General features: G+C 43.1%; 6 protein-coding genes and 1 long non-coding RNA gene across 7 annotated transcripts; 3 read left to right on the top strand and 4 right to left on the bottom strand.

The window, feature by feature from the left end:
- The first annotated feature begins 1,636 nt into the window (after nucleotides 1–1,636).
- Nucleotides 1,637–13,895, top strand: LOC140254383 (uncharacterized). Its single transcript, XR_011904183.1, has 7 exons — nucleotides 1,637–3,217; nucleotides 3,400–5,306; nucleotides 5,489–7,395; nucleotides 7,578–9,484; nucleotides 9,667–11,573; nucleotides 11,756–13,662; nucleotides 13,845–13,895. It is a non-coding gene; the product is annotated as an uncharacterized lncRNA (long non-coding RNA).
- A 27,484-nt stretch (nucleotides 13,896–41,379) lies between these two features.
- On the bottom strand, nucleotides 41,380–53,621 carry FAS (Fas cell surface death receptor). Its single transcript, XM_072340167.1, has 9 exons — nucleotides 53,503–53,621; nucleotides 48,017–48,185; nucleotides 47,309–47,440; nucleotides 45,619–45,727; nucleotides 45,111–45,175; nucleotides 44,721–44,804; nucleotides 44,505–44,578; nucleotides 44,033–44,057; nucleotides 41,380–43,337 (listed from the first exon to the last, which is right to left on the bottom strand). The coding sequence occupies exons 1-9, from the start codon at nucleotides 53,530–53,532 to the stop codon at nucleotides 42,922–42,924; spliced, it is 1,104 nt and encodes a 367-aa protein (XP_072196268.1). The 5' UTR covers nucleotides 53,533–53,621; the 3' UTR covers nucleotides 41,380–42,921.
- A 13,848-nt stretch (nucleotides 53,622–67,469) lies between these two features.
- On the top strand, nucleotides 67,470–76,868 carry ACTA2 (actin alpha 2, smooth muscle). The gene is made up of 9 exons (XM_072339671.1): nucleotides 67,470–67,555; nucleotides 69,804–69,975; nucleotides 71,629–71,757; nucleotides 72,160–72,270; nucleotides 72,762–72,846; nucleotides 72,929–73,090; nucleotides 73,323–73,514; nucleotides 74,468–74,649; nucleotides 75,388–76,868. Exons 2-9 carry the CDS (start codon nucleotides 69,847–69,849, stop codon nucleotides 75,529–75,531), a joined length of 1,134 nt encoding a protein of 377 aa, XP_072195772.1. The 5' UTR covers nucleotides 67,470–67,555; nucleotides 69,804–69,846; the 3' UTR covers nucleotides 75,532–76,868.
- Nucleotides 76,869–77,290: 422 nt separating this feature from the next.
- STAMBPL1 (STAM binding protein like 1) lies at nucleotides 77,291–96,920 on the bottom strand. The gene is made up of 11 exons (XM_072339670.1): nucleotides 96,780–96,920; nucleotides 87,637–87,823; nucleotides 86,565–86,782; nucleotides 85,200–85,275; nucleotides 83,729–83,824; nucleotides 82,531–82,885; nucleotides 81,786–81,910; nucleotides 81,568–81,705; nucleotides 80,813–80,925; nucleotides 79,539–79,638; nucleotides 77,291–77,616 (listed from the first exon to the last, which is right to left on the bottom strand). Exons 2-11 carry the CDS (start codon nucleotides 87,718–87,720, stop codon nucleotides 77,560–77,562), a joined length of 1,362 nt encoding a protein of 453 aa, XP_072195771.1. The 5' UTR covers nucleotides 87,721–87,823; nucleotides 96,780–96,920; the 3' UTR covers nucleotides 77,291–77,559.
- A 3,106-nt stretch (nucleotides 96,921–100,026) lies between these two features.
- Nucleotides 100,027–108,717, bottom strand: LOC140254068 (lipase member M-like). The gene is made up of 8 exons (XM_072340267.1): nucleotides 108,586–108,717; nucleotides 106,285–106,399; nucleotides 105,267–105,524; nucleotides 104,218–104,354; nucleotides 103,144–103,284; nucleotides 102,426–102,497; nucleotides 101,794–101,862; nucleotides 100,027–100,254 (listed from the first exon to the last, which is right to left on the bottom strand). Exons 1-8 carry the CDS (start codon nucleotides 108,715–108,717, stop codon nucleotides 100,027–100,029), a joined length of 1,152 nt encoding a protein of 383 aa, XP_072196368.1.
- Nucleotides 108,718–116,677: 7,960 nt separating this feature from the next.
- Nucleotides 116,678–126,815, top strand: ANKRD22 (ankyrin repeat domain 22). Its single transcript, XM_072340266.1, has 6 exons — nucleotides 116,678–116,758; nucleotides 122,211–122,402; nucleotides 124,064–124,171; nucleotides 124,493–124,573; nucleotides 125,622–125,720; nucleotides 126,437–126,815. The coding sequence occupies exons 1-6, from the start codon at nucleotides 116,678–116,680 to the stop codon at nucleotides 126,512–126,514; spliced, it is 639 nt and encodes a 212-aa protein (XP_072196367.1). The 3' UTR covers nucleotides 126,515–126,815.
- Nucleotides 126,816–128,596: 1,781 nt separating this feature from the next.
- On the bottom strand, nucleotides 128,597–140,111 carry LOC140253919 (lysosomal acid lipase/cholesteryl ester hydrolase-like). The gene is made up of 10 exons (XM_072340016.1): nucleotides 140,053–140,111; nucleotides 137,122–137,259; nucleotides 136,158–136,272; nucleotides 135,074–135,272; nucleotides 134,389–134,498; nucleotides 132,930–133,066; nucleotides 132,188–132,328; nucleotides 131,052–131,123; nucleotides 129,586–129,654; nucleotides 128,597–128,836 (listed from the first exon to the last, which is right to left on the bottom strand). Exons 2-10 carry the CDS (start codon nucleotides 137,251–137,253, stop codon nucleotides 128,603–128,605), a joined length of 1,209 nt encoding a protein of 402 aa, XP_072196117.1. The 5' UTR covers nucleotides 137,254–137,259; nucleotides 140,053–140,111; the 3' UTR covers nucleotides 128,597–128,602.
- Nucleotides 140,112–140,786: the final 675 nt, after the last annotated feature.

Genomic DNA, 140,786 nt, shown 5'->3' with positions numbered 1-140,786 from the left:
TTGGTGCATGCCGCAGAAGGGATGTTCCCTCTTAGTGCCACGAGTGCGGCGAGTGTCCTGTCTTCCTTCCATTTACTTAGTTTGGGTTTGAGCCACGAGGTAGTTCTGTGGCCGAGGCCACCCTGTAGCCGGGGTTTGGGCCTGTCCTTGCACGGCCGCCTGTTCTGCTGGCGGCGTGACAGCCCCGTAGTCGGGGCGTGTGTCCCAAGCTTTCCCCGGCCCCCTGTCCCCCGAGCGGCCCACCCGCCCTGTAGTCAGGTGTGTGGTGTCAGTGGCGTTGCAGCCGGCTGCTCTAGTCATCCAGCTGGTGGGGATGACCCCTCCCTGTCCCGTCAGAGGGTGCAGGTTGAGGTTCTGTTTGTGTGTGTGGTGACCTCCCCGCTCGGCGGGTTGAGGTTGTTCCCTGGGCTCCCAAAAACAAGTTGTTGGTGGTGTTCTGCTGCTGCCGGGCGGGCCAGCCTGTAGCTCAGGCGTTGGCGGGAGCCTCGCGCTCCCCGGGGCTTCTTGAGGAGGGTGGGATGTGGGGGTACCGTCCTGTAGGCAGGGCTGCGTGTGCCCCCCGTGTGTGCTTGGTGAGCTGCGTTCTGAGAGACCCCCCCCGTACTCGGGCGGGTAGGTGGCCCCGGCCTTTCAGAGGCACGGGGCCACGAGATGTGGGGTTGGGCTCTGCGCCCTCCCTGGAATCAGGTCTGGGATCCCGACTGTGGCCCTTTGGCCGTGCCGCCCCGCTGCCTGGCTTCCGAGAGTTGTTCCTGCCGCTGGGGGGGAAACCGGGCTCTGTGGCTCCAGGGGTGTTGTGCACCAGCCTGTAATCAGGCTCCGGGTGCGTGAGCGCTAGTGCTCTGCTGGCAGCCTGTGTAGGTTGACCGCCCCGTTAGTGGGGTGCCGGACTGGGAGAGAAGGAGCCTCCCTCGGCCGTAGGGGTGGGGGCTGCCCTGTAATTCAGGGAGCAAGTGTGCCCCGCACTCCCGGGCCCTTTGCAATGGAGGCAGTGGCTGGGGGTCCCCTGTAAGCAGGGAAGCTGACTCTTTGGCCGCCGCTTTTTGTGTGCCCAGCCCCATTTGCCCACTCTGCCCGCCTCTGTGATCCCCCGCAGCACCGTCTGGAAGACCGCCGTGAGTCAGTAAGGTGAGAAAAGCCTCTCCAAGTGTTTTTTGCGGGGATGAATTGGGGTGGGGTTGGGGGTTGCGAGTGCGTGGCATTCCTTGCCTGGCTTGCCATGTTCCTTTGCGGTGCTTTGTTTGCCTTTGCCTTCAGGTGGGGGGGCTTGCCGCTGCGCTGGTGCAATGTTCTCCTTGCTTCTGTTTCAGGAGCGGCTGCAGAAGAAAGAAGCCAGCGGCGTGCGGACCTGGGAGTCAGAAGCCAGCAAGAAGAGGAAGCCGAAGCGTGCAGACGCGGGGGGGAAGGAGAAAGGCGCCCTGGGCAAAGCACCTGTCCTGTTAGCGGGGGCATAGTCACATTTGAGTCAAGCGTTGCCGGCGCCATAGTTGTCCAGGCCGGTTTTGTGCTGGGCGACCTGTCCCCTGTAATCAGGGCTCGGGTCTTTTTCTGTAGTTGGCCTTTTGCCTTGTTGCTCCTTTGGCTGCCTGGGGGGCGTGGCCCCCTGTAACGGAGGGCGAGTTCCACCTCTCCGCACCTGAGTGGGAAATGGAGCCCGCTGGACCCCGCGGCCACCCTGTAAGCAGGGTCGTGCCGCTTCCCTGCCCCTCTTCCTCTTCCCTGGCCCCTCGGCATCGTTGCCTGGAGGTGGCCCGTCAATGCGACGGCCCCGTACTCGGGGTGTGCGTCACGGCATTTGGCCTTTGGATTTACCTGGGAAGCCCCTTGGCACGTTGAGGTCTGTGGCCTCCGTGCAGGCTAGGGACAGGTCACAGGCTCTTGTCTGTTGCTCGTGGTTGCGGGTCTATTCCCAGGGATTGGCTGTGCCGCGTTGTCCTTCCCTTCCGGAAAGTCGTGCCTGTGTGTGCGTGTTCCCCTTCCTTTCCTTGTGCGTGTTTGTGGAGTGACTTGAGTGACTGATCTTACCCTTTAGGCCTCCACAAAGATGGCTGCAGCTTAGCTCCGACTTCCCGGGGCGGAACGGAGGACTTTGGTGCATGCCGCAGAAGGGATGTTCCCTCTTAGTGCCACGAGTGCGGCGAGTGTCCTGTCTTCCTTCCATTTACTTAGTTTGGGTTTGAGCCACGAGGTAGTTCTGTGGCCGAGGCCACCCTGTAGCCGGGGTTTGGGCCTGTCCTTGCACGGCCGCCTGTTCTGCTGGCGGCGTGACAGCCCCGTAGTCGGGGCGTGTGTCCCAAGCTTTCCCCGGCCCCCTGTCCCCCGAGCGGCCCACCCGCCCTGTAGTCAGGTGTGTGGTGTCAGTGGCGTTGCAGCCGGCTGCTCTAGTCATCCAGCTGGTGGGGATGACCCCTCCCTGTCCCGTCAGAGGGTGCAGGTTGAGGTTCTGTTTGTGTGTGTGGTGACCTCCCCGCTCGGCGGGTTGAGGTTGTTCCCTGGGCTCCCAAAAACAAGTTGTTGGTGGTGTTCTGCTGCTGCCGGGCGGGCCAGCCTGTAGCTCAGGCGTTGGCGGGAGCCTCGCGCTCCCCGGGGCTTCTTGAGGAGGGTGGGATGTGGGGGTACCGTCCTGTAGGCAGGGCTGCGTGTGCCCCCCGTGTGTGCTTGGTGAGCTGCGTTCTGAGAGACCCCCCCCGTACTCGGGCGGGTAGGTGGCCCCGGCCTTTCAGAGGCACGGGGCCACGAGATGTGGGGTTGGGCTCTGCGCCCTCCCTGGAATCAGGTCTGGGATCCCGACTGTGGCCCTTTGGCCGTGCCGCCCCGCTGCCTGGCTTCCGAGAGTTGTTCCTGCCGCTGGGGGGGAAACCGGGCTCTGTGGCTCCAGGGGTGTTGTGCACCAGCCTGTAATCAGGCTCCGGGTGCGTGAGCGCTAGTGCTCTGCTGGCAGCCTGTGTAGGTTGACCGCCCCGTTAGTGGGGTGCCGGACTGGGAGAGAAGGAGCCTCCCTCGGCCGTAGGGGTGGGGGCTGCCCTGTAATTCAGGGAGCAAGTGTGCCCCGCACTCCCGGGCCCTTTGCAATGGAGGCAGTGGCTGGGGGTCCCCTGTAAGCAGGGAAGCTGACTCTTTGGCCGCCGCTTTTTGTGTGCCCAGCCCCATTTGCCCACTCTGCCCGCCTCTGTGATCCCCCGCAGCACCGTCTGGAAGACCGCCGTGAGTCAGTAAGGTGAGAAAAGCCTCTCCAAGTGTTTTTTGCGGGGATGAATTGGGGTGGGGTTGGGGGTTGCGAGTGCGTGGCATTCCTTGCCTGGCTTGCCATGTTCCTTTGCGGTGCTTTGTTTGCCTTTGCCTTCAGGTGGGGGGGCTTGCCGCTGCGCTGGTGCAATGTTCTCCTTGCTTCTGTTTCAGGAGCGGCTGCAGAAGAAAGAAGCCAGCGGCGTGCGGACCTGGGAGTCAGAAGCCAGCAAGAAGAGGAAGCCGAAGCGTGCAGACGCGGGGGGGAAGGAGAAAGGCGCCCTGGGCAAAGCACCTGTCCTGTTAGCGGGGGCATAGTCACATTTGAGTCAAGCGTTGCCGGCGCCATAGTTGTCCAGGCCGGTTTTGTGCTGGGCGACCTGTCCCCTGTAATCAGGGCTCGGGTCTTTTTCTGTAGTTGGCCTTTTGCCTTGTTGCTCCTTTGGCTGCCTGGGGGGCGTGGCCCCCTGTAACGGAGGGCGAGTGCCACCTCTCCGCACCTGAGTGGGAAATGGAGCCCGCTGGACCCCGCGGCCACCCTGTAAGCAGGGTCGTGCCGCTTCCCTGCCCCTCTTCCTCTTCCCTGGCCCCTCGGCATCGTTGCCTGGAGGTGGCCCGTCAATGCGACGGCCCCGTACTCGGGGTGTGCGTCACGGCATTTGGCCTTTGGATTTACCTGGGAAGCCCCTTGGCACGTTGAGGTCTGTGGCCTCCGTGCAGGCTAGGGACAGGTCACAGGCTCTTGTCTGTTGCTCGTGGTTGCGGGTCTATTCCCAGGGATTGGCTGTGCCGCGTTGTCCTTCCCTTCCGGAAAGTCGTGCCTGTGTGTGCGTGTTCCCCTTCCTTTCCTTGTGCGTGTTTGTGGAGTGACTTGAGTGACTGATCTTACCCTTTAGGCCTCCACAAAGATGGCTGCAGCTTAGCTCCGACTTCCCGGGGCGGAACGGAGGACTTTGGTGCATGCCGCAGAAGGGATGTTCCCTCTTAGTGCCACGAGTGCGGCGAGTGTCCTGTCTTCCTTCCATTTACTTAGTTTGGGTTTGAGCCACGAGGTAGTTCTGTGGCCGAGGCCACCCTGTAGCCGGGGTTTGGGCCTGTCCTTGCACGGCCGCCTGTTCTGCTGGCGGCGTGACAGCCCCGTAGTCGGGGCGTGTGTCCCAAGCTTTCCCCGGCCCCCTGTCCCCCGAGCGGCCCACCCGCCCTGTAGTCAGGTGTGTGGTGTCAGTGGCGTTGCAGCCGGCTGCTCTAGTCATCCAGCTGGTGGGGATGACCCCTCCCTGTCCCGTCAGAGGGTGCAGGTTGAGGTTCTGTTTGTGTGTGTGGTGACCTCCCCGCTCGGCGGGTTGAGGTTGTTCCCTGGGCTCCCAAAAACAAGTTGTTGGTGGTGTTCTGCTGCTGCCGGGCGGGCCAGCCTGTAGCTCAGGCGTTGGCGGGAGCCTCGCGCTCCCCGGGGCTTCTTGAGGAGGGTGGGATGTGGGGGTACCGTCCTGTAGGCAGGGCTGCGTGTGCCCCCCGTGTGTGCTTGGTGAGCTGCGTTCTGAGAGACCCCCCCCGTACTCGGGCGGGTAGGTGGCCCCGGCCTTTCAGAGGCACGGGGCCACGAGATGTGGGGTTGGGCTCTGCGCCCTCCCTGGAATCAGGTCTGGGATCCCGACTGTGGCCCTTTGGCCGTGCCGCCCCGCTGCCTGGCTTCCGAGAGTTGTTCCTGCCGCTGGGGGGGAAACCGGGCTCTGTGGCTCCAGGGGTGTTGTGCACCAGCCTGTAATCAGGCTCCGGGTGCGTGAGCGCTAGTGCTCTGCTGGCAGCCTGTGTAGGTTGACCGCCCCGTTAGTGGGGTGCCGGACTGGGAGAGAAGGAGCCTCCCTCGGCCGTAGGGGTGGGGGCTGCCCTGTAATTCAGGGAGCAAGTGTGCCCCGCACTCCCGGGCCCTTTGCAATGGAGGCAGTGGCTGGGGGTCCCCTGTAAGCAGGGAAGCTGACTCTTTGGCCGCCGCTTTTTGTGTGCCCAGCCCCATTTGCCCACTCTGCCCGCCTCTGTGATCCCCCGCAGCACCGTCTGGAAGACCGCCGTGAGTCAGTAAGGTGAGAAAAGCCTCTCCAAGTGTTTTTTGCGGGGATGAATTGGGGTGGGGTTGGGGGTTGCGAGTGCGTGGCATTCCTTGCCTGGCTTGCCATGTTCCTTTGCGGTGCTTTGTTTGCCTTTGCCTTCAGGTGGGGGGGCTTGCCGCTGCGCTGGTGCAATGTTCTCCTTGCTTCTGTTTCAGGAGCGGCTGCAGAAGAAAGAAGCCAGCGGCGTGCGGACCTGGGAGTCAGAAGCCAGCAAGAAGAGGAAGCCGAAGCGTGCAGACGCGGGGGGGAAGGAGAAAGGCGCCCTGGGCAAAGCACCTGTCCTGTTAGCGGGGGCATAGTCACATTTGAGTCAAGCGTTGCCGGCGCCATAGTTGTCCAGGCCGGTTTTGTGCTGGGCGACCTGTCCCCTGTAATCAGGGCTCGGGTCTTTTTCTGTAGTTGGCCTTTTGCCTTGTTGCTCCTTTGGCTGCCTGGGGGGCGTGGCCCCCTGTAACGGAGGGCGAGTGCCACCTCTCCGCACCTGAGTGGGAAATGGAGCCCGCTGGACCCCGCGGCCACCCTGTAAGCAGGGTCGTGCCGCTTCCCTGCCCCTCTTCCTCTTCCCTGGCCCCTCGGCATCGTTGCCTGGAGGTGGCCCGTCAATGCGACGGCCCCGTACTCGGGGTGTGCGTCACGGCATTTGGCCTTTGGATTTACCTGGGAAGCCCCTTGGCACGTTGAGGTCTGTGGCCTCCGTGCAGGCTAGGGACAGGTCACAGGCTCTTGTCTGTTGCTCGTGGTTGCGGGTCTATTCCCAGGGATTGGCTGTGCCGCGTTGTCCTTCCCTTCCGGAAAGTCGTGCCTGTGTGTGCGTGTTCCCCTTCCTTTCCTTGTGCGTGTTTGTGGAGTGACTTGAGTGACTGATCTTACCCTTTAGGCCTCCACAAAGATGGCTGCAGCTTAGCTCCGACTTCCCGGGGCGGAACGGAGGACTTTGGTGCATGCCGCAGAAGGGATGTTCCCTCTTAGTGCCACGAGTGCGGCGAGTGTCCTGTCTTCCTTCCATTTACTTAGTTTGGGTTTGAGCCACGAGGTAGTTCTGTGGCCGAGGCCACCCTGTAGCCGGGGTTTGGGCCTGTCCTTGCACGGCCGCCTGTTCTGCTGGCGGCGTGACAGCCCCGTAGTCGGGGCGTGTGTCCCAAGCTTTCCCCGGCCCCCTGTCCCCCGAGCGGCCCACCCGCCCTGTAGTCAGGTGTGTGGTGTCAGTGGCGTTGCAGCCGGCTGCTCTAGTCATCCAGCTGGTGGGGATGACCCCTCCCTGTCCCGTCAGAGGGTGCAGGTTGAGGTTCTGTTTGTGTGTGTGGTGACCTCCCCGCTCGGCGGGTTGAGGTTGTTCCCTGGGCTCCCAAAAACAAGTTGTTGGTGGTGTTCTGCTGCTGCCGGGCGGGCCAGCCTGTAGCTCAGGCGTTGGCGGGAGCCTCGCGCTCCCCGGGGCTTCTTGAGGAGGGTGGGATGTGGGGGTACCGTCCTGTAGGCAGGGCTGCGTGTGCCCCCCGTGTGTGCTTGGTGAGCTGCGTTCTGAGAGACCCCCCCCGTACTCGGGCGGGTAGGTGGCCCCGGCCTTTCAGAGGCACGGGGCCACGAGATGTGGGGTTGGGCTCTGCGCCCTCCCTGGAATCAGGTCTGGGATCCCGACTGTGGCCCTTTGGCCGTGCCGCCCCGCTGCCTGGCTTCCGAGAGTTGTTCCTGCCGCTGGGGGGGAAACCGGGCTCTGTGGCTCCAGGGGTGTTGTGCACCAGCCTGTAATCAGGCTCCGGGTGCGTGAGCGCTAGTGCTCTGCTGGCAGCCTGTGTAGGTTGACCGCCCCGTTAGTGGGGTGCCGGACTGGGAGAGAAGGAGCCTCCCTCGGCCGTAGGGGTGGGGGCTGCCCTGTAATTCAGGGAGCAAGTGTGCCCCGCACTCCCGGGCCCTTTGCAATGGAGGCAGTGGCTGGGGGTCCCCTGTAAGCAGGGAAGCTGACTCTTTGGCCGCCGCTTTTTGTGTGCCCAGCCCCATTTGCCCACTCTGCCCGCCTCTGTGATCCCCCGCAGCACCGTCTGGAAGACCGCCGTGAGTCAGTAAGGTGAGAAAAGCCTCTCCAAGTGTTTTTTGCGGGGATGAATTGGGGTGGGGTTGGGGGTTGCGAGTGCGTGGCATTCCTTGCCTGGCTTGCCATGTTCCTTTGCGGTGCTTTGTTTGCCTTTGCCTTCAGGTGGGGGGGCTTGCCGCTGCGCTGGTGCAATGTTCTCCTTGCTTCTGTTTCAGGAGCGGCTGCAGAAGAAAGAAGCCAGCGGCGTGCGGACCTGGGAGTCAGAAGCCAGCAAGAAGAGGAAGCCGAAGCGTGCAGACGCGGGGGGGAAGGAGAAAGGCGCCCTGGGCAAAGCACCTGTCCTGTTAGCGGGGGCATAGTCACATTTGAGTCAAGCGTTGCCGGCGCCATAGTTGTCCAGGCCGGTTTTGTGCTGGGCGACCTGTCCCCTGTAATCAGGGCTCGGGTCTTTTTCTGTAGTTGGCCTTTTGCCTTGTTGCTCCTTTGGCTGCCTGGGGGGCGTGGCCCCCTGTAACGGAGGGCGAGTGCCACCTCTCCGCACCTGAGTGGGAAATGGAGCCCGCTGGACCCCGCGGCCACCCTGTAAGCAGGGTCGTGCCGCTTCCCTGCCCCTCTTCCTCTTCCCTGGCCCCTCGGCATCGTTGCCTGGAGGTGGCCCGTCAATGCGACGGCCCCGTACTCGGGGTGTGCGTCACGGCATTTGGCCTTTGGATTTACCTGGGAAGCCCCTTGGCACGTTGAGGTCTGTGGCCTCCGTGCAGGCTAGGGACAGGTCACAGGCTCTTGTCTGTTGCTCGTGGTTGCGGGTCTATTCCCAGGGATTGGCTGTGCCGCGTTGTCCTTCCCTTCCGGAAAGTCGTGCCTGTGTGTGCGTGTTCCCCTTCCTTTCCTTGTGCGTGTTTGTGGAGTGACTTGAGTGACTGATCTTACCCTTTAGGCCTCCACAAAGATGGCTGCAGCTTAGCTCCGACTTCCCGGGGCGGAACGGAGGACTTTGGTGCATGCCGCAGAAGGGATGTTCCCTCTTAGTGCCACGAGTGCGGCGAGTGTCCTGTCTTCCTTCCATTTACTTAGTTTGGGTTTGAGCCACGAGGTAGTTCTGTGGCCGAGGCCACCCTGTAGCCGGGGTTTGGGCCTGTCCTTGCACGGCCGCCTGTTCTGCTGGCGGCGTGACAGCCCCGTAGTCGGGGCGTGTGTCCCAAGCTTTCCCCGGCCCCCTGTCCCCCGAGCGGCCCACCCGCCCTGTAGTCAGGTGTGTGGTGTCAGTGGCGTTGCAGCCGGCTGCTCTAGTCATCCAGCTGGTGGGGATGACCCCTCCCTGTCCCGTCAGAGGGTGCAGGTTGAGGTTCTGTTTGTGTGTGTGGTGACCTCCCCGCTCGGCGGGTTGAGGTTGTTCCCTGGGCTCCCAAAAACAAGTTGTTGGTGGTGTTCTGCTGCTGCCGGGCGGGCCAGCCTGTAGCTCAGGCGTTGGCGGGAGCCTCGCGCTCCCCGGGGCTTCTTGAGGAGGGTGGGATGTGGGGGTACCGTCCTGTAGGCAGGGCTGCGTGTGCCCCCCGTGTGTGCTTGGTGAGCTGCGTTCTGAGAGACCCCCCCCGTACTCGGGCGGGTAGGTGGCCCCGGCCTTTCAGAGGCACGGGGCCACGAGATGTGGGGTTGGGCTCTGCGCCCTCCCTGGAATCAGGTCTGGGATCCCGACTGTGGCCCTTTGGCCGTGCCGCCCCGCTGCCTGGCTTCCGAGAGTTGTTCCTGCCGCTGGGGGGGAAACCGGGCTCTGTGGCTCCAGGGGTGTTGTGCACCAGCCTGTAATCAGGCTCCGGGTGCGTGAGCGCTAGTGCTCTGCTGGCAGCCTGTGTAGGTTGACCGCCCCGTTAGTGGGGTGCCGGACTGGGAGAGAAGGAGCCTCCCTCGGCCGTAGGGGTGGGGGCTGCCCTGTAATTCAGGGAGCAAGTGTGCCCCGCACTCCCGGGCCCTTTGCAATGGAGGCAGTGGCTGGGGGTCCCCTGTAAGCAGGGAAGCTGACTCTTTGGCCGCCGCTTTTTGTGTGCCCAGCCCCATTTGCCCACTCTGCCCGCCTCTGTGATCCCCCGCAGCACCGTCTGGAAGACCGCCGTGAGTCAGTAAGGTGAGAAAAGCCTCTCCAAGTGTTTTTTGCGGGGATGAATTGGGGTGGGGTTGGGGGTTGCGAGTGCGTGGCATTCCTTGCCTGGCTTGCCATGTTCCTTTGCGGTGCTTTGTTTGCCTTTGCCTTCAGGTGGGGGGGCTTGCCGCTGCGCTGGTGCAATGTTCTCCTTGCTTCTGTTTCAGGAGCGGCTGCAGAAGAAAGAAGCCAGCGGCGTGCGGACCTGGGAGTCAGAAGCCAGCAAGAAGAGGAAGCCGAAGCGTGCAGACGCGGGGGGGAAGGAGAAAGGCGCCCTGGGCAAAGCACCTGTCCTGTTAGCGGGGGCATAGTCACATTTGAGTCAAGCGTTGCCGGCGCCATAGTTGTCCAGGCCGGTTTTGTGCTGGGCGACCTGTCCCCTGTAATCAGGGCTCGGGTCTTTTTCTGTAGTTGGCCTTTTGCCTTGTTGCTCCTTTGGCTGCCTGGGGGGCGTGGCCCCCTGTAACGGAGGGCGAGTGCCACCTCTCCGCACCTGAGTGGGAAATGGAGCCCGCTGGACCCCGCGGCCACCCTGTAAGCAGGGTCGTGCCGCTTCCCTGCCCCTCTTCCTCTTCCCTGGCCCCTCGGCATCGTTGCCTGGAGGTGGCCCGTCAATGCGACGGCCCCGTACTCGGGGTGTGCGTCACGGCATTTGGCCTTTGGATTTACCTGGGAAGCCCCTTGGCACGTTGAGGTCTGTGGCCTCCGTGCAGGCTAGGGACAGGTCACAGGCTCTTGTCTGTTGCTCGTGGTTGCGGGTCTATTCCCAGGGATTGGCTGTGCCGCGTTGTCCTTCCCTTCCGGAAAGTCGTGCCTGTGTGTGCGTGTTCCCCTTCCTTTCCTTGTGCGTGTTTGTGGAGTGACTTGAGTGACTGATCTTACCCTTTAGGCCTCCACAAAGATGGCTGCAGCTTAGCTCCGACTTCCCGGGGCGGAACGGAGGACTTTGGTGCATGCCGCAGAAGGGATGTTCCCTCTTAGTGCCACGAGTGCGGCGAGTGTCCTGTCTTCCTTCCATTTACTTAGTTTGGGTTTGAGCCACGAGGTAGTTCTGTGGCCGAGGCCACCCTGTAGCCGGGGTTTGGGCCTGTCCTTGCACGGCCGCCTGTTCTGCTGGCGGCGTGACAGCCCCGTAGTCGGGGCGTGTGTCCCAAGCTTTCCCCGGCCCCCTGTCCCCCGAGCGGCCCACCCGCCCTGTAGTCAGGTGTGTGGTGTCAGTGGCGTTGCAGCCGGCTGCTCTAGTCATCCAGCTGGTGGGGATGACCCCTCCCTGTCCCGTCAGAGGGTGCAGGTTGAGGTTCTGTTTGTGTGTGTGGTGACCTCCCCGCTCGGCGGGTTGAGGTTGTTCCCTGGGCTCCCAAAAACAAGTTGTTGGTGGTGTTCTGCTGCTGCCGGGCGGGCCAGCCTGTAGCTCAGGCGTTGGCGGGAGCCTCGCGCTCCCCGGGGCTTCTTGAGGAGGGTGGGATGTGGGGGTACCGTCCTGTAGGCAGGGCTGCGTGTGCCCCCCGTGTGTGCTTGGTGAGCTGCGTTCTGAGAGACCCCCCCCGTACTCGGGCGGGTAGGTGGCCCCGGCCTTTCAGAGGCACGGGGCCACGAGATGTGGGGTTGGGCTCTGCGCCCTCCCTGGAATCAGGTCTGGGATCCCGACTGTGGCCCTTTGGCCGTGCCGCCCCGCTGCCTGGCTTCCGAGAGTTGTTCCTGCCGCTGGGGGGGAAACCGGGCTCTGTGGCTCCAGGGGTGTTGTGCACCAGCCTGTAATCAGGCTCCGGGTGCGTGAGCGCTAGTGCTCTGCTGGCAGCCTGTGTAGGTTGACCGCCCCGTTAGTGGGGTGCCGGACTGGGAGAGAAGGAGCCTCCCTCGGCCGTAGGGGTGGGGGCTGCCCTGTAATTCAGGGAGCAAGTGTGCCCCGCACTCCCGGGCCCTTTGCAATGGAGGCAGTGGCTGGGGGTCCCCTGTAAGCAGGGAAGCTGACTCTTTGGCCGCCGCTTTTTGTGTGCCCAGCCCCATTTGCCCACTCTGCCCGCCTCTGTGATCCCCCGCAGCACCGTCTGGAAGACCGCCGTGAGTCAGTAAGGTGAGAAAAGCCTCTCCAAGTGTTTTTTGCGGGGATGAATTGGGGTGGGGTTGGGGGTTGCGAGTGCGTGGCATTCCTTGCCTGGCTTGCCATGTTCCTTTGCGGTGCTTTGTTTGCCTTTGCCTTCAGGTGGGGGGGCTTGCCGCTGCGCTGGTGCAATGTTCTCCTTGCTTCTGTTTCAGGAGCGGCTGCAGAAGAAAGAAGCCAGCGGCGTGCGGACCTGGGAGTCAGAAGCCAGCAAGAAGAGGAAGCCGAAGCGTGCAGACGCGGGGGGGAAGGAGAAAGGCGCCCTGGGCAAAGCACCTGTCCTGTTAGCGGGGGCATAGTCACATTTGAGTCAAGCGTTGCCGGCGCCATAGTTGTCCAGGCCGGTTTTGTGCTGGGCGACCTGTCCCCTGTAATCAGGGCTCGGGTCTTTTTCTGTAGTTGGCCTTTTGCCTTGTTGCTCCTTTGGCTGCCTGGGGGGCGTGGCCCCCTGTAACGGAGGGCGAGTGCCACCTCTCCGCACCTGAGTGGGAAATGGAGCCCGCTGGACCCCGCGGCCACCCTGTAAGCAGGGTCGTGCCGCTTCCCTGCCCCTCTTCCTCTTCCCTGGCCCCTCGGCATCGTTGCCTGGAGGTGGCCCGTCAATGCGACGGCCCCGTACTCGGGGTGTGCGTCACGGCATTTGGCCTTTGGATTTACCTGGGAAGCCCCTTGGCACGTTGAGGTCTGTGGCCTCCGTGCAGGCTAGGGACAGGTCACAGGCTCTTGTCTGTTGCTCGTGGTTGCGGGTCTATTCCCAGGGATTGGCTGTGCCGCGTTGTCCTTCCCTTCCGGAAAGTCGTGCCTGTGTGTGCGTGTTCCCCTTCCTTTCCTTGTGCGTGTTTGTGGAGTGACTTGAGTGACTGATCTTACCCTTTAGGCCTCCACAAAGATGGCTGCAGCTTAGCTCCGACTTCCCGGGGCGGAACGGAGGACTTTGGTGCATGCCGCAGAAGGGATGTTCCCTCTTAGTGCCACGAGTGCGGCGAGTGTCCTGTCTTCCTTCCATTTACTTAGTTTGGGTTTGAGCCACGAGGTAGTTCTGTGGCCGAGGCCACCCTGTAGCCGGGGTTTGGGCCTGTCCTTGCACGGCCGCCTGTTCTGCTGGCGGCGTGACAGCCCCGTAGTCGGGGCGTGTGTCCCAAGCTTTCCCCGGCCCCCTGTCCCCCGAGCGGCCCACCCGCCCTGTAGTCAGGTGTGTGGTGTCAGTGGCGTTGCAGCCGGCTGCTCTAGTCATCCAGCTGGTGGGGATGACCCCTCCCTGTCCCGTCAGAGGGTGCAGGTTGAGGTTCTGTTTGTGTGTGTGGTGACCTCCCCGCTCGGCGGGTTGAGGTTGTTCCCTGGGCTCCCAAAAACAAGTTGTTGGTGGTGTTCTGCTGCTGCCGGGCGGGCCAGCCTGTAGCTCAGGCGTTGGCGGGAGCCTCGCGCTCCCCGGGGCTTCTTGAGGAGGGTGGGATGTGGGGGTACCGTCCTGTAGGCAGGGCTGCGTGTGCCCCCCGTGTGTGCTTGGTGAGCTGCGTTCTGAGAGACCCCCCCCGTACTCGGGCGGGTAGGTGGCCCCGGCCTTTCAGAGGCACGGGGCCACGAGATGTGGGGTTGGGCTCTGCGCCCTCCCTGGAATCAGGTCTGGGATCCCGACTGTGGCCCTTTGGCCGTGCCGCCCCGCTGCCTGGCTTCCGAGAGTTGTTCCTGCCGCTGGGGGGGAAACCGGGCTCTGTGGCTCCAGGGGTGTTGTGCACCAGCCTGTAATCAGGCTCCGGGTGCGTGAGCGCTAGTGCTCTGCTGGCAGCCTGTGTAGGTTGACCGCCCCGTTAGTGGGGTGCCGGACTGGGAGAGAAGGAGCCTCCCTCGGCCGTAGGGGTGGGGGCTGCCCTGTAATTCAGGGAGCAAGTGTGCCCCGCACTCCCGGGCCCTTTGCAATGGAGGCAGTGGCTGGGGGTCCCCTGTAAGCAGGGAAGCTGACTCTTTGGCCGCCGCTTTTTGTGTGCCCAGCCCCATTTGCCCACTCTGCCCGCCTCTGTGATCCCCCGCAGCACCGTCTGGAAGACCGCCGTGAGTCAGTAAGGTGAGAAAAGCCTCTCCAAGTGTTTTTTGCGGGGATGAATTGGGGTGGGGTTGGGGGTTGCGAGTACGTGGCATTCCTTGCCTGGCTTGCCATGTTCCTTTGCGGTGCTTTGTTTGCCTTTGCCTTCAGGTGGGGGGGCTTGCCGCTGCGCTGGTGCAATGTTCTCCTTGCTTCTGTTTCAGGAGCGGCTGCAGAAGAAAGAAGCCAGCGGCGTGCGGACCTGGGAGTCAGAAGCCAACAGGATGTTCTGACTGCTTGCTGTGAATTTCATTGCTTTCACAGTTTGGACCCTTATTTTTTATGTGTGTGTAAGGCTTCGTCTCTCGCCTTTGAGAAATTTTTCTCCTGAGATTAAATTTATTTATTTTGGCGTTCTGGTGCTTTCTTCTTTTAATCTTCTGCAGGTACGGATGTTTGGTAGTACATTAAGTCTTTGGTATCTTTAAGCCTTTTTTTTTTTTTTTTTTTTTTTTTTTTTTTGCCCTGGATCAATTTCCTGCCATACTCTATCACTGAAGCAGAACGGCAGGTTTTGGAACTAACTTCAAGGATGAATGATCTCAATTCACCCTGCCTCTAGCAGTGCCGTTAACATTCTTGTTTGGTTCTAAACAGGTTTCCCCATGGCCCCAGCCAACCTGGCCTTGAAGCTCTCCCATGACAGGGTTTCCCTCGCCTTTCTGGGCAGTTTGTTTCAGCGCTTCAGTACTTGCTGTAAATGACCCCTTGACTCCCATCCTAAATCTTCCTTCACCTTAAATCTAATTCCCCTTTTTCTGCTGTTCCCTATCCTTTTAAAGAGTTGACTTACCTCCTGTTCATAGGCTCCTTTTGTGTACTGCAAGGCTGCAGGTAGGTCACCCTGCAGCCTTATTTTCTCCAGCCTGAACAAGCCCTGCTCCTTTGTAGGGGTGTTGCTCCAGTCCCCTGATCATTTTTGTGGCCCTTCCCTGGACCCTCTACAACAGCTCTCTGTATTTTCCGCCTTCTTTGATTGGTGGCTTGGTGAAATTGATTCTCTAATGCTGTGGCTCATTTAGCGGGTAGTTTTTTTCCTATGCAGGTTTTGGCTCATTCCTCAGCTTCCCAGGGGAGAGATGAGACTTTGGGGGGGGGTGGGGGGCGGGTATGGAAAACTTGCTGTTGTCTAAGAAAGAGTGTGGGTTAAAAAGAGAGTTAAAACTATTCCAGCAACTGGGACATCTAGAAGAGCTAGAAGGATAAGTCACCAGAAAGGGAGTAGTAACGATATGTTTTGATAAGCATCTTAATGCTAAGACTGATACCTGAAATTAAGTTCTGAAGGTTCTGTGGTTGCTGTTGTAAATCCACTAAAACTTAAATGGGTATAAGTAGTCTGTGTACAAGCCTCAGTAATATTTCTGTAGCAATACACAAAGGGATAGTAATTGTTTTCCCAATATACATTTTTCTGAGCGAGTATCTGTAGCGTCCCACCTCGAATGTGTGGCTCAGCTCATACCTCACACTGAGATCTGTATTCCACCTGTATGCTGTTTTAGTTCATCTTTTCAAAGGGAACTGTAATCTTTCAGGACTTGTTTCATCATTTATTTATTTTTTTCAGTTAGAAGGAAGAAAACCACTCTTGCCTGCAGGTACACAGAGCACACTGAAAAGATCGGACTGTCAGACTTCCTGCATAATTTAGAATCTAGGCAGAAGGAGGGTCATACTTTTTTGAAGATGAACTATAAAATGAGAATGTTAAACTGAGTGTATTAATTTCTACAGTCTGACAGTCTCAGTGACTCCTCGATAAACGAATTGTCTTCATTTGATGGCTTATGTAGAAAAATGAGTTTATAAGTAGTAGGTCTTGAAAAGTTGGAGTTAATCCTAGAGACGATCCTGTATGTTCTAGCAGACTAGATAGACAGAAATTATGTGTGTGGGAGCAATGTCTTTGCATTCTACATATATCCCAGATGCGTACTGAGTAGCCACATGATGCTAGACTTGTCAGAGCCTGACTTGTAAGGGGAAATCACCATATATATTGAAAAGAAAATAGAAAAGCCCTGTTCTATAACCATTTAGCCCCCAAGGAATGGAAAGAATGATTAGATGATCTGCTTACTTCAGAGCTCTTCAGGAAAATCGGAAAACGCATGCCACCAGTTTTCCCAGTCTTTACCTCAAAACCCATGAAGAGAAAAAAGGTATTCAGAAAGCATATTCAGATAAATCCAAGCATATTCCAGGAGAAAAGGCCTATGTCCCTGCCAATGCCAAGAAAACATGCACTCGTTGTGCATAGTTGGCAGCATCAGCACTGGGACCCTGGGAGGCATCACAGGGATGAGACGGAGAAACCCCACAGAAAATAAGGTGTGTCCCTGCATAGATTTTAAATGAACTGCTCCTGAGACTTTTCTGTGTCTAGCAATTAAGATGCATTCCAAGTGAAATAAGGGTAGCTCTTGTATTTGAGCTTGATTATTAAGACTTGGTGGTAATAACTTACTGAATTCATATGTTCCCCTTTGACTTTGGGAAGTGCAAGAAGCCTTAAGTGTGCATTGCAGAAATCATAACTGATTTTGCCTTGCATTATTTCCTTTGAGCTTTTCCAGTACAAAAGAATTCAGTATACAAGGTAAAGTGATACGGCGTTTGTTAAACCAAGTTATTCAGGAAAAGATTAAAAAAAAAAAAAAAAAAAGTAACATGAAAGGCCTAAGCAGATGGCAAGACATTTGAGCTTTAATAAAGAAAAATTTCTGTTGTTTTCCTCCTAACGAACAGCAGCTTTTAACAAACCCACTGTAAGTTTATTGGATCGCACCAGGTAGAAATTTGAGAGCTTTGTTTTTTGGATACAGAGAGAAATATGACAAGAACGAGGAAAGCTGACCCAAAGTGACTGCTAATTTTGTAGCAGTAATTAACATCAGCTTAATCTGAGGTCTGCATGAACCTGGATAGGAATTTTTACTGAGTGCAGGGCCCATGGATTGATTTAGTTACTTTTCAAAATTTAAGATTTTCTAGTAAAAATGACGTCCCAGAGCTTCCACAAGGTGCAAGTGGAGGAAAGCACCTAGTTTCCTAAAGCTTAGGCCCATTTTATCAGGTGCCAGGTGATTCTTGTACTTGAGAACAGATTTTGTGTCCCCCCTGTACATCTTCCAAGCATCTCATTCTTTTGCTGGACCTGAAGCCTTCCTGACTGTAGATGGCTCATAGCTGACAACGCATTTCTCACTCCTCGCTCTCTGAGTGTATAAGGAGAGATGGCTCTCTGGGATGGTGGTGATAGTAATGGCAAGAAGTTGTCTTAATTGTTACTGTCATTAGGGTATGAAATTAACTGTGCTACAAAGGGGTTCCTTTGGGTCGGAAAGAGGGCAGCAATAAAGTGATAGAAGGGGTGGTACCAGCTACAGTAAGAAAAAGAATTTTGTTGCTGTTGTTATTTTCAGAGCTTAAAGTTTTACTTTCTAATGAACTATAATTTTAAAAGATCTGTTAACAATGATATTCTTTATGATGGTGTGCTTTAGAGCATAACCTTAGAACCACACAGTTTTGCACAGCAAGTCACTGCAAAATGACCTCTTTTTTTCCTTAGTGTGGTATTACATGTGCTGAAGTTAAAGGCCTGTCTGACTGACATTCAAACAACAAAACCTGTCTGATTTTTCTCTCTGTATTTGGTAACAGTAGTGATTCCTAAATTAAAATGTATGTGATATCTGATGACTCGGGGCAGGAAATCCCACAAGGCATTCCTGTTGTAATTTTGTGGATTTTATATTCTGTGTTGATAGGACTGAGCAGATTTTCAGACACTACTTGAACTCACTAAAGCATTTCCTTCTCCCTGCATGTTCCTTCTTTCTTTTGACTAAAACTCATGCAGTGTAGATTGAAAATGGTACTGCAGCATCTTTTAGAAGTTTGAAGGATAATCCGTAGCGTTGATGCTCAGCAGTATGTCTACCAGCACTATTGGCCGTCCTGACACAGTGATACTACTGGAACAGCCTCTTTTTGCTGTTGTTGCTGCTTTGGTTGTACAATGTTTTAGTAGTGTAGAACTTAATCTGATTTTCTCTTTGGCTTTTTAGACATGCATGTGTGGGAATTCAGCTTGTGCTTTATTTGAAACTGTCAGAGATGCCAGGGGAAAAGAATCTGCTAACAAATTCAGCTCCTGAGAACTAGAGGTTAAGGACTTTGTCAGTCACCTCCTTCTGTCACTTTCAGATGAACGTACTCAGGAAAAAAAAATCCATAGCCCTGTGGAATTAACTGCATACAAGGTTGCAGTTTTGTTGTTTAATCTAGAATCAGGAGCAGTCTCAAGTTTTGGAAGCCTACATTTTGTATCATTAAATCAACAATAGCATGTCTTGTTTCTTCCTCTTTAATGGAAAATTGGTTTTGATATGTAAAATAACAGTCTGTAGGGGAAATGCATCATCAGGGCATTGATGCAGCACCTGGAGGAAAAGCAGGCTCAGCCTAAGGGAGGTTGGGTACATGCAGTGCAGCTGAGTGCCTGTGAGTGGTGGAGCCAGGACCCACCCCTTCCCAGTCTTCATTTCAGGGCTGGCAGTGGGGGCAAGCAGACCTTGCTGGAGATCTCTGTGTATCTGAGGCCTTCCAAAGGTAAGCAGCAGCTTTCATTTGTTTCTGTGCACACAGATGTTGTATCTGAGCAAGTCCTCAATTGCCATATAGCACTGACCTTCGGGGAACATCACTAGTCACAGGTCTCCAATCAGACTGCATCGCTGATCCCAGCCCTCTGAGCTCAGTTAGTCAGCCAGTTCTCAACCCACCTCACCAGTCCATTCGTCTATCCTATACTTTCTCAGCTTCCATATCAGGATATCATGGGAGACAGTATCAAAAGCCTTGCTGAAGTCAAGGTAAATGACATCCACTGTTCTCTGCCCATCTACCTGGCTGGTGATGCTATCAGAAAAGGCTACAAGGTACACTGAGCATAATTTTCCCTTGATGAATCCATGCTGACTACCTCTGATGAACTTCTCTTCCAACTGGTTGGCGATGGCATCTAGAATGAGCTGTTCCATCACTTTTCCGGGGACAGAGGTGAGACTGAGTGGCCTTAAATTTCTCAGATCCTCTTTCTTGCCCTTTCAGAAGGCTGGAATGATATCTGCATATCTGCTATCCTTCAGTCTTCAGGCACCTCTTCTGTTCTCTTAAGACCTGTCAAAAATGACAGAGTGATTCAGCAATCACATCTACCAGCTCCCCCAGTGCATGTGGGTGCATCCCACCATTGGCTTTTTATAGGAAACAAGCTGACCTAATTTGTGTCATGGTTAAATGTACACATGTGAAAATATATAGTCAAAACAATGCAAAAATAACAAACCAGAAGGTTCCAGAAAAGCAACGTTGGCAAAATGTACTGTCCGATTTCCAGAAGCTCCATGCTACCAGAAGACAGTAGTTTTCTGTTCTCATTTCAATGGAGAATTAAATGCTCCTCCAATCTCCCACTCTAGGGAAGAAATGGAGGAAAAATAAATCTGGAGCTGCTGGTGTTCTTAATGAAATTAATTGTTCTCCATTCAGCTTTGTATTGGTAATATTAAACTTGACTGTTTTCCTGTATTTGGTGCAAAGATAGAGTTTAACATCTGAAGAAAGGAGGGCATTCGAATTCTGTAAGAATGAATTAGAATTATTTTCTGCTTAAAATTAGTTTTACCTAATTCACTGCTTACCAACTGTCTTCACTAAAGCTGTCAGCATTAGCCCTCTGAATGGAGGAGATACAGATAAATTGAAGGCAAGTAAGGTGAGCATTAAGATACAGTGAAGTGATCGTTAAAATGTCTTTATAAACTGAAAAGATGTCTGATTTTTAATTTTGGATATTTCTGTTGTTTTGTTTGTTTTTTTTTTAAACTCTCTTGAGAAGAGATGAATCAGAGCTAGTTTTTTTTACTGTGCTGATGGTATAACAAAGAAATTATAATTAAGGGTACAATATTTACAATCTTGGTGTTTAATATTGATCAAAATCCTGAGAAGCAGCTGGTTTGGAGCTTCAGTTTCCTATTGGAGAGTAGTACGCATCTCTCTAAATTGCTTGTAATTTTATCAGAAAGCACTGACCCATAGCCTGTGCAGATGGCACAAATAATAGATTCCAGCTTAGTGAACCTTGTACTAAAGACAAGCTGGAGTGATAATATATGAATTTTCTCATTCTGTCTGCTCTGTGTTCTTGTCTGTAGGTGTGGCAGGATACTGCTGTTCTTTGCAGCTTCAAAACATTCCATGCACAGTACAGACACAGATGTCCTGAGCATTTCTCCTCATTCACCAAACCAGTAGGTGTTCTTCATGTGCTCCTTAAAATTTAAGTACTCACAGAGACAAAATTTTACTAGTGTGCAATATATTTGTGAATGCAGAAAGGTGTTCTGAAGCTTCAGTGTTGGCTGTTGATAGAGGATAACAAGAAATTTGTTTTGTGGGAAGGAGAGTTGTCCTGAACTCTTCCTTTTCTTCTGAGGAAGAAGACAGTTGATTTGAATGCTAAGGAGTTAAGACCCAGACAAGATGTCAAGGGAAAAAGACACAGGAGTGACATGAAGCAGCTGTTGTTGGTGGGTAGAAAATGTGCCTTTTTTTGTTTATTTTAACCCTCATGTATCTGAAAAATGTCTCAGTGTGTCCTCAGAGAGACTGGGGTGTTTCCCACTTGTCTGTGGAAAAATATTCTGTGGAGATGATGTAGCAAAATCCACGCAGAATGTAGTAAAGCATATTTAAAAAAATTCTAGGGAACCAGTCATCTGATCTGCAACTCACTCCCCAGAGTGAGAAGTAGAACATGGGCATTCAGCGAGTGGTTGTTTATCTTGCCTAAGCTGAGAAAAGAGAGCTGGAAAGATGTGGCAGGGTCTGCACAGAATTTAGAAGTCCAGAAAACAATGAAGCTATGCTCAGACAAACAGCTCTAACACATGTGCACAGTGGATATGCTAGATGAAAAATTTTGGGATGGTGTAAGGTGTGGTTATAGTTAGATCTATTTTTCCTTGGCCTGTTTATTAAGATCGTACGATAATGACAGTTTTGTGCTGGCTTGAATTATGGATGTGTTTAGTCATAGACTGTCTGGTGTATAGTTCGTTCCCTTGTAGGGATTTTTGGTCCATTTTCTTGGTGGTTCAGCTCCTGTTTCTCAGACCAGTTACTGTCTCTGGAAGGGGCTTTTGTAAACTGTGTTAGAACTAGTGATTATTCTTATCTTGTCATTGTTAAAGTGATGTTCATCTTTACCCTCCTCCCAAAAACTGTTGGTGAATGCTGCCACAAAACCACAGCATGGATCTTTGTTATTGCTAAGCTTCTACCAGCCTCTCTCTGCAGAATAAAACGTGTTGCATACCACTGACTTTATTTGGTGTTAGGTTGCATGCAGTATTCATGTATTGCACAGATACCATGCTGGATTAAGTTCCAGATGGCGTCTTGTTGATACTTAGACACAAAATAAGTCTTGTGGCCTGCTGATGGTTCACAAGATCATGGGACCTGTTGTTCAGAACATGGGCTGCAGTGGTTGGGCCCATGAAGCAGGGATGAGTAAAGGTCTGAGAGGTGAAGATGACTGCTCTGAGGATCTTATTACGCTTCAACTTTTCATATAGCTTTCAACATTCTCACCTCATGCTTCACCCTTTTGATATGTGTTTGCAAGAGCTCGGGGCACTTTTCACAGGGTCCTGATTCATGATAGCCACAGAAGGATTCACCCTCATGGTTTGAGAGGGTGGCTTCCAGACTGTTGTCTGTAGCCATAGATTATCCACCAATGGTCATCTAGCTTTGACTGTACTCCTGAAGTGAGAAAATAAAATCTTTTATCTTTTTCTCATCAGCTCTGTGTTTTATCAGTTCACTCAAAGAACCGTGGCTATGTGCTTGGGCCATCCTTTGTAGTGGCTGGTACTTAATGAATGGTCCTGAGTAGTTCAGATCCTGAGTGAACTATGTTTGTAGGAAAATGAATGCTGCTTTTCTGGAGCATGTATGAGTTTGGTATAGCTTTACTGATCCTGTGATCCTTGGACATTTTGTGCGAGCAAGGTGGATCAAGGAGCAGGGGAGTGACATGCAATGGAGAAAGAAGATTCCTCAAGTATCTTTTCACAGGCTAGGGTTATACAGCACTCATAAATGTCAGGATTTGTGCCAATCACAAATAGAAAGGGATCCAGGTCATGCAGACAGAGAAAGGTATCTTCAGAGAGTCAGTGAAGCCTGCTGTCCAAGCAGGGAGTTTTCCTGGGGGATAGCAGCACTACTCTAGAGGCTGTGCAGGCACAGAGTCCAAGTGGCACAGGCTGAGGGGAGCAGCATGCTGTTGGTGTGAGGCCAGAAAACAATGAGAAACATATGCAGGTGCAAAGCAAATGATTTTAAATAGCCCAGTAGCATCTTAGTGTTATTCAGTTATCTCCTGGAATTACTGGCAAAATGAGATTATTCTGACTTCCAAAAGCCCTGACTTTACCTCAGGGATTTTTCTTTCCCTCCACACCTCACAGTCACCTTGCACAAATCCTTTCTTCTCAGGAAAGCCCAGGATTATCCTGTGAAGTCCTCGGAGTCTCTTCAGGACAACCAGAAAGGCACCTTCCCTTGGGTACAGCTATCTCTGGCTTCCCATGCTGTCCTGCACCCTGCGTCAGGCACCATTTGCTTGATACCACATCTCTTGCTGAGGCCCTGCTACCCAGACGCGTCTCACCACAGTATGAACTGGTGTGCCAGCTCTGGCTGGTTCTTGAGCAGGGCTTGTGGTGTGGGACCAGATCCAGAAGGAAGTTAAGGCTTAGTGTGGCACAGGGAGAGGTTCTGGCTGAGCACCAGTGTGCTGTGATGTTGAAGGCCAATTGCAAAACCAAGAGCTGTGGGGGGACTGAGGGGAGTAACTCATAAAGTCACAATCCAGGGAGACATTTGAGGTCAAGATCTAGGTGTAAATTATTAGAAATGAAGGAGGGAAGAAAAATTTGAAAAACAGAGAGCACAGCTGTGTTTAAAGAAGATCAGAGGACCTGAGGAAAGAATAGGAAGCTTTGGGAAACTGAGGGTGATGTTGATGCATGGGCAGCACCTGCACTATAAATCTTGGCACAGCTGCAAGCCAGCAGATGTTTTGGTGCTGTTGGGATACTCTGTCTGATCTGCCTGTGACGTGTCCAACCCAGCTACAAAGGCCCACAGCTGAGTGGTGTCACTCTGACAACTCAGTTCCACCATGCTGCTTTCTTATTCCCCTTTCTCAAAAGAACTGGGAGAGAGAAAATATTATGAAAAAGGTTCACAGGTTGAGATAAGGATGGGGATATCACTCACCAATTACTGTCATGGGCAAAACAGACTTAATGTAGAGAGATGAATGTAACTTATTGCTTATTACGTACAAACTAGAACAGTGAGAACTAAAAGCAAACTACAAATGCTGTCACCTCATCCAACCCTGTCCCACTTCCTTTCTCTGAACAGTGTGGGGGAATGGAGGCTGCGGTCAGTCCATAATGCTTTGACTTTGCTGTGGTGCTATGTCTTGGTGTGGTCTGCCATGGTGGCCTGGGGCAGTGTGCCGGGAGAAGGAGTCTGTGACTGGCAACCTCAGCAGGGTTACTTGAAGGCACTCTTGCCAACAGAGATTTGTATTGAAAAAATACAGTATGAACTTTCCTACCGATGCTGGAGAAACCATAAGGTAGTGAGGGATAATTACACTGCTTCTGGTTTTGCTGAATCATTATAGTGCCTCTTCTCCTTCACACTGACTTTCTCTGAAGCAAAAGGAGCTGAATGTAAGTTTGATTAGTTACTGCCAGGACAGAAAAGGCAGAGGAAGATGAGAGCTTGACAAATGGAGACAAGTTTTATGTAGAGAGTAATTCAAGTTTTCTTGTACAGCGTATGACTTTTCCCTAATGTTGCAATGCTTAAATCATTGCATTTTGAACAGTCATCTGTAAGAAGCTTGTTCTGCCCTGACAAATTATATACAAATTATATACAGATCCTGAGAAAGCTATGTTTATAGGAGCTGATTCCTCATTAAACAAATCCAGCACTAACTTTACTTTTTAACAAATTACTGCTATATTTTGGTAATCTCAGTCTAAACAGAATAATACCAGTGACTAATACAGTTATCTGTTATACTGTGTCACCATTTTCCCAGCAACTTCCCACTCAGCCTTTGGCCAGTTGCAAGCAAATCTGATGGCGGCCTAACATTCTTAAAAGACAGCAAGTTTCCCCAGGTGTGAAAACACAGTGAGGTTATCAGCTTATTTGGACTTCCTGTGGTGATGTCATACCCACTTTCTTCAGACAAATAACCAAAGGGCTGAACGCTTCCGAAGGCACAGCTATCAGTGTTGTGCAAGCAGCAAAGCTAATGGTATGCCAATCTCCTGTTGTCATAGCTTATGCCTGGATTCCCTAATGTAAAATCTAAGTGACACTTGCACCATAACTCTTTCTTCATTATAAAATCTCCCCTTTCCTTGTCTGGTTTTGTGCCATTTGGAGAATGTACTTTGGCTGGAATCCTGCTGTCAGATTTTCTTTAAATTGTACAGTGGGCATTAAGCAGTTGTGAGAAGAAACAATGTCAAAGACAGAGCAATCATATAGATCTGCATTAATTGCCACAGCATTGCAATTTTGCTGCCCTGCAATAGAGCAGAGGAAGTGGAGGATGGAGCGGAGCAGAGGAAGTGATGCAGGGGATTTCTTTAGTGCTCTCAACGCCTGCTTTGGACAACTTTCCCACCAAAATAGATAACAGTGTTTGTGAGCTAGTTAACTGTGGCAAGGGCTAACAGCCCTTGCTGTAAATCTGTGAGGGACACAACTGCGGGCTGCAGGAGACATTGCTCCAGCTTTGCAGGCAGTACTGTGCATTCTGCCTTGTTTCTGGGGAGGCTGCTAAGCACTGAGGAGCTCTCATCTGTGGAAGAGCAGGGTCCTTAAAACTTTGGTGTGGAGAAGTGGGGATGTTGGTGTTGGAGGAGTCTGCTGGCATATCTGTATATCTCTTTCCAGGAATGAAGAGGCCAAAGGTCACTCTACAGAATTTCTTTATCCCACAAGATCCATTTCTTCACGAGCAATGTAAGCATGGTCATTCTGAAAGCCTATTTTCTTGTCTCTTGATGTTTGACTTTAAGGAGCCTATTTCTGGTATTTGGCTGGATTTTATTTGCATAGAGTAGGATAATTTGAATTTCATTCTTTTATATAACTAACCTAGCTCTGGGGACAACTCTGTGTCTGCAGAGGTCTCCTGACTTCTATTCATTACTGGTTTCTATCCTCTGTGTGTGTGTGTGATTAATATAAATGAAGCACTGATCCAAAGTTTTTTTGATGGCAGTAACTGAAGAGGCAATGTAGTGTGCAAATTTTTTTTTCAATTTTCTTATTAGCTTTTCTTAGCATCTTCTTGCTTCTGTGCCACAGAATCTATAGGTTCCTTTCTTACAAATGTGCATTTATACCCACAGCAGATCTATAGAGATCAGGAATGGAACAGAAAGCATCTGCCAAAACCACAGGCATAATCTGTTTGGAAAGTGAATAGAGGAGCAAACACTGAGGAGAGGTTTCACCATGTGGTGTCTACGCAGTAGTTAATGCACAATGAATTTTCTGTTGGCAAATAGGTAGGTGTATCATCTTTGCATAACGTTATTGACATTATTGCCAGCTAAGTCCTAAGGCCATCTGTAAAGAAAAATGCTTGTAACTCTTTACAATTTGAATGGTATGTCCAGATCAGCTTGCTGAGACAGAATTTTGAAGAAAAAAAAGTATGCAAACTAAAAATCAAATTGCCTGCCAACTGCTGGCACTTTGTAACCTGTACTAACCTTTACAGGTTCTTAAAGGATCCTGGCTGCACAATAGCTTCAGGGAGGTCTGAAGGTGCAGGTCTGAGCTGTGACTCTCAGGTATGTTGTAGGGAAGGTTTTGTGAGTGCCATTTATATTGTTCTGGGAGTTGGAGGAAACTTGGGTAGAATTGCATGGAACTGGGAGTTTATCTAAGTCGTGACTGGTTTATGGTTCAGAATAAAACCCAGGCATTTGACTGTTTTATTTGCTGTACAAATGTACCTCCCTACCCTATGGCTGCACACCAAGGTGCCAGCACTGGTGGAATCCTCCCCCATGCAAAGCAGGAAATTTTTTGCCATTTGGCAAGATAAGTGAGATTGCTCTTCCACAGGCCTTTGAATATCTTGTGTAAATCAGGAAAATGTCAAATATTCTATTAAAACATTGGTACTAGAAAGGTTTTATTTTAGGTTATAATTTGATTGAGTGGTTAAGATTTCCAGAGAACCTACTGGGGTAGCTCCCACTGACTTTAGTGCATTCAAGATCAGACCTGATGGGCTGTTTCTTCTGAGATTTCCTGGTAAGGTGATTCTTGTTTGACATAGAAAAAATATTTTCCAATCACATTTCCATTTGTAGCTGTTAATTCACTACAGCAAACTTCCAAACTAGCCCCTGCTGTTTCCTGACCTTTGACCAAATGTTCTAATAGTTTCCCTATTAACAGTAAGTAGATGTAGAATTTTGGATAGCACTAAGTTTGTAGCAAGGATTACATTTAGTTTATATTTGTTCCTTTCTTTTTTCATTAGGGACTGTTCTGATTCTGTTGGAGTTTTTTTTTTTATTGTTTGTTTGGGGTTTTTTTAGTGGAAAAAAAGATACAGCACAGATAGATTGCTGCTTTAATTATAGAAGAAAAAGTCCTGACGTGAATATGTAACTAAAAAATTATTCTTACAGGAATCTCTAAGTATGAAAACATTTCTAAAATGTGAAGGTCAAGTCCCCAGTACTATTCACTGCAGTTTTTGCTTGGGTTATTGAGTTTGATTTGTTAGTCCCGTGTGGTGCTAAGAGCTCGAATCTTCTCAGCAACGGTGGGACATTGCATTCAGGTTCTGACAGTTTACATAGGTGCCAGCCTAAAGGTTTAAACAACATGGACATCAAGATTTCTCATGCATCAGTGCAGAAGTATTGAATGCAGTAGAGTTTCTCTCATTTAACCAGTAGGGAATTTAGTTTTCTAAATTTCTTAGTTTTAGTGATTTTACTGAGCTGAAAGGGAATCATGACACCAGCGGTTACTTTTGTCATTATGAAACATGATTCTTTTTTTCAGTGATATTTAAGTAGACTTGTTCTTTCACATTTTACTTATGCAGACTCAGGTCCACTGCCTCACTGGAATCCAGGAAGCAAAAAGGAGGGCTTTGAAGCATATAGCTGCTCCTACCCTAGTTCTGTGTAGGAGGCCAATTTTTGCCTGAAGTACTAGGAAAGCCAGTGAGACTCAGTAGAAACAGTGCCTGTGGTGCGAGGTTTAGTTCACAGCTCTGAGAAGTGCGTGGGTGCCACAGTGCCCTCTGCCTTGATGGGGAGCAACCTTATGCAGGGATTGCTGTGCCATGTGCTCCTACAGCTCCAGGGGCAGGGCAGTGGCATGTCCTGGAAGAGGATAAAAGACAATGTCTTCCTTAGTGTGTGGTAGGAGGGAATAAAACAACTGTTTGCTGATTTTGAATAGTCTTATTCTAGGTCAGTGAAAAAAAAGAGAGTGAAAGAGAGGAGAAAGAAAGGAAAAAAAGAAGAAAGAAAAAGCTTTCTGTCATGTTGACAGAATGCAATGGGCAGTGCACTAATGTTTGTCTTTGCACTTAGCTGTAAGACAGCTCAGACAAAGGAAGAAAGGAAGTGCAGCCTGTGCATGGTTTCATAATGGTCAAAGAGAGATCTGCATACCACTGCAAATAAACTTTTGCTTAGGATGAGAACTGAGGGAAGGAAGCAAACAAATAGAGAAAGCAAATCTCAAGCAGGCAGGCAAAGGAAAACAAACCACTTCCATATAAACACTCATGGAAACTGTGGTCAGTACATCATACCAATCTCTGATGAAGAGGCAGCAGCTGAGACCTTCAGTAGGTTGTTTCTGTTCATAACATCTTACTTCTCTCTTTTTCAGCCACATTGACTGAAATATGGGGGTAGAAGTGCTTGTACCACAGTAAAGCAGAACTGTTCCAAAGGAGAATTGAGAAGTGTTTGAGTGGGAAGATGGAGGGACTTAGCTAGCTCTGGTTAGACTGACCAGATGTCTGGTTTTTAAAGAGCAGAGGGGGAAAAACCTTCATGCATTATTGTAAGGGAGAGAAAGAGATGCTGCAGTGTTGAGTTTGATGAGCAGTGGAGGAGCTTGGGCAGAGATTCCTGTCTTATCCAGCCAAGAAATAATGACAGAAGGAGGGTAAAAATGGCTAGTTCTACTGCTTAATGGGTGGACATCTTCTATCTTGCTGGCAAAACATCTGGAACTTTTTGTTAGGATAGGAGTGCAGTCTACATATTCTAAAATTGTCCAAGCAAAGGGGTATAGCCAATAACTTATTGTTACAGTGGTCTACCTGTTTGTAAAGCAACTGCATTAGCTACTGCCTGAGAAACATGACATAATCGTTCAGCTCCTTTTCTTTTGTTAACTTATCACATTTTCTCCTTGTGTCTGTTTCCACAGTGCTTGCTCTGCCCATGCCTCAACTGATGACATCAGTGGCTCTGCAGACATATCCTGTCTCTTCTTTCATCTCCTTGGTGTTAGCCTGGTTATTTCTACAAAGTACAAACCAAGACTACTTTACAGAGAAGGCAGGAAACAAGAGAGTTATGACACTGGAAATGGCCTATTGTTTCTTCTCTGGCAAACTCCCTCTGGACAGCAGTTCTGGGAACCAGCTCTTTTTGTCAAGTGTTTGTTGCGAGGTGTGTTAGTGGTATATACCATGGTGAATTTGCCAGGCACAGAGATTCCCTTGGGGAAAAGTGCAAAGAAGTACACTGGGCTGTCTCCAGAAGCAAATGTTCAGAAATGCTTTGCAAAGGTGTCTGAAACCTGAACTGTTTCCCATCCTTGGTAAGGACGAACACTGTCAGGGAACGCAATTGCTAGAAGCAGTGCCTCCTGAAAGACAGGACTTCTGATCCCTACTTCTGACTAGGACAGAAACTTGGGCTTCATAGATGTACATTCTATGATAGATGAGAGAAAACGAAGATGCTCAAGGGAATGTTAAGATAATTCCTCTTCCTTGCAAAACTGCCTTGCAGGAACAGTGGAAAATTTCTGTTCAGAACAAGGTCCTTGGCAAGGATACACCACCATCGGGTGAGAAGCAGATGCCTTCAAGACCATGCAGAGGATTTCAACATTCTTCTTCCTGTTTGCTCCAGGTGTATCTCAAAAAATAAAGCTGAGAATGATCTTGCCTGTCATACTGAACTGCGCATGATGGTGATTTCCGAGCAAGTAGATACAAACATAACAGGTAGGAGGGGCCGCTCTGGGACAAGCTATTTCTGTTGCCAGAACAATTATTGATTCAGTCCCTGAGTGCTCTCAAGTTACTGTAGAGGAAAAATGTAACTGGGGGCATCTTGTAGCAACTGTCCTAGTGGTGACAGACTGGTACCTGCTGGTGTCCTTCCTGAGCACACAGGGAGAGAGCTGTGTGTAGGGCATACTGGGGAGGGCGAAGTGAACAGTCTGGGCTTTGCAGTGTGATGATGCACAGCCATCCATCTCCTGCCCCAGTGGAAGACAGGCAGAGCTGGACACTGATCAGCTGCACCTTAGAGAAAAGGCTCAGGGCTGGCATATGATGGCCTTGGAGGAGCAACTGAATTGATGATCTCTATGGTATATCAACAGAAAAGAGCTCAGGCATTCTGCTGTATTTCTGTCCCCAGCACTGGGGTATGCCAGCATCCATGGCAGAGAGTCAAACACATCCCAAGGAAATGGATTGCTTGAGGTTTGGGAATAGGAAGGTGAAAGATATGTGACTCTACATGCAGTTTTGCTATTATTTTTGACCCCATCATTTAACAGTGAAGGAGGAGAAAAACCAAGTTTTTGTAGTTGTGGCCTATATGGAGCTATTATCATGTCATTTATCATGTGAAAGTTTTATCTTCTGCTTTAAGTGCTGTAGCTGCAGATGTTTGAACAGTATAGCTTTCTGAAAGTCAGTAAAATCTCTTCATTTGCAGTTTCACTTATTGAAAATTTAAGAATATGGGAAAATGGGTTGAAATTGGCTCAATTAATAAAAGCAAAATCCAAATATATATTTCTTTTGATGTTTAGGTCATAGAATTATTTTGGGTCAAACATCTCATTAGACATCAGACGTGTATGCACTCTTTCCTCTTCCTTTCTCCTTCTATATTAGGCAGTAGGAAATTCTGTTCCTGTGATCTTTTACCATGACGCAACACATTATAGCCTTTAGTTTTGGCTTTTTCCTGCATATCTCAAAACCAGAGACATCTTCAGTTCTGTATTTTTATTCTTTCCATGCACAGATGGAACTGAATTTTCTGCAGCCGTTGCATAACACTCCTGGCAGCCATTAGGTGCTACCAGCTGTCTTGGAGATCTGGTCTGAGTGTTTTGGCAAGGAGACATTGTCCTGTTAGGATTCTACTGTAATGCACATTGGTAAAAATTATAGAAATCAGTCAGGACAGCCATCTAAATATGAGTAAAATCTGATCTAAAAAATTTACAGGGGACTGTTTCTTGTAATCAATCTAAGTATTACTTAATGCCTCTTGCAAACAAGGAAGCACTCTGACTATGGCTAGATGCGTACAATTAGCTGTAGTTAGCTGCACTACTTACAGCAGATGTTTGGGAAATATCCTATCCTGGCATTGGTCAGGCTAAGGGAGAAAAGTAGCAGTTGAGCACTACAGACACTTATTTGTGTCTGTATTTGTGTCAATATTTGCAATATTTGTGGTCTGCTGCCACATCCCAGAGCTGCTAGCCTCTGACCTGGACCTGCTTCTCTCTCCAAATGATCTGCTTGTCTCTAATTCCACCTGGCATGATAGCTACCCCACTTTTCCCTCTAGACATTCTGTAGGGCACAGCAAAGAGATATTGAACTGGTGCATGTAACACTAGGATATTGAAAAATCCACTTTATGGCAAAGTGAGCCTGAAGATGCCTGCAGTTAGGGCAGCCACAGGGGTGCTCTTGGTGGGTATTCATCCAGTGCACTGACAAATGAGGCCTCAGGATCCTGAAATCTGTCACTTAGCTGAAAGCAGCCTAATGCCAGGATGCTAAGGCCTTTGACATAATCTCCTATAACAGCCTTCTCTCCAAATTGGAAAGATGTGGGTTTGATGGGTGGACTGTTCAGTGGACAAGCTGGTTGTGAGATTGTACCTAGAGAGGAGTGATCAATGGTTCAGTGTCTGAATGGGAATCTGTGACAAGTGGTATCTCTCAGGAGTCAGTACTGGAACTGGTGCTCTTTAACATCTTCATCAGTGACATTAACAGTGACACTGAGTGCACCTTCATCAAGTCTGCAGATGATACCAAGCTGTGTGTTGCAGTCAACATACCTGAGGGATGGGATGCCATTCAGAGAGACCTAGACAGGCTGAGCAGAGGGCCTCATAAGGTTTAACAAATCTAAGTGCAAGGTTGTGTGCCTGGGTTGTGGCAACTCCCACTGTCAGTACAAGCTGGAGGATGAAAGGATATATCACAGCCCTGCCAAAAGGACTTGGGGTACTGCTAAGCTGGATGTGTGCCAATAATATACCCTCACAGTCCAGAAAGCCAATTGTATCCTGGGCTGCATAAAAAGAAGTGTGGTCAGCAGGGTGAGGCAGGTCATCTTGCCACTCTGCTCTGCACTGGTGAGACCTCACCTGGACTACTGCATCCAGATGTGGGGTCCTCAGTACAGGAAACATGAATCTGCTAGAGCGTACCCAGAGGATGTCCACAAAATGATCCATGAGATAGAACATCTATCCTGCGTGGACAGGTTGAGAGATCTGGGGCTGTTCAGCCTGGAGAATAGAGGGTTCCAGGGGGACTTGGGTGCAGTCTTTACATATTTAAAGGGGAGTGTAAGAAGGAAGGGAACAGATTCTTTAAAAGGTCTTTTTTGATAGGGCAGGGGGAAATGGTTTCAAATTGAAAGAAGGGAGATTTAGATTGGATGTAAGGAAGAAAATTTATACAATATGGCAGGAGACCTTCACAGAGGAGGTCAAATTATTATTGTCTGGTTCTGATAGTAAGGCAAAGTTTCATAAATAAATAAAATGTCCACAGCTGAGTCTGGAGTGCTGGACTGAGTGTGGTACCTGCACAAGCTCCTCTTCTTTAGGTTCTGTTTAGGCAGCACATCCAATGAGCAAGTGATAGCAGTGTGCATTCCTGTGAAAATACAGACTTGATCTGTGACTCTCTTGGGACTCCCCTGTCCTGTATCTGCCTCCATCTCAGCCTGGACTCTGGCCAGGTCCTTTCCAGCTCAGTCTTAGGTTCATGCTTGTATCCCGTATCTAATCAGCTGATACTTCTAGCTAGATCCCTACTATGTATATATAGTTCTTCCTAATTATTGGGACAGTCTTCCTACAGTCTCAAGCTAATCTGTTCTATATCTGCTCCATGACAATGTTACTTTGAACCCCTGGACAGAGATCTATTGTCTCTAAGTCACCAGCACTGCTAATCCCTGGGTGAGGCAGACAAGCGGAAGAGGAGAAAAATATCATGAAGTAGAAAGTGATTTTGACAAGTGTTTGTATTCTGGACATCTGTACTACTGTGGCCACGTAAAGGAATTGAATGTAAAGGTCAAAATATGGACATATCAATGTCTGCAGTTGCAGTGCATTTGCAGTAATGCTCTGCATATTTTAACATGGATGTTAAATGCCACTATAAATACAGATTGACAGGTTAGTGAGTGAGTGGAGGGGTAGCTGAGATTAACTGTTGTCAAACGCTGCAGTAATCTAAACCACAACCCACCTTCTGTTTCATGAAGGAAGAATAGCTGGGAACCCTGGAAGGCTTCGGTAACAACTTGTGGCTGTTGTCATCAGAGCAGTGACGCATTGTAGGGCATGATGTGTTGACTGTGCTGGGGTCTGGCAGCTGAGGCAGGGCACACCAGAGTTTAGCCTTAGGAATACAAAACCTTTTTTTGATTGCAGTGTTCCAGAGCTGATTAATGACTAAGAAATTCATTAGAATGGTTCACAAGGAGCTGCAGCCACAAGAAGCATAAGGCTTATGCTGAAATGAAATTTTATAGACTAATTCTAGGAATTAACTTATTTTAGAAAAACTGTAGCTGCATCAGTTCTTCTGGCAATGGTCTGGCTGCATCTTCTACGAAAATACTGAGAAAAATGGATAGCAAAGGTGTCATGGCAGGGGTCAAAGGACTCTGGTTAGCACAGCGTGTTAATATCTTACTCTTGTAATATATAACAGAAATCCAGTGATTTAATAATTCAGTAGAAATTACGAAACACATTCCAATTCAAACACGAGGACAGTAAAGGACATCCACTTAAAGAAGTAAACTGAATATTTGTGGCATTATTACAAGAAGAATGAGGCAGGAAAGAGAGAACTCTTCAGCAGATCTCTAGCATGACAGCAGAATAAAGGAAACACATATCACATTGTATCATATAGCTAAACCTAGGGGACCACAAAATTTATCCTGATGAATGCAACATTTCCCCTGGAAATTCAAATCCCAGGTACTGTAATACCCCAACAATTAAATGCAGAGCCCAATTCCATGGGGCTCCTCACACATCAGTATTTAGAGAATATGAAAGAATCTGCTGGAATAGGCTAAGACCTGGTTATGACAGCAGATTTTGCCTTTTATCAAATACTTGCAAAAGGTTCCTAGTTAGGGACGAAGGAAATTCTTTTCAACCAATTTATTATTTTTCTGGCAACTATTTTTGGTACTTAAGCTGAATTTATGCAGCTAGTGCTTCCTTTGTTGAGATGGTAATAATACCTCTGCAGAATTGTAGCTATATTTAAAATGACTGACTGACTTGAGCGTCCAAAATGCTGAAGGGAGCAAGGACAGACATTAATAATATACCAGCATTTTTGCAAATTACAGTATGGAGTTAAAATATAGTATTGCAATAACACTTGATTGTTAGCAAAAGTAGACAATTTATATAGCCATGCTGTATTTTTTCTCTTTTCTAAGTTACTTGCAAAAATGCTATGAACATATACAAATTGTTTGTTCAATTGACCTTGTCTTCACAGAACAGGAGAATCACAGAAAGGTTGAGGTTGGAAGGGATCTCTGGAGATCATCTTGTACAGCCTCGCTGCTCTAGCAAAATTCTCTTCAGCACATTGCCTGGACACAGTCCCAGGTAGGTGTTGAATATCTCCACAAAAGAAGACTCTGGCCTCTCTGGGCAACATCACTTCAGTCACCCTTACAGAAAGGTTTTCCTCATGTTCAGTCCTAGCTGCTTGTGTTTCAGTTCGTGCTTATTTGCCTTTCCTAACGTAATGATTGACATAAGTTGTCTTCTCTACGTAAAAGGCTGTTGTAAAGAGGAAAAGGAACAGTATCTTCTCCACATTGTAGTGGATATGGCAAGATGTAGACAGCTGGATCTGCACCAAGGATTCTCTAATGTTAAGACAGACTTCTTAACAGCAGAGATTGTGAAATATCAGTACGAATTTCCTGGAGAGATTCGAAGTCTCCATCTCTGGAGATAGGGCAAAAATATTTTAGTTCATCTTGCTTCAGGGCAAGGGACTGGGATAAGTGACCTTTCAAAGTCCTTTGATTCTGAGAAAGCAACCAGCAGCTTTTAAGGCAGGGTTTTCTATGTTTGTTTTAAGGAGGCCGGAATTTCCAGCTCTTTTTTGTCTAAATGGGAACTCGCACTGGGGTTCATTGTTTAACAGGAAAAATTCTTGAGTTTCACCTTAGCTGGAAGACTTAATTTCCTGTTTGATATCATAAACAATATTGTATTCTCAGAGAAGAAATTCCCAGATATCTTATTTAAAAAAAAAAAAAACAAAAACAAAAACCAGAACAGCAACATCCAAAAACAAAACAAAACAAACAAACAAACAACAACAACAAAACCAACAAACCCCAAAGAACAGTGTAGTATGACAAAGTAAAAAACTTTGTAGTTTAACACTACCTTTTAGCAAGTTATTTCCTCTTGCTACCAACTGTAATCTGATCCAGATTAATTACATTTAGGCCCACAGAATAACATGGAAACCTTGTATTTCCGTGTCTAAAAGTGAGTTCCCAGTTCTGAGCTACTGATCTCCTGTGGCCTATCAGGTTCACAAAACAGACAATTCCCCATCTGCCTTACCTGCAGCATGCAAACTGCTTGATAATATGACAACCCAACAGAGGAACAAGAATTTGCTGGAATAGAAAGAATCAATTTTAAATGTACACAGCAATGAATACTTGATTACACATAGTGGAACAGCTTCAAGGTGGGTCCTCAGGTAGCCCAGACTCATGCTTCTGGGAGGTGGGAGACTTGAATGCAATTTTCTGCTCCAAACCAAAGAAGGGGATTCCGGCCAGGTTCTGCTACACCTTATGAGTTCTTCTGTGCCAGTGTGTACATGGTTAGAGTGGAAGAATGAGGAAGATATCTGACTTGCATTTCTGTGTCTGATGGTGTGGCAAGACTAGAATGTGACTTCTAATCCAAGAAGGTTTTTTGAGTATTTTTAGATTTCAGAAGCCTGCTTTTGCTTATTGGCTGTGTCATGGACTCCCCCTGTAGATTTATTCCTTCTAAGGCTGTCTGTAAGTCTGCCCAGATTTGTTAACAGTATAAACTGATGACTGATTAGATCCTCAGGTGGAATGCTGCCTAGGAAAAAAAAAAAAAAAAAAAAAAAAAAAAGTTCTCTTTTCTTATTTTAGTGATGGTTTGCCCCTTTGATCCAATTGCTGAATTGAATCTGTGTAGAGAAAGATTTCACATGAATTCCTATTTTGAACTACTTACAGCTTCTAAAGCTTACTTTTCTTTGCTGAAGTTTTCTGGAGGTGATTGCTGTCCAAACATGATATTCTGATTTACTTTGACCAGCAACATTTTCAGTCACAGTTGGAAGAACCATTTCCTCTATGTATTTAAAAAATGAATACATGACCCTCTTTCTTTGGAATAGTTCCATAGCTGAGAAGAAAGTAGGAAAACACTACTTCCTTCTGAAAAATACTTTTGCACATTCTGTTGGTAGTTTGTTTGGACTTCAGCTAGTTCAGGGACATTGAAAACTGAAGTTCCTGGAGGATCTGTACGTACTTATTGTGATATATGTAGGGATGCCTTTAGTGGAAGGAGCTGGCCTCTGAAAGACTTGACTCCAGCCCCTACAGCCCCTATGCAGAACAGAGCCTTTATCTTGTGTCCAGCCTCAGAATTCCAACTCGTTAATTTACTCATCTGTTTTCATTCTCAAATGAACAAAAACAAACCTAAGAATTTGCACTGACAGCCAGCTAACAGTCTCACAAACTGAAGAGGAAAGCAATGAGGGAAGGAGAAACAGCCCCACAAATTTTCTGTGCACCTCCTTGGCTCTCCCTTGCAGTGTATATCCCCTTGCTCACCAGGTGAATGTGATGCTGTCCTGCACTCCATAGGCACTGAGACGCAAGTACCTTGCAGGGAGGCCATAGCTTAGGGAGACTAGAAAGCACCTGTTAGCGTAACTGTTCAACAAGTTACTTAACACATGCTTCCAAAAAGCATGCCTAAGAGTGCCAGTCCCTGTGACCTTTTACTTACACTGCACTGAGTAGCACTGCTCATTACTTTCCTCATAGGACATTTGGAAGTTCCTTATAGCAGCATGTCTGATGGCAGGGAAAGGCCTTTGAGTGCTGCAGGGAGACTGGAATGAACTCCTACAAGAAGGCCCTTTCTCAGGGGAGAAACATCTCAGTGAGGGAGCTGTGTACCTTCCACAAAAGAAAAAGCTTCTTTGCTAAATTATTTATGCTAACAAAAAGCATAATATGTGGAGTACTTTGCAAGCTCTGGTGTCTCATGGTACAGAGTAGTATATTTTTAAGCAGTAATGATTGTTCCAGTTTTTCTAATTGAAGCAACAGCCACAGATCTTGTAATACTAAAAAAAAAAAATAATCTTGGCAGCAAGCTCCCTTAGGTTTCTATTCCCAAAGTTCCTATTGCAAGAACAGAAATCAAAACTACATTTAATGCAGAGATGCAGAGTTATTTAAAACGATAGGCTAACTTACAAGCCTGAAAGGGAAGGAAGATGAAACCATTTACAAAAGCATGTTGTAACAATTAAGGGTGTTATTCATAAGCCAGTCCCTACCTAAAGCTTCTGAACTGTCACCCCTTCTCCTCCCACCTTCCCTAATTAGTTGTTATGATAAGAAGATTGCCCCTAGGAGGACCAGGTTTCAGGACAGTTGTCCCCTATTCCCTTGAATTTTTCAGCTGCTGTTAACACCAGCCTTTACACTGTATGTTGTGTAAGCATCAATTTAGTGAATGACTCACAGACAGCTTGTATGTGAACATTTATTAAGGCATCACTGCAGCGTACATCCATGCTGGCACAGGTAGTGCTGCACGTACTTCACTAATGGTGCCGATTCCAGGCTTTGGAGTGCTCTGTTTGCAGCCAGAATATTTTACTATTACATTTCCTTTCCATGTGTTGTTAGCATTAAATCTGATGATACCATTCATTGCTGTGCTGCCTCAGAGCTTGGCATAGCACCGTGGGACTTCCTTGAGCCACTTAGTGCTTGTGCAAGTTGAAAGGGAGCCAGGCCGTGCCCATCCTCATACCAGACAAGCCAGTAGGCATCCATTCTGTGGCAATGCAGGTGGCACACCGGTGGAATGTGTCTTCAGGATACGGATGTAGCTGCAGCAGCAGCACAAGGAGCTGGAACTGGTCCAGCCTGGCTCTGTACAGCCATGCCAAGGCCTCATGCCCTGCTGCAGCCAGCGGGTGAGACAGCAGTGTCCTGCCAGTGAAGGGCCACGTGTGGGCTGTGTGGTGATGGGCTGCCACCTGCTGAGCCACCCCTGCCAAACCCTGATCACTGCCCTTCTGGTGCAGTGTGAAGTTCTGCTTTTTGGGAGTTTCAAGTTTAGAGGAATTCAAAAGTGAAGAGATTTGATTGAGAGGTTCAAGAATACCCATCAATTTAGTGGCCACTATCTATTTCTGCATATAAAAGAGAACACTGTTAAAAACCCAGTCAGCTCCTTCAAGTATGCAAATATTTGTTGTTTTCGCATCATGGAGGTAAATCCATAGCCTCCAGACTTGTACAGGGTGCAGGAAGAAGAAAGACAAGGCCAAAAAAGCAAATGTAATAGGTGAGACGTTCACAGTCAGAAATATGCTGGTTTTTTAGGTGCAGGGGTGCAAGGAGGGCCCTGGTATTCTGTGTGACCCACTATGCAGGGGGGTGAATACTGCCCCCCAGCACTGCTTTCTGTCTCCCTCATGCCTTGGCTTTCAGTCAGCCTCCTCCCTGAGTTTGTTCAGTGCCCTCCGTTCTGAATGCTGCCATCACCAGAGTGTTTTGCGCCTGCATTCAGTGAAGAACAGCACTGTCACAGTCACCAGTTCACTTGGGGAGCAGGAAGCCTTGGCTTAAAGCTGTGGGAAAGAGCCCTCTAGCACTGTCTGCCTTAAAAACCATGTGTTCCGTTTGGAAAGGAACTAAAACCACTGAAAAAGCTATCCAGAACTTACTGCTTGTGTGTTAGGTTTTGTCATTTTTCCCACATTTCTCTTAGTTCTCAACCGCAGCTCCGTGCTGGAGGCCAGATGCGCGCAGAGGGCACTTTTCTGCTTGCTAGCAGTGAGACAGCAGGAATGGAAGTGCCCCTTTCAAGTTCAGAATCAAAGTCCTGACAACAGTAAGAGAGGGATGTGGATTACAAGTTTGTATCTCCTTAAAAAAGAGACATCTGTCCAGCTCCGAGGCTTCTTGCAACACAATTTTATTGTTCTTCCAAATTTGTTTTTATTGTTTTCCTTCTGTCTGCTCCATGCAGGAAATAAACCTATGGCTCTCTCACATTTTAGCGTGGTTGTTGTACTGGCTGCAAAGAAGCATTTTGGTTTTTGTACTAAGCACTTTTTTTCTTTTCTGTGCATTTTCACAAACTGGCAGCATGCAGTATGACTTTAAAACAGCGATTACAGAAGTACTGCATATTGCAGGCATCCTCGGACTGTCTGCTTTCTTCTGTTGCCAGGCTGTCACTGTGATCTCTCTGCTGTCCTCCTTCAAGTGTCAGGTCTGCTTGCAAGAAGCATTCTACTGTTTGCAGTATGGGCGAGGGGATGGCTGGGTGTGCACTGCTAAGAGTGCTTGAGCTTCTGAGCAAACCCATCTCTCCCGAGGTCACTTTCAGTTTGAAGGGGACTGAACTTCATCTCTCAGGCCTTACATTCCTATATTCCTGTCCTTCTGTTGTTGGTATTTTAAAGTAACAATTGTTCTGCTTTTTATTTTTATTTCCATTTTTATTGTTTTCTATAACAAATGCAGGTGTTTTGCAAAGCTTTCCTTTCCTGAAGAGGGAGCTTCCCCTTTTTCAAAACATGCCAACTCATTCCCCGGATGAATTTCTGTTTCACTTTCCACTTGCTTTTCTGGTGCTGGGTTTCTACTAACTGTACAGTTGTGTTAGTCAAAGCCATTTCTGTTGCTTTCATTTTTTTTTTCTTCTTTTTCTTTTCCTTTTTTTATTTTTTCCCTTTTCCTTAGAGCTGTCATTTAGTGCCTTAAAGTGTCATTTTAGATGGCTGTCTGCTTACACAGCATTGTCACTGGGGGGATAGAAGCTAATGATTTCTTGCATGTAGATTGCAGAGCATAAGATAAAGATATCAGAAATAAGTTTCAGCCAGCAGCTGTGGTTGTTACCATCTTCTCACCAGCATGATACTCACTGCAGATGTTTTGAGAAGGAAAGGTGAGAGCAAAAGGTGACATCATGCTAGTGTTATTTTCTTGTACAGCCCAAATTTGAGAATGAGGCCAGAAGCAGGAGGCAGTGGAAATTTTGATGTGTTAGTGTAGCTCAGCAGAACTAAATCACTTCTGGTCCCTGGTACAGCCTCTTTAAGCTTGACAGGTAGCTTTAGACTGCAGTGTAGACATATATGCAGCACTTTGAAAAAACAACTGCATGATATCCTCAGTCCTCTTATTTGTTGCACAATGTTCTGGTAAGGAAAAAAAGAATTAGAATGTATGCTGACCATTTGAGTTCATGGAAGCCTGGGTTCAGCCTTGTAGACATTTCCTAAGGAGAAAATGACTCACTGTTCAGGGGCTTTTTTAGAGTTAACCATCCTCATTATACTGAGGTTGGGGAATTCCAGTGTATTGAAAGATAGAATCTACGTTCTATTTCACTGCCATATTTTATGAGATTTGGTGCATCCATTTTAAGTTCTGCCTTATTCCAACCAGTTATATTAACTGACACCAAAGCCCTAAGAACCTTGGTTCCTGGTGGTCAGATGCCATCTTTGAACGATGAAACTACAAACCAGGAAAAGCCAAGGTTCAAGTCAAGCAAATGCCAACATACTTTTAAGCTATACGCAAACCTCCCTGGGTGGGACGTGGTACAGGGAGCAGCCTGCTACCAGGACTGGGGCTATCAGAGCATAATGCATTCCTTCCTTCCTGTCTTGGCTCTATTTCTGCATAACTATAGCCCAGGAAATAATTACAGCACTGCCTACACTGCTGGTGTGCTGCTTTTCCAAAAGGCAGACATTTTATTCTCCTATACACTCAGACTCTGACCAAGACATGGCAATCAGTAACACCCTGTCCCAGAGTATCAGATCTGTACACAGAGAGCACAAACACAGTTACACAGTGCTATTTCTTAACCACATTGTGGAGTTAGTCCTTAAACGTCCAAGTGAATAGATACTAAACCATTCAGCTATGGCTGCCCAAAGGCAGCATGGTGGGGAATTTGGTAGCATAGTATTGGCAAGCTGACTCATCAGGTCATGTAGAAAAAGTGGAATGTTTAGAGGGAAGATGCTCCAGTGCAGGTCTGGCTTGGCAACAAAATAAGCTTAGTGACCTTCAGATATTTGGCAAGTTAGTTTATGAAAAGTTGTAAGATTCTGAAGCAAATGTAAGCTCTTCTCTTCATTTAAGTTTAGAACATTCAGAACTCTGATTATGCTCCCAACTGTTTTCAAGGGCTAATTACTGCCCTGCCAGCAGCATAACCTTTGTGAGCATTCCTTTTGCACCTGTGGGCACTCAGCCTTGCACTGGAGTTGATTCCTAGCACCTGGCTCCCTGCTTGTATGCCTAGTCTTCTCTGTCTACACTGTAGGGCCAGGTGGCAAAAATTGGGCCTAATTGCAGACCCACCCTTCAGCTTTTGGGTGAGTTTTCTTGTGTTTTTGTTGATGTTTAACTCTCAATTAGAAATTCTTTCTAGGGAATGGTTGACAAAGCTAAAGAAGGTCCTGGGAAGAAAAACATCTAACCTTTCCAGTAAAGGTCTTTTGCTGAAAGATTTTGTGAGATAGCATTAATCTGTGCATGAGCAAGAAAAGCCACACTACAGAACAGCCCAGTGCTACTGATCATTGAATTTAGGAGCCCTCTGGAATCCGTGATGAAAGGAAGGTAAGATTTTGGTTGGTTGTTTTTTGTTTTTATTGGTTCTTCTCTAGGAGAATGATTTCCCTTTTTGTGATTTAGAGGCCTGGATAAAATAAAATTTAAAAACAAAATATATAAGTTACATGATAGGAAAGAAAAGTCATGTGCTACATAGAAATATTTTTTTTTAATTCATCATGATGAAATTTTTATTGTATCAGTTCCTTCATTAAAAAACATGGTGCTGAATGTTACACACCTGGATTTGGAGACTTCACGTTTTGTGCAGATTGCCTTCAAATTGTGATGGCTTTGTTGTGCCGCTCTGTCCCTCATTTCTGATTCTTTAAAGGTTTGTGGTGTGTTATAGAGAACATAGGAAATAACATTCTTCCTTAACACTGAGAGCTCTGACAAAACATCTATACATTCAGATAAATATAGGCATACAAAACTATAGGTGCTTTCCCACACCACATCCTTATCTCTAAATTGGAGGCAAATTAATTTGAAGGGTGAACTATTAGGAGGATGAAGAGTTGGTTGGATGGTCAGAGCCAGAAGGTTGTGGTCAGTTGCTCTATGTCCAGGTGGAGGCCTGTCACAAGTGATGTCCCCCAGGATTCAGTTTTGGGACCAGTGCTCTTTAATGCCTTTATCAATGATGATGGGATCGAGTGCACCCTTGGCAAGGTTGCTGATGACACCAAGCTGAGTGGTGCAGCTGACACAATAGAAAAGAGGGACCTGAACAGGCTTGAAAGGTAGTCTGCATGAGCATAATGAGGTTCAACGAGGACAAGTGCAAGGTGTTGCACTTGCATCAGGGCAGTCTCAGATACAAGTTACAGACTGGGAGAAGAACTCCTTGAGAGCAGACTGGCTGAGGATTTGGAATTCCTAGTGGATGAAAAACTGAACATGAGCCAACAGTGGATGCTTGTAGCTCACAGGCCAACAGTATTCTGGGATGCATTAAAAGAAGGGTGGCAGTGGGGAGAGAAAGGTAGTTGTCCCCCTCTTTGCTGAGGGCAAGGATGTGAGGGGCCCATCTGGAGTACTGTATCCAGGCCTGGAGTTCCCATCACAGGAAGAACATGGAGCCATTGGAGTGGACCCAGAAGATGGCACCTCAGCTGTGGAGATAGTCTGAGGGAGCTGGACTTGTTTCATTTTGAGAAGGGAAGGCTACAGGGAAACCCCACTGCAGCCTTTCAGTACTTAAAGGAAAGTTATAAACAGAAGTGAGATTGAGTTTTTGCAGAGGTAGATAGTGACAGGAGAAGGGGGAATGGTTTTAAACCAGAAGAGAGGAGATTTATGTTAGGTGATAGGAGGAAATCTTTTACTCAATCTTTGAGGTCTTCCATTGTTATTTTTAATAAGCCACAAGTCTGTCCTGTTTTGAACAATCAAATTAAACAGGTAAGACTTTTTTTTTAAAGGAAACATAGCTCTACAAAAATCTTCACTATTCCTCATTTGTGTTATAAGTACTCTGAAAAACTCCCTGAGTTGCCAATGAAATGGCTTTGCTATTTGTAGCATTAAAAAAAACCAAAACTAATTCAGTCAGAAATAATTTTCATATGATTCTATGCTATGTCTCTTCCAAACTCTCAGGGTAGGCATTAGTTATTTCAGCGTTATCATGGTAGGATTTTCTACCTTCCTGACTGCAGCTATTGCTTTGCTCAGTTTTATCATTGTGAGACTCTCTACTTTCCTGCTGGCTGGAAACAGCTGCCTTCAGTTTTTGCTCGATCTTATCAGCTACTGTCCGCATTTTTAAATCTCTCAGGCTGCTTATTAGAGTTTTGTAGGCTCCTCTTATCCCATGCCTTTGGTGCCATTTCTGAAAGAGCTTAATCTTCTGTTCAGATGTGTCATAGCAGTTATCCCGGATAATTTCATCTATGGTAGGTTCTGGTAGTTCGTGATGACGAACAAATGCCTTGACCTCATCAAGTGTCATCTCCTTCACAATGTCAGGGACATGGCGACTCAGGTCATCATCTAGAAGCAAAAATAGAAATTGTTGCTCTTGTCACTGACATCTGTTGGCTTTGTGTGCTTTTCTATTTAATTCAAACGGACCAAGTTTCAGATATTCATGACTCCATATATTTTAAGTGTGATTTTTGCACCTGAAATAGAACCTGTTTCCTCTGCAACCCCTTCATCATCAGTAACCTCTACAAAGCTTTGTCATGCCTCATTTACCTGTTTTGCTCAAAATGGTGCTGATAAAAGAGCAAGACAAGCCTTTTGTTATTATATAGTCTTGGAGCTTGTATTGTTCTCCTGTTTAGTGCTACCACTGTGTTTTTGCCCATGAACATATGGTAGGTTTTGTTTCTGTGATTCCACTCCTGGCTGCAGGGCTACTCAATTATTAGAATTATCCATGATTCTAGAAATCAAGCTTGCTGCCTCCTAGTGTCCGTACCATATACAGAATAGAAATTTACCTGTTGTCAATCAGTAGTTGCTTCCTATACTACAGAAACTCCTCCTCAGGTAAAAGCTTAATAGCCCCACGAAATGCCTTAAGCACATTATGACCTGGCATTTCTATAAGTGTTCACACTTACACCTGAGTGACAGCTCTACAAAGTGGCAGTCTACACAAAAAAATACCTTTTCTTTAGTTTAGAATTTATGTCTGTATTTTTATTTTACTGAAGTTTGAGAAATTATTTGTCTCTTACCTATACATATGAGTGTTAAAGTCTCCTGAAAAGAGAAGCAAGCAAGAAATGAGTGCAAAAATGTTTTACAAAAGGCCAACATCGTATAACAGGATAAACAGATGCCATAACACTTCTGAAAATTTCTCTTAGCTTTCTCTATGATTCTCCTGTTTTATGAGAAATAGAATCAGACGGGACTCCCTTTTCACCTAAGTAAGTTTGGGGAATCACCTCACAATTGCTATTGCATAAAAATACACATAGGGGTAGGATAACGGCTCAGTGAAGTACTGATCTTGGTCATGTAACTAAGTGCAACAGCAAATTCTGAAGGAATGATATGGGGTTCCTTTTTGCTTCTCCCAAGATTTCTCACAGTGAAATTTACTTCACTGATATCATAGAAGAGAGGCATGCACAAAGTAATTAAAATGCAGCAAATTTCCCCATGCCAAGCTGCATTTTATCTGATATAAGCAACAGTACTTACACCAGAACTGTCTCTTCCAGTGCCTGCTTCAACTGTGTTATGTTGGTTAATACAATTCTTCTGTTTTCTCTTGCCTAAACCAATAGAACACAAAACATTTTAATAATCCAGGGCAATGTATTTCACTGGACTCCAAGAATATAAAATTACATCTGAGTAAGCAGCTGAATATCTTATTCAGAGTATGGCAGTAACAAGGAACAGGGAATCACTTACGGTAGAATATTAATCCTAGTGCAACTCCTGATGCTATCACAAATATGACAATAATTGCGGTGCCCCAAGGTGGCATTCCTGCTTCTGTTGGAACATTGGAAACATTACATGAAAGTTAAATAGTACAATACAGCAACACACTTGAAAATTTTAAAAAGATTTCTTCAGATTATAGAGACCCTTCTCTTGTCTCCAAATAGCAGAAGCCAGCACTTGAGCCACCCCGTCTCCACTGTGATCAAAAGAGCAGTCATTCTCCTTAAGTTAGTACAAGACCCAGCAGATACAGCATCAGGAATTGCTATGGGGCACTGTGCAGAAGACAGTACAATTCCAATAGCCTCTCGAAACATAGCAGATGGTAGACCATACTAGGTTTTAAAATGATACCTTGCATTCTGCACACAGTGTCTGAAGTTGAAGTGCATTCCTTTTCAACTAGGCCCTTTTCGCATCTGCAGAAAATATAAATGATTGTGGAATTTGATTCTCTCTTTACAAATTGCCTAAAAGAGCAAATCACTATCTTCTATTGCTTTCTAATCAGCTAATGGTGTCATACACCATTATGTGAATGCTGGAATTGGAAACTTAAGAAGTATGAAAACAGTAAGGGACAAAGTATGGAAATGACATAACAGTAGATCACACAAAAGCAACAGGAAAGCTTAGATACTTAATTAGAGGTTTTGAAGAGTATATACAAAGTTGGTGTATTTATTCTTTTCTGCATACATTAGACTGAGCAAAGGCAGCTGAATAAGATAAGTGCAAAGCAAAACTAGTCTGTTTTCCCTTAGCTTACATGTTATCATAGCATCTGTCTTGAAACTGGTTGGAAAGGTGTGGTGACATGGTCTTAACAATGTCATATTTAACAATGAAGGCATCCACTTACATGGAACATGACTCACAGTGTTCGCACCGAGGAGAACTGCAATAATGGTTCTTTGCACAGGAGCATTCTGCATTCTCTGTTGGGGTACAGTTCTTTACAACCACCAAACCTAAAACGAATTGTTAAAGTTCGTTAGTTTGAAAAAGCAGGGCTTTGCTCACAGGCTCTCATCCTCTGACCTGCACATCTTTAGCACCACCGCGGCTGCTGCTGGCAGCGCTTAATAACAACAGCGTAGCTTTCACAGTGAGCCTTGCTTTGAGAGTACTGGAAATACCAAAATGGAAAAGAGACCTCTGCTGGCCAAGAGCTCAAAAAGCTGATCACACAGTATAGGACTCATTTGGCACTGCCATATGTTGTCAGCTTTTTTTCCCCATAGGATAAAAGCAGAAAGCCAGAAGGGTCCAAAGAATATCACATAACCCATCCCTTGGTTGTCTGTCTGTCAGACAAGTTTTATCTCTTCCTAAGGATCTTCAGTAGTGAGGAATTCTACTCCTCCTATCTAACATGTTCCCTGCATAAGTTTCAAGCCAATTGTATTATTTTTCTCCTGACCTCACTGTGTATGGAAGAGGTGATCTCCATCTGAAAAGAAATATTTTTGCATTAAAAAAATTTTAAAATAGGGGGTAAAGAGGAGAGCAAGCTTTCGTTCACTGACTCTAAGCACTCTGTATTGGGTCTTTTTGAGAAGAAAAGCCCATGCTCAAAACTGAATTGATTCTTACATCCTATTTCACATCTCCACCATAACTTCAAAACTAAAATCAACATTTAATTTTTATTATTTTTTAATATCAACTGATTATGAAGCACTGGAATAGGCTTCCCAGGGAGGTGGTTGAGTCACCATCCCTGGTTGTGTTTTTAGAACACATTTGGATGTGGTGCTCAGGGACATGATTTAGTGGAGGGTTGTTAGTTATGGTAGCATGGACAGGTTGTAATTGGACTTAATGATCTTTAAGGTCCCTTCCAACCTGAGCAATTCTATGATTCTATGTACTTGGAGGGCAGTTAAGGATAAACTAAGGCTTCAGGGAACACATGACCTCTGAGAACTTAGAAGCTATCTGCATCTCAATGCTGATGAAGGAAATAAGGTGCAGAATTCTGTTGGTCTTTTTTTTTTTTTTTTTTTTTTTTCTTTATTATCAGTGATGTTACTGAGTGAAGCTATTTGTCATGCTTCCCAGAATTGGGCTACCAAATAAAATCACTATATGTAGGGTCCTCTACTATAGCTCATAAAATAATACGGTGCTTGTAAGATAACCTAATAGGAATATATTGTAACCCAAAGTTGAGGTTAGTGCATAAGCGTTAACTGCTGTAAATTGAACCAGAAACATCAGAGTGCCTCAGGATGGTTGGGTTACCTGCCTCTGTGTAAAGAAAGGCACTAAAGAGGCAAGTGTGGAAGAGATGGGATGTTACTCTCCAAATGCTTCCTGGCTGAGCAAAGACAGGTATAAGGAGAAATAATGGAGCAACATACCTTGTTCCTCTTCCTACTCTGCGCTTAGAAATGAAACCAGAGGATAAGTTTAAGATTTTGTCGTAAATTTCTTTGTGTCAAACCCATAAAATGTTTTAATCTATGTGCTACCCATTACTTGGGGATTGCAGAGATCTTCCAATTGAATCCTGTCTCTAAACAGAGTTGAGGTTTCTATAGACATACCAAGTTCTATGTCACATGAACGACATCTCATACATTTGTGCAAAACATTGATATGGTCCATGTACTCCTCCCCAGATTTACATGGTACACATTGTACTGGAGTTTTTGGGCACTCAACACTTTTGACATGACCTGCAGAGAGACAGAGAAACAAGAAAAACATAATACTGTGGGAATACAAGATGCTGCATAATACCTTTGGACAAAGGCTATCAGCTTCGAGACCCATGTCAAACTTCTTTTTAATCCCTAATACCTTTCAATTTACAAATACAGGTAGAATCCACATTCATTATGCATACTTATGTTCTCTTAAGGAAAGCAGTGTACATAAGAGATTATTGTCCCCCCCCCTCTCTCCAGTCTAGGACAGAAAGAAAACACACCAAGCAAAACTGTACTTGCAAAACTGGAAAAACCTTGCATATATAGAGTATCTTGTTGACAAAACCCCATGTTTGTAGGTTTTTAACCTCTCTTAAATCTGTGTAAGTAATGTAGGTCTATTATTATTTGCAACAAACATTTAATGTGTGACCTGTAGTGAAAAGCTACAGGTGCACTGAATCAAGAAATACTTCTGCAGTGTTGATATACTGCAGCATAGAAACATGCAGCTTGAATGAAGTGCATCCAGAAGATAGCAGTTGTGTGTGTTGTATTTTCCACTTTAATGACTTTTCAGCACAGTCTTACAACAATACTCACCATGTCCGCATTTCATGCAGCACTGACCATTTAAAATGTACTCCTTCTCTGTACAGGTAATTTCTCTCTTAGCAATGTTCCTCTTCCTTGTAATAGATTTATTACGTGCTATGTGTATGGGAACTTCTGTATCATTTTTGCTGTGTGTTTCTATAACTAACAAAGCCACCTAGGAGAGAAGAACAGCATGTTATATAGGAAATTACCAAGGACTGCAGGTGCATGTTACTGCTAGCACAGAGCTACATTAGCACTCTTATTCCATTGCTAAAGATGTTGATACTCACCCCCTTACTGAAGTTGTTTATTGGGTCAAAATAGCTAATGGATAATGAGAAGACACATTAGATTTAATGCAATCAACTCTAACATTGCAGGCACTGATTGTTTGAAAAGTAGTGCTTGAGAACAGACCCATACATCTGAGATGCAGAAGATAACCTCATATGCCTAATTATGGTGCAAAGCAAAGAAACTCTCATTATTTTCTTCAAGAGCTTTCTGTGCATCACATCACTGTTCCTAAATCTGCCATTTCTGAGTCTCTGGTAATGGTCTTGCTTACAGAATATCCTTAATTCAGATGGTATATTTCAGGTTTTTGTTACTCTAGTGTTGCTTGCAAACTGAATGTTAACACTTCTCTAAAGAAAAAATAATAATAATAATAATTGTGCTTTAATATCACCCCAAATACCTGATTTCTAAACTGATCTCCTTCTTACTTTGCTTTCCATTTCAGTTCCTTTTTCTCCTCTGCAGATGATGTTTATACAGTCCTAAAGAAGTATAATTCTCCATTCTATCTAATTTACACCCTGTTCCACTTCTTTGAATGCATTCTCAAATTAAATTGTACATTGCCTGGATTTTGCTGTTTCTGTCTGCCAGAGGATGGTATTTAGTGGCTAATTCATGCATTCCTCATGGTTTTGTGTGAAACTGCTTCAGTGCTGTTACTTTGGTTAGATGCAAAAAAAACTGTATGAAATTACTGCAGGAGGGAGTTGGATTTTGGACTGGCTTCTTATGTGTTATCTGTAGCTAATGGACTGAAGTAATCAATACAGTGACTGTCTGGAGACTTCTACAAGTAGCCACTTCAATTGATCCACTAGGCTATTGGGGGAGTCAGGATCTGGAAGCCCTGGCAGCTCTGAGGCAGTCAGCTCCAGGAAACTCAATGGCACCATGCTTTCAGCCCCCATCTGTGCATGTGGAGGACAGATGCGAGCAGTGCTTGCAGCATGAGAAAGACAAGGGGAAGTGGCTGGTTGTTCTCTCCTCTCTGGTGGAGATACTGTGACTCAGCAGTGATGAGCAGCACTGCACCAGCCTTGAGCATGCAGCCAATTCCTGGATGCACCCACTTGTATCTCAGCACTCTCTGCCCCACCATAGCACCAAGCCAGCTCCTTCCTCCTCATCTGCTCTCACCTGTTGCCTGGCCATGCATTGTGCCTGCTGGGGAGCAGCTGCCATCCTGCTTTTGGCACCCAAGTCTCCCACTTTAGAGCTGTGAAGCGGTACTTGTGGTTTTGGGGGAATAAGAGGATGACCCCAAGCCACAGTAATGGAGAGTGAAGATTACCACAACCCTACTGCGTCCCTAACATGTCTGTAAACCTGTTTTAGGCAAGGCAGAGGAACTGAATGATGCTGGCAAAGAACAGGATGTGCAACATGAAAGAAAATGTGCATAGAATCACATAGGAAATGTAATAAATGAAAGAAGGAAACTTCTTTATAGATGACTACTGTAGTAAAAGTTAGTAGAGTTGCTTTTAGGATTTACTAAACCACTGCAATCACAGTGCATGCATGGACACTCTTCCATTAAGCAAAACTCTAGTCTGCATTTTTATATAGATTATCTGAGCTGATAGAGTGAGGAGAAATAGAAATGTGACGTTTTTGATGGAAGCCCTCCACTGTCACTTGCTGATGTGAACTTCCTGGTATGCTTACAAGAAGTGGGGATCACTTCTCAGAAACTGACTTTAAGCAGCACCCAACACCTACATAGCTTCTGCTTGCAGGGTCTCCATGCAGTGCCTTCCTGCATAAGGAATAATGAGAAAAGTCTGAGAATTTTAGCTTTCAAAGTAACATTTTGATTTTAAAAACGTTTTTTCCTCCTGGCTTTGCACCCTCTTAAAATTATTTCACTTGCTCTATAAGTTTTGGGCTGTTATTTAGCATTCAGAACACAGCTTAATTCCTTTCCTCACTGCTGCTGAGCAGTGAGTGCTGCTAGCAGAAAGGAAGCGTTTTAGGGGGTTTCAGAGAGGCAGGGGTGATAGGTTTTTTTTATGATGTGTATGTTCAAATGGATGCTGTGTGCTTTCAGTCTAAAATGACTCACAAATGCTTTGTTCCACCCTTCTCATCCTAAACTAAAGAACAGTTTCCATATCTAAAGACCGACTGAACAGAGCAGTCAGCAGCTTTAGAAGCAGGCAGGAATATCTAATCTTAACAGATTCTGTAGGAATTATTGCGGGGGCCTAAATTTTTTGGTTTTGTTCTTTCTGCATTGCATAGGAATTTGAGACTTTTATCTTCTCCCTCTCCTCTTTTCCTTCCTACAAAATGCTTTCAGCAACCAGCACGAGGCAGAAAATCTGTCTCCATCTGTGTTCCCAAGGCAGTGACAAGAGTTATAGTTCCCTTGAAAACTCGTAGTTTTGTAACTCTCAGTCCTCAGACTCTTCCTGTATCCAAATGTTCTTCATAATGGGTCAACTTCCTTGACTGGAAAGCTTTCAGAAAACACACCCTGTGGGGCTGTAAAATGATTTTGGAAGTGCATGAATCTGTTATTTGCATGCAGGCCTTTTTGAAGCTTTACAATATTTCATCTTCTATGTAAAAAAAATTGTCATTGCTTTTTTTTCTGTTATAATACTGTTGACCTTTATTAAGCCACTTTTCCCATTCCTAAGCCACGGATGCCTATAATGAGAGAGCTGATGCTTTTGGAAGTTGGTGACTATTTTCCTTCCACATTTATTACATGGGGTAATGTGTGTGAGGTAATCGGGGGCTTTCTAGGTGTTAAAAAAAAAGACAGGAGGGGGAGGGAGGATTCTAGGATTTCTTTTTCTTTTTCTTTTCTTTCTTTTTTTTTTTTTTTCTGAGAAAAACCTTAGCTCCCTTTTTCTTTAACTTCTGTTACTACTTTTACTTTCTAGAGTTTGCTCCATTTTAGTACAGTTTTCCATGTAAGAAGTCTTGCTTTTGAGATGACTGCTTCAGAGTAAGGAATGGTATACTTCCTGTTACAAGTATTCTCTGCTTCAGTTCTTTCAGTACAACAAAAATTACTGCTTCTGGTATTTCCAGTATCATTTTTTTGCCCATCTCTTTTTTTTCCCCCACTAATGCAGAAGTTGGTAGTTAGCACCAAAGTGGGCACTAAAGGTAGTATTTCCTCATGTTCTAAATTCTTTTATGAGGAGGACTAAGAAGGCAGTTTTATTTTCTGAGGCTTAGCAACAGGAGTTGGTATTTCCCCACAAATAGAAGCATCCCAACCTCCTGAAATCTTAAATGAGATCTACATGTTCAGCGCCTGTGATGGGAACAACCCTCAGTTACTGCTGCATCTTAAAATAACTATCCAAATTCAATCCATTACTATTTCATGTCTCAGTTGTCTCACATGCCAATCGCAGCAACATATTTGGGGGCGGGGATAATATTGTTGTTAGTTTTCCGTTTTTAGGAGCACTACTGACTTTAAGCGAGTTGGAGGGTGCTAAGAGCTCCCATCTCACTTCGATGATACTGTGGCTAAGAAGTGGACAGGGTAGAAATTCATGATTTCTTTCTCTTTTCCTCCAAAGTGCTTATATTTTCTGTTGAGTCCTGTGTCATTCCATGACTTTATGGCTGCTTATATGCATACATTTAAGTATTTGTATTTGTCCTGCGTAAAGCAAGAAAGAGAGTAGTCAGCACAGCCATGTGGGACTGTTTTCAAAGGCGTATCTTCTAACCTCCCAGAAAACTGCCTGCTTTGTAAATAATCATATCAAATTGTTACAAAATATTTAGATAACATTTTGCAAGGTGGCCTATTCCTTTACAGTGTGTCTCTGAACAATATGTGGTTTTGTGGATTGTTTTACAGGGTGAAGTTAGATGTTTTCTAGCTTTGTGAGTCATTGCTATTTTACATGAATATCCTTGCAACTGCTTTCACTTTAGCACAACAGGGGGTTGCTTGCAAAATTGAGGTTTAATTCAGACTCCTTTCACATTCTGGTTTAATCAAGTTAGTAGGTCAAATATTGTCAGACTTACTGAAATATAAGTTGTGGAACCACATGCTAATAAATATATATATATTTCTCTTTTTAAATAGAATGCGTGTACGAGTGCTGTTTGGAAACAGTTGGAAATTTAGAATAGGAATGATCTTCCTACTCTGGAAGCTGTGTGGTAAGAGAATGTATTAGTTTAATCTTAATTTATGTTCTGAATAGCTGTAAGACACTGAACTAGGCTGATATTTCTGCTGCTTGTTCGCTGCCTGTACACCAAGAGATAATGCACGCTTCCGTCAGCGGCTCCTCGTATTTACCTATGCTTTGTGCAAAGGTGTGGGTAGAAACTTACAAATCACACTATAAATCCCCTTAAGTTGTTTACTACCTGTTTTATAATAAATCATATCTGCACAGTTTTTAACTTAACACCTGCCAAACCCAAGGCAACTTATATTCAGCGGGAGCACAAGCACAGTATGAATAGATTGTGAGTGTGAATCCCAGCACGTTCCAAGCGGTGAGGGCCAGGCTGGGGCAGTGATGCATGCCATGTCCACAGGGGTAGGCAGATGTAGCTCTGCAGTGGCACAGGGCTGGCTGTCCCACGCTGGGCATAGCTGCAGCCGGCATCCAGCTCTCCCCAGCCCTCGGGTTTAATGCCCCTGTGCTACAGGCTGCCTGCGCTGCGGGCGCTGCACCACCTCCTTGTGGCAAAAGGAATGTGAAGGTACTGTCATCGGTGGTAATAAGCGTAGGCGGCAGACCCATGCCCTGAGGATACCAAGACGCGTACTCTGCACGGGGCAATGATTCACCCAAGAAAGAAACGCCCTGTGCCGCAGCTCAGGGTTCACGTCTCCAGCTTTTCCGGGCTCGCCGCTGCTGACGGTCCTCCGCCGCAGCCGTTCCCTCCGCGTTGCTATCCCGGCCAGACTCGCCGTTCCACCGCACCGTGACGGCACGAGCCCCGCAGCCCCGCTGCGTGCAGCAGCCCCACCGATACCCGTCCCCTCCTTCCCCCCGCGTTTCTCAGCACCTGCCGCCCTGCGCGGTGACTATAGCACAGCGACGAGTCTGAACTTGAATTAGTCACATGAGTTCCCGAAAGAAATAGAACAACTTTGTTTTTTGGCGCCCGAGCAGCGCTTTCGGCGCCGCTGCCGCAGCACCCCGCGTCCCGTCCTGTCACCCCGCTTCCCGGCGCCCACTTACGAGGAGTAGGTGGAAGAGTCCCCGAGCCATATTCCACGCGCAGCGCTGTCTCTCACCCGCCTGCAAAGTGGAAAGCCGCCCGACTTCTGACTGAGCCCGGCTCCTCCCATGTTGGTAAACATCGCTCCAGCCCGCCCCGTCCCACCCCCCTCCTGTGCCGCGCAAGTGTGATGGCCCTGGTTGCCGCAGCCCGAAGCCAGCCCTGGGTAGCGGCTGTGCTGTGCTCTCGCTCTGTGGTATTTGTACGGGTAGCGTGGGGCAGGGAGTGATTCTATCCTGAATCCCTAGAAGTGCAACAGGCGTTTGGACCACGTTAAGTGCATTGTGCTTTCGTGTACTGTCTCGTTGGAAGGATTGCTCTGAATTTAAGGCTATTTTCAGTGTCCCGTTTTTCCTACAGACTTTCAGCAGTTCAAAGTTCCTATGTAACAGCATTCTCCTCAGCAGCGTTAGGATTAACAGTAACATTGACAGTAACAGTTACCAACGCATCTTTTGATCTTCGAGATGATGCCGCTGCCTTCGGAAGGTGGTAATTGAGCTGGCGTTCTCATTTTAAGCTCCCCTTTTCAGTAGTTTATGAGTCACCTCTTCAGATTTCTTCTGGTTCATCTCCTAGCTGCTATGCTTGCAGATAACTGAGATCAATGTATCATTAAAAAAAAAAAAAAAAAAAAAAAAAAAACACCCTGTTTTAAATATTTTAGGTTTTAGACCACTTCCGGGCAAAACAAATTGAAGCAGCGACAGTTTTTGGAGGGGCTGCCTCTGAAGTATCCTGTAGCAATTGGCTCTTTTCCTTCCTTTTCCTTCCCACTGGCAGTATGGAGAGAAACTGGGGGAAACACCCCTCCTCGTTGCAGTACTTGTATCATGTGCCCATCATTCTTACAGGCCAAACCCAAACTGGTATGCACTCAGGGTTGTTTATTTTAGCGGAAGCTTGCATAAGGGTAGAGAGGTTACAGCTCTGCAGCAGAAAGCTCAGTAGAGTTATTTCCAAATTCATCACTTACAGAATTGTGGTTTGTCCTGTAAACAAAACCTAACACGACTGGGCCTTCACCAAGCATTGCTTAGCATTTAACAACACCTAGGTTTTCCCCTTGCCCTAACTGCTGCGTATTTTCCAGTAATGTAAGGAACATCTATTAGGTGCAAATAATTTGCTTTCCTCCCTGCCCCCCCGGAGGTGTAACTGAGTGCATGAGTAGATCTTTGTGGTGGAGTGTTTTTTTTCTTGGTAGTTTGCTCTAAGAGACCTTTCAGAAGCCACCACATTCTTGTGAAAATGAGAATGACTGCCCATGAGTTGGAGCTGTGCCTTGTAGCTGGTAACTGTAGCTGTTTGGGGTTTCCTTTTATAATAGATGCAAACCAAGAGAGAGCATTGTGTTTGGAAGGTTTCTGTTTGCTGTTTGGTTATTCCGAGGTGGTTGTTGATGTAAGCACAGCTCTGCTGTGCCCAACTTTGTGCTCTTCTTTGGGCTGTAGCAGCACTTTTGGTCTGGCAGAAGTGGCAGCTTTGACCATCTATGGCTTAATTCATGTGTCAGCTGAGTTCTGTGCAAAAGTATGAGATCATAGAACAGCTTGGGTTAGAAGGGACCTCAAGATCATCAGGTTCCAACCCCTTACTGTGGACAGGGTTGTCAACTGTTAGATGAAGCACTAGATCAGGCTGCCCAGCGCTTCATCCAAACTGGCCCCAAACACCTCCAGTAATGGGGCATCCACAGCTCTCTGGGCCACCCGTGTCAGCACTTCATCACCCTCTTAGTGAAAAGTTACCTCTGACATCTGACCTAAATCTCCCCTCCTTTAGTTTAAAACCATTACCCCTTGTCCTATCACTATCTACTCATGAAAAAAAAAAAAATAAAAAAAAAAAATAGTTTCCTTTCTGTTTATAATGTCCCTTTAAATACTGAAGGGCCATAATGAAGTCTCCCCAGAGCCTTCTCATCTCCAAAAATGAGCAAGTCCAGCTTCTGCAGTCTGTCTTCACAGGAGAGGTACTCCAGCCCTCTGAGTGTCTTGATGGCCCTCCTCTGGACTCTCTCCAAAAGTGTGACATCTTTCCTGTGCTGGAGGCCCCAGGGCTGGATACAATACTCCAGGTGGTGCCTCATGAGAGCAGAGTACAGTGGGACAATCACCCCCTCACCCTACTGGCTGCTCCTCCTCTGATGCAGCACAGGATTACAGCTGGCCTATGGGCTGCAAGTGCACGCTGTTGGCTTAAGTTCAGCTTGACTGGACTGCTCTCAAGGCTTCTTCCAGTCTGTAATCATATCTGGGATTGCCCTAATGTAAGTAGAACACCTTGCACTTGGCTTTGTTGACCCTCGTAATGTTCCCATGGGCCCACCTTTTGAGTATATCGAAGTCCCTTTGGATGACTGCATTATTTTTCTTGCCAGTAGATGTCCTTGTGTTTCCTAATATGCAAATTGGGATCAGATTTCAGAAGGATCCAATTCCAGAAACAGTTATCATGTAACAACCTGACTTTTTAGCTTCTTTGCAGTTCTGCCTTTGAAAATGAAGGATTTTGAACCAAAAATGAAGTTGTTGACCTACTTGCTGTGCTGTTTTGATTTATGCATGGGGTTTTGGTTTTGTTCTATGCTCATAAGTACAATTGTCTTCATCTTAACTTTGCGTTCTCTGGTTTGTGTATGTTGATTTATAATCCAGTTCTTCAGTAGACAACAGATTTGCCCTAAAACACAATTTAAGGAGGACAACAGTTCTACTTGGACAACCTGATTTGGATGAAAAGGGAGGAAACTGTGAGAGAACATTAGAAATATTCAATGACCATAAGCATTGGCTTCTATGTTGCAGTGTGATATGGCCTGTTCCTAAAATGTCAGGATCGCTCTTCACCCTTTCTAAAGTGATGCTATTAACCACTTGGGTTGGTGGTATAGTGAAAGGTTCTTGATCAGATGATGTGGTAGCAAAGCCCTGGGTGGGCTCAAACACCCTGTCAGCATGACAGCATAGAAATGGGAAAGCAGTGTATCAACAGAGAAGTTTGTAAACTTTACTGCTTCCTGTGTTGTTCTGTAAGGCAGCTGCTGTGAGGTGTCAGTCAAACAGATTGGGGAGTTCCAGCATGTTCCTGTCAGAAGAAATAGTAGTTGGATAATCAGGTGTGTGGAGCCATAGATGATGGTATATTTAATAGTAAAAAAGGGGGGTGGGGGGGTGGGGAAGGGAGTGAATGTAAAAAAATCTCACTGGTGACAGAAGTATCAGTAGTAGGACTGCTGGAATGCGGGATGTAGATGGTGTCTGAGCCCAGGTGAGATCCAGGGTTGCAGCTGTGTTTGGCTGTTGTAAGAAAACAGGAGGAAACTGAAACATGTTACAAGTCACTTGTTCCTTTAACAGCTCTCTTCTAGAGGGGATGAATAGAACCTGGGAACTGTCCCTGGCACTGAAAGTTAAAATAGATGTGTACACTTACTCCCACCATTCAGCTTCTTGACGCCACTCCTGCTCCATGCTTTTGTTCAGCAGTCCCGGTTTGATGACGTCAATGCATTCCTCACAGCAGGAAAAAAAATCATTTTTCAAACAAACCGAGCATTTCTTTAGACTGGAAAAGCAAATTGGCTGGATGCCTGGTAGCTCTCACAGCCAATCACTATAACCTTACCATAAATGTAGATGTATTTCTATCTTAGGGCTGATCATTGATTTTATTTTAGCCCTGGGACTGTCCTGTCCTAGTTGTCTGGGTGTGCACCCTACAACTCTGAGTGCTGAGATCCTGAAAGCTGCACTTCTTAGCAAATATTTTGCACATCTCACTGGCTCAGATAAAGTTTGACTTTGTGACTACCCAGTATATCATAAATTCATCTCTTTGGAATCTTTTACGGATCTCTGTCCTTTTTCAGAGTTTGCAGCTGGCAGCTTAGCTTCAAGTGGCTTGCTGGTAGGCTTTTTTCTCTTAGCTGCCTTTTTTTGCAGGTAGTGTTACTGAGATCATGTTTTCTTCTTGCAAAGCTTAGTGTAAAGCAAATGCTAACTATCAAATGTGTAACAGATGAACTGTAAAATCTCAAGAGATAATGTGCAAGGCAGTCTAGATGTCCTCCAGGGAATGAGTGAGGAAGTGCTTAAGCCTGTTCCTTTGCACACTGCCTGGCATGATTTGGTCTGTGATTTCTGTTACTGTTTCCTACAACTGTGAATTATATCCAAGGCTGAATCCTAGCAGTGACAGTAAGACAGACATATCTGTAGATAAATGTCTCAAGTCAATGGGTAAATGTGTGTAAAAGGAGGTATTTAGTTTTGCTTTTAACTGTTGGTCCAAAGGTGAAAGTCATCTGCCAAGCTTATTGCTTAATTTCAGGTATTAAGTGACACAAAACCAACCACACACTGGGAAAAAGCATTTTCATAACATGTTTAAAGTTAACAAAGATTATATTAAAGGTGACGGTGAAGAGGAGAAACTAAAGGTGAAAGATCTTAGTATAATGTCCTTGATCACAGCTTCTAAAACTAGCAAATACTGTGCCTTTGTGATTAGGACCCCCAGTCCACTTTGTTTTGTCATGCTCCTATTTGGGGATATCATCTGACAAGTAAGATTAGCACATTGAGATAATGCAGTGCCTGGTGGCTGATGCTCCCAACTCTCTTGTGTTTTTAATATCACTTAACCTTTAAAATTCTTTCGGGGGAGGAACAGTGAAGGGGAAAATTTTATCCCTCCCACTAGCATCTCAGATGCGATTTGCCATCCTCTGCAACATCAAACATTCTTCAGAGTGAGAACAGGATGCAGTGTTCTCACTCTGAATATTTGTCTCCAGGCACTGCTGTGTTCTTTTTCAGTGGGATTTGAGCTTCAGGGAGATGATCAAGAGCAAAATGTTGGTAAAGTGGACTTGTGGCAGAAGCAGGTTTGGACCTGGTGGACTATCATCGTTCCCTTCCCTAACCCACACACCCACATCCACCACACATCTGCACAAACAGGCCTGGGCAGATCACACAACGACAGGGATGAGTCATATCTCCTCTGCTCAGCTGCACAAGCTCCTTTGAGTTGAGCGTCTGTGAGAATGAAGCAGATAAAAGGAGTACGTACAGACTATTTTATTATTCTGTGAAAAAAACAGTTGATTGTTTTCTGTCAGTGTTCTCATCAGCAATCAAATGATGGGTTTAGAATCCTGTGTGTCTTCAGAGGTGGCTGTAACAAGGGATACAGTAATGTTAGTGTTTGATGAAGCAGTCTGTTTAGTTCCTGGATAGGATGTTCATGATACTTTTCAGCTGACTCATTTCTCATATACATTCTTTTTTGAAGCCAAGCATTTCCAAAATGGCATTCTTTCCACGCTGCATGTGATCTCCTCTCCTGCTGCCACCAGCCTCTGTGTCCTGCAAGAATGGATGGGATGAAGGATCCTGAAGGAGAACAAGTAGAAGGGTTCTCCACTCCTACTGAGTCACTTTGGTGAGCCATGTGTGAGATCAGTGGTCATTTTGATGTTTTCTTCAGTGAAGCTAAGATTTTACCACATGTGCACTAAGCGGATGTCAAGATGTGTTGTGTCAGTAACAGGGGACTTCCCTCTCTCTGCAGGCAGGGCTGGCTCCCTTCTCCCTCAGCAGCCCGTGTTTCTGAGGAGGCCAGGCTGTTTGCAGTGGGAGTGGTGCTGCGTTTTTAATGATGCCACTACTATGCCTACACTGCTTTACTTTTATACAGTCCAGAAAGGGAAACATGTTTATGCTGCAGACCTGCTAATTATAGAATTTTCTCCTTTTGTTAAGCAATATGTTCGTGCTGTGTAATGCAGACCAATAAGAGTGCAAAGGAAAGATTTATGTTGTGTTGAAGAGGTATGTGCGTTTGGCCTTGTCAGTGATTTCTCAGAGACAGCTGAATACAATACAGGAAGTGACAGACTCTAATTAGGATGTCAAAAGATTTGTGTGTAGTTCTGGTATCTTCCAGTGAAAGCTATCCAGGCATTTTCAGATGCCTGGACTGCAGCGTTTTGCAGCAGTGAAGGAAGTTACTGTGTCTGTTCAAGGAGTTACTAGAAAGGAACTGAAAGAAAGAGAAACCTGGGAAGTACCCAAAACAGTGACAACGTGGTAGAAACAGTAATTCTGAGACAGAAGTATACAAAAGCTTTTCTTTTATTTAATGCTGTTAGACTTGCTAGAAGAGCAGAACATGGACAAGCAGGTTATATCATTTTCTGCTCATGAGTACTTGGATATTCATGAAGTCCTGATAAACTTAGTGAAATTGGGAAGATGTTAGCCTTCCATCTGTGGAACAGAGACCAGCGTGCAGCAAGAGCTGTGTCTATAACAGTCTCTATGTGCACAGTACATGTGTATGGGCATTACAGAACAGTATCTGTGTTCTTTTCCTTGTTAAGAAATACATCGAAAAGCAGTTAAGGTCAGAGAAGGCTGCAGCTGGACAATCAGCAGATCAGATCCAAGTCCTCTCATTTTCCACCCCTTAAGAAGCCAGAAGTTGTCTTGCCATTGATTCCAGTGAAAAACTGACCTTGAAATAGGGTGGAATGAATGAAAACTCTGTAGAGTTCTGTTTGTTTGTTTGTTTGTTTCTCTTATATTTGTTTCAGAAATCTATGTCTGACTCTCTCTTACTCTCTCTCTTCCGTAAAAGGAAAACAGTAAAATATTCTTTGGTCTGATAGAGAATTTGGGTAAATAAAAGTGGGCATGTAAAACACATTTAGTGGGAAAGGAAAAAGGAGCATTTGGCTGGAAAACAGTGATACACTTTCAGAAAACCAAGCAAATTATTAAACAAAAATGACATTATCTTGTGCTTCTCCATAGTTGTCAAGACTGTCTGCATGAAAGAGGAAGAAAGACCTACCTTATGTAAACAAGATGCATCTGCAAAGCAAAGGTGAAAACCTGCTTATCCCAGTCTTTTTGTGAGACTTGGTTGTCATTTGGGGAGGAGTTCATAAACTGAAAGTGCCAGAGTAGGAACAACAGCTGTGTGGTAAGTTTAACCTGGCTAAGTGACCAAATCATCTTTGGCTATCAGTTGATTGGAGCACTACAGAGAATAACATAGAGGTTATTCTAGGCCCAAGCAGAGGTCAAGATGTCTGTGGGGAGATGTCACAGAGGCAGTTAGACACTGCTCAGAGGACAGAGGGTGGCACCAGTGTTGTTCTGTCCTTCCTACCACCTGCACTGAGTTAGGCACCCCTTTGCCAGGTGTGTTTGTCTGCACCCTGTTCTCATCAACCAAAGGACACCCAGCAAAAATCCTACAGATAGAGGTGGAAATTCCTTTGCACAGTTCAGAGATGCAAAGGTTTTTCTCAGAGCTTCATATTATATACAGTATCCTGCAGGGGAGGGCTCTTTTAGATCTACAACACAGATTATAGCGAGTTGTAAATATACTCGCAGACACTTTGTTGTTCTGTAATTCTTATCGCTCAGACCACTGCTAAAAGCATTAAATGTCATAACCAGTGATGAGAAGGGAAGGTCCCACACAGTCACACCCACTCAGCAGTGACATCCCTTCATTGCTGTGTTGTGAGACTTACAGACATCTGCATGTCAATTCTGTATTGGCCTGATTTTTAACAACACTATGTTTTAGAAAGTTAGAAACTTTAGGAATAACCTTTTACAGCTGAATTTGTAATATTTCTCTTAAAAAAACAAACAAACAAACAAAAAAAAACATGTTTGAGAAATCATTTTTATAAAGTCATATTCATCATCTATTGTAACATCCCCTTTTACTTTTTTACTTATTTCAGTTTTGTGTTGGTGGCTGTGGCACTTAGAATGTGTTTACCTGACAAGTTTGTAAGATGTTACTTTTTTCCAGTTACATGCTTGGCATTTCTGGGAAGCCATCTTTCTTCCTGTTTTGTAAAATCCCCTTAATCACTTCTAAGGGATAATGAAATGAAACATTAATTGCTCAGGACACAGTTCAGCCTATTGTCTTGGACTACCTGGATGGATGTGGGCTATCCAGAATTGCTGCCTAACTTTACTGCCTGTTCTTTCAGTTTCCTGCAGTGGAGATGAAATAGCCCCAGTCAATTTTACAATGCTTTGAATTCCCACGTGGCTCTTTTCTGATACAAAAAACACATGTGTTAAACATGTTTGCATTTTCTGCATTGTTTTTTACAATTATATGTAAGAGCATGTATTTCCATATAGTGGTATGCTGGTCTCAAAAGTACATTTCCTTTTTTTTCCTAAGATATTTTTAAAAATATGTGTTAATTTCACTCTTACTGGTTGTATACCTTCAGTTTATTGATATTCGATGTTCATCTTTTCATTGTGATATAGTGTTTCTCATGGAAGTTTAAAAAACAAAAAAGTTCAACTGTACTCAACTCTCAGGAGTTGTTTGTTAGTTGCATTGAGTAACTGATCCAGGAATTTGCTGTGAGGACAGGTTTCCTGGTCCTGCCTAGCAGTGACACCTAATTATGCTGCATTTGCCAGGAGCCAGGAGAAAAGAGCTGGAAGCCATGGCTGGCTCACCTGGGAGAGGTATCTACCTGCTTGGGAAAGTCTGTCTTGAGGGGAACTCCACAGTCTGCTATCAGCCAGAGCCTGCATGCAGAGAAGCTGGTCAGAAAAAAGTGAAATTCTAACACTAGAACTGGTACATTCAGTAGCGGAAAAAAATGCCCTCTAGTGGTCCTTTTCCTTGCTGCTCGCTGCGGGGGCAGCTTGAGTGGCTGATACAGGCGCTGAATATTGTGGAACTGTGATTTGACTGAACATGCAATGAATCCAACGAAAGTAGTAGCATTATGAAACCTGCTTCCAGAACATATTTTCTGATGGGAAATATCCAATCTCTCATAATGCACAAGCTCATCTTTTCTTTTGGTGTGCAAACAGTAGGGCTTCTCTTCCACATAGCTGTTTGGTTTTCTTATTGCTGCCAGCACAGGAATATGTTAATTAAGGAGCTAAGAATGTATGTGAATGAAGAGAGGAGGAAGAACCCCTGCTTTCTGCCTGCCCATGTACACATGTCATGTGGGTCTGAGTTTCTTACAAGTACAGTGCTTGCTTTTCACAGTAATGTGGTGGGAAGATGTCATTTGTATTTGAGCAAGTTTCAAGTGTGCTATCAGGGTGGTTCTGATTCTGGGGGAATCTGTTCTCTCATGACTCTTAGGGAACATGCTGGTGTAATGTTATCAGAAACCCTTGTATGCAGTGTCATTTAGGGAAGATCAGTCTTCATGAACTGTGGACTAGCTACTGAGCAGCTGCTGTGCTAAGACACAACAGGGCAGAACTCAGCCTTGGCTAGTGGCCTGAGTACTGATCCAGGATCTCTGGTGGATTTACAGCTCTTGGTACAGAGACAGTGTTCCTTTGACTGTGCTTCTGATATATTTGATGTTTTCTTTCTGACATGAGGAATGTCCACTCCAGCTGCTATTTGAGATGTGGGTGGTGCCTTGCAGATGAAACGTAGAACTTCTTTCCAGAGCAAATCATAGAGAACAATGTCTCTCCAAAACTGTGTTTAAACTGAGAAAATCTTTGGAGGAAAAAAATCTGTCGGCAGCTACTACACATGGTGATATTGATACAAACTCCTGTCTTGAGAAATCCTTCTGCTGCTCATAAGAAAGCTGGAAGGGTATAGAAAGAAAATTATCACTGTCCCCTTTCATTCTTAAAAATTTGCTTAAGATGGAAGGAAATCACAGAGACATGATATCAGCCTGGTGAAGAGGGACTCATTCTTATGGTCTGTTTATTTATCAAAGAAGGGTTGTGGCTGGGGGAGGGAGCAGTTAGCTCATTTTTACTTTGAGTATTTTCCTTTGATTTTTGAATGAGGGGCAACTTTACTTAATGTTATCATGGAGGAAGTTCTCTGTTAAGAAGATGAAGGGAAACTGAATTAAAATGCTCATCACCCCACCCTGCATGCAAGCACTTGTCCTTTACCTCTTAAACAGCACTGACAAAACTATTTTCCAAATTTTGCAGGTTGAAAACTGATGTATTTTACTGTCTTGAGAATGATTTGAGCTGTTTTGTCTTAAGATATTAGAGCCTGAAAGTGGTAGAGCAAGCCAGTCTGTGTGGCTGACAGGTAATGGTTGCTCTGACACTTTACAGATGTGCACCACATGACAGCTACAATGAATCAGGTTATTAGGACTTTCTGCTCCCTAGATCTTATTTATTCCTGGCATTCTTAAAAGGGTGGGGGAAGGGGAGGAAGAAAAGTGTAAAGCCTATCAGTGAGATAGAAGAGAGAGCCTGAAGCCAGACAAACAGAAACATTTTGGGATTCTGTTAATGCTGAGAAGATGAAAGGAATCCCCAAATAAAAGGGAGTCATAGACATATTTAGCAGTCTCATTCCTAAGCAGCCAATTAGATCTAAGCAGGAAGGTTTTCATCTGAGAAGCCGTTTTCCCTTATAAAGTAATGAGTTGTAATGTTATGAGTAAAGGAGGTACTTTTTTCCCAGTTTTCTATAGCAGTTGTGATAAAACTTCAGCTTCTGCCTTTCTTTACCAAAAAAGTATGACATCTACAAGCTAGTGCATGGCCTTTGAGCCTGAATTCCTCGGGACAGCCAGAGACTGTTTCCTAGGCAGAGCAGTACAGCTCCTGTTGGCATGCAGTCCTAAGCATATTTTCTGTTCAGATGAAAATATGTACAAGTTACTAAAAAATGAAGAACTTTTCTTAAGAAGCATGTAGCTAAGAGTTTCCACTGACATCTTGAAAGACAGACATTAAAGAAGTTTCCATTGTACATGGGAGCTTTGCTCGAAATACTACAAAGATCAGGGGAAAGTATATGGAAAAAAAGCAACAAAATTGCTTTTTCAGTTATTTTCCTTTCTCTCAGCATGTCTCTTTCCAGACATACTCCTCTGATGGACAGCATTTTGGACAGATAAACAACATGAAAACAGTTTTTGGCAATGGTTGCAGTGAAAGAAGAGAAACTTGGGGTATAAACGTACCGGGCAAATTGTACTTGTTGGTTTCTATGCAAATGAGCACTGTAAGTACTTAAAAGTAGAGAGCAAAAAGTGATGATGGAAGTGGCCTCCTCAGGGGGAGCTCGGCTGCTTTCAGAAGTGATAATTTGGTATTTGTTCTTTTTCTGGTGAAAACAGAAACATGACTGGGCTAAGCTGGTGTGTGTCTGTAGCCATAGAGGAAAGTTCAGAGATTTTATCCCCGATGCTTAGATTTGGTTCTCAGAATACTTGTTCTGCCTTGTTCTATTTAGGTTCTTACTCCTATCTCATGCCACATACATTCACTCCCCGTTTCCCACCCCTCTGGCAATGACCTATGTCGCTGAGAAGAAAGGTATAAACTATTAATGTCATTTGATTCCTCATGTGTTTTTATTTAGCAATATCTGTGATCGTATCTTAAGCAATGGAATCACTATAAAGAAAAGAAATGCCTGTATTTTGTAATGTCCCTCAAGCTGTACTGAGCTCATTTCCTTGCATAGTTTACCTGTTTGCCTGCCTTCCTTCCTGCCCCGGGACCTTCCATAGTGTAACACCCCAGAGGCAGCTGTCTGCAGAGTACTGGCTCTCCTTTGTGTGCTGGAGGCATAGTTCTGCTGTGTCCTTAGAGTTTTGCTGTGCTGCTTCTGTGTATTCACAGCTATTGCTAATTTGTCCTCTGGGCTTACTTCTCCCTTCCAGTCTGCACAGTCCTAATTCTAGCAGATACCCTGGAAGTAGTCCAGCCAAACACTATGTGTCCTCCTTGTTGTATCAATAACTGCTTTCTCAGGGTAAGCTTCTGTGTCACCTGTATTTTTCACAAGCACCCTGAAAGTTAGAATTCCCAAATCTTTGATGCCTATGACATACAAGGTATTTCAAAGTAGTATATGCTCCCTACCCATACAACAACTCCTCACAGCAACCATTGCCCCAACTGGTATTGGGATATGCACGAGGCTAAGCTGCTCTGAGTATGATGAAGTTTAACAGAGAGAAGAAACAGTGTAATATTTGCATGGCCACTGCCTCCCATGAGGTCTACAGAGATTTCCTGAAGAAGACTGTTGCCTGTATTTCTAGCTATGCAGGGGTGTTTTGTGAGCTGATTGGCAGTCCTGCTGAAGGAGCGTTTACTTGGCTTTGCAGTCTCATGCAGTCTGTACCCAATAGAACATCATCACCAGGATGGTTGGTTGTTTTTTTTATAAGTGAACCTTCTCTTGTTTAGGTCTTCACCTTAATTTGGATTCTTCTGGATGTAAAAGCCTTGGATTATTCTTTCGCCATTAATTAATGCTTTTCTCGAAATCAAATGTTACTGCAGTGAAGGGTTTTGGTGCATGAAATTCTTCTTCCCCTTGACCTGATTTGCTGATCTAATGTAGTTATGTGAAAAGTACATATTTTTTCCATCTGCTACATTTTGAATGTTGTTTGAAATGAAATTATTTATTTTTGGCTGTCATTTAAGGGCTTGTTGAAGATATGCAGGAAAGTATCTCTCTATGTCCTCTGCAGTAGATTGCTTACCTTGGTAGGTTGTGTGTTGTTGTTTTTTTAGTATCTACTATCTTTTGTGTCCAAGTGCTAAAAATTGAAATAATAAATAGCTTCTGCATGGCTCATGACCCAGCACTTGGTAACTTCTGTATCTGTGCCTCCAAGGCAGTTACATTCTTTAGAAGTTCCTTTCCTTAGAAGTTAAATTCCTTTTGGTGTCCAGTTCATAATTCTTCCTATCTGCTGTTTTTACGTGTTGCCTTGTACTCAAATCTCTGCATCAGAAGAAATCCCAGTGTTGTTGTATGGGAGATCTCTTGCATTAAGACCTCAGTTAGGCAGCACTCCATAAGCAAACACATCATGCTTCTCCCTGTTGCAGCAAGCCTCACAAAGCAAGGATTGCATTTGGATTCACGTGTCCTTCTTGGCTCATGTGCGTAGGCCATTTTTGAATTTGTAGTGGTTTAGTGATAGAGTTTAGAGATGCTAATTTCTGATCTCCAGTAATAACTCGAGGGCAATGTATTGTTGACTGTGAAAGGGCTGCTTGTGAGACACAGTCTGCCTAGAGAACAGCTGGCTGTAGACATAGAAATCCAGCCCTCTGAAAATAGCTCATACATTGAGAACCTTTGCTTTAGTTGCTAAAAATATGCTCAGGGGCAAAGCTAGCTGGAGGTTATGAAATTCAACAACTTTATTACGAATGATTTGAGACAGGAGTTTACTACTTGTGTCCATCAGTGGAGTTGACACTATGACAAAACTCTTCCACAGTTCCTGGTGCTTTGGAAATAAGCTGGTGGAGACAGGATATTGATTCTCACCCATCACAGCCTATGGGGAACCGTAACAGTCTGTTAGGAGAACATTTACACAACCTTCAAAAACCTTGCCATGAACCCTATGTAACATCAGGAATCTATTTCAGTATCCCTAAGTGAGGACCTTTTAAGTGAATTTGTGACAAAATTTGGCAGCTGTTTAGCTCACCAAAATTATTCTCATTGCTTTGGTCCAAACCTTTAACAAAAGCAAAGTGTCTCCTTAAAAACACCTTCCCTATTACAAATGTCTGCTCTTTCAGTTTTCACTGCCTCTTGGATGTAACTGTGGAGACCTGGACTTCTCTCTGTTGTTCGAAAGTATGCTCTTCCTGCCAGAGATTGTCTGCCATGGGCACACTTTTCTTGCTGCATTTTAGCAACACTCCTGACGTTCTCCAGTGTTTATCTTACACAGCTGAAAGTCTCCTCCTGTTTCATGAGCTCTGCATTGGAATGCAGTGGAAGGGACTCAGGGCCTGTGGCCACCCAGATTAGAGGTTTTTGTAATAAGGTCCCTATATGGTTTTGTTAGAGACTTCAGCTCTGTCTCTCTCGTCTCTGCTCCTTGTTTGGGAGACTGGTGGGAGGAGAAGAGCTGAAGGGGCTATATAACCCTAGTGCATTTGGATACAGTGCACCATCCTAGAGCTGCTGCCCCAGCCAAGCACTGTCAGGGTAAGTGGCACTGAACCAACAGTGTGATTTATGGTTTTCTGGATTACTTTAATTATGTAATGCCAAATGGAAGCTATTCAGGAGGATGTACTGCTGTGCTGCAGTTTGCTTAGGCATTACTTACTAGAATTGAACTGATAAAATGCTTTTAATGTCTACGCTGAGTTGTATTTGTTTTATAGCACTTTTGGAAGGGAAATGGATCTGATGATTTTGCCGATTCCACCAGCACTCCAACAGTAATAAAAAGACACAGACTGTGTAATGGCACAGCTGGAATTTAAGTGAACCCGTGTGCCCTTGGGGAGTTAGTTTTGAACAGAGTTCCTGAATGGGTGAATTTGCACTCTGTGTAGCGGTTTCTCAGCAGCTTTGCTTCAGTGCTCTTAAATCAGCTTAAACTGACATGAGTGTTTTGGAGTGTGGCTGTAAGAAGAGCTGGAAGATGCAAAATAGCAGTATCTAGTCTCATGCGATGAGGGTGCATGTATATTTGTTGCTGTCTACATGTATAAGGAACTGTGTTCTGCAAAGTGCCAAACATTTTATTAAAGGTCATGTTACACACAGTGTTCCATGTGAGGCTTGATTTGTTCTCCTGATAGCATGCTGTGGAGGCTGGGGAAGTGGATGATTATCTTTCATTGTAAAGAAGATATAAGTAAGAGGCTAAACACTGTATTAATTGCTGGGGAGAATATTCTTTTTTATTCTTCAGTGCTGAGTGACTTTTGCTGCTGGAGGATGTTACTACTGCATACCATGGCAGTCCTGAGCTGTAACTCGCTCCTTGGAAGCAGAGTGTCCTGCCTGAATGATTCAGTTTTGGTTTTTCAGCTTTTTGTACTTTATTACTAAATATGGTTTTCATTAGAGTCCACCAAGCTCAGAAATGTAGCCTTTCCTGCTCCCTCCTCCCCCCTCCCCCAAGTGGTTTTTGGCATTGCATTCTCTGCATTGGTTTGAGCAAACCCCCTGACCTCAAACTCTGTTCCAAAAACAGACGGTTGGAAAGCATATTTCCTAATTAGGAAATGGTTTGTCTAAACCACTCTGTTCATTCATGTTAGATAACAATTGTACTCCATTGACTATATGCTTAAATATAAAGAGCCTATTTTCCCAAGAGTTTAATAAATGCAAAAATTGCAACCGATTTTCCTTTCCTGGTAATAATGACAAAATATCTGGAACACATCAAGGTGGGATTTCCTTGTCTGTGCCTTCTTCTGGAAGCTACTATGCCTGTGCAGAACTGCAGCCAGCAGTGGCAGCCCTGCAGCCATGTCTTGTGGCTGTGAAGGGTCTGCAGTGAAGGGTTTGGGGGAGGCTGTCCCTGCTTGTCCACCTATGGTGGAGGCTGAATGTTGCCTAGTGCTCCTGTGCTTATCAGCCATGGCTCTCACTGACTCCACTGCTGCTTCGTCCTGTGCTTCCAGCATTCCCGTGGCAGCAGGTTTGAGTGGCTGCGTGAGGAGCCAGCTGGGCTGCAGGATGACAGCTGTCTCCTTTAGCTGCTAACACATTGCAATTTGTTGAACTCTGCATGGAAGTCCGGGCTCCCAGCTAGTCAAGTGATTCCCTGGCACACTATAAATTGTGGGCAAATAGTTCTTCTCAAGTGCTGGTATTCAGGGCTTGTTTCCATAATTGACTTTAATACAAACCCTTTAAAGCATTTTTATTACCCTTGTTATCTTCCTGTTGCCTGAGGAGAAAAGCAATTTCTGTTTTAGTGAAGCAGGGAGCCAGCATAAATTACTCTGTTATTCTATGAATGCAGCTTATTAGCTGGTTTGAAATGATGATGGAGCACATACTATGGGCAGTTTTAAAACACGTGCTGTCCTTGACTGCATTTTAAAGTCAGGTTATCATCTTTCTACATGCTTCAGTCTTGTCAGGATGATAGAGGCAGGGGGCATCATGCTGATTCTGATGCAATGGGACCTTTGTTTATGCAGCTGTCAGTCCAGCAGTCGTCTTTATCTCCCACCTACTCCCCAGCGGTGGATTTCCGTGACTCAATTTAGATAAACATTTGCTGTCTCAAAGCTGTTATTATTTGTCTGTCCATGCAGCAGGACTGGAATAGTTCTATGGGATACTTTGAATTATATCTGGTGCAAACAACCCTCCTGAGTATCAGTTCTCTTTATACCACATTCTCTGTCTTATGGGGGTACCTCACTTTTTTTTTTTTTTTTTTTTTTTTTTTCCAATTATTCTTTTTCTGTTTTTTTCATAGGGCTGTTTTCTGCTTGGAGCACCTGCAGACACTGACATAGAAGATGTGTGAGGAGGAAGACAGCACTGCCCTTGTCTGTGACAATGGGTCAGGGCTCTGTAAGGCCGGCTTTGCTGGGGATGATGCTCCAAGAGCAGTTTTCCCTTCCATCGTGGGTCGTCCCAGGCACCAGGTGATGAAGTGCTTTAGTTATTCCATACTGGGCTTGGACACGTGCCCCATCCCCAACTCTCCACCCCAGAGTTACCTTTTCCTGCATCTGGGACTAACCAGATGGCCTGAGTAACATGGTATTTACAGGCAAAATGTGTCCAGCAGCCCAAGCAGATTTGTTAGTCTTGTGAGAGGAATCCTCATTTTCTTGCACTTTCTTCTATGCTCTCTTCTCCCTGTACTTTGCATCTCCCAGAGAACTTGGTGAGTACAGACAGTTTAAAAGCAAAGAATGCCAGAGAAATATCTCCAATTTTTGACTGCTCTAAAACTGACAATAGATGAAATGCAGGAAACTAAGGGAGGAAGGAGAAGTTGTCAATTTGCTTCCTATCAACCTTCCTTCTTCTTTTAACTGTGCCACAGACAGACATCTCTCTGGGGTTTCTAGGAATTATTTTCTTTTTCTTAGTTTGTTGTTGTTGTTGTTTTTCCTAATTTATGCTTTTTTTTTTTTTTTTTTTTTAGTTTTACATTTGAGCATATGATACACTCCCATCAATTTTAATAGTTTGCAAACTGTACTTTTAGCTGAGTTGTTAAACACAAGGTTGCTAAGCCATATCAACATTAGCGAGACCTAGAGTAGCTTAGCTTGGCCATTGCAAAATAAACTGGCTGCTGGGTTTTAAAATCCACCTAATATCTTCTGTGTCACCTAAGGACATGTTGAAATGAGAAGAGATAGGCTGTAAGATGAGTCACTTTATGCACCCAGATAATAAATTTTCAAGCCATTGAGGGCAAGTGAAATATGTGCCTTTTGGTATAGCCTAATTGAATTTGGTGTAGCTTCTAATTGAAGCTTCTGAACATTACCATGATTTTTAAAAGTAAATATTCAAGTGTCATCTTCTATAGACAGGATTAATTATATTAATTGCTCAAAAATAAATCATACATTCATAACAGAAAAATATACAGCCGATTTCTAGTGTCTCTTTTTCCTGATTGTGTATTACGGAAGATATTAGACCTCTGAAGAAAGGTTCATCCCATCATAAACTGAACATTCAGGTTGTTTCCAAGATGCAACTTGTTAGAGAAGCCAAGATTTGGAGCACAAAATGACTGAAGTTCTGGTAAGAGTGTTAGGTAGTCAAAGCATCCTACAGTATACTATTTTTAACATTATTTCTAACTTAAAGCATAGAGACTACCGTACATCCAGAGTATTTTCCAACTTCCTGTCCATAGACTTGGAAAATCTGAATTGTGTATTGCCGCATTCTGGCCGTTAGATGGCACAGTGTCCCCTTCTGGTATCTTACACTTCAGCAGACAGGTCATCCCTAAGTAACAACATAAAACAAGCCTATTATTCTATTTCATCCCGATGAATTTAACATTGTACTTCTTCTGTGTGCATACAATTGAATATCATATAAAAAATGTACTTGTTTGCTGTTTACTTTAACTGTAGTGGGAAAATGAACTCAAGCAATTTGGGTTGACTTAATATTTCATTTTGGAAATTAAAGATTCTCCAGTCATTAGTATTTATGAAATATTTGGTAATCTGTATCATTGGCAGCTGAATTTATCTCAGCTGATGTAACTACTCTGTGACACCTCTCCTTGAGAGACTAACTGTATCTGTGTTATTTTACAGGGTGTGATGGTTGGTATGGGTCAAAAAGACAGCTACGTAGGTGATGAAGCTCAAAGCAAGAGAGGAATCCTGACCTTGAAATACCCCATAGAACATGGCATCATTACCAACTGGGATGACATGGAGAAGGTACATCAGTACTGAAATAATGTGCATCATTGGTAGACAATCACTTGAACAGAATGTTTAACACATTACATGGTAAATTTTAGATGAAAGTGTTGTGCTGTCAGGTGTGGTTTAATGAGAAGCTTGTTAGCAGCAAGCTGTAATTAAGCCTGTGCATTTCTATTTCCTGTTGTAAGATTCTATTTATTTTCATTAATTTGTGTGCCCTTTGAAGAAATAGATTATCATTAGCAGTGATATTTCTAACCTGAGGATGGAGTGTTTCCTTTTCCAGGTACCTTGGTAATTTCTACCAAGGCTGTAAGAACAAATGCATGCGAAACATTACTCACCATTCTGAAAGTCATGCTGAGCTGCTAGTTGATTGTATTTTTCATCTTTGCCTTCTGTCATTGTCCTTAGATCTGGCATCATTCCTTCTATAATGAGCTCCGTGTTGCACCTGAGGAGCACCCAACTCTGCTGACTGAAGCACCACTGAATCCCAAAGCCAATCGAGAGAAAATGACCCAGGTAATCTCGTCCTGCAGCTATGGTATAATTCCAAGTTTGTAGATTCAGCAGAGTGTGAACATCATCATTTCAGTTAGCTGTGATGACTTGACTGTTCTGTAGTGTGTATCTCTCAGTAAGGGAAAATAGAAAGTGCACAGTGACTCTGTATCCAATTCCTATGTTACTACATTTACTTGAGAAAGTCTCTGTATCAGTTTTGGATGTGAAAACTCCAGTCTGTCCAAGTGTTGTCACTTTCAACTTTTTTTGTGTGTGTCCAGGCCTACTGCAAAATGATCTTCAGTGTGTCTGTATTAATACATCGTAGATGTAGATCAGATACAGAGGGGTCTGAAAGGACAAACATTTGATTTAAATGTATTTTCCTCCCTTGTTATTACCAATCATCACTAAATATGAAAATCTTGTGTTTTCCCTTTTCTTTGTTGTAATGATACAACTAAGCTAAAATCCCTACTGCTAAGCTAATTATGTTAATTGCATTTCAGATTATGTTTGAGACTTTCAATGTCCCAGCCATGTATGTAGCTATTCAAGCTGTTCTTTCCTTGTATGCTTCTGGACGTACCACAGGTAGGCTTCTGGGGGTGGCACTGGTGTTCAGAACAGTTGTGTATGAGCACCTGATTGTAAATCATGTGTTATCTTCTCAAAGGGATTGTGCTTGACTCTGGGGATGGTGTCACCCACAACGTGCCCATCTACGAAGGCTACGCTTTGCCTCATGCCATCATGCGTCTGGACCTGGCTGGCCGTGATCTGACAGACTACCTCATGAAGATCCTGACAGAACGTGGCTACTCCTTTGTGACCACTGGTAAGGACGTGCTGCTAGACGAGGAGGGGAGTTGTTTAACATGCAATGTTTCTAGTGACCTTAGAAGGAATAGCAGTGGTTCTGCAGTTGTTTTATTAACAAGAAAGAATCCAACAGGGAAAAAGTGTTTTCTATGCAGGACTGGCAGAGAGGATCTGTGTAAAAATGGAGAGGATGTTGGAGAATGAAAGTGTGGCTGACTGTCATTCTAAAAGCTGAATCTTCTCAACAGCGGAGCGTGAAATTGTCCGTGATATCAAGGAGAAACTGTGTTATGTGGCCCTGGACTTTGAAAATGAGATGGCCACTGCTGCCTCTTCCTCCTCTCTGGAAAAAAGCTATGAGCTTCCTGATGGCCAAGTCATCACCATTGGAAACGAACGTTTCCGCTGTCCAGAGACTCTCTTCCAGCCGTCTTTCATTGGTAGGTTGCATGACTGTTGTGCTTTGCTGAGCTGCTCACTGGATCTCTGTTTTCTTCTGATTGTATCCCACTGCTTGCTCATTTAGACATATACCCAAGTATGTCCCAGTGCCCATTATAAAATAATCTTTCAGAACAGTACTATTAATACACTGGGAGGAACTTTATGTCAAGCAGTAAAGCAAAATGCTTTCTCAAAATAAACCCTGAGTGTTTATTTCTGGCTTTGTTCCCACACCACTTTGTATGTTATGTATTGGTTACTATGAAACTTTTGGCTGCAGAAACACTTTTCTAAATAGTATGAGGGTTATAGTCTGAATGTGCTTGCAGGGAGGGGTTAAAAAACAAGCAAACAAAAAAAAAGCACTCCTTTTATTCTACTGATAGACTGTCCCAAAATCTGAATCCAGAGTGCATCACATTTGCAGAACAAACCAATGGTCAGGGAGGCAAGCTTGCAGCAAGGTCACATAAAAATCCAGTTTGATAGAATATCAGCTCAGAAATATATTAAGTAGCTGCATACTGAGAGGCACTGGGACATATTTTGACTGTTTTATTTCTGAACTGGCTCAGTTTAAGAAAGGGGAAAAAAGGGGGAAAAAAAGTAAGAAAAAGAGAACAAATGATCCCAAGACCATATAAGAAATTCTGAGGACATACAAGGTTGTCTGCAAAAGCCTACTGGAAACTGTATTACTCCATACCCCTGGAGTTTCTTTTTAATGAGGAGCTGAGTGTGTACACAGGGGTGGCGAAGGAAGGCTGTCCCTGAAAGAGCTCCCAAGTAAATAATTCAAACAGATGCAGAACGACTTTTCATATTTGTGCAGCCTTGAAGACTGTTGTCTTCCAAAGACAAACTGCAGCTCACATTGTCTGTTCAGTGTTAACAATTTTAAGTCTGTGTACAGTGTTGCTTCCTCAGAGTTCTGCTGTCATTTCCATAGGCATGGAATCTGCTGGCATTCATGAAACCACTTACAACAGCATCATGAAGTGTGACATAGACATCAGAAAGGATCTTTATGCCAACAATGTGCTTTCTGGTGGCACTACAATGTACCCGGGCATTGCAGACAGGATGCAAAAGGAAATAACTGCTCTAGCTCCCAGCACCATGAAGATCAAGGTACAGTGCAATTATTTGTAAACTATTTGAGGAGACGTAAAAAATCCTCCAAAATCTAACAAAAAAATAACAACTCTTTACAAAAGGCTTTGTACATATTTTCAATCAAGTCTGTATGTTCTACTAAATCATCCCCTGGTAACTGGACTAGTCACCTTGGCTGCTGAAGGAAGAGAGGAGCCTTCTCTCTTCTCCCTTCCTTTCTCATGTTCTCTGCAAACTGACCTAGCAAGGCCAAGGAAAAATAGCATGGAATCAGCAACATACATTTTTGTAGAGCAGCAACTTCTTCAGCAATTTTTGACTAATGGAATTCAGGTGTAGGAAATTATGCTTCTGTCCTTGGCTTACAAGTTAAGAAAAAGACTCTAACAAGTTATTTGTCCTTCTGCTGCTTCAGCTCTCCCCCTCCTTGCTTTGCAAACATTTTTTTCAGCTGTACCACTAGGAATGTTCCATTGGTCATTCATTCTTCCAATCCACCCTGGGCTACCATTTGATGTTTGTCTCATGCCGTGACGGTGGTTGCCTCCCCTTCTATCTTTTGTGGTCATGAATGCACATACACACATATGTTGCTGTGCTGGGCAGTCTGATTCAACCAGAAGAACTAAGGGTACAAGCACAGGCTCAGGCAACAACTTTGTAACTTCATAATATAAAGCATTACTGCTTTAATAGTTTTGTGTAACAAATTCATAGCTTAACGTTGCATTTAATGGTTCCATTTCTTAACAGATCATTGCTCCTCCTGAACGGAAGTACTCCGTCTGGATTGGAGGCTCTATTCTTGCCTCCCTCTCTACCTTCCAGCAGATGTGGATCAGCAAACAGGAATATGATGAAGCTGGACCATCCATTGTTCACCGCAAATGCTTTTAGATCGCTTTATCCTTGTATGACTTTTTAGATATTACTGTGAATGTATTCAGGAAAATACATTCTTAAAATTTCATTCCATAAATCTTTCATCGTAATGGCTGGTTAATTGGATATGGTGTATTTTTTGGAATAAATTTTAAATATGCAAATGAAATTGCTGCTCCTATTTTAGAGACGCAGTTGTGGAGTTGCCATTACAGCTGGTGTGAAGCTCCATCTTGTGGTGTAAATTTGTTGCTGAGCTGTGGGCTTAGAAGTGGTACCTGTTGCCCAATGGTATCAACACCAGAAAATGCTCAGCTCCCAGCCTGCACGGTGCCAGTGTTCAGCCTTGGTATGCATTTCAGTCTGCAAGCAGAACTAGTCATGGTGTTCCCAAAGTTCTGGGCAGCACCAGAGGGGCACAGCATCTGCTTGATACCAGGATGAGCACATGCACTCTGCTTTGCAACTGCTCTGCAGAAATATTATCTGTCCACATCACTTAGCAGTTCACAGCTACTGTGCTGGAAAAGGCACTTCTTATATTCTGTGGCCCAGAAGTGTATGATGCTTGATATATCTTTTCAATGATCATTTTATTTTGTTTTATTTTTAATGGAAATTAAACCTCTCCTTCTGGGAGCATATCTAAGTTCTGATATTAGCTTGAATAGGTGACTTTGCTACTATATGTCCTCAGAATGATTGTAGCTTACGTTGTTGTGATTTTCAGCAAAGTCTAAAGGGTAATTAAGCTGGCTTAATACAATTGCTCTTCAGAAGTTTGTTTGTTTGTTTGTTTTTCTGGAGGGGAGGATGTAATGTAATCAGAGCAGATAAAATGGTTTTAGACAGTGTTCTTTTTCTATGACTTTTCTGATTCCACTTACCGTCTTAAGTACATTGAGACTGATTTTAAAAGAAGTATACGCATAAACGTTGAAGCCAATACTGCTGTCTTAGAAGTATATATAAATATATATATATATATAAATATGTTTATGACCAAAGAATAAATTGAGACAGACCTGAAAAAGGTCAGTTCTAAGGACCTTGCTACAATCCTTATTCATTAGAGTTCAGGATAAAGGATGCTATTTATTTTTGTTACTTATTTTCCTGCCTTAAACTCAACTGTTTACTTACCTCACCTACCTGTTACTCCTTACCTTTCAACCTGTAAGCTTTTTACAGCAACACCTGTTATTTACCACAGCTGCACAACTGCTGTGTTTCAGATCTTGTCCATCTTCAGATTCAGTGCATATTCCAAACTCTTTTGTACTAACCTTATTATTTAAAGTCTAGGTCATCTAGGTTCTTGGAACAGATACTAAATAAACTCTTATAAGAGCAAATACCTTTGTATGGTTCTTCCTTCTAACTCTAGATAGAACTTTTTTACCTAACTCTAGCCACATCCAGGAAATCACTGTCAGGATCAGAGCTTGATTTTAAATAGGAGTTTCCGCTAGAGAGTTGCTGGAAAAAACACAGTTATCCAAAGGACTCTGACTCTTCTCTACTATTCCAGGATGCAATGAGGGTCAGCACTCAGGTGAAGGACTTAACTATGTCTTCTGTTAATGACTTAGCAGAAACTTGAGATATATAGGAGTGAAAACAAAATATCTGAATTGGTGTTTGCCTCTGCTACATACAATGTAAATTCAGGGAAGCTATAAATAGATAAATTAGATAAATAGCTAAAAAGCCAACCACTGTTAAAAATATCTGTAATTCTCAGTTAATAATAACAGAAGACAAAAGGAGCATTACTTATTTCAACTTCGTTACTATTACTTGAAGTTCATTTTATTGTTGTTCTTAGTGAGATGATACATCTACAGTTTCAGGAGTAACGCCACTGAATTCCATTTTGCCAGGGCAACAAAATAACTCTAAAACAGGCAAAAGCAATAAATACCAAACCATTCAATCTAAAATGTATAAATATAAAAGTCATTTCTGAAAACGTAAGAAAAACAGGAAGCCATTTTTCTCTTTTGGCCACTTTTATAGCAACATTGCGACTGTCCGTCCGTATCACCTCAGATCCAGCACAATTATCTTTATGTCTTTCCCAACCACATGGGTGCATGGCTGTGGAAGAAGATACATTATTCACATTATACATTTTCAGTAAATTAGTATCATATTTCAAACTATTTCTTCCTGAGTCTGCTTAATAATTTGCCTATATATCCAGCCTTAGCTCTGCCTACCACTGTGCCTGTTCACAGACAAACCATGTCTTCACAGCTGTATGCTGCTGTATAAAGCAAGAACTGTAATATATGAAAAGAAATACATTTCTGTAGAGGATATTTCTTCATGCTTGGTTGTGACACGGTGTAGTGTACAGTAGAGTAGTACAGTGTGATCCTTTGCATATCACAGCAGCAGATACCTGAAATGGAGGAGGAAGGAGCTGCGTGCGGTGTTAGAACAGGTGCATGGAGGACAGCTGCAAGGGAAGCTTGAACTCTGCTCACTTCCTGCAGAAGTGTCTGCCCATACATTTGTGGGGGTGTTTTTTAAAGCATTTAGGATTGTGTCTTTTGACACAGCCATGACTAAATAAGAACATGTGTTGGATTTGTGGAGAAGTGGTTTTGCTGTAAATCAGACAGACTCACATAAGGGTTGTTCCATTCAGGTTTTAGGAAGCTTCCTGTATTAGCTCCCCTAATATTTTTCCCCCAGGAAAGGAAATGCTGTGCTCTTACTGTTCTTGTTGGAGGATGAATATGTTTTGAGAATTGTATTTGACAGGATATTTTGTATTCAGCATACCAGCAATGTGTCTAAGGTTTATGAGTTTGAGTACCCAGTAACTTCATTCATGTACTAGGTCAGTAAAGGACCACTGAAAAGAGTTTATCTAGAACAAAAGATATAGGATTTTGTTTCAGACTTGGATTACCTTCTCAGTCCCCCTAGAGTCAGTAGTAAAGGAATAAAGCAAAACACAGAACCCAAACTCTCTTACGTTTTGAGTAGTACTGATATTCCCAGAGTCCTACAACGAAGAAGTAATGTTTAAAGTCTTTTAGTTATATATTTTGAGCCAGAGGCATCAACTGTTTTGTATTTCAACTGAGCCCCCTTAAAAATCTTAAGTATTCAGAGATAAAGACTGTTTTTTTTTCCAGATAGCAGTGACATTTCTGATAATTCTGAATGACTGTGCTGCTGAGCCATACACATAGCATGCTATACTACTAAAACATCAGAAGATAACAGTAGTTACTAAAAAAAGCCAATGAGAAGGTAGAAAAAAAATGGAAAATGAACTGTTCAGCAACTGGAATTCCGTGTTGGGATGACACACTGGGAGAGATGAGCTAATTTTTTTGTTGTTGTTGTTAAAAACTGGAGAGCTCAGGAACAACTCCTATTGAAAGCATGACTTTTATTGCTGAAAATAAGTGGTGTGTAGGGGAGCTGTTATGTCATGGCCTGAAGTGATGATTGATCACCTGGTGAAGGGGTGGAGGTGGCTGACCCAGAGAACACAGGTGCAAGCAATTCACCTGTGCTTCCCTCCTGACTAGAAGGGATGGGCTCTGGATCCCCCTGGGCTCATTTAAGGGCTAGCCTAAGACAGGAGATCATTTGCTAGATGAAGGCTGCTTCCTGAGAAGGAATGTTCCTTGATCATCGCTCCTCACTACATGCTGGGTGAGTCAACTTTTTTCATGCATCTTGACTATTGGTATTCCTAACAGTATTTTGCCTATTATTGCAAAGAACTTGTCAGAAGCAGTTCTGCTGCTTTGTAGAACAAACAGGGTGACTCATGGCAGCTTCTTGTGGTTAGGTGTTATTTGAATGACAGAGCATAACAAAAGTCTTATGGCTGCTACTGACTGCTTAAGTAAAGTCCTGATGTCTATCTTAGTTGGTGACATATGCACAAAGGGTCATTAGGATAGAAGAAGCTAAACTGCAGCAGGTTTATTTTCTGCTTGCAGGACTATGCGCAGGAACTCAATCAAAAACATGCTGGATTACATACTTACATCAAACAACCTAGGGTCCTTTGTATGTGGATGAAATCCCTTCTTTTTACAAGCAGAAACTTCAAGCATGCCAGCATTAGTCAACCTGAAGATGCCAGTACTGGAAAGCAAATATGAAACTACTGTTACGCAATGTCTGTGTAATGCAAGTGCAGAAATTCACACACAAACAATTTAACAAAAGGACAATGGGATGGTACTCAGTCACCTCTGATACCTTGGACTCACATTAAACTATGCTTATTTTCACCAAGAAACAGTAATAATCTAATAACTACAAGATGACACCAGATTAATTAATGTTACAGGCAGGAGTAACAGGTTAGAGTTGGTTACAGGGTACCATCTGAAGCTATGAAGATTATGAGACTACAGAGATTGGAGAAGGTATGCAGACACTCTTGTGTAGTGCTTGTGCACTTACCATTCCAGCTGTATTTACAGCTCTGCTATCTGAATGGCTCACACAAAAAGCTGGCCAACTAGAATGGGATTCATAGAAGTTATCTACAGAAGCAGAAGGCCAGAAAGACGGTCTCAAGAAATGCGCAGCCTAAATATCAAAGTTAACCATGAGGCCTTGAAATGTCAAGCACACGGAACAATAACCACAGAGCTTTTGAAATTGAAAGGAACCTCTGAAGATTAGCTGGTCTGACCTCCCTTCACAAGCCAAGTCACATTGAGCAGACTGTCCAGGACAATATCCACTCAGGTTCTGAGTATGGAGTTCTAACAGTGTCTCTGGACATCCTCTAACAGTATAAACCTTCTTATTTGTTCTTACAGTTTCAATTTTTACTAGGTTCATACTGCTTGTATTTTATGAAATAAGAAAATAGAATCTTGTTAGGCAAAGAGTGACCTTTAACAACCTATTCCCAAAACTCAGGCTTTCACACCATCCTACAGAAGTATGTCTAACCCTTCCACTTCCTCCATCAGATGGAATGAAGATAGGTCTGTGGTAGGCCACTGGCAATGAAGTCTACAGAAACAGCTCCTGTCATTAGTACTTGTTTGAACAGAGTATAAAAATAAATCAAAATTTAAAACCTGGAGCTAGGAATGGAGGAGGAAAAAGAAGCCAGAAAAAATACTGTGCTTACAGACTGACTGGAATGCAAGTCTAAATAGATCAAAGAAAACAAACTTGTGATACACTCACTCCTGTTCTTCATCCCAGCTGACATGTGCTGTTTGTATTTGATCCTGTTTTAAGATAAGGAGTAGGCAAATATAACACCACATTACTTAGGAAAATAAGAACTTACTCATTATGTTTTGGTGAACAAACAATTGCAATGGCCTCTGGTAACATTAGCTGATAAGAACAATGAGTATGAAGATCAACACTGGATAAGAATGCGGTTTGTGTTGGATGTGTCTATGAAAAGAAGGAAAATTCAGTATAGTGAAATATTTCTTGAAAGTAAAGGACAATGTGCATTCAACAAGGGACAATAATTCTTAACAAGTAAAAGCATTGGTACTTCCCCAGGTTGGCATTTTCTTATTAGTACAGATTCATGGTTGTTAGGGTGGCTTATCAGTTCATGGGATATAATCTCAAGAAGATGCACAAATCATTTTTCAATTACTGGGGAAAAAAAGTGGAAAGAAGTACAAGATAAGAGGGAAATTATTTTATTGTTCAAAATCTCTAGAGTGAAATCCAAATAATTAATGAATTTAAACCACACAATACCCTCAGATTTTTTGAATGGATTTTGAATACAGTGGAAAATAGATGGCACTAGAAAGTAATAACATATCCCAAAAATGAGAGAAACAAAGGTTGCACTGGCAAAAGAAGGACGTCTAGTATAAACAGGGTGCTTCAGCTTCACTGATCAAGAGATATTTATTACCTGGGTAGAACAGTAATGCATGTTTTCATCACTATGATTAGAATTAAACAAAGAAATTCATTTGAATCTTGCCAGTTATGTCTTTGATTCAACATTTCCAGGATTAAACATGTTATGCAGAACTGATACAGGAAAGCTAGAGTATGTGACATACATACATGTATCCAGCCCAAAGTGAGGAGATCAAACTGGTCCTGAATACCAAATAATTCTTCCACGTTCTCCATGTCACAGTAGTCTGGTCCTGAAGATTGCTTTGGCACTATTACATGGGTAATAGTAAACTCGTTGTGTGTCTGTAAAACAAACACTGAGATGGTAACTTAGAGTGGAAGGAGGAGTGTCTTCCCCATACAAATGTGAAAGTTAACTGTACCAGTTTTCCACAGAGAATTCCGCATGTCTCTATTCCTCTCAATGTATTCGCCTCTGCCAGCAGCAGAAATTTGTGACAGAGATCCCTGGGTAAAATTACACCTCTGAGTGCTTCAGCCAATTGAGCTAGCAAACAAATGAGAGAGAGAGAGAGAGAGAGAGAGATAAAAATGCATATATAGCCTATGCAGTGACTCTCCCTATAAGTCATTATCCACAGAGGAAATTATTGAAGATTAAGAAATTAATCTCACCACATCACAGATCTCTAAAATGAGATTACACCAACACTACAAGCACATCATGCTGAACTGAGGTTACCAACTCATAAGATATGCTATAGCCTGCCTCTTGTGGTGACAGGGAGTTGATCACATTTTTCAGGCCAGGGCTTCTGAAAGATATGACTGAAGAGTCTGCAAGTTCTGCTTCTGTTCTCAAGATTCAAGTGGACTATATGCTATAGAAACACTGAGGCTCCATCTCCAGATGCATCTACTGGTGCTCAGATGGAAATTGTAGAACTGCACAACATCTTTCTTAAAATGAGGAAACTGTAGAACCATTGTGGGTACATTTACCTATTCATACTTATTCCACTACAGATGCCCTCAAAGTGTGCAAACCATGGAATTATTAGGTTGGAAAAGACTTCTGAGTCCAACCATGATCACATGCACATTCAACACATGGTCTGCTATAAGCAGAAGAGAAGCAGATAAGGAGTACAGAACATGTGCACTTACTCTGGACAGAACTTAAAGCAGCTGCTGGCTTTAGGGCCCGGTTTACTGGAGGTGAATCTCCAGTAGAGACACATATGCCACTTTTATCTTTTTTCTCTAGTAGTGTGGTACGTGAGGAACTGTTCCCAGGTACAGAAATGCAGGATAGCATACTTCCATCTATCTGCTCAGACATAACCATGCTCTCTTTAATCTTCTGATCTCGAGCCAGTTCTTGCTTCTTAAGCTGATCCTCAAAGAACTGAAACTGTTCTGATTCAAGCTGCTGCTGTCGCATATGTGCAATTCGTTTCTTCTCTGCCTCTATCAGCTTCTGCTGCTCTAGTTTCTTCAGAGATTCAGTTTTACACTTGTTCTGAAACATATACAAAATACATGGTTGCTAAAATAAGCTATAAAAAGGAGGGAAAAGAAGCAATCTAACTGTATTAAAGAATATTAGAAGTATATTATATTAAAACTCGCTTCTTAAAAAGCCTTCTGGCAGCTGTTAGCTGAAGTGCCAAACACAACCCTATCCCCCAGAGTAGTATGATACAGAATGAAGTATTGTAAACAAAGAAGTCCCATCATGAACCTTATAACCTGCATACCTGTGATGGTTTATGTTTTACTTAAGTAGTGAGATCACTGTCCTCACTAAATCAGGTTACTAAAAAAGGAGTTTTCAGAACAGCAGTGGTAAAGAGATGAGACACAAATATAACTCCTTAGAGTTTTCAATGCAGCAAGTGATGTTAGCACAGGTTGGTTGACTTTTTCCTGTTTATTTCTTTCCCTAACTTGCTCTGGATTACTCCCTGTGCTGAGGGGGGCTTAACCCCAATGCTGTGTACATGCCCACCCCAGCCTCAGACACGCTAGATATCATTTCTGCTATCCCTCTGGTCTGAAAGCCAATATGCATTTTCTACAGAATCATGCAAGTGTCTGAACAATGTCCTCCTTATGAAACTGAACCTAAGCATGTCAAATATCTGTTTTGAACTTCTTTGACTATTATGCAGCTACCACAGCACATCTATTTCCAAGCTCACACTTGCACTACTTACTTTCAGATAGCCAACTGACCAGATTCTAGGTCACTCTTGGCTGTGACTAGGTTTGTACAGGGTGGCTATTTTATTTCTTTACTCTTACAAAGTTGTATAGATGCAAAAAAATACAGCAGTGATTTTTATAACCATGTAAAACTTACTTTGTTTTGCATGTATTCTTGATATTCTAAGCTATATTTTTTTAAAAGATCTCTCTTCAGTTCATCTGTCCGTGGAAATGCAACCTCCTTCAGTTTCTTTGGGTAGGGTAGAAAGACACGCAAGTTAACTTTTCACTTTATAAAAGGATCACCTGAAAAGCAAACTCATCTGTGATACACATATAAAAAAAATTAAGAAAACCTGCTCTTCTCCCAGGAAAGCAAAGAGGAATTACACAGTGAAAAATCAGCTTACTACACTTACATCGCACATCGGTTACATAGCACATTGATAAGCTCTATTAATTTATATCACTAGAAGCTTTTATAAGACTACTTGTTACCTAATGAAAAGACTGTTAGATTGTTTTTCCAGCAGTCTGTTACCCCTGTTTAACAGGTGTGTGATGACTAACATAACTTTTTTTTCTTTTTAAGTAGACATATTTTTATAAATAAAGCCGGGGCCAACTTTCAGTGTTTCATGTGGGATCAACTCATTTACTCTGGAGCATCCTGTACAGTAATAAAGCTTAAAATGCCCATTTCTATGTGGGGAAAAAAGAAAGGCTACAGTTGCACATGTGGGTCCTGTGAAAGCTCTGGCAGATTCTTAACTTAAACAAAACCAGCACTGTCAGTGTTTATAGCTGATGCAGAGGCTGCTATGGAATAATTTAGAGGCTGTAAGCAAGGGAGGGGAAGTAACTACATGCAATAGAGGAAAACATACACTAGCGCCCTTTCCCCTTTCTCAGCAGGGATGTTATCCCGGGTTGTGGATAACAATCAATATCAAAGCATTTTAGCTTTGAATATGGCATTATATAGCTCTGATGGCAGAAAAATCCTCGCAAATACAGCAGCATAAAGCAGAAAAAAAGACACTAATTATTGTTCTAACAATTCTCAGTGAGTAACTCCAGATGTTTTAAGTTCTTTATAAGGCTGTATTTGAAATCTGATGATGATAAACTATGTTGGAGGGGGAAAAAATGGATAGAAACTTAACAATACAAGTAAAAATATATTTGGTAATAAACTAAGCAAAAATACTCTTTGATTCTTAAGCTGGTAAGCAAATAATGTGCAGACACCAGTAAGGTGTCTCTCTTTCCCTCTGTTTCCAGTGGAGTTTTAATCAGTAGCCATTCATACAGTTAGGATCAGAATGAAACTATGCAGTTAGGTTAGTGTGTTTTCATCAAGTAAACTTTCCAAAATAGATTTACCTGGGTTTCAACAATCTACCAACGTATTCAGAGGTTGGTCTTGCTCACCTTTTGGAATGTGTAGCAATGACCAAGTGGTTAAACTAAGATAAAATACAACCGTCTGGTAGAGAAAGTTATCAGATCTTCAAGCTCTGTTGGCTGCCTTGGGCTACGTATGGAGTGGGGTGAAAAGGAATGATAGGAAAGAACAGAAATGGGGGAAACATGTCTCAAAGTTCAGTAAATGGGAACCCTACCTTAATAATAACTTGTTTTTCTGGTACTGCACATTGGTGATAGTCTCGGTGACTGGGCAGCTTCTCCACAAACAAGCTAGAAAATTAAACATGCATATTTGCCTTGATAGCCATCTCTGTTAGTTTTTCTTTGGCAGAAAAATCAGTTTCACATGTTATAGCTGTTAAACACTGAATTCTAGATAATTTGGAGCAGACTCCTACATCATTTGTTTGTTTAAACTATTGCTTAAACTTTTGTATGGCCTGATATGAGATGTGGAGTAATGACAGGAGGTTATTTTCTACGTCTGAATATATTTTGTTTCTCCTTATCAGTGGGCTGGGTTAGAAAAGGATTAACTAGCACTCAGCACCTGCAAATATCTTCCACGCCAGCCACTGTTACTAAATCTTATTTCTGCCATCTTGATCTATCACCTCAGCTGAAATACTGAATCTTAAATAAGACTCTATCATTAAAGCAGCTATTTCTACCAGATTAAGCTGTACAGCTAAATGAAGCATTGTTAACCCATCCAGACATCTAAGTTATGGCAACACTCAGCTGCAGAAAAGTTTGGAATTCACAGCTGCTATCATTTTTCCAGCAATTTATGCTATGTTCACCTCCAGACGTTCTTTCTAGACACATGCATGCATTTAACATAGTTGAGGAAAGATTTGGTTTAGTTTTTCGAATACTGGGAAAACAAGGGGAGGGAAGAAGGTTTCTTCGTAAAAAAAAAAAAAAGTCTAGAAGAACGTTTAAAATTTTATTTCTTTTTTTGTGATGGGGAACACAATCATACAGTGAGTGTATATTGTGGATTTTGCATTTACTACTTTAAGAAGCAATAACAAATGCTTTATCCTTTTGGGGCCAAAAGCTTTTTTTTTTTTTCCATGTTGTTTTTTTTTCCTTTTAAATATCGTGCCATGTTTTCTCCTTTAAAATCTGCTGAGGCTCATGGGGCTTAATGATTAGTCTCAGAAATCTTATGCAAACATTGATAGTTAAGGCTTATGCTGTATTTTACCAACATGTTGATCTATACACAGTAACCTGTGGGGAATGGTGCTCATGGTATAGACTGGTACTGCAAGCTTCAGCCTCCCTATATCACGTTAATTTACCTTGGCAGTCAGGAGGCAGGTAAGGCTACTCCACTAACAGTAGAGGACACATTATAATAAAGACTGAAGTTAGATTGAAGATCTCAAAAGAAGGTAGCTATTCTGCAAGAAAACAGTGAGCTTTTTTTCTCCCAAGCTAAAAGGGTGCTCCATTTTCATTGCAAATATTTTATTTCCCTTCACTTACAACTACAGCTACAGTACTGTAGTTTAGAATAGTAGCTACAGTTACTATAACCTGTTTCTTACGTTATGAACTTGTTATAAAAAACAAAAGCGTTCTCCAGATTTCCTTCCTCCATATATATCGATGCCATTCGCTCCATTTCTACTCCAGATCTGAAGTAACGACGTGGAGTGATGTCCTCATTGATTGCAATATTGCTGCCAAGTTTGCTTAAGGCACGCACTCTCTCTTCTGGGGTCACAGAGATATCCGTGTGGTCAGGAATAGCTACGAGTTTTTTCTGAAAAAGAACAGTGTAGTGAGGAGAACCAGGTACCGCATTTCACTCTCAGTAAATGATCTCATTCAAGAAACTCAAATGAAATCTTCAAAATAGGTATCAGTTTCCATGCTGCTGGTAGCTGTTAAAGTGTCCCAATGTTTCTCAATTGCATTACAAATAAGAAAGGATCCTTTCACTAATTTTTTCAAACTGTAAGAAAATCTCATAAATCAAGTTATGAAAAAAGTAATTAAACCCCAAAAGAAATGATCAAAGGCAACACAAAGCGTGTCTTCTTCAGAAATCTTCAAAAATGAGATAATGTTCTCTGTTCAGTTGTTGAAGTAATCTAATGGAAGGCCTGAAGGCGCAAATCACTGTTACACACTTCTGTGCTGTACTGTGTACAACTTCTGGGTACAGCTCAGCTAACAAAGAGCTGTATGTTTCCCTGAGCAGACAACAGTTTGTTTTATGGCTTTAGATGAAGCAGTTCAAGTCTAAGGATCTAGAACAGACTCTGTTAGAGAAGAAACAGGGCTGCTTATTGTAGTAATCACTTTCCTGCCAAGTGGTTAAATAAGTGGCTACTGCAAGTTGTTTCCTCTTAGACTGCTGAAAAGGTTTACCTTTTCTATTTTAAATGCTTGTTTCAACTCCTTAAAACTGTGACCACTGAAACAAACAAAAACCCTAAAGGCCATAAATATGGAAGCAAAATTCCAGTGAAACCAACAGGAAGAACAGGTGAGAAGCTGTCAGAATTCAAGAAGATTCCCTTTCAGCTGACATCAGTGCTGCTAAACTGCCCGGAAACTGTTGCCTACTTGAAGAGGTGCTAAGCAATTAAAGCATCACTTTGTGATACATACCAAGGAACTAATACTGAATGGTTGTTCCATGTTGCCCTCCGTTTGCAAACCAAGGAGGTCGCTCTTTTTCTCCAGAGTCTCCATCTGGCTGCGAAGGACAGTCTGCCTCAAGTATTATTCCAGTGCTTGGTATTTGCAGCCAGCTGCCTCAGAGCCCAGGGGAAATAAGGCTGATTGTGGTCAGGTGCTGAATGAAACAGGACAAGTCATTCTGGTTAGAAATACATTCAAATGTCACATCAGTTTGCATGCCTGTATCCACTCAGTACTTCAGTTTCAAGTGCTTACATGCTTACTAGCAATCTAAAATTTAGCAGGCATCTTAAGTTTGAAGTAGGGAATGCACAGGGTCTCACAGAACAGTTGTGAACTAGCTGACTTACAGCATTATCAAAGAGGACTCAAACACAACATTTCAAATTATCTTTACAATCTTTACAGCAACTTGGATTAAAAAAGGCTCAAGAAAAAAAAACCAAAAAACATCTTCTAAGCATTAAGTCTTAAAAGTTCAAAGACTAAGCACAGAGTCTGTTTCTTTGTGCATATGTCATGACAAGCATATTTTAAACCAGCATGAATCTTCTGTATTTTTTCCTGCTAAGCCTATAATTAAAAATAAAACAGCATACAAACTCATATCAGCAATATAAAGTACCATGTGCTCCAACTGTATAACTTATTGACTTCAACTCCACTCAAATTATAATGAAATATGACAAGTTGACTGACGGTAATTACGCCTTGAGAAGTTCTAAACAAGTAAAGACAAATATTTAGACATGCTGTGGTCATAAAAAAGAAGAAAATTAATTATCTAAACTATACTGGAAATATAAATGTGAAGCTGCTAATGTGGTCTTTTACTTCTGTGCTCTCAAACCAAACAGACTTGATTCTGAATGTCAAAATGCTTCATATGTTGCAATACATATATTACTTCATATTTTAAGCATAAACTGTAGGTTCAGCACAGATCTTTTCATAGAGTTTCCCTCTCTGGAAGCCAGAGGGCCCTGGGTTGGAGGAGAGCAATCCTAACGTGTTTTCAGCTGCTGCTGAAGCATAAATTTCTGAATTTGGGTCTTCCTTGTTTTTACAGGAACTACCACTACCTGTTAGGTCAGCCTTCAGTTTTAACCATTAATGCTAATGTTATAATGAAACATTATAGGAGACATTGAATCCACACCAGCAACTTATTTTCTTTAAAAATGATTTGAATTGTCCTGCTTAATTGCAAAATCCCTTATTTGGCACTCTTACTGAATGAGTCTTACCCTGTTTTTACGTATCATTCCCTAATCTCAAGTAACTTATTCTTGCTTGATTTTACGGCAGTGTTTTCCATTTTCAAGAATTTTATTCATGTCATCTAGCATGTCACAGATCTGTGCACTTAATTTAAAGACCATCTTTTTCAATTTAAGGCATTCAAAGCCCTTGCAAAATTTGTGACACACCAATGGACGTTAAAAAAAACAAACAACTGATGAAGCTTGGCTTTTACACCCAAGATATCAATATTAGCCATGGATGGTGGTAGCACCAATGGAAAATGTTCTCTAAATGATTTAATTCTATACAAATGGAGCTCTGGTGCAAACAATCATCTTGGCAGGAGAGTCCTATTCATTGCTGATTCACAGTCTTTAGAAAGGCCTCATGGGACCACAGTAATGAAATAGCCTTGGCTAAAGGAAAACTAAGCTCATAGTTCCCTGTGGCTGGTTCCACCCAAACTTAGCTGGATCATGGCAGCCCTAGTAAGCTGTGAAAGGGGAGGACTACTAGCCTGGAGAATGAAGAATTTACATCAGCCTTCTTTCCCTGCAGCTTTGATGCTCAGCACAAGTTACATCTTCAAGAAGATGCTCTGCATTCATACTCTCTGTCTGGCTTGGGAACACTAATAAAAAAAAAACCTTGGTTCTAAAAAGCATGCATTTTAATTACAGAATCATGGAGTCGTAGAACATCCTGTGTTGGCACTCCCACAAGAATGATCAAGTCCTGCTCTACACAGGGCCATCCAAAATGCAAACCCTGTGTCTGAGATAAAAGCATTGCTCAGATGTTCCTTAAACTCTGGCACTTGGGGCTGTGCTTTGATGGAAAAACTGCTTCTCAAGCACCACGTACCTCACGGGCCTTCTCCAAAATCTAGCGAGGAAATGGGCACGGGATGGGATATGGATTATACACTTCTTTCAGCTGATCCCACAGCCTCGCTGGTTGGAAAATGGGAAAATCTTAGGGTAGCAGTTGAGAAACACGTAATTTTATTATTATTATTATTATTTTTCCTATTTGTTCTTCCTCCATCATTACCAAAAAAGTCTGCTAAAGAAGTTTGTGGTTTCTCCCAGGCAAAATCTCGTGAACTAGTAAGGGAGCATCATGGAACGCCTTGGATGCCTCTAAGAATACTAAGGCTAAAAGAAGAAGTTATTTGAGCCATTTTTAACCAAAGGAAGCATTATTAATAAGAACAAAAACCCACATATGACACTGGGTATTTTAAAGAGAAGAAGAAACTCCCACTTCCTCAAATTGTGCCAGTGATCGGAAAGGATGCAGTGGCTGTGCAGAGAGTGAGGCACTGAGCACAGCCAGGTCACTGAGTATGGGTGAGCAGGGGAATCACAACAGATGAAAGAGGAAATGCACTTTTCAAACTTAGCTTCAGGGGCTCTGATCAATGGCTCCTTGTCTTGTGGAAACAATTTCATGTTTACAACAGCAAAGAGAAACACAAGAAACTGAAACAGATTTTATATTCAGAAACACAAAATAGTTATGCTAATACAGGGAACCAAATTCCAGCCCCAGGCATGGAGGATAAATGCCAACAGCAGCTTGGAGCTGTTGTCATCTATTAAAGCATAAAGCTCTCTAAAGTCTAAGAGTGAACATGCAATTTTCTGCTGTACAGTTTCAGGCACTCCAATTAATTTAGATGGACTTAGGTAATGTCTGATTAAGAAGAAATGTCGGTGCAAAGAAAAATACTGTTTAAAATGTTATTAAAAACTTTTCTTTCAGTTCAGTTTAAAAAGCACAGAATCAAGTGGAAGGCAAAGGAAAAACAGAGAGCACCTTTAATATAGAGCATACTAAAACATCAAGCTACATGAAATATATCAACATGTATCAAGAGTAGGCTTACGAGACAGAAGTCTTAAAGAGAAGATGTGGAGAACATACTCATGGTTTTCTGAGAGGTAAAACTGCATAATTCATTATAAACTCTCCAGCACTCTCACAGGATGCTGCACAAGTTTCTAGCAAGTAGTGTGAGCACAAAAGAGCAAGTTCCTTTGCCTGAGCCTAGCTAAGATGGCAAGCTGCAGAACCATGACCTGCGATAGCAGCAGGCAGTATGCTTGGCTGCACAGCAAGGCTAATTAGCCCTGGTGAAGTACTGAACTAACAAAGTCACATGGTTTGTGTCTGCAATGGCTGTGCACAGCCAGCGTGGTCTGGGCAAAAGGAGCTCACACCAACTACACCCAGGCCTCGGACAGGCTCTGGAACACCAATGGACCTCACAACCAGACCATGTGAGACTGTAGCATGCCAACAAGACTGGCCAGGTCATCAGCCACAAGCTCTGTGGAGGAGGAAGCGGCCACACAGCTCTGGGCGCAGAGAGGAGGTTGGAGAGCCACTGCCAACTGAAGACTGCAGAAGCTTGAGGATGGAATTGCCCCAGGTTTTACTGCCAGCTTGAGGTTGCTTGTCTTTCTTGTGTCTTCAAATGAGATTTTTAGATGTTGAATGATCTTTTAGATCTATAAATAATGAACAGCTGAACTTCAGTATATTACTAGTTTAATCCCTGGTTTTCACTTTGCCTCCCTGTAACATACTGTTTACATTTCAAGAGATGTATGTGCATTACACTGACTTCCCTACCACCAGCAGTGCTTGACAATAAATAAAGCTTCGTTACAGAGATCACCAGTAAAACTTTACGGAGCACGTCTTAATGTGCAAGCCAAACTTCTGCTAAAACTTACAGGAGCCTGGGGCATTAGCAATCATTTACTTTTTGCATGTTTTTAACAGTAGATTATTTTAGAAATATTCACCCTTTGTTAGACACTTTGGTAGAATGTAAAGCACATTAAAATCTTTTGCTTCAGTTCGTTGCAATCAAGGTGTGGAGATATTTGCTAATATAAGGGCTAAAATGTGTCACGGTTCCTCCTTTCTACAAGATACTCTTGAAAGTAATGCTCTATATTCATACCATGATTACAAAAAAGCTTACTTTAATACTGCAAAAAGAAGCTACAACTCTGTAAAGCTGTTTTACTACTCTATGAAGTGTGATGGTTATAGAACTCTAAAATAAAGATGTCTCAAACCACAAGAAGGTCACTTCTCACTAAAATAGTCAAATAAGCAAGTGCAAAAAAAAACCCTTTTAATTTCCCATGATGGAACTTAATCATCTCAGCAAACATGAAATAGAGAACATCCAGTCATTGCTAGATGAAGGCAAAGGACCGTTTCATGCCAACAAGTAACCTATGGTGCAAATATTCATACTTCTGCATTTTGAAGTTGATGTTCAGCTGAATTTGGTGGGGGAAAAAAATGGCTAGAAAAGCAGGCATCTAACTCATTCAAGCTCTGTTTGAAACACCAAGCATATTGGTACGACGTATAATCATTTCCACACATGCTTGGGTTTGATACAAAATATGCTAAAAACAGCCTAAAAAGCAAATAGCCTTCTGTTGGTTCTCTCCAAAAAGAAACAGCATGTTTATCTGTCAGCATGTTTTCTGAAACAGCAGTTTCCTATCACAGCAAGTGATTCAGCCCATAGAGTAAGTTGTCTCTTCTGGAAAAAAACACAAAGCACTGAACGTCACAGCAAGATCATTCTCTTTTGCAGAGAAAAAAAAGGCAGCTAACACAAAACAACAGAAGGGCCTTTCAATGAAGAGAAGCACAAGGAACTTCTTGCTGACCGCCCCAGCTTGCTCAATGGAGAAGCTGCTCTTCATAGTAGGAGCTATGGCTGGGCTCTGTAAAAGACTGTCTCAGTAAATGTTCATAATTTAACACAGCAAAACCTTTTATTCATTCATGTTTTATGTCCACGGTAAGGAATAAAAACCATTCAACACATATCCATGAGCAAACTCTCTTATCTTTACCCACAGGAAATGCACCTCTTCAGCTCTCCTTCTGCAAAAAGGCAGCTCACAAAATAAAGCCTTACCTGCCATCCTGAGCAATCACTCAAAACTGACTGTTTATTCCACCACTCAATTCTCTTCCAGTTTAGCATGATCTTAATTTAGGATAATGTTATTTCAGTTCCTCTCTAACATATGGCACACAGAACGCTGAAGCAGCCCATGGAAGTTAGATGCTAGAGGCTAGCAACTGGACGGGACTGTGTGCTGATATATGCTTAAAATTTAGCGTAAGAGTATGTGGACTAAGAAATGGAATTAATTGCTCTCAGGACAAACATTGCCACTGCAGAAAACATGAATGTAGAACCTACAGACATTTCTCATTGCTTCAGAGCAGAAAGGACTCTGACCTTCATGTGTTTTCTCCTTCATTTTTAAGTAGATTTCTGAAGTCAAGATCTGTAGTGCCTGCGTTGCAGCAAAACAAACAAACAAAAAAACCAACATGCATTTGAGCTGTTGGTGAAGACTTGCTACCAGATTTATTAATGTGCTCTACCTGCAATGATACTGGCCATTTGTAAAGCAACATCCTGAAAAACAATCTGGAAAATCTGAACACTGAAACCTGCACCTGTGAACTACTGACCAGCGAGCCAACAGGGTTCTTTTCTGCAATGGCTTCTTGTTGAAACAAAACTTAATCCCTTCTTTCCTCCCTCTTTCCAGCAACACCATTCCCCATTTTTGATGTAACAAAGTATCACCAGAATGCCTTTAATCTGTAGCACTTTCAGGCTGCTGGCAGGGCAGGATGGCTTCTCTCCAATGACCTATTACAAGGTTAATTTAGACAAGGCATGGAGAAACAAAAGCCAATCCTTCATATAGGAAATTCACAAGTCTCCCACCAAAGTGAGTGTACCAAGGCATATTAAGCTAGAAGAGGGAAGAAATGAAGGAAATAGCCATTATGATGAGATTTGTTCTTTGATGATTCAGCTGAAGTACTGAGAGAAGATACCTGCAATACATGTCATCGTGGATAAAACTAACCTTGAACATCATGAAGACAAGAAGCTGTGTTGCCAAGGGAAACAAATGAGAGGCTAAGATCAGCACAGCAGTCTGTGACACATCAGAGGTTCCCAAGAAACAGAGAGAAGGATTACTTCCTAATTCTCAGGATTCACAGCTTCCCTGCCTGCAGCCCTACTTGTCTCAAAGACAAAGAGAAGCTAATGGTTCTTCTGACAATATCTGCTACTTAATTGTATAACAATTCCAAATTCTGTAACTACTAGTAAGGACACAGTTCAGTAGGGTTGCCATGTGCAACAATCCATCTTGGCTTCTGTTGGCAGACAAATTCCTATTGTCTTACTTATTACAGCTCATAATGCACATGACAAGAAAAAGGAGAATTAAATTTATCAGACATTTCTGGCACAAATTCACAGTCCACCTGGAGTCTTTCAAATTATCTGCACAGTGCCATGCTTGTCTTCTGGCCTCAAATCTAGAAAAATAAAATAAAATAAAAACAAATTTGGAGCATTAGCTCAATAGATTCTGACTATTTTGCATCCTAATGCTTAAGTGAGCAAAATGCAGGTAAAAACCTGGTAGTGCCATTACCTATGGAATGGAGTGCGGTCAACTAACACAAAGAACCACCAGTTAATCAGGTATAAGCACCATGCTGCAGAAACATTTTAAGATAATACTGTAAGTATTTCATAATGAATTTCATGATTTCATAATGAAGTCCTTGACCTCCTTCTCTAACCTAGCTGCAGGATCTCTTGTGCTATGAGCAGATGGGAAGTTTCTAAGGCTGACAACAATAGACACACTCCTCGTAGCACCACTGAATGTAACTGAGCAGCTGCCCTTAAACCAGCTGGATTATCCAAAGTCTGAAAGTCAAGCACAGTGCTGTGCAGCTCACCCAGGGAAGCTATGCGCAGTCCATCTCTGGACCAAAGTAATTTCCCAATTAATTACTTGCCCTTTCAAGATGAATCTCATAATATTAACCTCCTCCCCACCCCCCATCCAGGCTTTACTCTTAGTCAGTGGAAAAAGCTGGAGATCACTGGAGGTCTTCTGACAGTGATCCAGAGATGCTGAAAGAGGCAGGAACCTTCTCCAATGATTATGCAGAGTCCACTGCCTCCCTAGCTCAGTCCAACACTGAGTCACCTGGAGCTGCCAGTAGGAAGTGACAGTCAAAGGATGAGTCTGAGCAGGTGCCTGACTCATGGCATCACTGAGAGGTATCATCACATCACCCATGTAAGATCTAAAATGCTGACTTTTTTATACAAAGGATATCCATGCAGGAACAGTACTAAACCATATGTGGATCAGTCAGGATCTGGACTGTACTGGTAAGATCACATGCTTCCATGGACAGACACTCCTAGTTGAAACTTTGCCCTGAAAGTTTGTTTTTTGGCACGGCAATCCCAATGTTAGATATTTATTGAAATGATATAGAAAAAGGCTTCCATTACAAGGCAGCAACCTGCTATTCAGAACACAAACTGGAAATGTAACCTTTGATACAGAAATAAAATATCGGGAGTCAGATAAGACCAGGAAAAAGAGAACACCCTATGCATACAAGTTGGGCAAACACAGATGAAGCATTAATTATACTGCATTCCCTTCAGTGTCTTCACACATTTGCCATTCCCTGAGGTGCTGAGGATTTCATGACATCCCTCACCTTGAGCTGTACTTTCCCTTGGCATGGTGGTCAACTTCCAGGAAATACCTTAAGGCCTCATTGAGAATCTATTCAGACACATGAAGAGAACCACAAGAAACACCTTTCTGGTATTCTCATTGATCGAGCCACTGACTCCTATTTTCAAATCTAAAACCATGCAGTAAAATTCCTTGCTCTTTCAGGATCTTAAGAGTACTACTGAAAAAACCAAGCATGCAATTTGTCCCTATGGTGTTGTATTGCATTTGGGAACAATGCTTCTTGTACTTCTCCATTATCTAGGAACCTCTGGATTTGTCAATAGTGGCACTTGGTTTAGTTATTGGTACCCTGAGCACATAGAAATGCAATATATGAGACAAAAAAAAATGCATTGCCCCAGCAGCATCCACCTTCTAGGAGTACTTCACAAGGTTGCGGGCCTGTATACAACTTCCTAGGACCTGCTGCTCTAAGGCAGTTCATCCAACATACGCAAGCTCCAGCTCTGTGCACTCCATCACATCAGCCTACAACAAGGAAAAACCTGCTCATGTGAGAACAGACGACGCAGCACCAGGTATGCCACTTATGCCCATGGCTTCTTGGATCTTCTTGGATATGCATTCTGCACTGCACGCATAGTAAATAAAAGAATTCCAGAGTAAATGGACTTCTCCCAAAGGGACTTTATACCACCCTTCTGAAATGGGAACGTGGAGCCATTAAGTTACACTGCTTGGTGCGCATCTGAGAGATACCCGAGATCCTACAGAGACCACCTTGACGCAGGTACAAAATGAAGAACAGCAGCAGCATCTCACAAGGCAATTACGGGTGCACAAGTAACATCACTTCTTCCTTTTTTATATTCTTTCACCTTCTGATTCGATGACAGCATTTCATAGGTACATGGCCGGTGACAGGAAGGATTTACAAACGGAGTGTAGGCACAAGCTGTGCTTTCCTCCGCAGCTGGGCCAGGCGCTGACGGCTGACAGCTCCCGCAGGGCACAGGCGGCGGCCCCGGCAGGCTGTCAGTGAGCGCGGCTCCGCCCGGGGCGGTTGTGACCCGCGGGCTGCCGGCACCTGAGAGCAGGCAGGGCAGGGCAGAAGGGAGGTGGCGGGGCTGATGGGGCAGCGCACCCCGGAAGGGCACGGCATGGCACGGCGCGGCGCGGCGCGACCTCTTTCCCCGAAGCAAGCACCGGCGCAAAGCAGCGGGAGGGAGGCAGGGAGGGAGGCCGGGGAAGGTGGCGGCTGCTTACCGCCGAACCGGGTCTCGCACGCCCGTGGCCGACCCTGGCGGGAGACAAAGCGACGGCGCCCGGCAGCGGAGACGGCCCGGGCCTCTCCTGCGCTCCGCCGGCGCCGCGGAAAGGAGCACAGCGCAGCGCAGCGCAGCCCCCCACGCTGCCGCAGCCGGCCCGGGTCACGGCGTGGTGCGGGGCGAAGGGAGGAGCCTGCGCGGCGCCGGGCAGCGCGGCAGGGCCGCTGCCTGCATGCCCAGCGGCCGGGGCGCCGCCGTGCGCCCGTGACAGCCGTTACAGCCCGGAGGCGAGCGGGGCCCTCCGCACGGCTGCCACCCCCAGCGCCGGGCACCTGGAGCCGCATCCCTTCCGAGCTCCGGTCCGTAGGGCAGGGCAGGGCAGGCACCTTTTCAGTACGTTCACGTCTGCCCGAATGTAGTAGCAGGCTCACACGCTTCATTCAGGCGAATCTAAGTCTCCTTTAGGTAAGGAGCATCAGCGGTCGCTAACCGTCTGAAGGAAGAGTCGTGACATGCCTAAAGATGTTCTTGAGATATCAGGAAGAGATATCAGGAAGGACTGGCCTCCCTGGCCTCCCACCGGGGCTCTTTGTTTAACGAAATGTCCCTCGGACAGAATGGAAGAAGCTTTGAAGGGAATCAACATATCAATACGATAAGAGTACCGAGACATCTTGGAAACAAACAGCAGGATGGCGACTGCCTGGCACAAGATAGCACATGAATTAACAAGTGTCAGAATGTAATTAATAAATGCAAACCTCGGGCAAAATTGTAACCTGGAGTACCCAACTAAAGGGGAAACAGGGGAGGGGAAATGCATGGGAGACAAGGTATAAAAACGGTAATATCGTGTCCTTAGGCACACTTCTGGTAGCAGGGCACCTGCCATTGCAATCGCGAATAAAAACTGCTTTTATCAGAGATACCATCCTGACCAAAATTATTGGGGTATTTCCAATAGGAGCAAGGGCCCCTCACAGCACTGCAGGGATGTAGTCTGGATAGCTAAAAGTCTACTGACAGGACATATAAGAGGTGAATGCTTTCTTGTGCTGACACAAGCTGTTACAGGATTGTGTTCCTGATGGATTCTAATATGACGATAATGATTGTTTGTGGGAATCCTTATCATCAAGTGTCAATCCTATAATTGTTTGGAATTTGTTTTTGTCTCTGGATAAGCTGATTTCCTTGAGTGCTCCTTGGTATCCAGTTCTGGGCTGTGTGAGCTTGATCTTAGCCCTGTATTCACACATTTGGCTTTTGGAGAGCTGCTATATTCTTGTTCTTTTGTCACCCAGGAAGCATGGTCCCCATTGCCTGCCCTTTGTCTTCTTCAGTGGGGCAGAGCCATATGCTCTGTCAAAAGAGAATGTGAGCTAGCTCCTGTTCAGCCTTCCCTCCATCAGGGAAAACGCACCACTGATGAGGCTGGAATGAGTTTAGTTTTGTGATCTGTTGTTTCCTATCCTGCCTCATATGTGTTTTATGCAGTGTCATGACATTCGGTTCACAGTGTGAAGCATGTGTGTGTGTTGTGTGGTTCTGAAGGAGTGTGAGGGTACAGGTGAAGGGCTTTGGTGTATTGGAAAAGGCACTCACTTCCTTTTTACCTGAGCTCAAGTTTGTGGTCTTGCTCCCTGCCCTTCAGACCTGAAGCTCATGTTTGTACAGGGGTGTATGGAAAATTGGTAATCACAGCCTGAACCTCTGATTAATCAGCTGAGGCAAATATCAGGTCAGCTGTGGGAGCACAGGTGAGAGTAATTTAGCTGTGCTCCTGGAAGAGGTGGAACTTGACTCCACCTCTTCTAGAGCTCATTGAAGGGCTGACCACCACTAAGGCAGCATCTCTTGGAGATTGCTTCCTGGTGGAGATTGTCTCAGCATTTCCCAGTGAAGGCATCCTTATCGGTGAGTCTTTCTTTACAAATAACCTTTTGAATATCTGTTATCATCTTTGTATCATTAAACCTTACAGGGGGTAGTGCTATGTCTCCTGTGCTACCCTGAGGAGCAGGAGTAGGTCTGTTCAGAATCCTCTGAGGTGGTCAGGGTGCTGGGAGATGGCAGGTGATGTGGTGTGGGTGAGAATCCACTTTCAGTTGTGGACTATAAATCTCTCCATATGTTGTAAGTTCAGTTCCCAGTGGTAGATGCTAGATGAGGTGTTTCATCTTCTTTGTGCATGTTTCCTCTGTTACATGGGACAAACACATTTTGTTTTTATATTGATGATAGTCTCCAGATAATGATCAAATGGATTTTGTTTACCACAAATCTTGCTTGAGGAATCTGGGCTTAACCTTGCACCCAGAAACACCCACAGTACCTGGGTTACTCTACGTTACGGTGTATTGATGAACCCTTGGTGTGATTTTTCACCTTCTGGATTATTTATAGGTGAATGGCAGAACACATGAACATGATGAATTGAGAAATTAGAAGATCCTGAAATAAGTTTAATGACAATGTCAGGAATGTTTCTTGTGGTGGGTGCTCTAGTCATTGATGCGTGGGCTGCCTCATACAGCTGCATTTCCTCAGTCCTCAGATGCCAGGTTATAGCTGCAGAGATGTTTGTATGCTTTGTACTCAGAGAGTGAACAAAACAGTTGCTGATATGTGGGTACGAAGGAAAGAGAAAGTATCTGTATCTCTCTAATGAGTGGTTAGTGGTAAGTGGTTTCTCTCTGACACAGGTACATAAGGCAAATTACCATATGTTCAGATGCTAGGGTAGCCTTATGACAGAAAATCTTGGTTCAGGCTTGTTGTTCTTGAAAATGTGAGAAAACAGAAACAGGCCAAGCACTTTAAGAAGATGATAATGATTTAATTTAAGCAGAGATCAGTAATAATTAAACAGAGAAGTGACTATTTCCAATTTTCATGTTTTTATGATGACATCTCTGTCTTGAGTGGAACATATAATATTAATATACAAGGGAGATAAAAGCTTGTTTGTACCAAAATCAGCCCTGTAACTGTTAAAATATTCCTAACTAACTTGCATTGACTTCTAAATTGTGTATTCAGTGGTCATCCTCATGTTTCTCATCTTCCTAACATACCTAACCCTACCTACCCACCCATCTTCACCAAAATACTGTAAAACCCAGGAATACAATGCAAGAAAGAAACAAACCCCTACACCGATCCCTATACCTATGTTCTACTACTAAACACAAATCTTTGAGGGCTTTGATGGGTGAAGGAACTTCCTGTATGAATCTTTAAGGCTATTTTCTGATGAGTTCAGCAATTTTCCAGAACATCTTCTCAGCTGCATCAAGGCCCCAGACAAAATCAAGATGTCCCCAGAAAGGAAAATTCTCATGGTAATAGAGATTACTAATCTGAGAAAGTAGTTTTGATACGTCTTTGGGATCTGCAAATTTGTCTTGTCCACCACTCCAAACTGCAATGGGCGTGCTTATCTTCTCTATCTCATATGCAGGAGGAGTAGTCTGTAAGAAAGGGAGGGCATCTGAGTGAATGCTCTTATGTCAGGAACTGTGTTAAGAAAAATGATTCTGTGCAGACTTCTGTTTCTCTTCTGTACTCGCTACAAGAAAATAGTAGAGATCAAGTCCACTCTCTTAATGTATGTTTCCCTACACTCAATCCCTACATATCATGGAAGGGAATGATCCATCTTATTCTTAGACTCTTTTTGCAATGCATGGCTAAGAGTTGTCCTGAACTTTGACACCTACTTATTCTGATCATAGATAGGGTTACGGAAAGAGCAGTGTTTGTGTTTATCAGGAGAGAACTGCAGAGATGTTGTTCATGTGTCTTTTTTTTTTTTTTTTTTTTTTTTTTTTTTCCTTTTTTATTTTTCTCTTCATGCTTTTATGTGGCACAGAGAGAGACAGTTTTAGTTGTGTTGCGTCAAACCAAGCACTCTTTCAGTGACAGATACATCATAGCTACCTAGGGAGTAATAGCCAGTGAAGTTACTTGCCTTGCCTGCTGTCACAGAGAAACTGACCAAACACAGAGCAGGGATCTTCTGAGCCCTGAGCTAAGTAACTTTATGCAGGATTAGTCTACGGGCTGATGAGAGACACTACAAAGAATGCTTTGACATTAACCTCTATTATCTGAATGTGCTGCTATTATTTTTCTCATTTTCTGTCATGTGGTTTATGGTGGGTTTTTTCGTTTGTGTTTCCTAAACATAACTTGGGAATAGAACTTCACCTAATTCAGACCAATATTTGAACACCACAAGTGGATGGAAAGCGTCTGATAAATCTTTGGAAGATTTTTCTGCCTGTGAAATAGCATATCAGCCTTAAAATAGCCTGCCTGACATAGAAAATATTGCTAGAAGTCAACATCAGCTTAAAACTAAAAACCTGTCAGGCAAGTTGTCAGCATTGCAGGAGTGCAGCAACATTTCTGAGTAATGAAGTTTTGTCCATCTCCTTTTTCTAAGAGCTTACATTAGTTTGCCACAGTGTTCTTCACTATGCTGTTCTGAAGTTTTCTTCCCTTTTTTTTTCTTTTCTTTTTTTTTTTTTTTTTTTTTTTTGGGGGGGGGGGGGGGGGGGTTGGGAGAGGAGGGGAGATAAGAACATCCCCAAAATCATGGCAAGAAATGAATTTCCTTTTCTTTTTATTTGTTTGCTGCTTTTATTTATTTATTTTTATTTATTTGCCTTGCTGGTGCTCTACTTAAAGGTGGGAGCTGGGTATTTTTTGTGGAGAGGTGCTGTCCCACATCCAGTCCTAGGACTTAAATATGGCTCTTGGTCTTTTGGGAATGGCAGGTAAATGAGCATGTCATTTGACACATCCCTGCATCAGTAGGGAAAGAACAATGAACTTATATTAGTTGTCTACAAGGAACTGTCTGTGCCTTGCACTTAGTGGTATTAGGTTCAGGTGAAACATTATCTCAGATCACTCTCTCCTTCTTTCTGCAGCATGTGAGGTCATATGTTCTTAGCTTTTCCAGGACCCAAGTGAAATGGTCTCAGGAAACTGTATTGCCTTACCTGGTTGTATTTCTGCATGTTTACCCTTGGGCCATAGTCAAAAGCTTGGTATCGGTCTACATAGGATAACTGTAGATATTGAACAAAGACAGATAAAATTGAAGTGTTAAGTGAGAAAGCAGAGTGCTGGCAGTATTTTCCTCCCCATGACTGAACAGGATCAGACAGTGGATTGTGAGTTCTTCCTGGCCCTTATTCCTGTTGCATGTTTTCCCAGGTACTGAGGATGGGCCATAGGATGAGTGGCTTTGTCACCTTTGCCCTTGTTAACATTCCGTCTTGTTCCTCAGCTGCCACCACTGGGATGTTTCTTTTTTCAAATTTGGCTGCAGTCACTTCTGTTAGTTGTGATGTGGGGCCGTATTCATTTTTCACACTGGGAAGTGGACCTGCCTAGAACCTGTCAGGGCTATTATTAGCTTTGTATCTAAAATGTGCTTTGGGGCCTGATAGTGAAGAGACAGTTTGGGTAATGGTGTGGGAAGCAGTGCTCTCCTGGTGGCAGCTGCTTAGTGCATTATGTGAGAAGATATGGAAGAATTTCCCCAAACAACTGCCTCTGGACTTCCCCATAGTCTGTCACTTGCATAAAAAGCTGTAGTAAGTGTCTGTATTTCACCAAGCAGTTATACCTGATGCCAATGAATAATATTCTGTACTGATGTCCCAGCTGGGTAATGTCCTACGTATACATCTGTTCGGCTCTGGAGAAAAAACAGAAGTGTTATGAAGGCAAGGATCTAATACGATGACAGAATAAAGCTGAGAAGGACCTGAGCAACACAATGCTGCTGTGTTAAAGCCCCTATTAGTATAAAGGATGTTTTTAATTAATAAACAAAATTGATGGTGAACTCGGATGATGTGATTGTACAATAGGAATTAACCCATAGAGTTTTATCTTTATTAAAGGGTCTTTCCTACATTGTAGTTTAGTTGCATGGAAAAACTGCATGTATGGAGTCAACATGGATTTATCTTTTCCCAGTTTTTAAGGTTTCCCTGATGGTTATAAGTAGAGTTCTGCTTAATCATTAGAGGAAGAAGGTTATTAATGACTACTTGTGCGAACATAATGAGATTACATGTAGAAGAGCTTTTAATGGAAGGACTTCCTAAATGTGTGAGAGAGAAAAAGATAATGAGAGGTGCAGAAGGTCTTACAAGAAAACAGAACAAAACAAAAAACTGTTTTCCTCTCTCCCTTGTGTGAGTTGAATATAAGTGGCCAATTTCATCATCAGCAGAGGTCCTAGTTGACATTATTTTAAAAGTGCAAAGCAGAAAAATTACTTTCCACCAATGTTACCTCCTCTCTACTGGCATTAAGGTGCTCTTGGACATGCTTACCTCATTCAGGTTTTGTGTTCTGCCCCCAGCTATGTAGTAGAGGATGTTGGCACAAAATTTTGGCAGAGTTGTGCACAGCTGTATTGCAAGCCTTCTGAGCAGTTGGTTCTGTCGAAGAGCTCCTTTGCAACCCAAGATTGACTGAAGGGCAGAAGAGTGGAAATCTTTTTCTTGTTGCAGGAATATATAATGCAAAAAATTGCCTCTCCCTCTTCTCTAGTACTGTAGCCTCTTAACTAAGATAGCTCAGACTGCTTGTCCTTCCATTGTCATTTGAAGTGCATCTTTTTCCACAGAATACAACATGTATTCTTCCTGTCTCTTTGTACACGTGTCCTGGAGGTTGCTATCCATCTGTTTACAGAGTGCAGACTTAAGTGGGAAGGTCTATTGATTTCAGTCATGGCTATAGAATATAGGATATAGGGAGGCCTTCTTTGCCCCAGACAGGAGCACAAAACTGTAATTTGAGTTCTGATGCTTAACAAAGAGGGGTAGTCAAATGAGAGGATGTAGAGCTGGGCACTGTATTTTCACATAATTGGTACAACATGGGCAGGAAGAGCACATACTCTTGCATTTTGACATACAGAAAATCTCTGTCATTCCCAGAATATACTACTAAGTTGGTAAATGACAGTATGAGATAGATTTAACTCTTTAAATTTCCTATACTATTTTATAGGCAAATATTTCACAAGCATAAAGCAATTGCATGTCTAATGAATTTACTTTGTGGGATATTTGTAGTTTTCTACTTGAGCTTAAGGCTCAAGTTAGTAGAGTATGCAGACAACTTTTATTTATGGTGTTTGTGAATGTCACTCAAAATTATTGGATTTTAACAAGCAATGGTACAATATGCAAGTTTTTCTGAAGAAATTCCAAAAATTTATTGCATCAAGATTTGTAGTTTTTGTACTGTGGAAAGTCTGAAGCCTACCAGCTCTATCAACAGCTTGATACCCTAAATTCAATCTTAACTCACCACCTTCTTAAAACTCAGTCTAGATTGAGTGAGTCTAGCACAGACAGAGCAAGCATTTAGGTCTTTCAGGAGGAGGAATGGCATACCTTGATCACTGGCTGAGGAAGACGTACAAGTGTTGTAAAAGGACTAGTAGCATGTGTGATAGTGAGTACTGGTCCTAAAGCAAAGAACATCTGCACCCTTTCTGCCAACTCTGGATAAGTAGAAAATGCTACAAAGCCTGCAAATGCAAAAGACAGAAAACAAGTTAGTGATGAGACCTTCCACAGACCAAATACATAAAAAACATAGATGGCAAACAAGAAATGAGACTATATTAACAGCCTCTTTCCTTACCTAAGGAAAGCTGAGATTCTTTTGGAAACCGATTTAAGTACTTTCATTAGCAGGGGTAACTGTAGTGGAAATGCTGAGTCACAGCCTGAAGCGGTGATTGAGCACCTGGTAGGAAGGCAGGGCCAACACAGGGGAGCTCAGGTACCTGCAATGATTTTGAGTGACCAGAAGGGGTAGAGCCAGGATCCACCCCTTTCCAGACCTCATTTCAAGGTTAGTGGAGTTGAGGTCATCTTATCTAGAGATTCCTGCATACCTTACAGACCTTCTGAAGGTAAGCAGTTTCTTTCTATTATTTCTGCACCTATTTCTTTTACATGTAAGTAGCTCATTGCTTATTGTAGCCTAAAATCTTGCTGCTCTGCCATTTTGTTATGCTTTCCATGGTGTTTCAGTAACAAAATATGTTTCTCTCTCAGTTAATGTATATTGCTATGAATCAGATTTCATTTCTTAAATGAGCATTGTTCTCTCCTGTCTGCACTTGGGGTAATGACATCAAGTGGGAGACCTCAAGGTTGCAGATACCTCCTTGTTCTGGATGTGTTTTCTCTAGAGGAACCAGCACTACATATGTACAAAAATAGTGGAGTGTCTGTATATTTCTAGCTTTTCTTTTCTTTTGCTGTTTCCAGAAAGGCCAGTCCAGCTCACCCAGCCAAATCATTCCCAGAAGTGCATGCAACCAGAAGGAACTGGTCTAGTGTTCTTGGGTGTTGTCTGTAGCATTTTAGGTCAGATTACATGAAAACCACTAGCCTGAACAGTAAAGATCCTACATCCTGGTATTAGATGCCCAAAGCTGCTAGTCCCCTGAAAGTTGCTTTCTTCAGATAGTCTTTCTCAACAGAGTACCTGAACTGCCAGAACTTTTTCTGGCAGGTTTTAAGAGTCTTGTGTTTTGAAGACCAGGTGTTTCCTCGGCTGTTCCCCAGCCAAACATCATAGCCGGCATCTGCAAGGATGAAGCCTAGGCTGTTGTTGGGTAGGTTAGCAATCCAGTAAGTACAGTCTGCAAAAGTACCATGGTGCAGCAAAACTGCTGGCTTTTGCCCTGAAAAACAGAGTGCTTTTATGACGTAGCAATAAATGATCAGTACTCAAAACAGTACAGAGTATGGATTTACAGGAAGCTTGGTAGCTATTCCTTCTTCGAGGAATTGATGAATGCTGCCCATGAATTTTGGGGTAAGATGCCTGGAGGACTTGGTTTTGGCCTAATGATTTCATGTTGAGAGTTTAGATGGCTTGTGCCCACATAAAATCCACCCCCCACAAACAAACAAAAGAAAATCCACAGATCCTTCAATTTCTAGAAGTGAAAGATTAAAGACAAAATAGCATACTGAGACAACAAAAGATAAGGAGGAAACAGAGCAGCACTGTCCAGTATTTGTGGCCTTGAATTCCAGGTACAATTTTTCATTATAGTTTTTCAATTTTTCTTAATATTTCTCATCAACCAATATTGTGATTTATCACCAACAGAATGTTATAGGACATTTGCCTTTTTGACTGTAGATTAGCTGTCCTTCATGAGGCAGAGAATCCTTATTTTGATGTCAAAATAGGAGTGAGCTTTTTGTTGTTTTTATGTTTTTATTGTTGATGTTTCTAGGAAATATAGGGGGGGAAGGGGAAAGTAACAGAAGTTTGAAACCTGAATATAGATTATGAAGGAGGGTCATGGCCTGAATTCTGAACTGAACTAGCTATTTCTTCTAAGATGGGAAGGTGTGGAACATGTGCAAGCATGATACATGGGATCTTGGAGTTGGATTACAGAATTCTCTTACATGCTATGACTGCCACACCTGTATTTTGCATGTTCCTCCCACTGGGAATTCTGAAAACACCAAGTATGTATCCATCCTCTGTATTAACTTCGTACTCTTCACTGGGGTATCCATGATATCTGATCATTTCAGTCTGTGGGAAGCCAAAGAGAACTTGTTAATTTGCATTTGCTCTCTAGAGACAAGTGGAAGCTGTCTGAAGTCTCCTTCTGTTCAGGGATGTGCAACTAGCCAATGCAAGGTGAATGTCATATTATGTTGCTGGCTTGTTCTCTACTGCTGTATGTTATACTGCTGGGAAGGGATGCTACAGAGACTCCTGCAGGTCAGCTCAGCTCTGCCCATATCTCTCTCGGGGATGGACTGATATATATTGGCATGTAGCCATGTAGGGGAGGCTGAAGGATACCAAGAACAGTGAGAGCAAAATAGTTTTCTTTGGTTGATGTGGTTAATGCTCTTCAATACTTTATCTTTCAAATTGAAGTACCAAAAGCTGTGGTTGCTGGGACAGGAGCACGTAATTATGCTTGGAGCATTCCTGACATGTCACAATATTGTTTAGGTTTTGGCTAGCTAGTGATTACTGTGGCAGTGGTACCTGTGTGCTCAAGGTTACAATGATGAGATGAGAAACATCACCTGTGCTGCAAATAAGATTGTTCCTGAACTCTAGAGCTTGGCTGAATGTGCTGAAATTGCTGTATTGTATTAGGACAGTCCCAGGAGTAGCTTTTTCTGTCCATCCAGTGTTTTCCACCCATTTTCTGAGTGCATCTTTGTGCTTTTGGAGTTTAGGGATGATGATGTTAAACAGCTTTGGTGAAGCCAGCCTATTTGGAAGGGCAAACAAGCTAAGCAGCATAGATGTAGTGTAAGGGCCATGGCTGCAGGCACTGTGGTCCAAAATTAAATATTACAGGTCTTGTGAAAAGATGCTTCACATCAGCTTAGGGAAGTAGTGGTCTGGTATTTGACCCTGTATGGGACAAAGAAGAGCTGTACTGGGTGACAAGCTGCTTGCCTAAGTGAAGTACTGCTTAGGGTTGGCCCTTGGGTTGCACCTGACTCCAAGCAATGATGCCAGAACTGTGTTTCAGCAGGGCCTTGTCCTTGAGCATGGCTGCATGAAATAGAGCAAGACAGGTAGGTAGCACTTGGCTTTGTTCAGCATTTAGTGCATTACAAAGCTCATAAGCTTGTTCCTCACTAGACCCACATGTCTGAAAATGAAAACATATTTGTGTGTGGTTGCTGGGGAGAGGAACATCAGAAATCAGATTTTCCCCGTGTTCAGGTGCTGTCTCTTGAAGGGAGATTGTCTCAGCTCTCACAGTAAATACAACAGAGGTTGTCATGTTGTGCCTTTGATGGTATGTTCTAGAGCAGCAGTGTTGATATAAGACTGTGTCAAGGGATGTCTTTGGTCTGTAATGAATCTTTTCCTATTAAAATATGGTTAGGTAAGCCTTGTAGGGTGGAGATCTTATTACAAAGTACCACCTATTTTTACAGTCTTGCCAGTTCTGGTGAGTCAGAGCAAAGGGGCTTGAATTACTTAGTGTTGAGAGAATCTACAAGTTGAAGGAGGAGTTCAGCCTCCCGTGTCACTATACTGAGCAAGCAAGTTGTTACAGAAGAGAAGAACTTCTCTACTTTTGAGACTAGAAACTAGCCTCTGCCTCCACTCTCTTTAACAGCTCAACCTGTTTGGATAGAACACCAAGTTTTCTTTTAGGAGAGTACTCTCTACCTCCATGCTGGAAGGATTTTTGTCTTGACAGGATCCCACTCTTTCCCTCCTGCTTTAGCTGGAAACATCAAGATATGTTGAGAGAGGTGATTGGGCAAGCAAGAGCAATAGTTATAAGCCATGTGTTTGTCATGTATCTGTTAGGGTTCACCCTAAATACAGGCAGAGAAAGCCCATTGTTCAGTCTGACATTGTGTACTGTGTGCACTATCCACAGACACAGCTGCTGAGGGTAAAATTCAGTGGCCTGGATCTCCAGTGCTCTCCAGCAGCTTCTGGGTAGTTACTGGACCTTTGAAACAAGAGCAGTAGCCGGCATGTTTTATTCCAGTGCTGTGTCAGTGTCCTGCACACAAATCAAGTCTGTCCCCACTGCATCCAGAGCTGGCCCTCACTGCAGTTCTGACTCTAATGCAGTAACTTTAGAAAAGGCAGGTTGGGAAAATGGGCAATAGGAACACGCCCTTCTTTAAACCTCCTCACATAGCCTGTTAGAGATGGTACAGTGGTAGTGGTGTTGTGAAAGACACGTTAAGAATGTGTGCAGAGAAAATGGCACAACTTACAACGTTCATGAGGTTTTCAGGGTTGTATTGCTTCCTGTGCAGTCCTTCCTCTGATTTCAGAGTGTGGGGTGATGTGAATCCTGCTGAAAAGGCAGTGGCCTGGGAGCACAGCAGCATGAGGAAACACCACATCTTGGGCTGTGTGAAAGAGCAGATGCAGCGTGCTTGTGTAAGGAAGTGAAGGCTGAAATTTTGCAGGGAGCCCTGAATCTGGAGTCTCTTTCAGGTTGCCCCAGGTGTGCTTTCTAAGGGGCTAACAGAAGTACATACCTGTGTAAGATGGAACTGTTGACAGTTAATGACTTGTAACAGGGTAAGAAATGAGTCTAAAAGGCTTCAGGAGGATATGGAACTAGGGGAATTTTCTTGCTGAACAACAGTGCAAATGTGTGCCATGAGTTCCTTCCTTTCTTTCACATATGGCTCTACCTATTGTAAATGTGCATATTGACCACCTGAAGGTTAAGATTGTGTCTTATTGTGTTTATTTTTTTCAGGGGTTGATGTGAGGCTGCCTATTTGCTGAATAAAAATTGCAGAGTGGAATCTACCTAGTTAGTGCCTTGATGTGTGGAACACAAGGAAAAGCCAGCTGTTACTTACAGGTTTTAACCATACCTGCCTTTGTAATCAGCCTAGAGGAACCAGCGTAGAGGCTGGGAAAACAGGATGTTCTATCTGTCAGATGGTGGAGAAGACTTTCAGGATTTGGAGAGCTAGGAAGGGGTAACTAAGAAATTTGTTCTCTCTGAAATTCTTTATGAGGGAATGAGTTTTCAGTTCTCTCAGTTTTTAATTAAATCTTTCATTAACCCTTGAGTTACTAGAACAATTAAATAGGAAATACCCTCAATTTTAAGATTATCACGCAAGTTTACTCTAGGGCATTTACTTTGCAATAGCCAAACAGTAACATTTTTCATTGATCAACAATTTTTTTGGCTATTCTACAGACTAACTACTTTATAATGCAAAATTGTTGTCCTTTTCAGGCATACTTTTTCCTGTCAACTGTACTGTCACCTGGCTTAGCTGGCACGCTTTAAGGCACTTAAAGATTAATGATTTCTAAATCAGATAAAGTGCACCAGTTAGTGCATGCCAAGACTTGGAGTTGCCTCATTAATTTCAGAGGTGAAGTCTTGACTGTGTGAGCTTTGAAGTACTATCTGTTCTTTCTATGTAATAAGGCAACATTTACCTGAGGCAAAAGGGAATTAAAGGAAATATTTAATTAAAAACAAAATCAAGATAAAAAACAAACAAACAAAAAACAACAGGAAGAGACCACTTGATAGCCATTAAGAAAGCCATTCAAAAAGAGAGAGCCTTTTTATTTATTTATTTTTTCCCCTCATGTATAACAGTAAGTGGGACTAAAACCCACCAAATCAGTTAATATAGACAGCAGATATACAAATGCCCAGGTTAATTTAGGAGGAAAACTTAAATGCAATTGAAATTGTGAAAGCAAATTGTTGCTCCATGTGTGCTTTTTCAACATGGATATTTTCAGTTGACCACAATGACAGTTTTGAGAGAAAAACATTAACAGGTCAGAATGAAAATGTCATTTACTCCTTTCTTTGCATTAGCTGGTCAGTGACTTCTTCTTCTCCTCAAGTTTGGCAAATGTGCCCTTTGAGTAGCAGTAGGCTTACAGATCAGAGGGTGAAAGTGTTTGCTCCCACAGTTAACTGAACAAAAGATTACACATCTTATGGAGGAAGAGAAGAAAGAGACTGCAAAAATAAGTAGAAGCAACTTACCTCTGCTTTGACTGCTTCAGTTAAATCTGCTGATGCAGTTCCTTGTCTGCCTCTGCTAGCAGACTGATTCACTGGTGGAAACCTGTGTCAATAAAAGGAAATCAAAAGAGCAGCAGTAGGGTGTTGTGTGTTCCCTGTGTGTAAAGGCAAGCATGTTTATGTGCTGATCTGGCAGTACTTATGATAAACAGCACCTCTGTGTGACATTCTGAAAGACCTAATTGCACCATGGACCAGGATAGGTTAAGAAGATTCACCCAACCTGTGGTTAGGATGTTTAGCAGGGACCTAGGGGGGTTCATGTTCCCTGATACTGTGTCTTGGAGTGCTCATATTATTCTGAAATGAGAATGAATGGAGCTGTTCTCAAATGTTCTCATTTTACTTCTTGGAAAGGGTAGTCAGGCACTGGAATGCACTGCCCAGGGACGTGGTGGAGTCACTGACCATAGGGGTGTTCAAGAAATGTTTGGATGTTGTACTGAGGGATATGATTTAGCTGGGAAGTATTGGTGATGGTTGGACTGGATGATCTTTTAGGTCTTTCCCAACCTTGATGATTCTGTGAAAACTTTCTGCCTAAGAATATCATTATCATGCTACTGTGATTTGTGAAGTAGGTGCTATCATTATTGATTCCACACCTGTCACTTGCTTTCCAAACTTCACTCGCAGGTTTCTTGAGGGCTGTTCGTTTGTTAGGTAATCTTAGAATGAAAAGACAGATGATTTAGAATGAGTGTATTTAGCACTAAACATATATTCCTAAAACTGGAGATCAGTAAACAGCACAATTCAGAAAGACCAGTTTGCTCAGAAAATGCAAATGAAGTTTGAAAACATCTGTGAACTTCATCACAGACAGGATGATAACAAGATTTCTTGTTTATTCCAAGTCACTTCTATTAATTCTGTGTAAGCTTTCCTACCTGATGAATTAATTGTAGTCAGCCCAGGGGCTCAGTCCTTGCTGAAACTGGCCTCAGGATAGTTGTGTGTCCTTAAGCAGCTAGAATGCAAATAAAGTCAAATGCTCCTGTACTAGCACCAGTCCCTTCAGTGAGTTAACAGTTAAATATTGTCAGAAGAACTTGTGTTTTGTTATGGTGGGATTTTAGAAGAATGTCATGTGAAAGTGATTCTTGAGCAGTGATTTCACTGTAATGCAGATGCTGTTAATGTGCTACTTCGTGTATGAAAATAGAGTGAAGCAAGTCTTTGTTAGTAAGCAACCTAATAACAGTAATCACGGGGGTCTTTCTGCTTTTTACAATAGTAAGCAGTCTGTGGAACTGGCAAAAAAAAAATAAAAAAAATCACCAATGAAAAATGTCACAGTGTGTCTACTGTAATATTCTTGCACTGTATGAGACAGCAGACCTGAAGTCTGAGGTAATGTAATATCGTATTTTTAATTCAGTCTAGAATAATTTACAATATTTTATCTAGTTCCATCTCATGCAAGCAGATACAATGTACAACGTTTACGTAAGTTTGCATTAGCTATTAGGGATCAAGTGAAGAGCAAACGATAGACCAAGCCAGATATGTCTCTTATCTTTAGTTCACAAAAGAGAGGGTGACATGGAAAAGTGACAATGAAAATAATGAAAGAGCATAGGAAGCACAAAACCTGAGAGACATATAGTCATTTCCTCAAGCATGTTGTGATGCTCTCCTTACACGAGGAATGCATACAGCTGAGATAGTAAGTATTCTTCCTTGAAAACACTGGAGTAAAACCTTGAGGCTATGGTGGGTCTGACTTGCTGCTAGAAATAGCATGAAATACCTAAGTGTATCTTAATCCTCAGTGTCTAATTCTGTGCCTCTAAACACATCCCGGGCAGTCTGCAGGCTCAGAAGTGGAGGACAAGGGGAATATATGCCTTGCAAAGAACTGCTGGAAACATGAAGCCAACAGGACTTTCCTTTATCATGGTGTGTCAGCACACTGAAGATCTGCAATGAGACCAGGAAGCAGTGCCTGAGGTGGGGTCTGGCAGAGGACAGACTGGAGTACTGGGGGACTTGAAGCAGCTGTAGGTTGTAGGTATGGTGCTGGGTGCTCTTGTGAGGAGCAAGGCTGGGCTGCCCTGCCAGTGCTGGAGCAAACAGCAGATAGGACTGTCTGGTACTGGGACTGTGCTGCGTGATGTATAAAAACAGAATTTTGGGATTGATTCTATAGGATGGGAGGTAGGTTTGGGGAGCAGAATCTTAAACTTTTGATCAAACTGGTAAAAGTTATATGTTCCGTGTTGATGTTTTCATGTAAAACTACCAGACTGAAGAAGACATTATGAATTCTTACTAAAATGTGGTGGCTGTAAGGGAGGATTTTGTTTTCCAAAGCATTCATTCTGGGAAAGATCAAGGAAATACTCTGAAATATAAATCAAAGTGTTCATTTAAGGAGATGGTCCATGTGTATTCTTCCTTCTGACTATGAGCTCTATTCTTCTTCCTGAGTTCTTTTGTTGTTCTTGTAAATTTTCTTCCTACGTTTTCTAGATGACTATCTGTTTGAACAGGTGTGTACGGGAAAGAAGTTACTTGTTTATCAGATACACAACTTTGTATAGGCATCGCCCATTCAGTATGCTACTTGACTAATTTAGATTAAGAAATGCCCTATAGGATGACACTGATGCTGCAAAAGTCTGTGTACCTACAGGCTTGTGCAAATATAAAGCTCCACTCATATTTTTCAAGAGCTGCTGCTTCAATTTTTGTAATTAAGAACTGGTTATAGGGATGGTAGCTTGGGAAGACCTGATTCAGCTTTTATGAATGATGAATCCTAAGAGCAATTCAAAAGAGACAGAAATTCAGCAGCCCTGGCTTCTGTATTTTGTCCTTAGGATACATTGTACAGTTTTGTAATACTTGCCAGAGTTGTGGAGATTTTCAAATGGATAATATTTCAGATTTTCAGGAAACCTTTCAGGAGTCATGGAATTCTTTCAAGAAGGACATAGACTAAATAGCTCCTGGTTTGCTCATGAGCTGAATCTTGGTATCTTTTGGAGAAAAATGACTTATTCATGAAATTAAAAAAGAAAAAAAAAAATCAGGCTTCAAAGATTCATTTATAAGCTCTATAAGCCACCAAGGTTATATCTGAAGCACAAGTCAACCTGTGAATACATAAATGTGTGCAAAACTCTTTTGTGCAAATCCCATTTCTCATTGAATTGGGCTGCTTATCTCTTTTTCAGCTAAAGTTCTGATCATAATAATCACTTTGATTTACAAGTGTGTCAGAGATGTGATGCTGGATTAAATGGTAACTCATATGGTCTGGTGAAAGGTGATGCCTGAAGCATCTCTGTGTTCTTTGGAGGATTTTCTTTTTATTCAAAAAAAAAAAAAAAAAAAAAACAAAAACAAAAAAAACCACTTGCTCATTCCTCACAGTGAGTCTGAAGGGTCAGAAGGGTAAGAACACAAACTGAATCTAAAAACCCTACAGAATGAGTTCCTTCACTGCTTCCCAGTTTTCCTGGAAATTGTTTAGCAGCTCTCCCTTGTATATGGTTTTATGTGAGAAGATAAAAGCTGTAACTCTGAGTGTCTTGTGCCTTCCGTGCCTACCTTTTTTCTGCAGTTGCTGTTGCTGGACATGGTGTTATATCATGTGGAGTTGGGTGTCATCTATCTTGACTATATTTCCTCCCCCTCTTGTGCATTGCCAGACCACTTACTGGTGGGGCAACGTGAGGGGGGAGGGGGGGAAAGAATATGAAGTTTTTTTAGAACTGCCAAGAAAGAGCTAGAATATTGTGCTGTAAACACTGTTTTCTTCACAAGCACAAAACACAGTACCATTAATAAACTGTACCCCAGTCAAAATCCACCTTGCTATTGTGGATATGTTTAGTGGTGTTAGCAGAGGATTAAGTACCCTATTAAGTTATTATAGGGAATAGCTAAGTGATTTGAGGCTTCATTTAATGAGTTGTAGTTTATAAATTCCAACCACTTAGCCAGGAGATGGCATTTATTTGGGAGAATGCCTATTCCTTAAGGTCTGGACAGAATGAAAAGCTGGCAAGGACCTTTCACTTCTGAGATGTTCTGTATCCTTTGTGTCTCTGTACCACGCTGAAAAATATATTGGGATCATAGTGAGGTTTATCACAGGTGGGTGTTGTATAAGTTTCAGTTACAATCCAACCTAATTTTCTTTTGGTAAACAGCCACTGAAAGGGTTAGAACTGGTGCCAGCAAACTAATGCTAGTCAGTGAAACTATCCTACCGTCAGTGAAGCTAGCCAGAGAAGGACTGAGTGTAAGCAGTTTTATGCAGATTGCTCCAAAAGTACTGTCTCTGATTTATTCCCATTTAAACTACAACAGATACAAAGGGTATAATAACTATTTGAGCAACAAATCATTATTCTTCAGCATGTTCACCATAATTAACTATGTGCTTTATCCAGTAATGAACAAGAGCCTGCATGCCATGCTTGTAAAAAAAAAAAAAAAAAATTCTGCACCACTACAGGTGTGATCCACAGTTTCACAGCTCCTGTAATAATGTTGTTGCTAGGAAAATGTAGCCCACACAGACCATCTTTCATCTACCTGAAAGGTTAGTAGTGGGGAAGTGCCAGTCTGGAATACTGGTGGGTGTGGTGTGAAAGTCCAGCCAAGATTGGCAGTGTGTTCCACTGTCTTCAGACTGGTGTGGAACCTGGTGTTGTTGTGTTGCAAGAAAGGTCATTTTTTCCTCTAGCTGTGCTTGGGAAATTCAAGCCTTCATCTTAGCCAACATTGTAGTGTATCAGTCAGGGCTGATTATTTATCTGGGTTCCAGGAAATCTAGAAGGATTGTGCCTTTTCCATCCCAAAAGACAGTGCACATCATTTTACCCACTGAGGGCTGCATCTTGAACTTCTTCCATGGGGAAATTGTATGTTGCTATTCCATGGACTGCTGTTCTGACTCCAGCTCATAGCTGTAACACCGTATCTTGTGACTGATAATGGTGTGATCAAGGAAACTGCCACCTTTTGTATTATTGGTACAATAGGTCCTGACAGCATTGCATATAGAGTTCTTTCTGTTCCTGTGTAAGCATTTCAGGGACCCACCTTGAGCAAACATTGCGATATTCCAATATTGCTGCTGTCATTTCCAATACATTTGAGTATTTTCCAATACTCAGCTCTGCATGCAGTTCACGGGCTGTAATCCAGGGAAATTAGCACAGATGAGCTGATTGAGAAGCTCTTTGTTTCATGGTGAAACATCTCTGCAGGCTGTTTGGAGCATGATTTGTCTTTCCCATCACTGTCACTGTTGATGAAACGCACCACCCACTGCCTGGCTGTGCTCATATCCACTGTTTGATCTCCCTGAATATTCAGTGAGTGTTCATGAATGTCAGTGGGTGCCACTTTTTTTTTTTTTTTTCCATGTGGGGGAATTCAAGGACACACCTTTGCTTCATATGCACTTCCAAGTCAGACATCATTTTGTTGTTCTGTCCCTCTGTTGCCATCTGTCACATGTCAACAACATGGAATATTAATGGGAAGGTTGAGTCTCCACTGCTGCATCACTAATATCTGCTGATGTTGTGGGCCAACAGAATTAAATAGGAGGTGCTACTTTCAAACCAGCCCAGTATTTGTCTTCCCACCTCAATGAAGAATAAATATGAAAACTGTGTGGTAACAAGTTTTCGAATGTAAGGCAAAGGACTTGAATTCAAAATAAGCAGATGATTCCACGTGTTTTAAAACTTCTTAAAAAAAAAAAAAAAAAAAAAAAAAAAGCTTGAAAGGGAGGAGATGTAGTGAGTACAAATTGTAAAGAGAGAATTTGGAGTGTACATAGACATTTAGAATATACATATCTTCCTCAGAAAGACTGACTGAGTGTACTACTGAAATACTGTCATCTTCTTACTCTCAGAACCTTGAAAACCCAAATGGAATGTGGACTTCAGGAAAAGGTTTTGGTAATGAGGAGGGAGGGTGCAGGTTAATGAAAGTGTTTTTGGCTTCTCTTAGTTTCTCACTGCTCTAGTCTGTTAGTAATAGTCAATACATTATATTAATCTCCTTCCTATGAGTCTGTTTTGCCCACAATGGTAGTTGATGAATCCAGCTCCCTGCCCTTGTCTCAACCTTTGAGCCTTTTTTCACCATATTTTCTCCCACTTTGAGCCTTTTTTCACCATATTTTCTCCCCCTTTCCTTTGCAACAGAGGGTGAGAGCACAGTTGTGGTATTTAGCTGTCCATCAGTGTGAAACCACAAAAGGAGGCTATGGTGAGTCATGCTCAGTGTTTGGACAAGGCTAGGAAGAGATGAATGAGCAGCTGTTGAAATGGGCTGGTCTGGTTAATAAGAGACTGAAACTAATTACACCAGGAAATCTTTTTAATAAGGTATGGAATCTTACTCAGCGTACCTCTGAGGTTTCCTTGTAAAGAGTTTGGGATTTATAAACAGAAAGTAGCTTGAGTGGCAAACTGCCTCTCCTTCTTAGTTACTTGTTTTCCCCCTTTTCCCTCCCTTTCTTCACTAGTGTATTTTTCTTCCTTCTCTCCTCCCTCCCCTACCTTCCATCCCTTCCTCAGCCTATTTTGCTGCTTTCCTTTTTCGGTAACCAGAGGCTCTTACTGCAAAGATGACAAAGGGAAATGCTTCTCTCTGTTGTAACTTGTTCTGTCAGTCTCCTGTAAGCTACTGTTCCCACGTTTATCTTGCTGGGCTGGGTTTCTGAAGACAGTTGTTTCATACCACCAAGTAGAAAGCACAGAAGGCAAATGTAGCTTAAGAGTGATTCCTGTGTTTTAAGTTAAATGTTAACCAGATTCAAACAAGTTCAAGAGTATTTCAAGTGACGTTAACTTGTGGGGCTGGTGAACAAGAAAGAACTCAAGCAGTGAAGAATAGGCATGGGGATACTTTACTCAGAGGTATGTGGTCATTTTCTGCACAGTAACTGAATCTATTGATGCTGTGGATATATGTTGGTTTTAGTTTGTTCCCTTCATGCAGTCACGTACGTGGGCTTAAAAATATGGCAGTTCTTTTCCTTTGGAATACTGTGATTTAGCTATTACATATTGACAAAAGTGCTGCTTGTAGGAGCAAAATAAGCACAACAACCAGTATAATTACTCTGGCTTTGTAGACATTTGCTCAACATTTTTTGTTGTTGTTCTGTATTGAGATCAGAGTGATTCTGAACACTGTGTGGATAACTATGAACTGCAAGTGGATTCCTTAACTTATGTTGAATACAGAAAATAAAGCTGGTGTTTAAGGAAACATTATCTAGGGAAACTTTGGTTTAGAAATGTGATTTAAAAGAAATTTTTTAGCTCTTATGAGTTTTTCCCCAGACTGAAATTAGGTCAGCACAACCACAGATTTCAGCATTGCTATGTAATCATTTTCATTATTTCATAAACTTTCCATTTACACTCTAGGGAACAAATGAAAATTTCAGTTCTTTTGATTGTGAGTACAACGTGGAGCACTGCTGCTTCTCCTTCTGGAGATAGCATTGCATCTGTTTCTTTAAAAGGTCACATTTTCATCCTGAAAGATGCTCTTAATTTTAAAAGGCTATTCAATGAAATCTTCCCTTTCAGTGTTATAGGGAGCTTGAATCTGCACATTCACACAATGATGGGATGAGTAGACTGCATCACATTCTTTGTTGTCTCTCTCCAATTTGACTACCCAGAGATAGTACTGTACAAGAAACCAGTCATCTAGTAGAATTAAAATGGTTTTAAGGGAATGTTTATATGCTGTCTGTGTTTTCTGTGCTTTCTAGTTAATAATTTCATATGCAGTAGTTTCTTGTCTTGGAGTACTTTAGTGAGATGTTGGGTTTTTTTGGTAAGATAGAGTTTATTTATAGCTGATAGAAATCTACAGAAGTGTAAATAAAGTGCAAGCTTTATTTGCTGAGAAGTATTGAAGGGATATTAGTACAGTCATCAGTATCTCAAATATGGTTTAAATTTTCACATTTAGTTTGTAGAAGGCCTTTGCACGAATTTTACCACACAGGAAAAGGCCGTGAATTGATTCAGAATATCTTTATAACATGAAGTAGTTCCTTTTTGTCTGAGCAGCTGCAAATGTCTGATGTAACTTTGGCTGTCCCTTGCAGCTCTCAGGAAGAGAAGGCAATTACCACTTGAAGTTCTTGTCCCAGCTTTACCTTTAGCCACCTCCCTGGTGACTGAATGCTTTGTCCTTCATGTTGTGACTTGGACCTTTATCTTAGTATCTCAGAATCATTTGATTTGGAAGACACCATTGAAGGCCATTCAGTCCAACTCCCCTACAGTGGGTAGGGACACCTACAGCTTGTTCAGGTTGCTCAGAGTCCCATCCAGCCTGACTTTGGATGTCTCCAGTGATGGGACACCCACTACCTCCCTGGGCAATCTGGTCCAGTGCCTCACTGCCTTCATTTTAACAAACTTTTATTCCATGTTTGGCAGAACTTGCTGATCTGCTAGCTGGTGGTTTATTACTACTTCAGGACATCTAAGCAAGGAACCACTGAAAACAAGTAGAAAAATTTAAATGCACAGTTCATCTGGATCTGAGTAAATTACCAGGTAGTGATTCCAGCTACTTGGCCTATAACTAATACCAGAAACAGTCAGTTCTATAGGGGTGTTGTCCTTCTATCTGACAGCTAATTTTTTTATTTTTTTTTATTGTCACATTGTATCTGGTGATCTTGCACTGAATGATTTTAGCCATGAAAGTTATTGCTTAACCTGTGTTCCTATTAGCATGTATTTTGTGTGGTGTCATGCTGTTAGGTATGTGGTGTGCACCACGTCTGCATTTTGTGTGGTTCTGCAGGACTGTGATGGTGGAGGTGAAGCTGCATTTGAAGAGGCACTCACTCTTTACCTAAGATCAAGTTTTTGGTCTTGCTCTCCACCCTTTAGACCCATTTTTTCAGAGCACATGTTTGTATTGGGGGTAATGCTACATCTCCTGTGCTCTGCTGAGGAGCAGTAGTAGGTCTGTTAAGAGTCCTCTGGGGTAGTTAGGCTACTGGGAGCTGGCAGGTGATGTGGCGTTGGTGAGAGTCCACTCATCCATTTGCCTCTCACCTCCTTTTAAATGTTTATAAATGTTAATCAGATCCCCCCTCCTCCGTCTCTCCCCCCCAGTCATCTTTTCCCCATACTGAACAGAACCAGGTTACTTAGCCTTTCCTCTTAAGGAGATGCTCCAGGTCCTTTATCTTCTTTGCTGCCCTCCACTGGACAACTTCTAGGAGATCCCTGCAAGTTTTGAACTGTCAAGCCCAGAAATGGGCACGGAGTGGCCTCACTAGGGCTGAATAGATGGGATGGGAATCACCTCCTTCATTCTGCTGGCTCTCTCTTTTTAATACACCCCAGGATACCATTGGCCTTCTTGGCCACAAAAGCACACTACTGGCTCATGGCCAACCTGTTTTCCACCAGAACACCCAGGTCCTTCTCCACAGAGCTCAATACTAAATACTATTGTGAAGTCCTGAATACTACTGTGATCAAGACAATGTACTCATAGTTGTTTTGCTTCCTCTGTTAAATATCCTGCTTGTATCTTTGCTCCTCTGGTCCTGTTTGTCTAGTTTGGATGTATATCGTTTTTCAGAGCTATGGCCTTTTCACCTTCAATACATTTTGTTTAATTAAAATAAACATTTCATAGAATGCAGACCTGCAGAATAAAGGTGGGCCTTAGGAGAAGCTCACAAAACCTGTTTGTTGTGTGTGTGATGGTTTTGTTTGTTTTAATGAATGGAATGTAGTAATTTGTGAAAGAGAACATTCTAAAAAAGACTCCCCCACTTCCCTGGAAAGGTAATCGTTTAAAAGATACTTTAAGTACCTCAATTACCCATGTATTAGCTGGTGAAATGGTTGGGAATTGCTTCCTTAAATTATCTGTGCTTGGGATGTTTTGTTAGAACTGCCAATTTCAGAAGATAAAAGAGAGTGTGTGACTCTTGCATGCCTGTCTCTGTGGATGACAGCAGTTCTAAGTAATGTACTCTGTAAGGGTGTAGTAATTTCTTCATCACTATTCATGTTTGCAGAACTGGATTCTACAGTAGTGTAAGGTTTAGAAAAAGGTTCTGTGGGTCAGTCAAAAAATACCTTGAAGTCAGTTGCCGTGAGGCAGTGTGGAAAGAAAAACACTACAGTGTGTCATCTGATGACATTAGCTGCTGGCATAGCAAGAATCAGTAGAAAGGAGTAAGGTTGTGTAGTAAATGGCTGGGATTTGAGCCAGTGCTCAACCAATCAGCAAATCTCCTACATCTTTAAATGAACAGAGCTGTATTTAAAAGCAAGAGTGACAGTCTACTGACAGACTGCACTGGAGCTTCTCTTCTGTGGATGTGAAGGTGTAGTTCTAGACAAAAACGCGAATAGGAATGATGTTATTAGCAAAACTGATTAGTAAATGGCAGAGATATACAAGGTTCTTATGCCAATAGGCCATTTAAAAGAGGAATTTCTCCTCGAAAGCATTCAAACAGGTCCTGAGTTTTTTCTTTGAATGATTGTTTTTCTGAAAGAATGTGTAGCAAATGTCATAGGAATGGATTAAAAAATATGGATAGATGATACAAGTTTGTTTTTGCATTTGTTCTTTGTGAATTCTAGTCTGATATAATGAAAACAAAACAAGAAGTGGTGCAAGGTCTGGCAAGCATGGAAGTACTTTCTCTACACTGGAAAATCATTTATCTTGTGCTATTGTTCAGGAAACTAAGCAGCAATGATATTGGAGGCAAGCTTGTACTGTAGAAAAACATTTGAAATAAAAATGTAAATAAGAGGAATCTTTTTAATGTGGAAAAAATATAGCAGCAGGAGAGGGTAAGGAGAGATCTTGTATCATGCTTAGGCTGTGAGACAGAGAGCATCAGAATGAAAACTTACAGGTACCAACTGAAGAAATACACAGTATTGGAAAATGGCAAAGTACCTCAATATTGAAGAGGAAATAAGAAAGAAACTATTTTTTTTTTTTTTTTCCCCTGAAGAACTTCAAATATTACCAGTTAGGCTGTTGTTTTCTGCCTGCTGGTGACTAAAAGCGTATACTACTCCTATTACTGTCTACCTGTGCTTATTCTGACTTCTTACTGCTCACAGGGGAAGGAAGGGAAAAAATATCAGATATGGTCAGGGGTGCTTGGACATATTGAGTGAAGATGTGAGCAGCAAGCAGTTTTCAAAAGCCTGTCAGGATCTGAGCTGTGGCCATGCATACACATGTACTTCAGGTATGAGGTTTAGATTGAAGCCCAGGAAAAGAAACGTGATGTTTTCTTCTTCTTTCTTCTTCTTTTTTTCTTTAAAAACAAACAAAACCTTATGGCTCAACTTTCACCTGCATGTGATTCTGCTCTGTGAACTGATGAGTCAGGAATGATACCTCTTCTTCAAGCAGTGCTCAAACAGAGGGAAAGTTTGCTGTAAGCTTGGCTAGGTGTGGGCTTGTCAGGGCTTGCTGCTTGGTACGGTAACCAACTCCTGTGAGACCAGAGGCCATTATTTAATAGCTGAAAATGAACCGCATTTGTTTCTTGGACTATAGAAATATCATCCAAAATGAACAGAGAATTCATTCTACTGTAGGCGGTCCATGTCGGACCTCACGCTGAGAGCTGTATGGCAGCTACGGGTGTATCTCTTACCGCCATCTTCTGGAAGACGCTCGGAATGACAGCCTCTGTCGGGGCAGCAGGGGAGGCTTTGTGATGTGCAAGCAGAAAGTCGGGAAGGGCAGTACAGAAGTGTTATTTAATGGTGTGTGCTGACAAACATTCTCTTCTTTCTTCAGCCCATTTGTCAGGCAGCTTATAATAACGATTTCAATGAAGTTCAGCTCCTTTTGGATAAAAGCAGCAGCTACCTGAATATCCAGGACAGCTTTGGTGGAGATACCCCCTTAATCTGTGCATGCAAGCAGGGAAACAACAGAATAGCTAGCTATCTGCTTAAAAAGAATGCTGATGTCAACCTTAGAAACAAGGTAAGTGGTGACAGACTCAGCCTTTGCACTGACTGCTCTTTTGTGAATGCTGGCAGTACTGCTTATCCTTAGTTTCGTTTGCAGTTCAGGCATGTCTAATCCTGACATTGTAATTTAGTAAACATCTATGTTTCTATTTATTTCCTTATCTATTTTCCCAACTTGACAGTGCACGCAAGATGTAATAAGCACTGTCAACCTCAGTTTCTCTCTACATTTGTTTCCCGTTTAGTCAATGCTGCATGTCATCCCCAGTCCCCAGTGGATCCCGCCTGCAGCACTCTGCATTTATCCTGCCCTCCAGCTTGTATCTGTTCTTTCTGTAGCCTTTCTTTTCCACCTGTATTTATCTTCATCCTATAGTTAAAAGGAGGATCTGAAGGACAGACCGTCCATTCCTCTTCAACATTTGGTAAGTTCCTATGTACTCATACAATTTTACAACTCTGATGTCCAGTGTGTATTTTTTCACAGCAAATGTGTATGATGTCAGTGGAATGTTCACTCCTATCTGCCCTAATTGATTCAGATAACTGTCTCACCTCAAAGTCCCTTTGAAATGGTTTGGTACTTTTAGTAAGATGGTTCTTGTTGCATTGGCAGCCATTTCTTAGCCTTGTCTAGTTTTCTTAGATTATATTCTCCTTCACCTTCACAGATGGAATTAAGTCCTTGGGTACAGAGCTTGACTAGTGCTCAGAATTGAGAATAAGAAGCAGAGGATTATGCAGAAAGGCTTCTGAGCTTATTTTGGGCCATGATATAACACCATAACCTAATTTTCAGACTCCAGTTTAATGAGTTGTAGGGCACTTGACATGCAGCTTCTTAATGTCCAAGTTAACAGCTCTTTTTCTTCAGTAGATACAATATTTGAAAACTGTTAAACTCTTCTCAATGGGAGTCTGCCATGGGTGTTGTGTATAGGTGGTTAATATACAGATGTTAGCAAAGGTGGTAGTAAATGTACAAAGGTTATAAGCGAAAGAGAAACTCACCAGTGGTGATGCCTTAGCCAAGGAAGCTGGGGCAGTCTTCACTGAAGAGCGATCTCCGAGAGATGCTGCCCCAGTGAGGGTCAGCCCTTAAATGAAGTCTCAGAAGAGGTGGAGTCAAGCTGCACCCCTTTTGGGAGCACAGCTACATTATTCTCACCTATGCTCCTGCAGCTGACCCCACACTTGCCTCAGCTGATTAATCAGTGGTTCAGGCTGTGATCACCAATCTCCCATACAGTGTTGTTAATTTCCTGTTTCACATAGATGACATCAGTGATTCTATGTCTCTGCTTCAGTAACCAAATCATCTGTAAATGAGAAGCTTCAGGGATTCTTCCTACTGATTTAACTTGATGGGTCAGGGTAGACTTCCACTCTGCAGTCTTTCTCTCAGCAGTCAAGTCTGCAGCTGTATTCATGAAATCCTTTAGATCTCCCATCATTCTTGCACGTGGAGCCTAATTTCCATGAGTCCGTATGAGTCAAATGTGCATCCGCTTGCATGTGCCTGTTTCTGCTTGAAAATCAGAGAACTACTTCTAGTTGATAACCTTAAAAAAAGAAATGTTTTTGAAATACAGAAAGGTTTCCAGTGTTGTCAATATTACACAGATATAATCAGAGAAGTGATTTTGATACTAATCAGAGTTATTTTATGTTTAGAAACACCGCACTTGTCTGCATTATGCTGTCAGAAAACGGTTCAGCTTCCTTGATTATGTGCTCATCATAATCCTCATGCCAGTTTTGCTTATTGGATATCTCCTCATGGTGAGTATGGATGAAAGCAAAAAGCCCCTACACATTTACTTCTCCCTTTATCGCCTTTCTTATGGTGATATTTCAGGCCCTGAAACTACATAGAATATGGGCTGCTGTTTTTGAAGCAAGCACTGATGGAAAGCAACAGAAAAAGCAAAGTTTTTGCTATGAATGTAGCTGGTGAAGGGGCAGGATTGTGTCACTGCATTAGTCTGGTATTTGCAGAAGCCAGACACTTCTATTTCAGAGAAAACAATATCTAACCAACATCTACTTACTTGTGTATGCAGGTGAAGTTTCTCACTATGTAACTTTTTCCCTTCTACCAAGCAGATCTCAAAGACAAAACAGAATGAAAACCTGGTCAAGATGTTGCTTCAAGCTGGAGCTGATGTTAATGCTACAGACTGTGTAAGTGGATTTATACAAATGTAGATGAGTCTTGTATGCATGCAGTGTTAGTAAAAGCAGACTTCAGTCTTCTAGCTGTACAATATGGCTTTAAGAGTAGGATCAGAGACTGAACTGATATAACAGGAAGATGTGGTGTTTGTCCTTGACACTGTAGCAAAAGTTTTATGATGTACTTAGAAATAATTCTCCACTGACAGCTTAGTGTAGTTTTTTGATCAAACTTATTTTTTTTAGCTTCAACAGTTGTTCCAAACACAGCATCTAAAACCTAGCATGACATTGTTAGACGTGTGCTTTTATTTTGACCATTGTAAGTGAGTATCAACTTCTTGACTGCTGCGGTGTGTACTCCTGGAGGGAGTCTTTCACTGGGTTTTCAACTTTATCAGGACCTTTCCAACCAAAATCATTTTAAAAGCAAATCCAGGCCAGCTGGGTTGAAATACTTGTGTATTAAGTAGTAATCCTATAAATAATCTGGTGATATAAAGTTCTGAGTTTATCACCATTTCTGAGCCCTTAGACTAAGGCTGATCTCTGGGCAAAGGTCATGCCTTAGGTCTAGACCCTGTGTCTTTTCTTTTCTTGGTCTTTAGAGCATATTGATCTGCCACGTGTAGTGTTTGTGTTGATTGTTCTGCTTGGGTGTGGCTAAGAGCTCCTTTCCTCCAAAGTACAAAAGGACAAACTACAATATTAACAGAAACCAAATTCTAAAATACTTAAGTTTGAGGAAAGGACATCAATTAAGAAATAGTTATTGACCTAAGTATCATGGAATCCTCTGAAGCAAATGAGGAACTGTGGCTTCCTGCTAACAGTATCAGACTTGCTTTAGCAGCTGCATCCTAGAAGAGGATTTTTTTTTCCTATTGCTACACTGAGATTGCGTTTTATTGTGTTTCACATTGGAAAATGAGATTATATATTTTTTTTGTCCAATTGTTAGGGTAAAATTATAAGGTATAAGGGGAGATTGCTAGCACTAGTTATCTAATTTCTGTTAAAGAAGGAATAAAGCTAAAATCCATCTGTTTCCCTTCAGTCTGGTAGCACAGCCCTTCACTACGCTTGTGAAATGAGAAATCAGGCAGTCATTCCTCTGCTGCTTGGAGCTCATGCAGACATTTCTGTAAAGAATCAGGTAAGAAGCTGAAGCTAATAACTGGGTATCCTTATCAAGAGGGTGTATCAATATGTTGTAGGCCTTGGTTGGTGTGTAGCAATTTAGAAAAACCATAGAGTGTACAGCTTCCTGGCAGCAGACTTGTTTGCTTTGGGGTTTAAAGCAATATTTGCCCCACTGCCTTTATTGGAAACAGCAACTTTAAGCCTAGGTTCTTCATGCTGCATTTCTACCTTCAGCAACATTCTGCACATTCACTGGATTGGTGAATCTGCTTAACTCAGAGCTATGCTACAGTTGTTCCTAAGATGCAGGATGCAGAGCAAGGAGGAATGTGTGGCACCAGACACCATTCTACTGAAAGGGACTAAGTCAAGCTGCTGCTGCTGTCCTTCAAGAAGCTCAAATACTGTCAAAAGAAATATCCAGGAGTATCTGTTTTGTTCAGTTGAGACAAATAAAGTTTTGACTGCATTGTAGCTGAAGTTAGCTATTAATTCTGCAATGTCTTTGGACATCATCCCCAGGGAATGGTGGATTGGCTGTTGCTACTGGAGCAGAGGCAAGGATGCTGCCCTTGACTTCAGTAAGAGTTCTGTTAGACCCAGCACATCCTGAAATCTTTTCTTTAGGTCAAGGATGTGACAGTGAAATTCGTGCAAAATGCCAAGTTCAGGAAAGTTCTTTGTACTTATATTTATCGCATTCTGTTGTATTTCATCTGTTTCTTTCAGGATGGGGAGACTCCTTTAGACATTGCAAGAAGACTACAGTTCAGCAACATTGAAAGCATGCTAAGAAAAACTTCCTAATGCTTGGTGGGACTTTATCAAGGACTGTTGAAAGTGCACTAAATCACTCCATCAGGCAATACATCCTATATAGCAGCAAGAGTCCTTCAGGGGGCTGTAGACTGGTAACTGATAGATACTTGGTCCAAATTGATGTAGACTTTGACTATTTTGTATGAGACTTGTGAGTATCCTCAAGACTGTGTGGACTGAAAGTTTATTTGATTTTACTAAGCTGTGAATGAGCACAACTGCATTCAAAATATTGCTCTTCCCATTCACTCCTTCAGTTTTACTGCTTGACTTGCAGATAAGGCTTCTGGAAACCTAAGCACCGCATGTGATAAAAAGTAGCTAATGAAGAAATAAAATATTCTTTACAGTCTCTGTTACATCTTCCTTAGGGGATACAACTGAGCAGTATGCCACAGCAGTTTATACAAGGTCATTTTTCTGACCTCTTTCTCTTCCTATTTCTTTTCCTACCATAGGAACAACTGTTCAAATAGATTGCTCTGCTTAGCACTTCTTCCTTCTTTCCTACAAATTTCACACACCTTAGTTCTCAAGATGTTGCTACGAGAGAAGGATTATCTTATGGTTTTACATAAAAGAAACATCAAGAAGAGATTTAATTGTTGGAGTCCAGAAAAAAAGACAGTTTCCAAGTTGCTTCAATGCGTTAATAAATAACAGTAAAAATCTGTTTGAAGTGAGTATTTTGGCTACATTTCCAATATAATAAAAATTACTAACATTAAAAAAAACAAAACAAACAAACAAAAAAAAACAGTGAAATGCTGTTGATGGGAGTCAGATATATTATTCTCAGGGAACTGGACAGGATAGTATGCTTTTAAGATTGGTGCATGCAGTAGAGAATGCACGTACCAAAATAATAGTTTATTCATGAATCTTTTACTGCGTTGGAAAAGGCAGTAGAAAACTAGCAGCAGTAAGCAATTTGTTAGCATGGCCTGCTGCTTTGTGGTTTAATAATGCACTTATAAATGGGAGCCTGCTTTCAAACACTGCTGTATCTTGTTTCCTTGGTCTAATGGATCTTTATCTCTCTTGGCAGTTTTGGCCATTTTGTGTAAGCTGTCATAAGTTTGGAAGACAGGCATTATGATCAGCACTGCTAATGTAGAGGTGACCACGTTTTGTGTAACCTGTGGACAGGTACTCTACCAGATAAGCATATATGTCAGTAGATGTGAAGTCCTTGCATGGTGGCATAGATTGAAGATACTATATCTTTCAGCTAATGGCTTGGAATAGAAAACAGTTGACTGCTTTCACATATTTCAGAAATTCCATGAACAAACTGTGGCCAAGACGTGAAGTAAAATTCAAACCAATAGCACACAGTGCTTTCAACAAATTAATTGCATGTGTTAAGATTACCATATGAGTTAACAGCTGCATTGGTTGGAGTGTGGCTTGCTTTATGTATCTGCATCCTCTCATTCCTCATCTACAACCTATGGTCATTGTAGCTGGGGTTTTGGATTGCATGAACAAATCTTTGGGTGACGTGTGAGCAAGGAGGGCAGAGAATACTTGGATAAGTCCGAAAAACAAGGCTGATATTTTTTTATTACTATTTTTTAATTGAATTCCTTGGTATTTGGAAATCACTGACTGCCCACTCCTGCTTGTCACTGAAGTTTTTTTGCTCATCATGGCAATGTTAGTAAGTATGAGGAGGGAAAAGAAGTAAAGCTAAGTGCTCTGTCAGGTGGATAAAAGATTCAGTTTAAACAAAAGATAATGGAACTGTGGAGTATGTAAGATATACAAGAGAACATATCATTTAGGTTTAAGAAAATCAGTCTTGTATGAGTAAGAGCTGTCCAAATCAAGTCATTCTTGAAGAATGTGACCTAATTTTTTTCAGTTTTTATTTTCTTAGGAAGATACCAGTCATAGTAACATCATGGTAAACCTCAAACCATGTAGAAAGCAAGAAATAAACAAGTGTAGGTAAATACCTATACTAGTATTCTTTACTCTTGTCTCTGTGTTTATCTTTTCCTCAGGCATCATCCCTATTGCGAAATAAGATTTGGTGATTTTACTGAATGGATCGACACTGTATGTGTGGTTTCAAAGGTATTTTATTAGTAGCTCAATGATTTTTGTATACATTTTCTCAGCTGCATCAAGGCCCCAAATGAAATCAAGATGTCCCCAGTCAGGAAAATGCTCATGGTAACAGAGATTTTTGATCCGAGAAAGCAGCTTTGCCATGTCTCTGAAATCTGCAAATTTGTCTTGTCCACCACTCCAAACTGCAATGGGCGTGCTTATCTTCTCTATCTCATATGCGGGAGGAGTAGCCTGTAAGAAAGGGAGGGCATCTGAGTGAATGCTCTTATGTCAGGAACTGTGTTAAGAAAAATGATTCTGTGCAGACTTCTGTTTCTCTTCTGTACTTGCTACAAGAAAACAGTAGAGATCAAGTCCACTCTCTTAATGTATGTTTCCCTACACCCAATCCCTACATATCATGGAAGGGAATGATCTATCTTATTCTTAGACTCTTTTTGCAGTGTATGGCTATGAGTTGTCCTGAACATTGATACCTGCTTATTCTGATCATAGGTGTGGATGCAGAAGGAGCAGTATCTCTCCTCACCACGAAGGGTCTGTGGGGCTTATTCTTGTGTTTACCCAGCATGGGAACATCTTTAAATTTTGCTGGTGTGAGGATTGTAACTGTTGGACTTAGTTGATATATTTAGGACTGAAGTAGCAACAATGTACTTTGGCCATTTGAAATTTGGTGCAAGGATTTTTTGGAACTTCATACTCATCCAGCCCTAGGAAGTAGTAAGTCAGCATATCAGTGAATACATCCCTGCCTCGGTAGGGAAAGAAAAATATTAGCTGTCTGCAAGGAACTGTCCATGCTTTGCCTGTGAATAACAAACTTTTAAGATTTGGTAGTAGGTTCAGGTCCAGATGAAACATAATCACAGAACACTTCAGAAATTCTGTAGCCGGTGAGGTTGTATGTGCTGAAGTTTTGTGTTCTTAGTTTTGCCAGAACACAAAAAGTTGTTCTCAGGAAAACCATATTGCCTTACCTGACTGTATTTCTTCATATTTTCCTTCCAGCCATAGTCATATGCTTGGAATCGGTCTGCTTGAAATACCTGTGGGTATTGTAACGAGGACAGGTAAAATGAAAGTGAGAAAACAGAGTGCTGGTGGTATTTTCCTCCCCATGACTGAACAAAAGGATCAGACAGTGGATTGTGAGTTCTTCCTGGCCCTTATTCCTGTTGCACGTTTTCCCAGGTACTGAGGATGGGCCATAGGGTGAGTGGCTTTGTCACCTTTGCCCTTGCTAACATTGTCCTGTTCCTCAGCTGCCACCACTGGGATGTTTCCTTTTTCAAATTTGGCTGCAGTCACTTCCATTAGTTGTGATGTGGGGCCGTATTCAGTTTTCACATTGGGAAGTAGACCTTCCTGGAACCTGTCAGGGCTATTATTAGCTTTGTAGCGTAATACATGATATCTCCTCACATCACACATCACACTGATACGTCATTTGTGTGTTAGTGTTGTCTGATCTGCTCGCAGTAGAGGTGACCTTTCCAGACACACGGTTATTCTTAGAGGAGTTCAGCTACTATAGGTGGATTGTAATTAGCCTGTCACTTAGCAGTAGTCTTCTTGAATTTGTTTTGTTACCAAAAGTAATTAAATTGAATCTGTCTTACTGGAAGGGTGAGTACATTTTTCAAACTAAATCCTGATTAGTGATTTGATTAGTGAGTGGTTTTAGATAATGAAAGGTGAGAGGCGTTATGGAGCTCTTCCTCAGCTATTCCCACATGGGCTGAGTTGAATGTTTTGAGTAACTGAGGATGCCATAGAAATCTGCTGACTTGCTTTCATTTACCGAATCTGGGTGCTGATGGTGTAGATGCTGGAGATTTGAACTCTTTATCTAGTGCTGGCAGAAACAGTCACAGTGCTGTACACATACAGCGTTGTACTTCTGAGCTGGCACTCTCTTGCCATGTTCTGGTTCAAACTCAGGTCTGAACGTAGGATGCCAGATGAAAAGGCTGTTCCCCATTGTCCCAGCAGAAGCCTTTGTGTGGGTGGCTGGGCTCTGGGAGGTGATCGCATCTGTGATCATCTACAGTTAACCCCCTGGGGGAGGGATCACATCTGTATTCTAGCTCATCCCCTGGCTGCTCAGATTTCCACTGTCCTCCTACTGCCTGCCAAATGCCCGGGCTGTGTTTGAGTGCTTTTCTGCAGCTTTCAAGGCTAAAACAAAGTGGAAGGCTGGAAGCCGCTGGAGCCCAACTGCAGAGAGGCTTGATGTGCTTTGGGAAAGTCTCAGTGCCTGATAGTGAAGGGACAATTTGGTAATGCTGTGGGAAGCAGTGCTCCCCTGGTGGCAGCTGCTTAGTGCATTATGTGAGAAGATATGGTAGGAATTTCCCCAAACAACTGCCTCTGGACTTCCCCATAGTCTGTCAGTTGCATAAAAAGCTGTAGTAAGTGACTGTATTCCAGTAAGCAGTTATACCTGATGCCAATGAATAATATTCTGTACTGATGTCCCAGCTGGTGAATGTCCTACGTATACATCTATTCGACTCTGGAGAGAAAGCAAAAATGTTATAAAGGCAAGGATCCAGTGTTGAGCAACACCATGTTCTGTATTATAGTCCCATTTTAATAGAATACTCTTCAAATATTAAACAGAAAGCTGATAGGCAGATTGATAGAAGTATCGATCTGCACACACAAATCCTTCTCCTGAAAGTTACTAATGCTGAGGATGTAATACAGTACCACTGTGAAATCCTGTGGTCCTCAACAGCAGAAAAAAAACCCTTCCTTTCCTTTCTGTGTAGAATCCTTGCTTAACCTCCACACATACACAAGTCTTTGAAGACTCATTTTCTTTTTACTTTTCTCCTGGTGCCAAAGAAGCAGTCTTATGAATCACAGGCTGACTTTTCATCTGCTTGTGTTCATTGCTTTCTTAAAGGGTTCTAATTCCATTTCCTTAGTTTCTTTCTCAGACTTACCTTGCCCTGCAGAGAACGTTAGTGACTTAACCCAAGTCAGTTACTGACTGTCTCCAGGAATCTCACAGTGTTGCATTCCTCAGGCACAGGGCAAGGGATTTCTGTATCTCTCTTTGTTGGACTGAGCTGCTGGGCCCATTTCTGAGATCAGTAAAAATGTTACATACTCCTTAGTATAGCTCTTTGGGACTCATTTCTGGCTCAAGCAGCCTGAAATTTGGAAAGAGAAGTAGAGCTTTTCCAGTTTTTAAATATTGTTCAAAGAACCATAGTGTCTGCATGCTAAGGAAGAACACTGAAGTCTGATTCCATCATCCACTGGCTCTTTTTAAAGAGTATGTGTATATGACCAAATTCTGATCTGGTTGACTCCCAGAGAGGACATACCTAGAGATGCATGTAATATGGCTGCAGACTGAATTCAGCCTTTTCTTCCTGGGACAGAGTATGTCTGCTTGTTGATCTCATTATCAGCTCTAGTCCTAGTCCCCACATTCTCTCTGCTGTGAACTATGCTGTGTTTCATGTTCATTAATATGTATGACAAAAAGTTAAGGATGTAGTGCAAAATATAATTTCTAAAATCACTTTAATTTTACTTCGAATAGGTGTTTTTGCATGTACTTACCGTGTTCAGGTTTTCTATGTTGCCCCCAGCTATATAACAGAGCACTTTGCCGCACAATCTATCGCTGTTTGAACACAGCTGTGTCACAGGTCCTTGCATAAATCCAATCTGGTGCATGGCTCCTTTCCAGCCAAATGTTAACTGAGGGAAGGGAAAAGTGCAATGCTTTTTTTTTTTTTTTTTTTTTTTGTTTTGTTTTGTTTTTTTTTTGTTCTGTAACAAGAGCATTTTATGCAGGAAACTGTTGGTAACAGCCTAGCCTCCTAACTCCATATTCAAAGATTGCTGAAACAGTTTGCCCTCCTAGTACCCACTAAAGTGTTCTTTTCCCCATAGTGCAACACAAGTAATTCCTGCCCATTTTCCTCTCTTCAGCTTTTCAGTCCTGGAGGAAAACATCCTTTAATTTCCAATGCTGTGGCCTCAGTGCTGACTTATTTCTGAAGTCTGAGATCGTTATGGCTGTTATTGCAGCTCTGTTATACTTCCTCCTGTACAAGGCCAGCAAAACTGTTAACAGCAACAGTCCTATGATGTGACAGTTTCCTGCTTCACTGGACCTTCTGCAAGCCCAGCTTTCTCTTCTCTAGTGTTTCGCCCACCCCAGAGATTCAGAAGAGAATTTTCAGAAGCACATAGTTCATCCCAAGCTCAGTATCAGCATCTTGCCCCTTTTGTTTAGACTGAGCAGGCTGGACCCTGAAATGGTAAGCTGGGCCTTGTGGGGGGAAGAAAGACATACCCTGAGCACTGCTGCAGGAAGTTTTGCTATCTTCATCAAAGGGCCTATAGCATACGTGCAAGTGGTTACTGGGCCCAGAGCAAAGAATACTTTCACCCTTTTAGCCAGCTCAGGGTATGTAGAAAATGCTATGAAGCCTGCAAACAGAGAAGAGATGACCTAAGTTAGCAAAAACATCTCCAACAGGCAAAAATAAATATGAAGTAGGTAGCAAACGAAGAAGTGAGACAAGATTTGTAGCCCATTGTCTGTATTTGTCTGTGCCGTATCTCTTAGCAAAGGCAAGTGCTAATGCTAGATCCTGAAATGAATTTTATTTGGGAGGCAGAGTTCATCCTGAACTTGACAGGATGCCTGAATATTGCCTTTATTAGAATGGTTTTTGTAGATGAAATAACAAAGAGTTTTAGGTGACAAGATTAGATTCCCTCTAGAGTTCATAAAACTCTCAATAAAAAGAAATGAAAATTTCAGATTATAGCCTTTAAATGACTGTAGGTGTTTATATGTCCACGGAGCAGTAGAATAATAAGCTGAATACTGGAACTCAGAACATTTTCAACAATAGTTTATTTACACCAGAGGCATCTGTATGCTTAGTTAGTTTTGCCTTGAGAATCTTTTAGTAGTCTTATGAGTGGATAAGAAAGGAAAGGTCTGGACATGTGATATTATATGATTTTCACACATTTTCATCTTTTATTTTTTACCCCACACAGTTTTCTCTAATGTGTGGTTCTTTGTCCATTTTCAATCAACATCTGTTTATGAACCTTGTAAATGAGCTGTAAACTTCAGAAACTTTTAGCTGATGATGAAAAAAAGTTGCACTCAAAAGCCATAAATTTGATTAATGCTAAAGGTTGTCTCTAGGAGAAAATAACTTATTAATGCTTTTTAGTTTCTAAATTTCAGCCTCTGGCAATATATTTTTAAATGGTAATGTGGCCAGTTACTATTTAAAGCATAGTTCATGAGTGTTTATAAGATAGGTATTACGTCACACAACTTAGTAATGTTAAGATTCTTCTTCCTTGTTCTCTATTATTTGAAATTGTTTATCTCATATGTTTGTTTTTTTTTTTCTTATTAGTTTTTCCTTACAGTTCACAAGGAAAATAATTGTGTATCTTAATACAGAAGATTAACTTAATGAAAATTCCATGTGCAGAAAATGTAATAAAAATGCCCAGTGCCAGTATCTGGAGTACACACTAAGGAATGGCTTTTAAGTCTCTAATTATTTAAAAAGTTGGACTACGTTTCTAATACTGTCAGATTTCTTTGTTTATTAATGGCAACCAAAGCTGTTTTTAGAAAAGTTTCACATGTTTTGCAATCTAATCTCAGAAGGCACTTCTCCACAGACAGGAAAAACAGCAGTCAGTGGGGAGACGCACCTCCTGATCAGCTGGGAACACATCCTTATGGTTGTGAACCATAAGCATCTTGTTCTTACCTGATGCAGTGCCTTCAGAGTGACCAATATAGTATACATCCTTTTGTCCAGTTTTATTCATGATGAAGTACAGCTCTGCTGGAATATCATATTTACCCATTTCATCAAAGCTACAGAGGAGAAACACAGAAAGCTGGCAGGCAGTTATCACAGTGTGAATTACTGAATGTCAGTCTCATTCATTGTATTGAGCATGATCCACTCAAAGACAAGAAAGGGACAGAAAGACACATCTGTTCTGACAGGTTGTTTGATGCCTTGGAGTGTCTGCAGAGGAGGTGCAAAACTGTCATCTGTGGCCGTTGGGAAAGATAATCTAATCAGGGCTTTTACTGGCAAGGATTTCAAAATACATTTATCTTTTGGTTGACTTCAGCTGTGAGAGATCAGAGATCTCCAGATAAGGCTGCTCAACCTGTTCCAGTTGAGCTTCTTGATCTCCTTTTCTCAGTGCTGCCTCCCTTTTTCTCAGCATCCCCTTTCATTTTCCAGGGCCTGAAATCCCTTCCTCATCCAGTGCTCCCAACTGTGAGTACTAGTGTGTATCCTTCTTTGTTTGGCTCTTTATTTCTCCTTGGATTTTGTAGGTCCTGTTTTGTGATGCTAAGCAAAAACCCCATCAGAATGAAGCTATCTAGTACAATTGGGGCACTCTGTCTTGAGTAATTCCCCCACCACACAGTACCTGAATTGCCAGAACTCTTTCTGGGAGGGCTGAAGGGTCTTGTGTTTTAAAGACCAGGTGTTCCCTCGGCTGTTTCCTAACCAGACGTCATAGCCAGCATCTGCAAGAAGGAATCCCAGGCTGTTCTCGGGCAGGTTAGAAATCCAGTGGGTGGCATCTCCTAGAAAAGCATGCTGTAGGAAGACTGCAGGCTTTTGTCCTGGAAAATATTGGATATCGGAGCAGTAGTTAATGTTGATTTAAGATCCAAGTGCAGAGTTGAGTTTGTGAGAGATTTTAAGTCTTTCTTTCAAAAAGCTCCCAGAGGAATTATGCATAGATATTGGGATGAGAAACCTGAAGGGTTTGTACCATGCAAGCAGTTTAACCATTTCATGTCAGGACTAGCTAAATAAATAAATTTTTAAAAAATGAGGTGGCCAGTCCCCACCTACTTTTGTACTGGACAGTAAATGTACAAGTTGAAACTATTTATCTACAACGGAAAAGTGCTGAAAGCAGAACAGCATGTGGAAGAGAGGATTCGCAGTCTAATTTTGGTCAGCCTTATTTGGAGGATGATGAGTCTGATCCAGATCTCCAAGGAAGGTATCCAAAACAAATTATAAAATAATTTTAAGGAGTAATAAATGAAGTAGCACCTTGAATTTCAAGTTGAATTTTTTAATTCTATTCAGATGAAATTCATTTGGTCTTCCATGATGACCTGATTTCTCATCACCTTTAAGAATATCTGTCTTTCAGAAAAATGAGAATTTTTACTGATGTGCCTAACCAGTTGTCAAGCCTCAGTTTGCTTCTTTAAGTCTATATAACTTAAAATGTTAATGGTAAACCTCCTCTCAACACACAAGAGAGTGAGAAGCTGGAATATCACAAAATTGTTGGAAAAATCTGAAGCAAGGACAGAGACATTAAATGTGAAGGTTCTGACAGATCCATTTGGGCTACATTCCTGGCTAACTGCTTTTGCTGAGATGGAAAAGCATGGAACATGCCATTGCACATGCAAGTGTGAAAGATGGGGGTACCCAAGTAGGAGTTGGATCCGAGTCCTTCCTTATGTGTTACAGATGTGTCACACCTGCAATATGCTTGTTCCTCCCACCGGGAATTCTGAAAACACCAAGTATGTATCCATCTTTCGTGGTAACTTCGTACTCCTCACATGGGTATCCATGATACCTGATCATTTCACTCTGTGGGAAGCCAAAGGAGAGCTTATTAACATGCAAGCCATCCGATTCTTAGGCAGAGGAAGGCAGGCAGGTAGCACTTGGCTGTGCTCATCATTCAGTGCATTGCAAATCTTGAAAGCTTTCACCTCCTCACTAGACCCATGTGTCTGAAAAGAAAGGTAACAATCAATTGCGTGCTGTAAAGTGTGGTGACTGGGGAGAGGAGCATGAAAAGTCAGGTTTCCTTGTGTTCAGGTGCTGTCTCCTCAAGGGAGACTGCCTCAGCTCTCACAGCAAGTCTAATGGAGATAATTTGTCACACTGTGCCAGGCTGATACAGATGATACCTCTCTAGAGAATAAAAGAGTGCTAGTATTGCTTTAAGGCTACAAAAAAAAAAAAAAAAAAAAAAAAAAAAAAAAAAAAAAAAGTTGTCTTTAGTCTATAATAAGTCCTTTCCTGACAAACTATGATTAGGTAAGCCACATAAACCTATTAAGAATTCAGAGTACTTGCATTACTTAGTGTTGTGAGATTCTGCTGGTTGAAGAAAGGGTTCAGCCTCCCTTGCCACTGTACTGAGCACAGAATCATAAAATCATTAAAGTTGATTGAAAAAGACCACTAAGGCCATCTAGTCCATCAACTCATTGCCGCCCCACTTGGTAACCATGTCCCTCAGTGCCACATCTACACATTACTCTCTAATCACCTGCCTCCAGGTCAGTGACTTCAGTGACTTGGGAAAATGGGAAATAAGAGCACACCCTTCTTTAAACCTCCTCACATAGCCTGTTAGAGATAGTACAGTGGTAGTGGTGTTGTGAAAGACATGTTAAGACTGTTAGCAGAGAAAATGACACAACTTACAACGTTCATGAGGTTTTCAGGGTTGTATTGCTTCCTGTGCAGTCCTTCCTCTGATTTCAGAGTGTGGGGTGATGTGAATCCTGCTGAAAAGGCGATGGCCTGGGAGCACAGCAGCAGGAGGAGACACCACATCTTGGGCTGTGTGAAAGAGCAGATGCAGTGTGCTTGCTTTAGAAAGAGAGAGCTGCAATTTCACAGAAAGCCCTACTTGCTGAGTTGTTTGACTCATCCATTTACCATAACCACAGGATTTTTCACCAGCCCATTGCTGCCACTTCATCCAAGAATCTTCTCAGCTATCTTCATTTTTTCCTGCATTTTTTCTACTGCTAGTTCTGAACCCAGTGTTAGTTACTACTGAGAAACCATGGGATGTTTCTACTGAGAAACTGTTACTACTGAGAAACCATGGGATGATTCACGTTGAGAGCAGTTTACAATGGAAACTGACTGTGTTTTGCAAGGGTCTCTATCCTTACTCCCTAAGAAGCAGGTGTCATTGAAAATCTTGTCTTAGTTGTGGTGAGGTGACATCTTTCTCTTTGCTGGCTGGACTGCATGGCAGCTATTCTGAACAGGAACTGGAGAAGGCCGCCTGTCTAGAAACAGTTTATGAAGATGCTTCCTACAGTAGACACACTTCCAGGCTTTAGTCTTTGGTTTCCCAGAACCCAGTTGATGACTACAGAACACTTCCCTCTGTGAGCATCTCTGGACTTTTTGTCAGCATGAATATTTTATCTCCAAAGTTCCCCATAAAAGGGAGGAGCATGCCATGTGTCATAGAAAGCTACCAGTTAGGGGACTGTGAGTTGAATCTATTTGGATAGCAAAAGATATACTGTTGTGTTCAGTGCTTCTTGCCTACAAAAGAGCTGCAGATAGGTGGGATAGGAATTTTCTTTCCAGTGTGAAGAAATTCACAAAAAGGATTCATCCATGTAGCACATGATTGGGCTTACATTTCTGGAAAATCTCCAGTATATCTAATTATGGTTGTGTGCTGTGTCTGCCTATGTGAGGGGAGAGTAAGGGCTGGGAAAAGATAAGAAGCAGCCAGTCTGCAAGTGGATAACAATCTTAAAGTTCAGGAAGGCTACCTAAAGTTCAACAACAGGATATATGGGACAAAAGTGATGAGTAATGCAATGTAATATTTCAGCTGACCAAGGTTTCTTGTAAGACTGACACACCATTGTTGACTGGGGAAATTATGGGTCTTGTAGGTTTGGTTTCCTCAGAACAGGGCATGCTTCTGTCACTGTGGGTGCTGATCTTTGTTCACTGTTCTGTCCATCCTGTTGTTACCTTTTCATGTCATTGATGAACTTCTGCTAAGTTCAACATTGAGATACAAGCCTCTGAAGTAATGGGATTCCCAGATGCTCCTGAGGAGAAGGACTGTTCAGGGCCTTTGTGCCAGCTGTGACATGTTCTACAATGAGCTGAGCAGTCAGCAAAAGTGACCCAGCCTGCTAACCAGTATTCATATAGCTCTAAGGCAGCCTGGTCATCAGGGTTTGTGAGGAAATTTCATAGGAGAACCATCTGCATTAGGAGGTTAAGCAGGCTTGGGTAATGTGTCTTTCTGAAACCATGCATTGCTAGGTACAATGAACACAGAGAATCTAATTTTAGTGAAGGACAGAGACCCTCCACATTCTGGATTCTGCTTCTAGCGTAAGACACCTGCTATAGCAAGACATGCCGCCCTTATTTGGGCTTGGAAATTTAGCTATAGATCAAGGGAAAATGTGAGAGTATTCCCTGGCATGTGATGAGGAAGATGGTCAGAATTTATGGATGGAAGGGAGAGGTACCCACAAGATTTTTGCACTCTGAATCTCGTTATGAAAAAAGTGGTTCTGGCCTTCTCTGATCTTCAATTTAAACTTCAAATTTTACTGAACAAGCTTAAAGAAGCCAAACCTCCTGAGACATCAGAGAACTGCAATGAAGCAGAGTTTGGAAATACCCAAAGCTTTAAACTTGGCACCAAAACAAAAACCATTCAGTTCTGTTTGTATATTGAATACTTCTTAATTTTTGTTGTCCAAACAGGAAGCATCCCAGCTACACACTGAATCAGCACAATACTCCTTTCTGCTTTCTGTTGTTTCGCTCTGTCCCAATGGGAGTAAAATACAGCTCCCTGTCTCTGCACATGGAATCTCATTTGGGAAGAAAACACTTTGCTGGTGTCTCATTGTGCTTTCAAATCACTAGTAAGTCACTCTGGGACAATGGAAAAGCTAAATCATTCCTCTTGTTAGAGCAGTTTTTTTCTCAAAGCGCTCTATTATCACATAGCTTAGCTGGCATGCCTCACAGACTTCCAGGTATTCATCTTTTGAATCAGATGCAGCAGGCTAAGTAACATCAGTCCTAGGCCAGTGCTACAGTAAGATTCAGGAGCAAAGACTTCAAGAGAAATTAAACCATAAGGAAACACTAGACATGGTAAACTGTCAGAAAAGAAACATACTTAGAAGGAAAAAAGTCAGAGAAAGAAATGCCTTTGGAAGCATTTCAGGGTTAGTGAAACTAAGCTACAAGACCTTCAGAAATTTATCCATATAAATATGAGAACCTTCTGGTTTACTAACAAGATGTACATATGCATGGAACTTCAAGAACTGAATGTCCAATTTACATACACTGCTTCAATACTCAGACTTTAATTCCTTTGTTCCTAGACTGAATAAATAAGTAGAGGAAAATGAAATAGTCACTCTTTTTCTTTTTTTCTGTGCAGGTTGAACTTATTTGTCTTCTAACTTGAGCAAATGTACTTCCATGCCTGGCTATAGGCTTACAGATCAGAGAGGAAATCTATTCTTACAATTAACTAAACAAAACCAGGACTGCATGTCTTTATGGAGATAGGTAACAGAGAAAGAGATCATGAACACACATGCACAAGCAACTTACCTCTGCTCTGATCGCCTTACTTGTGTCTTCTGCTGCAGTTCCTTGCCTGTCTCCAGCAGCAGAATGATTCACTGGCAGAAACCTATGCCAATAAAAGGAAGTCCAAACACAATGAGCGCTTCAGGATAGTGAGTGTCATGAGTTGGCAGCATGTATTGTAGAGCATGTTTGAGTGCTGATTTGGCAGTGCTTCAGAAGTGAGGCAATCTTCGTGATGCAAAAGAACTTCCAGTTAAATTCACAAAACCATTAACAATTGCTTGCATACCAGTGGTTATGATATTCAGCACTGACCTGGGCATTTCAGTTCCTTGGGGCTGTGGCAGACCTTGACCTGTACTGTTTCCCATCTTGAAGGCTGATTTAAATATAATATTTTAGGACAAAGAGGAAGAAGTGTCTAATTTCTCTCAACATACTGTCTCAAGATTATTCTTTTTGCTACTGATTTGCATTTATTTATGTTAACTTTGAATTTAACATTGTACACACATTCCTAAATGTGTTTTTGAGTGAGGACCACCACTCTGAATATCTGTATTATTCTCGATTAGTTCCTCAGAGTTGACATGGCTCACACTGAGACACTCTCATGCCAAAGAAAGCTTGAATGATTTGTAAAACCTTTCTCCCAGGGAGAGAATAAACAAGAGTTATTGTTTCTCCCAAGCTATTTTCAGAAACTTTGAAAACATGGTATCTTTGGGGACCTCTTCCTAACTGCTGAATTAATT

This window comes from Excalfactoria chinensis, chromosome 6, assembly GCF_039878825.1.
Source record: "Excalfactoria chinensis isolate bCotChi1 chromosome 6, bCotChi1.hap2, whole genome shotgun sequence".
Classification (NCBI taxonomy): domain Eukaryota; kingdom Metazoa; phylum Chordata; class Aves; order Galliformes; family Phasianidae; genus Excalfactoria; species Excalfactoria chinensis.
This window is presented reverse-complemented; position numbering and strand designations above follow the sequence as displayed.

Bases quoted from the DNA above. Each gene is read 5' to 3' on its own strand.
- FAS (XM_072340167.1), bottom strand. From the start codon at position 53,532: ATGGCTCGGGGACTCTTCCACCTACTCCTC. The intron at 45,728-47,308 runs GTATGTCTATAG...AATTCGTTTTAG, and splicing joins TTCATGTGACATAGAACTTG to GTTTGGTGGTTGTAAAGAAC. The intron at 45,176-45,618 runs GTAAGTGGATGC...TATTTTCTGCAG, and splicing joins CACTGTGAGTCATGTTCCAT to ATGCGAAAAGGGCCTAGTTG.
- ACTA2 (XM_072339671.1), top strand. From the start codon at position 69,847: ATGTGTGAGGAGGAAGACAGCACTGCCCTTGTCTGTGACAATGGGTCA. The intron at 69,976-71,628 runs GTGATGAAGTGC...GTTATTTTACAG, and splicing joins TGGGTCGTCCCAGGCACCAG to GGTGTGATGGTTGGTATGGG. The intron at 73,515-74,467 runs GTAGGTTGCATG...TCATTTCCATAG, and splicing joins CTTCCAGCCGTCTTTCATTG to GCATGGAATCTGCTGGCATT.
- STAMBPL1 (XM_072339670.1), bottom strand. From the start codon at position 87,720: ATGGAGACTCTGGAGAAAAAGAGCGACCTCCTTGGTTTGCAAACGGAG. The intron at 82,886-83,728 runs GTAAGTTTTACA...TATATGTTTCAG, and splicing joins AAGAATACATGCAAAACAAA to AACAAGTGTAAAACTGAATC. The intron at 77,617-79,538 runs GTAAGTATGTAA...CTTCTTCCACAG, and splicing joins AGGACCCTAGGTTGTTTGAT to CCATGCACCCATGTGGTTGG.
- LOC140254068 (XM_072340267.1), bottom strand. From the start codon at position 108,717: ATGTGGTGTTTCCTCATGCTGCTGTGCTCCCAGGCCACTGCCTTTTCA. The intron at 104,355-105,266 runs GCATCTAATACC...TTGCATTTGCAG, and splicing joins CAGGGGACTAGCAGCTTTGG to GCTTTGTAGCATTTTCTACT. The intron at 103,285-104,217 runs GTATGCCATTCC...TCTGCCCTTCAG, and splicing joins TTCCTCAGCCAGTGATCAAG to TCAATCTTGGGTTGCAAAGG.
- ANKRD22 (XM_072340266.1), top strand. From the start codon at position 116,678: ATGAATGAGCAGCTGTTGAAATGGGCTGGTCTGGTTAATAAGAGACTG. The intron at 122,403-124,063 runs GTAAGTGGTGAC...TTTTATGTTTAG, and splicing joins ATGTCAACCTTAGAAACAAG to AAACACCGCACTTGTCTGCA. The intron at 125,721-126,436 runs GTAAGAAGCTGA...TGTTTCTTTCAG, and splicing joins ACATTTCTGTAAAGAATCAG to GATGGGGAGACTCCTTTAGA.
- LOC140253919 (XM_072340016.1), bottom strand. From the start codon at position 137,253: ATGTGGTGTCTCCTCCTGCTGCTGTGCTCCCAGGCCATCGCCTTTTCA. The intron at 134,499-135,073 runs GTACTGTGTGGT...TCTCCTCTGTAG, and splicing joins AAAGAGTTCTGGCAATTCAG to CTTTGATGAAATGGGTAAAT. The intron at 128,837-129,585 runs GTAAGGCAATAT...CCTTTCTTACAG, and splicing joins ATATGAAGAAATACAGTCAG to GCTACTCCTCCCGCATATGA.